The 144179-nt window shown below is 41.7% G+C and overlaps 5 protein-coding genes across 6 annotated transcripts; 1 reads left to right on the top strand and 4 right to left on the bottom strand.

Annotated features, from left to right (window-relative positions):
- Positions 1–22582: 22582 nt before the first annotated feature.
- LOC117660588 (alpha-(1,3)-fucosyltransferase 4-like) lies at positions 22583–24276 on the bottom strand. The gene has a single exon (XM_034408744.3). The coding sequence runs from the start codon at positions 23851–23853 to the stop codon at positions 22750–22752; it is 1104 nt and encodes a 367-aa protein (XP_034264635.2). The 5' UTR covers positions 23854–24276; the 3' UTR covers positions 22583–22749.
- Positions 24277–30746: 6470 nt separating this feature from the next.
- Positions 30747–41610, bottom strand: C5H11orf97 (chromosome 5 C11orf97 homolog). The gene is made up of 4 exons (XM_034408739.3): positions 41267–41610; positions 36952–37056; positions 34376–34498; positions 30747–31007 (listed from the first exon to the last, which is right to left on the bottom strand). The coding sequence occupies exons 1-4, from the start codon at positions 41433–41435 to the stop codon at positions 31003–31005; spliced, it is 402 nt and encodes a 133-aa protein (XP_034264630.1). The 5' UTR covers positions 41436–41610; the 3' UTR covers positions 30747–31002.
- Positions 41611–46342: 4732 nt separating this feature from the next.
- Positions 46343–56470, bottom strand: ANKRD49 (ankyrin repeat domain 49). The gene is made up of 3 exons (XM_034414925.3): positions 56149–56470; positions 51325–51708; positions 46343–48619 (listed from the first exon to the last, which is right to left on the bottom strand). The coding sequence occupies exons 2-3, from the start codon at positions 51577–51579 to the stop codon at positions 48158–48160; spliced, it is 717 nt and encodes a 238-aa protein (XP_034270816.1). The 5' UTR covers positions 51580–51708; positions 56149–56470; the 3' UTR covers positions 46343–48157.
- Positions 56471–56482: 12 nt separating this feature from the next.
- Positions 56483–91858, top strand: MRE11 (MRE11 double strand break repair nuclease). Of its 2 annotated transcripts, none has more exons than XM_034408729.3 (20): positions 56483–56609; positions 59603–59703; positions 60972–61110; positions 62075–62235; positions 63077–63164; positions 64541–64682; positions 67776–67890; positions 70992–71177; positions 75033–75204; positions 76433–76513; positions 77015–77141; positions 78527–78630; positions 79556–79729; positions 80673–80735; positions 81197–81407; positions 83607–83690; positions 84043–84101; positions 86166–86227; positions 87690–87768; positions 89932–91858. In XM_034408729.3, the coding sequence occupies exons 2-20, from the start codon at positions 59684–59686 to the stop codon at positions 89968–89970; spliced, it is 2106 nt and encodes a 701-aa protein (XP_034264620.2). In that variant the 5' UTR covers positions 56483–56609; positions 59603–59683; the 3' UTR covers positions 89971–91858. The 2 variants fall into 2 exon arrangements, with proteins under 2 accessions (XP_034264620.2, XP_034264626.2); XM_034408735.3 differs by lacking the exon at positions 56483–56609 and adding an exon at positions 56636–56866.
- A 2661-nt stretch (positions 91859–94519) lies between these two features.
- On the bottom strand, positions 94520–133097 carry PANX1 (pannexin 1). The gene is made up of 5 exons (XM_034408725.3): positions 132423–133097; positions 108216–108355; positions 105606–105826; positions 99681–100351; positions 94520–97714 (listed from the first exon to the last, which is right to left on the bottom strand). The coding sequence occupies exons 1-5, from the start codon at positions 132601–132603 to the stop codon at positions 97626–97628; spliced, it is 1302 nt and encodes a 433-aa protein (XP_034264616.2). The 5' UTR covers positions 132604–133097; the 3' UTR covers positions 94520–97625.
- Between the last annotated feature and the right edge of the window lie 11082 nt (positions 133098–144179).

The following is a 144179-nucleotide window of genomic DNA, read 5'->3' as shown; positions in this document are numbered from 1 at the left end:
ATTAACTTAACATCTGCAGTGATTCCGTTAACAAATGTGGCAAGAAAAGTTGTAAAATGGAACAAAATTCACTTAACAAATGTCTCACTTAGCATCATAAATTTTGAGCTCAATTGTGGTCGTAGGTTGAGGACCACCGGTACAAAAGATATCATCTGGTCCTGCTTCTTGTTTCATTCTAAAGAATTCCAGAGATATGGCTATAGAGCCAGGATTTGGAAACCTCCAGAGAAAGGAAATAATATATTTCACACAATGTCTTTATTTGTTGACAATTGGGACAGTCTGGAATTCCCTTCTAACATCTAGCCTGAATCTCCTTTCTTGTAGCTTCAACTTGACCTTTATACATTTATATAATATTATATATATATTATATAAAAAGCATAGCTTCTTCTCTGGTAATACTGTACTACTAACTAGAGCATACAAAACATTTGCTAGACCAATTCTCGAATACAGCTCATCTGTCTGGAACCCGCACTGCATATCGGACATAAATACAATTGAGAGAGTTCAAAGATATTTCACAAGAAGAGTCCTCCGCTCCTCTGCTCGCAACAGGATACTTTATGCCACCAGGCTTGAAATGTTGGGCTTAAACAACTTAGAACTACACTGCCTTCGGTCTGACCTAAGCGTAGTACATAAAATTATCTGCTACAATGTCCTACATGTCAGGGACTACTTCAGCTTCAACCACAACAATCCACGAGCACACAATAGATACAAACTTATGGTAAACCACTCCAAACTCGATTGCAGAAAATATGGCTTCAGCAACAGAATGGTCAATGCCTGGAATGCACTACCTGACTCTGTGGTTTCATCCCCAAACCCCCAAAACTTTAACCTTAGACTGTCTACTATTGACCTCACCCCATTCCTAAGAGGTCTGTAAGGGGCGTGCATAAGCGCACCAACGTGCCTACCGTCCCTGTCCTAATATTCCTTTTTTCTTACTCTTTTCATGTATTCAAATTATGTTGATACTTTTACCTGTTATATATGCTTGACAAATAAATAAAATAATAAATAAATAGACAAATGACTTTTGGTTCTGAATCCGTCCACTCCTTTCTCTCTCCTTTTTAATTAATGTTCAAACTTAAACTATTTTTTATTTAGACTTTGCCAGCATCAAAATGGTGTAGGCTCATGTCAGATCATCTTATAATTTCTACGTATCCTATGGGTTGACAGAAATCTTATTAACATTTATAAAATAAATAGTACACTTCTTCCTAAGTCCTGTAGAATGATGGTGCACCATGCTGGTTTTTCCATATAGGACTTGCCTAGGATTCAGTCTGAACGAGGAACAAAAACACTGAAGAGTATAACTATGTTTATTGTTGGGTGCCTGCTTTAGAAAAAAGAGGGACCCTGAACAATGGAAAAGCAAATATTTTTATAGAAGTTGAAAGGTACATTAAAAGCTGATGAGCCTCTGTGTCGCAGTGGTTAGAGTGCAGTACTGCAGGCTACTTCTGCTGATTGCTGGCTGCCTGCAATTTGGCAGTTCAAATCTCAACAGGCTCAAGGTTGACTCAGCCTTCCATCCTTATGAGGTTGGGTAAAACGAGGACTCAAATTGTTGGGGGCAATAGGCTGACTCTAGACCTCTTAGGAGAGAGCTGTAAAGCACTGTAAAGCGGTATATAAGTCTAAGTGCTATTGCTACAAGTCGGGGAATCCTAGGTGTCTGATTTGCTGGCCAGTTTGGAGAAATGAGACAGGTCTATGTTACTATACCCGGGTATGTGTGTGTGTAGATCTGTTGCTAAGCAAAATGGATCTTTCAGAAGGATAGCAGAGTTGAAGAACTTCTTTGTGAAGGACAAGGAGTATTGAGGTCATCAGCTAATGGAGAATGGAAGGTTGGGTTTTCTAGTTTGCAGGCTGCTCTTGGGCTATGCTGTTAACTGGTGAGGGGGTTTCTATTTTTTTTTTATGGGACTGCAAGGGGTTTCTCTAGAGAATTCATATTATGTCTCTGAGTAGAGCTACAGACAAAATGTTATATGCCATTTTAATTGATAAATGACCCAAACGTTTCCTGCTTTGGATAATTAACAGTTTAACTGTCAAAAATAAAAAAAAAGTGTTTCTTATTCAGAACATATTTACTCCTTCAAACGATCCGAATTTCTGTGAAAATTTAATTCTTTCTTTAGTTGTGACATTCAATTCATAAATTTTCCCCTTCCCCAAAGAATCTTCCAAAATGATTCTTGTGCAGAAACTGAGGGGAAAAAATCCCCAAGATTTCCACAATGTTTGCCACGTGTTAATCATCCAGATGTTTTCCCAAATCAGTCTCCCAATTTTTTTTCCCCAAACCTAGGGAGGGACTTTCTGTATCTGTTTCTAATAATCATATACATTTTACAGATCCTGTTTTTAGTTTGAGATGGGTAGTTTTGCATGAACATTTATTAATATGCAATTTTGTAAGCTATTACCCTCTCAGTACATTGAATCCATAAGAACTTTCTATATCGTAACTGGTGCTCTATGTTTTTTTGTTGTTGTTGTCATAAGGGAAGGAATCTTTGTAAAACCTCTTATTCTGTATATTCCTTTCCACATTTTCACATGGTCAGCTCTATATTGATCGGAACACAATGGATATATTATTAGGGGTGGTCTTGGGTGTGTCCAGAGGTGGGTTTCAGCAGGTTCTGACCAGTTCTAGAGAACCAGTAGCGATAGTTCAGAGAACTGGTAAATACCACCTCTGACTGGTCCCACCCCCATCTATTCTCTGCCTCCTGAGTCCCAGCTGATCGGGAGGAAATGGGGATTTTGCAGTAACCTTCCCCCAGGAGTGGGGTGAGAATGGAGATTTTGCAATATCCTTCCCCTGGAGTTCTTCTGAAGTTCAGCCAAATCTTATCTTCCTCCTCAGCCTCATATCACAGAGCAAACACACCCAGTCTCACACATCTCACGGTGCACACACTTTATGGTGTACGTGTTTGCTCACACACATTAAGACCAAGAAGGAGAAGACTTGGCTGAACTTTGGAAGAACTTTGCCCAAGACTTCTCATATATTCAGGGGCTAGCCTACATCTTTCCCAACGATGAGTTTGGCGACAATCTAAGGAAATGTCTTCCAGCTCTTCAAGATCGACTTTAAGAGTGCCGAGAAGCCGAGAGCAAAAGTAGCAGCAATGGGGGTGACGTGTGTGTGTGTGTGTGTGTGTGTGTGTGTGTGTGTGTGTCCCTCCACAAGGACTTGGAGGCAGACACTGCGTCTTTGAGGAAAAGAGGTGCTGGCAATCAACTTTAATAGAGTCAAGAAGCTGAGAGCAAAAGTAGTGGCAGCGGAGGGCAACGTGTGTGTGTGTATGTCCCTCTGCAAGGACTCAAAGAGATGGCGGCTGCCCACAGGCTGCCGAGAAATCACGGAAAAAGCTGCTGAGTGCTGCTGTCGCCACCATATTCTTCGTGCATGCACATCCCATTGGACTTGCAAGGCAATGGGATGTTCGTACACAAAGAACATGGCGGTGACCAACATGGCGGGCGGGTTGAGCGACAGGCAACTGGGGGACCAGTTCAGGGACGTGGCCAGCCAGCCATCGCTACCGGTTCGGCGACCTTGGCCAAATTTCCACCAACGGTTTGCGCGAACCGGTGTGAACCGGCTGAATACCACCTCTGATCTACAGCTCCTGGAAGCAAATTGTCCCACTGATTAACTGTTCTCACTGTCAGGAAATTTCTCCTTTAATCTAGGTTGTTTGACTCCTTGATTAGTTTCCATCCATTGCTTCTTGTCCTGCCTTCAGGTGCTTTGGAGAATAGCTTGACTCCCTCTTATTTATGGCAACCGCTGCAGTGGTGGGTTGCTACCGGTTCTCCCCGGTTCTTGCGAATCGGTAGTGGAAATTTTGAGTAGTTCAGAGAACCGGTAAATACCACCTCTGCCTGGCCGCGTCCCCAATCTATTCGCTGCCTCCCGAGTCCCAGCTGATCAGCTAGAAGGAAAAAAACTGTTTGAACTCTTGCCGTGGCACTTCAAAGGGCTGCAGCTGATCAGCGGTAAAAGGCATTGTGGTGGTAGACCAGTGTGCTCCAAAAACAAATAGGTAGACCGGTACAGCTCTGCAAGCAGTTAAAAGCCTGGTAGACCAGAACCTCTGCTAAATCCTAAAGAATTGTCACATGACCATCAAACTACGCCCACAAAATAAGCCACGCCCACAGAACCAGTAGTAAAAAATTTTAGAACCCACCCCTGAACCGCTGAGATATTGTAGCACTGCTATCATGTCTTCCCTAGTCCTTCTTTTTGTTAAAGTAGACATACCCAGTTCCTGAAACCATTCTTTTTATATGTTTTAGCCTCCAGTCCCTTAATCATCTTGGTTGCTCTTCTCTGCACTCTTTTTTTTGTTCAAATCGCCCAAGATTCTGGGCCCAATTATGAGCATTAAGTAGATGGCTGCCTGTAATTTAGAAAGCATCATTTTTAACTGCGGCATTCAGCCTGGGATCTTAGAACAGCTTTTATTCCAGGGTTTCATTTTCTCGTTAATCTTTTCCCACATTGTCCTTTCTATATTCTTTTTTTTTTCTTAAACACTTAACAAAATCTTGACATTCAGGATATAGCCTCATTTGCTATATTGAGAAATTATAAAAAAAAGAATTAAATATTTTCCTTTAAATGTGAATAAATTCCATTAAAATATAAAACTATGAAATAATTATGCATATTGTTTACCTGCTTCATAGGAACACTCAAATCATAGAGGGTAAGGTTGGAACATTTATTTATTTATTTATTTTATTAAATTTTTATACTGCCCTTCTTCTGAAGGACTCAGGGCGGTGTACAGCCAAAAATAAAACCCACAACTATATGAAAGTTAAAAGACAATTTAAAAATATTAAATAATTTGGCCGAAAGAGCTAAAATAGACCACCCATTAAAATAGCATTTAGGCCAGCCCTGCTTGGTGAAACAATAGTGTTTTGAGGGCGCGGCGAAAGGTGCGAAGGTCAGGGATCCTACGAATCTCCGGGGGCAGCTCATTCCAGAGGGTAGGTGCCCCCACAGAGAAGGGTCTCCCCCTGGGGGTCGCCAATCAACATTGTCTGACCAACGGCACCCTGAGGAGTCCCTCTCTGTGGGAGCGTACTGGTCGATGGGACGGTATCAGTGACAGAAGGCGGTCTCGTAAGTACCTGGGTCCTAAGCCATGGAGTGCTTTAAAGATGGCAACCAACACCTTGAATCGCACCCGGAAGACTACCAGGAGCCAGTGCAGCTCACGTGGGAGCGGTGTTACATGGGAACGTCAAGTCATAAGCTATTGTCACAGGTGCCTGATTTTATTTGGGTGTGGATGAAAAATGCTTTTCGATATTTGCTTTTCCATTAGATATGAAAAGTAAATATAACAATTCATAAGGGTACTGCGCAGTGATTGTGTTGCCTTTTTTATCTTTCTCTTAGGTATTTCAAATGCTATTGATAATATGTACTTTATGTGCAAAGTGAAGCGTTTTGTGGCTCCCTCTTGCAGGCTCCTGGCAGAGAGCTCCATGCCTCATTGTAAACATTTCCAATTAAAGTATATTTTTCTTCTTTCTATTTCCTAATGACTTAATTTTTAGAACATAGAATAACAGAGTTGGAAGGGATCTTGGAGGTCTTCTATTCCAACCCCTTGCTCGAGCAGGAGACACTATTTGAGGTTTTATTTTATTTTAACAGGAGACCTTTCTTTCAAGTCAGCATGTTTTTCTCACATTAACTATTTTAAGGATTTTCTTAAACAAAGAACTTATATGCTAAAGCTACTTCTAAGATATTAGATAATTTTTTTTTGTACTTTGAACAGGTAAAGAGGCACAGATCCTTTTTTTAAATTAACTGTGAAACCTCATACTTCTGTAAAATCTTGCAGCTCCTTTTTATTTTAAATAGAATGCATTGCATTTGAAAGAGTTCATATTATATCTCCTCTAAATAAATAGAATATTTCCTCCTTATTATTTACCCATGTAACTTTGTCATTCGTGCATATGGCTAACATTTCTATAACTAAATTAAATAGAAAGAGGGGTGATGGGTATCCTTGCTTAGTACCCCTCAATAGAGTTTAATGTGGCTCATAATTATTAATTCATATCTGTGCCTTGATAGGTTTATAAATGTGATCTGTCATCTTTTTTTTCCAAATTTAATTTTTTGTAAAGTTCTTTTTATAAACAGTTTTTGGCCTCCCCAGCCAACTGCAGCATTCTGCCAGCCAAAAACGGGCTTCGCAGGGCCTCCGCACAGCCCGTTTTTGGGCTGGCAGAGTGCTGCAGAAAGACTGGATTGGACTGGATTACAATTATGTGGCTTCAAGTAAGTGCCTGATCTTACTCCTATATTAATACTACAGTGTAATGCCAGATTTTACATACTGTAGGGCAGGGGTGGATTCTACTTACTACCGGTTCGCAACGGGGCCGTTCTACTTACTACCGGTTCGCAACGGGGCCGTGCGTGCAGAAGCTTCCTGATGACGTCGGGGTCGGTGGGCGGAGCCTCCCACCGGTTTTACTACTGGTTCTATAGAACCGGTCCGAACCGGGAGCAACCTACCACTGCTGTAGGGACATTTAATCGGCAATCAGCAATCTATAATTGACAGCCATTTCTGTTTACTATCCTGGAAATTTGCTGTTAGAACTTGTATTATCATGTTATTTATGCTATTGTATTTTTATTATTAGTTGAATATTGTGTTTTAATCTTTCACTGTATACCATTGGTCCCTCTGTGAGGGAGATAGGCAAATCCAAAATGTGACTGATAATAAATAAATAGATTTCATGTGCTCTGTGTGAACATGCCAGCTTCTAGTAATTGATTTGTTCATTTTTAGGTGCTCACATGTGGCTACTTGATTATCTCTTCCAGGATTTTCCCATGAATCGAGGTCAGACTGATTGGTAGTTTCCTGGACCGACTTTCCTCCCCTTTTTGTAGATCACATCAACTCTTTTCCAGTCCTCTGGTATTTCCCCTGTGATCCGGGAACTTTGAAAGATTTTGTTTACTGGTTTTGAGATCACGTCTGCTGGCTCCTTTGAAACCCTAGGACGCAATCCATCTGGTCCTGACAATTGGAACTTGTCTAATGTGGCTAGTATTCTTACCATTTTCTTGCCTATTGCAAGTTACATTCCTATTCTGTCTCCTATGGCACTGCATTTGATAGGTTGGACTGGTTTTTTTTTCCTTTTGTGTGAAGACAATTATGCAAATTATGCAAAGAATGAATTAAGCAGTTCTGCTTTCTCCCTGCTACCGGTCACTTTCTTGCCATCTTTTCCAATTAGTGGGCTGATCATTCCCTTGCCTTTTTTCCTCTTTGTTACATGTTAAAATAATTTTTAAAAATTAAGTTTTGGCATTTGTTGCAAGTTTTAGTTCATTCTGAGCAGCTTTAGTTTTTCTAACTTCACCTTTGCAGATTCCAGCTATTTGCTGATATTCTGTTTTAATTATATGTCTCTTTTTCCATTTTTCTATACTTGTCTTTTTTTTGTCTCTCTCTCTCTGTTTATCAGAGTGTTCTTTATGCAACCATGCTGGTTTTGTCTCAGGTCTCTGTTTGTCTTTCTCTGTGGTATTGTCTTAGATTGGGCTTTTACAATCTCATTTTTCAGAATTCCCCATGAATCTTGAGTTGTATTTCCCTTTTTTTTTTTTTTTGATTTATATGCTGCCCTTCTCCGGGGACTCAGGGCGGCTTACAATGCACTAAGCAATAGCCTTTAGGATTTCCACCATGGAATCCTTCCTAAACTACCTCTTAGTTTGTTGAAGTCAGGTCTCATAAAACCTAAGACAGTAGTTTGATTTTATTTGATTATTTCTGCCTGTATTATGTTGAATTTCAGTATGAGTATGTCCCCCAAAGTTCTGCAACTTCATCCTCTTCTATCATTTCAACTCTGTTAATAAGAATTAAGTCCAGTACAACAGATTATCTAGTCTCCTCTACCTTTTTGGTGACAAAGTTGTCATCTAGGCTCATCAAGAACCTTTTTGATCTCCACTTGGTGCAAAGTTTGTCTCCCAGTTGATGTCAGAATAGTCCCCCATTACTACTGTGGTGTGTTTCCTGCATACCTAAATCAACTGATTAGCAAAAAGTTCATCTATTTTGTCTGCTTGGAAGTAAACACTTAGGGAAATGTCATTCTTTTCTCCTTTTATATTAACCCATATGCATTTAAGATGGCTTTCATCTATGGTTTTATACATTATAAAGGTATAACGATTTCTTATTATAATGCAGTTCCACCTCTTTTGTTAGCCCATTTCTTTTGAACAATTTATATCCTTCCAGCTGTACATTCCAATCATGAGTTATAACCCACCAAGTTTTAATAATGGCAACAATATCCTACTTGCCCTCCTGTACTAAAAAGTTTGCCTTGTTTGTTCCTCATACTTTGAACATTAGGCATCTGAGTCCTTTATGTCTCACTCAGCTATCTACCTCTTCGTTTTGTATCTGAACTCTTCTTCCTTCTCACCACTCCCTGTCTCATTATTTGATTAAGGGATGTTTGTTTTAGGGATTGTATTCATAATTAGATGCTAAAGATTAGTCTCCCTCCCCTCCCCTTCCAGTTGTAGCTTAAAGCCCTTCAAATAAGCCAAAAGTCATTTTCCAAAACCATTTTTCTCAATTCTTGTGAGGGGAAACCTATCCCCTCTTTCATGTGGTTAATGTAGACCATGGTTGAGGAATTTGAAGTTCTCTGGATGGCACCATCCTTTAAGCCAGTGATATACTTCTAAAATCCTCTATTTCTTCATTGGATGTTGACTCTCTGTTGGAAGTGCAGATGAAACCACCACCTATGCTCCTCACTCTTTGGCTTTATGCAGTATGCTGAGCTACTCATAATCTCTTGATACCGTTTTCAGGCTTTTCGTAGCATCATTCGTTTTCACATGAAAGAGGAGAAAGGAATAATAATCTGCGGGCTTCATTATTTTAGTAAGTCTCTCGCTCACATTTTTTATTTTTGCCCCAGGGGGACCTTCCTAGATTCATTGTCCGGTTGACCAATTCCTTTGAGAAGTGACTCTCTCCTATCACTATCACACCTTTTTTTTTTCTTGGAGAAGTCTGGCTACTTTTCTTCCTGTCACTGGAACACTTGATGAGGTCTCTTCTCCAGATGTCTGCATGCTTTCTATCAGGTTCCAGGCTAATAAGAAAGACTGACACAAACAAACTAGTTTGATGTTGCTTTTCCTTTTTATTACTGGCACTCACTGACATCCAATAAGGAACTATTGTTAGGGCTAACAGCCTATGCTTCCCACCACCTTTTATATGTTAGTCCCTTTCTTACCCATGCCCACTATTAACCTTTATCACCCCCATCCAATCCCTGCGTGTTGTATCCTCTCCCTCACACCCATAAGTGCTGCTGCTCCCTGCAATGTTCTTATGTACTTCCCTGCTTACGAGCAATCCCCTCCCCTTCCCTGCTCACGAGTAATCCCCTTCTCCTTCTCTGCTCGCGAGTAATCCCCTCCTCCTAGCAGACCAGGCAAGAAAGTAGTTGCCCTTCAGTTCCCGCAAGAAAGCCTCCAGGCACATCCATCAGTACAAGGTAGAGGCCAGCAGTAGCGTCCCCCAGTCTAGTCGATCGGTCTGGTGACATCATCAGTACGTGGCCATCTCTCAGCTGTGCAGCGGCCACGCCACCTCCTACGAAGCATCAGGATGGCAGCAGGTGGGTCTGCGGCTTCCCCGGATGATTGAGCGCGCTGCGCAGGACCCTAGCCAAGTGGGTGGTTGCCTCCTTGTCTCCCCACCAAATGTCAGCCCTGGGCCAGGCGGCATGCCGGGGCTGACACTTTCTTCAAGGGGGAGGATGTGAAATTGATTGTTCAGCTCCAGCAGGGCTGTAGTGAACTGTACAGAACTGGATAGCCAGGAACATTGTTTTTGTTTGTTGTTTTCGTCTATGAGTGACATATTGCCATTCATCCAGGGGTGGGATCCTACCGGTTTAACAACTGGTTTGCTGAGTGCACACATGCGCACAGTTTGGAGAAAACTCACCTTCCGCATTGCTGCCGGCCACACACACATACACACACACACACACACGGCCCTCTTGAGGTCAAACACAACCCTGATGAGGCCCTCAATGAAATCAAGTTTGACCCCCCTGATCTAAAACAGCAGTTCCCAAATTTTGTGGCTTGGCTGCCTGGCAGGGTGGTGGGAGAGGGGAACCAGCCACATGAGCTGCAGGGCAGCACATGAGTGGCGAATTGCCGCATGTGCACATGCGCAGTTCAACTTGCGTGAATGGCAGGCTGACGCACACATGCATGCAGCTCAACTTACACAACTAGATCTGCGTGTACGTGCATGCGTGGCAGCCTGCCACTCGCATGGCCCAGTTGCAAACAGGCCATGGCCCGTTAGTGGGCCACGGCCCGGGGGTTGGGGATCCCAGTCTAAAGGTCCATTTCTTCTGGTAAATTGTTCCTTACTATGTTTAATTTGGATACAATCTTCTTTTGATTGGAATTTCTCATTTCGTTGGTTAAGAGCCTCAGAGTGGCTAGTCTTGCCTCTCTACCCTTCATTTTCTTTTCTAGTTTATACCTGTTACATGTGTAATTTAGGTCTTCTATGGGCATGAATACATACATGCCAGTGATGGGATCCTCCCGACTTAACAACCGGTTTGGTGATCACGTGCTTTGCACACGCTGCATGCACACCTGAACCTAACGCACACTGAGCGCACGTGCACAGTTTGAACAAATCTTCACTTCCGGGTTTCTTCAGAGGAGTAACACAGCTGATTCGCGCAGCAATCAGCTCTGTCACACAAATCAGCTGAGGAGATAAAGGTAGGAAAATAGCACGGGCGAAGGGTGGGCCCATCTGATCATTGAGGCGAACCGGTTCGCTTCCAGATGATTGTCGGAGCTACCGGTTCGCCTGAACTGGTCCAAACCGGTAGAATCCCACCAATACATGGCACATATTTTGCACAATCACAATAGTGTTAATCTTTTTTCCCATTACTGATTTTTTTTTCCAGGACTAGGTTTCTCTTCTTAAAATGGTTAAAAATTTTTAAAATTCTAAACATTAATTTAAAAACTCAAAATTTGTCAAAAGTTTTTAAAAAATTATTTTTTCCAAAAATAATTAAAAATTCTAAGACTTTCAAATTCTTAAAAGTTAAGTCTTTGACTTCCTCTTGTGGCTAGTGCTGAAGTAAAATTTACATGCAAATGAGGTCTAGATACAGTTTGTAATCCACAGATGAATAAAAGAACGAAAGAAATAAAAACTCAGCTAAAAAAAATGAAATCTCACCTTACAGTTGTAAAAGATTACAGAAAAATAATAATTGTTATAATACTGGAGAAGTCCCTTCTATCTTTTAATAATTTGGAGCCCTTGGACCCTTTCTTTTTAAATTTAAATTTAAAAAAAAATACATTTTAAAAATTGAATTAAAAAATTAAAAATATTTAAAAATTGATTTTATATGGGTTTTTATGTTTTTATTTTTTTAAACCATCTTTACAATGCTGTATCCTCTGGGTTCCTTCCTTTTTAAAAATTGATCTTACTCCCTCTTGTGGTTAGCATTGAAATAATACTTTAAACTCTTATGTCCTTTCTTATGACTAGTGCTGAAATAAGACTTAAGTGCAAAATAGATCAGCTTCAAGATAATGGTTTGTAATCTACACAGGGAAGATGAGAAATAGAAATCTTTTGCTCCAGAATCTTCTCTCAAATATTATTCTTTTCCTCATATTAATGGCTAATGCTGAAGTAGTGCTTCCGTATAATGGAGCTAAAGAGCCTCTTGATGCGGGTGAAGAAGGAGAGTGCAAAAGTTGGCTTGAAACTCAAGAAAACTAAGATCATGGCATCTGGCCCTCTCAATTCCTGGCAAATAGATTGAGCTAGTGGCAGATTTTATTTTCCTGGGTTCCAAGATCACCACAGATGGGGACTGCAGCCAAGAAATTAAAAGACGCTTGCTCCTGGGGAGGAAAGCTATGGCAAATCTAGACAGCATACTAAAAAGCAGAAACATCATCCTACCACCAAAAGTGTGTATAATCAAGGCTATGGTTTTCCCAGTTGCAATGTATGGCTGTGAAAGTTGGACCATAAGAGAGGTTGAGCACCAAAGAATTGAGGCCTTTGAACTATGGTTCTGGAAAAGACTCCTGCGAGTCCCTTGGACTGCAAGGCAATCAAACCGGTCAGTCCCATAGGAGAACTATAGGACAGTCAGAATAACCCTGACTGCTCTTTAGAAGGCCAGATCCTGAAGATGAAACTCAACTACTTTGGCCACCGAATGAGAAGGAAGGACTCACTGGAGAAGAGCCTAATTCTGGGAAAGATTGTGGGCAAAAGAAGAAAGGGATGGCAGAGAATGAGTTGGCTGGATGGAGTAACTGAAGCAGTAGGTGTGAGCTTAAATGGACTCCAGAAGATGTTAGAGGACAGGAAGGCCTGGAGGAACGTTGTCCATGGGATTGCGATATGTCGGACACAACTTTGCAACTAACAACAACAATAATGGAACAAGGGCAAATTACGGTAGGTTTTCTTTTTAAAGCACTCAGTCCTTCAGTTTACCGTTTACATCCTTAAAATATTTTCAGCCTTTGCTGTTTAGTTCAAAAATCTGTAGCCTTCTTTTGGGCTTAGTGTTTAAAAAGAAAGTAAAAAGTAAAATAAATCTGAAAGCCAGAGGATCATCAAAAGAGAAACATTATAAACCAAAGTTTGCAGTTGGCATAAAACAAGAGTGGAAAAGTAAATTTGAGTTGCTGTGATATAGTATGGTCAGTCCAGTATTTATAATCTTTATAAATGTATTTACAGCATTGCTTTGTGATTAGTGGAAACAAAGCCTTGATGTTCAGTGGTATTGATATTAAGAGTTTACAGGCGGACTTCCGGTTTGCTGCTTGTCACCCCCAGATGATCTCTTGGGATCGCCAGCCCCACTGCCTGTAAAGAGCCACCTTCACAACGGAATGGCGGCTCGAAAAAACTCCGTTTCCACGAGGAAATGGAGATAGAGCCGGCTAGGGTGGGTAGAGCTCTCTGCGTAGCCCCAAAAGTTTTTTTTTTACTTTTGGGACAGAGCAGATGAGACTCCCCATATCCCTAGCCGCCGCTCCGGGCTTTGGGAGACCTCTGCTTATGCAGAACTAGGCGACAAGAACAAGCCCACAAATTTAACAGATTAATCAAAGAGGACGTGAGCTGGACCTGTGATCCTGAATCGCAAGTATTTTATTTATTTTATAAAAGTTATTCAAGAAAGTAAGAAGGAAAAAAAGATTTTTTAAAATGGCGACTGCCGCGGCTTGAGAAGGGGCTGAAAGGGAAAGTCCTTCCGTTTTCTATTACTACAAAGTAGCGGAATAAATACTTTTGGCTACAATTGAAGATAAAATTTCACTTTTGTGTCTTTTTTCTCCTGGAGATTTGATATTGATCTTGATTGGAAAGAAGTTTTTTCTTTCCCTGCTTTTCTTCTCTTTTCTAAAAAAGTTTGTCTGGGCGGAAACATGGCATTGAGATTTATAAAGTCAGACAAACAAGCAGTGGGGGGGGATTCCCCCATTAACAAATTACATGAACAAGTTCTAAGTCTCCAGTCTCAGAAACCTGATTTTAACATAATAGAATTTCTCTTAGAGGAGATTGTAAGAAGGGATGAGATTGTGAATCAGCACCTTGAAAAATTTAAGCAGGAAATTAAAGAATTGGTGCAATCAAAGTTTGATTTTTTGGAACGAAAGATTATAAAAATGGCTAATGGTTTTTCAGAATTTATGATCCAGTTGGATGCAAATACAAAGTTATTAGAGTCTAAAATGGAAGAAACTGAGGATAATTTGGACAATAGAATACAAAAAATTGAAAATGACTTGTCAAATACTCAAGATAATAGCCCAGAAGAAAAACCTAAAATGGAGGCTGATCAAAAGACTTGTAATGCAGAAAACATACAACAATGGATTGAAAGAGAAGTTTTAATGATGCAATATAATTTTACTGAATATGTGATTAGACTGAGAGGACTGCAGGAAAACAACAGAGATGATTTAAGGAAAATATCTTCTGAAATTCTGGCTGGGATTTTAAAGGTTCAACCTGAGGAAGTATTTTGTAGGATTGATAGAGTTTATAGAATAAATTCCTGGACTGCAAAGCAAAGGCAACTGCCTAGAGATGTGGTGATTTATTTTACAGATAAGGAGATAAGAAATAATATTGTGCAAAATTCTTACAATTCTACTTTGCAATGGTTTGGAAGAAAGATTTGGATATACAAAGAGCTCCCGCCCAAGATGTTATCGGAAAGAAAGAAATTTGGTTTTCTGGTGACTGAACTTAAAAAAAGAAATATTCTATTCAGGTGGGACGCTCCAGTGGGTATTATATTGAGATATCAAGGAGAAAGATATCAATTAAATACTGTTGAAAAAGCGGAAGAATTTTATCAAAAATTTTTGAAAATGAATTCAACATCTTTATGCACAATACAGGATAAGCAGAAGGAATTGGAAATAAAGGGAAAACATCGAATTATAGAGGCTTCTGTAGACAAATTGCCTTCGGATTCTTTAGACACCCCAGCTGGATTATTTACAAATAAAAGAGAAGTGGCATCGGATTCTAACGTGATTATGATTCATCAAGTTACAGACAAGCATGGAAATCAATTAGCTGATATACAATTGTCAGAAAAGAAATATGAGTTACAGCAAAACCAACAAGATAAAGTCATAAACCAGAATGAAAATCGCTTAGTCGATATACAACTTGCAGAAAGGAAATTAGGATGGAGAACAAACCCACAAAAGGAAAAGAAAAAAAGAAATAGGTCTCACAAAAATAAAAATTTCTAAATTAAGCAACAGTGAAGCCATTTAAAAAAAATAAAATGAACGAATATATGAAAAGACAGTTGAGGCGAAGTATTGGTTAACAATATCCTGAGGAGAGTGACAGACCTCTGCAATGCCGTAATTTTGGGATGTGAAAAGAGCCTTAAACTGGTTGGATTGGAATTATCTATCTTGGAGTTCTTTTTATTGATAAATGTATTATATTTATGTCGAGCTATAAGGCAAGAGAATTACGCTGGGGCATGCAGAAGATCTGGTTGTTACCCATTATGATGATGGGAATGAATAATCCTGAAGAAAACCACAATTACAGATACTGTATGGAATATAATTATAATGTCACTCGGGTGGTTGTTTTTCTTTTTTATATATATAGGAGGAGATTTATTATTGATGGGGGCAGAAGACAACTGAGGATTTGGAACAATCTGTTGCAACTAGGATGCTATGTTACCCTAATATGGATGATGTACTCAACAATCTAGTGGAAAGACACTAAAGAAGATATTATATGGATTATAAACTTAAAGTTATTGATTTTTTCTATATAATGGAATACTTTTTTTTTAGTAGGGTGGGTAGTAGATTAAAGATATTAAGAATTGTTGTGTATGGCAATTTTGTAGGAACGTGGGTGGAGATAGGTTAGTTTACAGATTGTTTAGTTTAAGAAAAGGGATGCTTAAGTGATATACTTATGGGACTGGAGCAAATGGATGGAGCTGAATAAATGCTAAATTAGGATTTATGGGGAAGGCTGCTTTGAAATGTTATATTAATATATACAAAAGATTAAATGTTAAAGCAGGATTTATTATATAGTTTTAAAATGGAAGGTTGTTATGAAATGTTGTATTAATATACAGATATAAGTATGGGGAGGAGAAATAGGGCAGATTATTGTTAAATCGGGAGTTATAATAATATTATTATGTTAAACTAATTTACTATTAGTTTAAGTTATTACGCAATGCTATAGTAAAATGATATTTTGAAATGTATGGTTAAAGTGGGCAGTAATAATATTAATAATATTATTAGTAAATAAGGGTCAGTATTTAGAGGAGGGAGTAAGGGGATGGTAAAATATTATATAATCTGTTATGAATTAGGTTTTTGTTGTGAGGAAGTCATGGGGGGGATGGGTGGTGAGGGGGGGTTAGGGAGGAGGGGGGGAGAAAAATGTGGGGAAAAAAATTTTGTATTTGAAAACTTTTTCAATAAAAAAAAAAGATATTAAGAGTTTACAGCTTATGAACTCACTTTATAGTCAGTGTAAACAAAGCTTATAATCAGAGCCAAAGGATCGTTCAGTTCACAAAAAGACAAATGTTATAGATATATAGCCACAAAGAAGAGGGGGTCAAATTATTCTACAAAGCACCAGAGGGCAGGACAAGAAACAATGGATGAAAACTAATCAAAGAGAGAAGCAACCTGGAATTAAAGACAAATTTCCTGACATTGAGAACAATTAACCAGTGGAACAGCTCGCCTTCAGAAATTGTGGGTGCTCCATCACTGGAGGTTTTTACGAAGAGACTAAACCAGTGATGGCTAACCTTTTTGCCATCACATGCCAGGAGGGCGGGATTGGGGGGGTTGCGCTCATGTGCCCACACCCATAATTCTATGCGCCATGGCCCTGCGCATGTGCACATGACCCTCCCCACAGTCCCCCCCTGCTCCTGGCACGGGATGGCCTGGTAGGCCCGTTTTTCTCTCACACTTGGCTCCAGAGCCTTTCGAAGAGTCTGGGGAGGGTGAAAATGGCCTTCCCCACCACCACCACCCGGAGGCCCTGCAGAGGCTGAAAATGGCCTGTTTGCCAACTTCCAGTCCCACCGGAAGGCCGTTTTCGCCCTCCCCAGACTTCTAGAAAGGCTCTGGAGGCTGGTGACAGCAAAAAATGGGCCTTCCCCATCACTACCCTGAGGCCTCTGGAGGCAGGAAACAAGCCTGTTTCCCTACTTCTGGTGGGCCCAGAAGGCCTGAAAATCAGCTGGTTGGCGTGCACATGTGCACCGGAGCTAAGCTTGCGTGCCCACTAATATCGCTACATGTCCCACCTGTGGCACGCGTGCCAGAGGCTTGCCATCACAGGACTAGACAGTCACTTATCTGAAATAGTATAGGTTCTCCTGCTTATGCAGGGGGCTGGACTAGAAAACCTTGAAGGTCCCTTCCTGTTCTGTTCTGTTCTGTTCTGTTCTGTTCTGTTCTGTTCTGTTCTGTTCTGTTCTGTTCTGTTCTATTCTATTCTATTCTATTCTATTCTATTCTATTCTATTCTATTCTATTCTATAATATTGGGAACTTGAATTTCCCCTCCCTCTTCCTTCCTTTGGACCGAGTTTAGGCCTATGGGCCTTACTACGGTTACAGCTACCCATCTACCTTGGCCTGCTGAATTATTCCGAATTTTCCCCCTTTTACATCTAGCCTGTCTGAACTCCCTGCCATGTAAAATCTCTTTGACGTGAATTTACGAACTTAAACCTCCTTCTGAGCAGGATACTTGGACTCCCGGATGCTACTAATCCCAGGAGGGATACTGGTTCTATGGACGTAAGGCCAGTGGGAGGCGACTATGGCTATCTTTACGCCCGGATTTCCATCAGAGTTTCCATGGGTGGCCTAGGTGAGAGCATGGCTGCCCTGGAAACTTCCGGGGCCGAATGATATGCACCTCCTTGGCCATTGTCATGAGAGGACAATGGGCTTGATGGCCTAACCATGGACTAGAATTTTCCCTATGTTTGTAACATCAGCGGTACTCCCTTCCCTTGGACTTTGTCTCCCCTGATGATTATATGTATTCGGTGTCGGAACTCCTCGCCCTGCGAGATTCTCCCCTCTCGCAGGTTTGGCCCTCCACATTATTGAGGGCCTATCTCGATGACGGACTTTGGAGTCCAGAGAGATGGCATGGAGCAAGGAAGAATTTGTGGGGTTTTTTAGGGAATTTTTTTAAGATTTTAAGGGGTTCTGGGAGGGGGGTTTGTAATGATCTTTCTAGAGAAATTGGGAAGAAGACTCTGGGGGATGGGGGGGGGGAAATCCACCAGGGTCAGAGCCGAGCCCGGCACAGGGTAACGATTTGGGAGGTGTTGGTCGAGGGACTGGGAAAGGGATGGGGGATGATACCTATGAGGTCTGTACCATCAGCACAGTAGATGGGAGGGGCAGATATGGCGGGAGCAGGGGACCATATCATGTGTTGGGGGCTCGCACTCGCTGTTTGAGAGCAATTGCTTGCCCCGGTCCCCATGGCTCCTCTCGGAGACTAGGTGGCTTAGACACTCAGGATCTGGGCCTTCGGCTGATGTTATGCAATGCCAGGTCCGTGGTTAATAAGGCCCCCCTCATTCACAATCTTATACAAGAGGGAGGAGCGGACCTGGCGGGTATTACGGAGACCTGGTTGGGCCCGGAGGGTGGCGTCCCTCTGGTTGAAATGTGCCCACCAGGCTTCAGAGCATTCCATCAGCCGAGGGCCCAGGGGAGGGGAGGGGGGGTGGCGGTTATTATTAACGAGGATCTGGATCCGAGGGAGACCACTGTGCCTCAGATAGCCGGATGTGAGTCCCTCCTTGTGAGGTGGGGCCGTGGGGTTCAGATGGACTTGTTGCTTACGTACCTGGCTCCCTGCCGCGTGGCAACAGCCCTACCTGAGCTACTCGATGTGATAGCCACGGTGGCAGTAGATACACCCAGGCTTTTAGTCATGGGTGATTTCAACTTGCCATCCGTCGGTGAAACGTCTGAGGTGGCTCGGGAGTTCATGGCTTCCATGATGGCCATGGACCTGACCCAGTTAGTTCATGGCCCTACTCACAGGGGAGGTCACACTCTGGATTTGATTTTTGTCTCTGGCCAGTGGTTGAGTGGTCTTGTTATAGGGGATATAGACATGGAACCCTTGTCATGGACTGACCACTCACTCCTTCACCTAGATCTTCGAACCGCGACCCCTCGCCGCAGGGAGGCGGACCCAACTAGATGGATCCGCCCCAGGCGCCTGATGGATCCTGATAGGTTCCAGACGGAGCTTGGGCCATTTCCTGAGGATCTAGCACATGACTCGGCCGAGGACCTGGTAGCCGCCTGGGATCGGGCGGCTGGTGGGGCCTTGGACCAAGTTGTGCTTTTGCGGCCTCTGACCCGATGCCGATCCCGGGCGGCTCCTTGGTTTACTGAGGAGCTGAGGGAAATGAAGCGCCGGAAAAGACGCCTGGAGAGCGGTTGGAGGGCCAGTCTTGCTGAATCTGATCGAACACTGGTAAGGTCGCATATTAAGGCCTACCTAGTGGCGATAAAGACGGCAAAGTCTAACTACTTTTCCGCCTCTATTGCGTCATCAGGGAATCGTCCAGCCGCCCTGTTTAGGGTGACCCGCACCCTGCTCCATCTGGGAGTGCGGGAGGATCCCTTAGAAGGCAGGGCGGAGGATTTCGGACAATACCTGTATGACAAAATCGCTCAGATCCGGGGGGATTTGGACTCTGACTGGGTAGATCAGGGCAGGGTGACGAGGAACAGTCTTGAGAATGTTATCTGGGAGGAGTTTGATGCTGTGACTCCCGATGATGTGGACAGGATTTTGGGGAGACTTAGTGCGGCCACATGTTTACTGGACCCGTGTCCCTCCTGGTTGGTACTGGCTTCCCGGGAGGTTACACGAGGCTGGCTCCAGGGCGTCATTAATGCTTCGTTGAGTGAGGGTCACTTCCCCGCTGCCCTGAAAGAGGCGGTGGTGAGGCCTCTCCTCAAGAAGCCGTCCCTGGATCCAGCAATATTGGCTAACTATCGTCCTGTCTCCAACCTTCGCTTCACTGCGAAGGTTGTTGAGAGTGTGGTCGCGCAACAGTTTCCACAATTCCTGGAGGAAACATCCTATCTAGATCCGTTCCAGTCGGGTTTCAGGTCTGGGCACAGCACGGAAATGGCATTGGTCGCGTTGGTGGATGATCTCTGGAGGGCTCGGGACAGGGGTTATTCCTCTGTTCTGGTCCTATTAGATCTCTCAGCGGCTTTTGATACCATCGACCATGGTATAATGCTGCACCAGCTGGAAGAGTTGGGGGTGGGAGGCACTGTGCTGCGGTGGTTCTCCTCCTTCCTCTCCGACCGGTCGCAGTTTGTGTTGGCAGGGGGGCAGAGGTCGACCTCGAGGCCTCTCATTTGTGGAGTGCCGCAGGGATCGGTCCTCTCGCCCCTTCTGTTCAACATTTATGTGAAGCCGCTGGGCGAGATCATCCGTGGCTTTGGGGTGAGATACCACCAGTACGCTGATGACACCCAGCTGTACATCTCCACCCCAGGCCACCCCAACGATGCCCTTGAAGTGATGTCCCAGTGCCTGGAGGCTGTGCGGATCTGGATGGGGAGGAACAGGCTCAGGCTCAACCCTTCCAAGACTGAGTGGCTGTGGCTCCCGGCATCCCGATATAGTCAGTTGACTCCATCACTGACTATTGGGGGCGAGTCTTTGGCCCCCACTGAAAGGGCTCGCAATCTGGGAGTCCTCCTGGATAGGCAGCTGTCTTTGGAGGAACATCTGACGGCTGTTACCAGGGGGACCTTTTATCAGGTTCGCCTGATTCGCCAGTTGCGGCCCTTTCTTGATCGGGATTCCTTGTGCACAGTCACTCACGCCCTCGTCACCTCTCGCCTTGACTACTGCAACGCTCTCTACATGGAGCTCCCCTTGAAGAGCACCCGGAGGCTCCAGCTGGTCCAGAATGCAGCAGCACTGGTAGTGATGGGAGCAACATGGCACTCCCATGTAACACCGCTCCTGCGCGAGCTGCCCTGGCTCCCGGTGGTCTTCCGGGTGCGCTTCAAGGTGTTGGTTATCACCTTTAAAGCGCTCCATGGCATAGGGCCTAGCTATCTCCGAGACCGCCTGCTGCTACCGACGACCTCCCATCGACCTGTGCGCTCCCACAGAGAGGGCCTCCTCAGGGTGCCATCAGCCAAACAATGTAGGCTGGTGGCCCCCAGGGGGAGGGCCTTCTCTGTGGGGGCTCCCACCCTCTGGAACCAGTTGCCCCCGGAGATAAGAAGAATCCAGGACCTCAATGCCTTCCGTCGTTCCCTGAAAACCCATCTTTTTCAGCAAGCCGGGTTGGCTTAAGAAGAAATTTTTAAATTCTTTTAATTAGTCTGTGATTCTTAACTTTCAGGCCAAAATTTATATATATTTTTAAATGTTTTAATATTTGTATTCTATGTTTTTTATCTTGGCTGTACACCGCCCTGAGTCCTCAGGGAGAAGGGCGGTATATAAATTGGAAATTAAATTAAATTAAATTAAATCTAACAAAATAAAATTCAATGGTGAAAAAAGTAAGGTTCTACATTTAGGCAAGAACAACAAAATGCACAGGTACAGTATATGTGGTATCTCGCTCAATAGTTGTGAACTATACTACAGTTGCGAACTGGTAGTAAAGGTAAGTAGAACCGATCCCTGGACTGGAGGCTAAATCAGATGAAGAACAGCTACAAGAATTGGGTATGTCTAGTTTAATGAAAAGAAGGACTAGAGGTGACATGATAGCAGTGTTCCAATATCTCAGGGGTTGCCACAAAGAAGAGGGAGTCAAGCTATTCTCCAAAGCACCTGAGGGCAGGACAAGAAGCAATGGGTGGAAATTAATCAAGGAGAGAAGCAACTTAGAACGAAGGAGAAATTTCTTGACAGAACAATTAACCAGTGTAACAACTTACCTCCAGAAGTTGTGAATGGTCCAACACTGTAAGTTTTTAAGAAGATGTTGGATAACCATTTGTCTGAAGTGGTGTAGGGTTTCCTGCCTAAGCAGGGGGTTGGACTACTCCAAGGTCCCGTCCAACTATTCTATTCTATTCTATTCTATTCTATTCTATTCTATTCTATTCTATTCTATTCTATTCTTTTAAAATCTGCAGTTGATCTTATGAGTAGACAAAGTAAATTTTAACTTGTAGTATATCATAATGCCACTTCACAAATTATAGTCCTCAAGTTTCTTATGGCTTATTTCCCGAGAAAAGCCTTTATAGAATTTCTCTTTCAAACAAGGCTAACAGCCTATTTAGACAGAAAATATACGATTACCAACTACACACCTTTAACACACTTGCAATAACTTATAGGTGGAAGATTTGACTCATTACGCATTACATTGCAAACTATAGCAGGAATTTGCTGTAGATTCATGATGCCCTGGTTAATCCAATTGAGAGAATCTAGATTAGAACAAGAAAATTGTTTTTGTTGTCTGATGAAGACATGTAACAAAACATCGTATTGCTTGCAATGGCTGCAAGGAAGCTACGAAAGCACATACTGAAAAATTATGCTTTTAATATTAGAGGGGATGTATTGTATTCAATTGATATGACTGCTATAATTTCATACGTATTTTGCTAATGGTTTTGCTTATTTTGCTATATTTTGCTTGTTTGCTAAGGTTGCAAGTAAATGTTTAAATACAAATATGTGGCAGCCTGCACATTTTTGTGCTTAAGTTTGGTGAAGAACTATATCGACCATAGAGGCCATAAGAGAGAAACAAACAAACAAACAAAAAAGTCCATAAATATACACACATACACACACAATGGTGAATCTCCCCATGATTATTAAACCAAGCAATCTTAACTTATCAATTAAGTTAACTGATAACTTAAGAAAAACTGAAATATCCCTGATATATTTTCTTGTGCTTTGGTTGGGTAAATGCGTCAACCCAACCATCCTGCATGGGAACTCAGTCAATCCGTGGACGTCAATTTTCAAACCACTTGGAGAGATCCTGGATAATCTTGGGCTGTTTCCCCACCTTTCTGATTACGTTACAAACTTTGCAAAAATGTTCGGTCAAAAAAGGCGACACCTTCACATCATACTGTTTCCTCCAAGCGAAATACCTTTGGTACATGTTCTTGTTTTTATCTAGGAATTTCAGGTAAATCGCCAGCTCCATGGGGTCGGAGAAGTCATTGGCATGAATGAAGGCGTCGGAGGGGATAAACCGTTCGTAGTTGGCCCTCGGGGGACCCAAGACGATGGGCACGGCCCACGACTCAAAGGCGTTCCTCCAGAGTTTCTCCGTGATGTAGTCATGATGCTGGGAGTTTTCAAAGGCCAAATAAAACTTGTATTCCGAGACAGTCTTCACCACATTGTTGTCTTTGAGCGACAGTCTACGAGATCCATAAACATCAATGGGGAGATATTTTTTCAGCTGGTGGTAATAACGGACCCGGGCGTGACTTTCATTCCAGTTACTGACCACCCAGGCCACCAGCTTGGTCTTCTTGGGCAAAGTGAACTGGACCAGGGGCTGCGGCCGAAGCTTGAGGTACCCATAGGGTGCAAAGACATCCGAATCCATCCGGTAGGTCATAGTCCAGTTGAAAAGGCCGCTCAGGTTATACAGGCCCGTGGTGTGGGTGGGCGACTCTAAGTTCATCCAGACCCACCGCTGGTCCGCCGGCCTCTGCTGGGGCAGCCAGGCGAGGCGATGTATCTGCAGGTCCCTGTGATGGAAGACGATCGCGTGCGCTTTGCGTTGGAGGAGGCGGCTGGTGGAGAGGCGGCAGGCGCTGATGTTGAACGGCCAGCAGTCGTAGGAGAAGCCGCCGCGCCCGAAAGGATCCCACCACACCAGCACCGTCAGCGTCTCCGCCGTCGTCGTCTCGGGTTCTTCATCCTCTCGCCATTGGCCTTTGAGCGCCGCGGAGTCCTTCACGCTGCTGGCCATGTACCAGCCGAGCAGGGTGCAGCAGGTCAAGCAGGCCGCCAGAACGGGCCGCTGCCGCCCGCTCGGCGCTTTCCACAAGGCTCGGCGGCCTAGGGATTCTTCAGAAGCCGGCTCGGGGGCTTCCATGAAGAGGCCAAGGAGCTCAAGCGATTCCGGTGGGCGGCGGCGGCGGCGGCTGCAGCGGGGACTGAGGGGGATAAGCCTCGCGGCGGCCCCGGCCCAAAAGCCCCCTCCAACTCATAGAGGGTGATGTTAGAGCATAAGCGATTGTTACAGGTGCCTGACTTTATTTGGGCATGGATGAAACACGCATTAACTTTTGAATATTTGCTTTTTTTTTTTCCATTAGGGATTCAAAGGGAAATACAACAATCGATAAAGGTGCTGCTCAGTGATTGCCTCTTTTCTCTCTCTCTTAGCTATTTCAAATGCTACTGATAATATGTAAGTTGTGTGCAAAGTGAGGCGTTTTGTGGCTCCCTCTTGCAGGCTCCTGGCAGAGAGCTCCATGCCTCATTGTAAACATTTCCAATTAAAGTATATTTTTCTTCTTTCTATCTCCTAATGACTTAATTTTTAGCACGTAGAATAACAAGAGTTGGAACTTGGAAGGGATCTTGGAGGTCTTCTATTCCAACCCCGTGCTGCAGCAACCTATTTGAGGTTTTATTTTATTTTTAACAGGAGACCTTTCAAGTCAGCATGTTTTTCTCACAAAGCCCATTAAATGTTTTTAAGGATTTTCTTAAATAAAGGACTTACGTGTTAAAGGTATTTCTAAGATATTAGATTTTATTTTTTTTTTGGTATAGTTGGAACAGATAAAAATGCACAGGTCTCTTTTTTAAAATTAACGACACCTCATACTTCTGTAAAATCTTGCAGCTCCTTTTTTATTTTATTTTATTTTAAAAAGAATGTATTGCATTTGAAAGAGTTCATATTGTATCTCCTCTAAATAAATAGAATATTTCCCCCTTATTATTTGCCCATGTAGCTTTATCGTTCATTCATTCATTCATTCTTTATTTTATTTTTTTTGCTTTAATTTATATGCCGCCCTTCTCTGGAGACTCAGGGCGGCTTACAATGCGTTAAGCAAAAGCCTTCATACTTTTGTATATTTATACAAAGTCAGCTTATTGCCCCCACAATCTGGGTCCTCATTTCACCTACCTTTGAAAGGATGGAAGGCTGAGTCAACCTTGAGCCTGGTGAGATTTGAACTTGCACTAATTGCAAGCAGTAGATGTTAATAACAGTGCTTTAGTCCACTGTACTATCAGGCTCTTGTTATTCATTCATTCATTCATTCATTCATTCATTCATTCATTCATAAGAGACTAGACAGTCACTTATCAGAAATAGTATAGGTTCTCCTGCTTGAGCAGGCGGTTGGACTAGGAAGACCTCCAATGTCCCCTTCCAACTCAGTTATTCTATTCTATTCTATTCTATTCTATTCTATTCTATTCTATTCTATTCTATTCTATTCTATTCTATTCTATTCTATTCTATTCTATTCTAAGTCTGCAATTGATATAAAAAGAGTAGACAAAGTAAATTCTAACCTTTTGGGAAAAGTGTATTTTTGAGGTTTGATGGCTAATCACACCACTTTTTTGTTTTTGGAATTTCAAGATAATCATATTCCACTGCTGGAATAGCCTGGGAATAGCCCAGACCTTAACCCAATTGAAAATCTATGGAGCCAACTAAAGAAACTTGTTAGTCAGAAGCGACCCAGCAATAAAACCCAGTTAATAGAAGCAATCATTCCATCTTGGTTCCACATTATAACAGCTGCAGACCTAAAATACTTCATTCACTCCATGGGAAGATGTTGTAAGGCTATAATTCATGCTAAAGGTTACCCAACTAAGTATTAACTGACGTGATAATTTTTGTATATCTCGTTTTTTTCTATGGTGATAATTTTTGTATATCTCATTTTTTCTATGTGTTTCATTTTTCTTCTTTATACTGTAACTGCTATTCTAGCTAGTTTTAGAAAATACACTTTTCCCAAAAGGTTCCCACAATTTTGGCCACTACTATAATTCTGCTCATTGGTAGGGCAGAGAATGTCACATCTCTGGTCTGCTTTCAGTTTCCTTCTGCTTGAGCTTTCAAGGTGGGACCAGAATTGATGAAGAATGACAGGTAGATTACAGAAGAAATTACAGGTAAGTCAAGTTGTTTAGCAACTGTTCAAAGTTGTACCAGACCTCCCTGAGGGTACTTATGAACTGGATTCAAAGTTGTGAAATCCCCCCCACCCTTGCCCAGTCACATGTCCACACTTATTTATTTATTAGTTAGATTTATATGCCGCCCTTCTCCGGAGCCTCAGGGCGGCTTATAATGCATTAAGCAATAGCCTTCATACTTTTGTATACCTGCTCAGTAGGGCTTTTTGGCCCCCCTAAGCTGTTCTATTTTGTACAAAGTCAGCTTATTGCCCCCACAAACCGGGTCCTCATTTTACCTACCTCGAAAGGATGGAAGGTTAGGTCAACCTTGAAGCACTTAGCAGCCAGACTGCAGATCTGTGGCTATTTGCAACATTCTACAATCACGATTAGGTTTTATGATGGTTCTGCCAAAACCTGGTGTTTACTTCAGGCAAATCATTGCTTCACTTAAGGACTGTGGCAGTCACCTTATATCTGTGGCTGTCACTTAATGACCACCACACACACACAAAAAAGTAGAATTGTAGTTCTACATATAATGTAGAATTCACATGAATTTACAACCAAAATGATTTATGACCATGATGGGCAGGCTCCATATACAGAAATAATTTGAAGACTACCTGCATATCATAGCTAGTACAGATCACTAATGCAAAATCACAGGATATCTTGTGAACACAAAGCATTCTAAGATCTTTAGGTTATTTTTTTAGTTTTTTAAAATTTACTTTATTGTCATTGCACCTCGTACAATGAAATTAAATGCCATCTTTAGTGTACATTATACATAAAAAATAAAACACAAACACACATCCTTCACATTCTATACAATTGAATTGAAAACTCCTGATGTTGCATTAGTGTTGCACTGTACAGTAGAATTCAGTACAGTTACTGCTCTGGAATAGAAGCTGTTTTTCAGCCTATTTGACCTTGTTTTTATTATTATCCTGTACCGTCTGCCAGATGGTAATAGTTCAAAAAAAAGGGTACCCAGGATGAGATGGATCTTTAAGGATATTTTGAACTTTCTTAAGGCAGTGGGAGCTACAAAGCTCTTCCAAGGTGGGAAGAGGGCAACTAATGATCCTCTAGGCCAGTGTTTCTCAACCTTGGTAGCTTGAAGATGGGTGGACTTCAACTCCCAGAATCCCCCAGCCAGCAGCGCTGGCTGGGGGATTCTGGGAGTTGAAGTCCAACCATCTTCAAGCTTCCAAGGTTGAGAAACACTGCTCTAGGCAATGATGTTAACCCTCTAGAGCGCTGTTCTATCTGCCACTGTGCAGTTGGCAAACCATACACAGGTGCAGTAAGTTAAACTTTAGATCAGGTTGAATGTGCCGTTTTAATACTGTTTTAATCTACTGTTTTTTAGCATTAGCATTAGATTCTCCCATAATAGGCAGCATATCGGGCAGCAAAACAATTATTTATTTACAATCTATTATTTACATTCACTTATTGTACCCTGCTTCAATATTTCGAATAATAGAAAGCGGTGTAGCATACAATTATATAAAAGAAATAACAAAAGTTTGTATTTTGACATATTTCAGTATTTGCCACAGAATTTGAATTTTGTTGACTTTTTAGCATTTTTTTTTTTGCCAATTCCAACCCTTGCATTTATAAGCATGAATTGTTGGCAAGTCCTGTACCAAACTATAAGATGGAAACAAAATCTCTTTTGTTGTAATATGAGGACCAAAGAATGTGTGGTGAAGCAATCACAAAGAAATAAAGGATTATTTACTATTTGTTTTTATTTATGTGTGAGATATATATAGATATTATATATATATTATACCAAATTTATATTTCGCTGATAAAGAAATAAAGGGAGACTAGTATAGATCTATTTCAAGCTATTTAGCTCTCATCAGCTAGCCATACCCTTACTATATATATGCTTGGCTTTTAGGATAATTGTCTCTTCACCTACAAAACAGTTTCTAAGTTATTATATTTAAAGACACATCAAAATACATACAAAATTATAAACTTAATTTACAAAGGTAACAATAAATACAACATGCAGTCCTACTCTGGGTTTGTTAAAAACAACACAGTTGTGGGATAAATGTTATGAATAAATGAAATACAAGTGAATTGAAGCTATAAAAGTAGTAATTTAACAGATGTAAGATACAGTATATTCAAATAAACAAAAGTAACTCGTACTCAAACAGGGATAGACTTAAGAGAGATTTTGGTCTTTTCTACGTGGTAACAGACATGTGAAATATATTTTTAACAACCACAGTTGATTTTGCTGCTGTGTTTACCCAAAAAAGGAAAATCAGTTCCATTTCCCCAAATGAATTTATTTGAAATGGGACAGCCAACACAAATTTGTAAATACAATAATAAAAGTGATATCTTTTTCCGTCTGTCTTTTGTAAGGTGCTTTTTCAACGGAAGGATATTATCGCCCTTTAAATAAATAGGGTTGTGTATATCTCTAGTATTCACTCATTTCTTTTTCTATGTGTGGTAGGGAGTTAATATGTCCTCTTCTGCAAGGCAGTTGTTCTAAGTTTGAGATTTGATCTTTTCCCATCTTAATGTTAGCCCCAGGTCTGTCACTTCAGATACACCATCTCAGATTGATGGGGGCAACCAGAAATATTTTCATTCCTGGAAGGGATTGAAACAAGAGGAAACTTGAGGAAACTGGTTTGGAAGCTTTATCTAATTCCCCTGACACTAGATTAGCTTACAAAATTGGATTGCTTTCGGAAGAGGGGCTTGCCATGTACAACAGGGGTGCCCAGCCTCTAGGCCATGGGCCGGAACCGGGCTATGGCATGCCAGAAACTGGGCCACGCAAACAAGGGAAGCCCCATCTGCGGGATGCAGGCAGAACCCGAAAGCATGCCCCCTCTCCATAGAACCAGTCCCTGGGGCCCAAAAGTTTGGGGGGCACTGATGTACAGGATTCTAGTTCTGGGATTTTTTTGCCCCCTTTTTTAATCATTGGGATTTGAGAGAAAAGATAAGGGGTCTGTGGAAATATGTATAAAAATATATCTAGCAATGTCCAATTCAGGGCTAAACTTGAGCAATATCTCTAACTGGGAGATCGATGACCAATGTCATTAATTTTACTTCAAAACATCCAATAGAAACACTCTTTTTTTTTTTTTTTTACTGATTTTTAGTAGGATGTGCTCTCCCACCCCAGCAGAGGAAGCAAGAACTGTGAAGGTTCCATCACTCTTAACTTACCCTGGAAACATAGTGCACCAAAATAGTAATCCTCTTTTCAGGAGCCAACAATCTTTGGAAGCAATGGGCCCTACCACATTGTGAAACTCAAAATAAAAATAAACTATTTAAAAATGTGTGTTTTAAAACTAAAAGAAGTTAAAAGTACTCCAAATGGGATTTGTTCATATAAGAAAGAACACCTTGCAAAAGAGAAATGTATCTTGGGCATCATATAGATGGTGAACAAGGAAATAATATAACCCAAAATATAACGTTTCTTAACAAAACAATGAAATGGCAATTGGAAATTTATCTTCTTTAGCTTTGTACTCATCTTGGTCCTTAATGGTGTCCACATGTTCACCATTTCCCCTTGCCAACATAATAGGACAAGAAAATCTTTTCAAAATAACAGAATAACAAAATTGGAAGGGACCTTGGAGGTCTTCTAGTCCAACCCCCTGCTCAAGCAGGAAACCCTATGCCATTTTCCTCCTTAGGAGATTTTCTCTACAAGCAGATGGAAAAAGAGGATTCAAAGAACTTTCCTTTCTATATTTTAAAAAAAGGAGATGGTGAAAAAAACCACACTCACTTAACAGAATGCTTGAAACATTTTTGGAATATTATTGAAGTTTCTCACCAGCAAAGGGAAACCTGTGACTGGGAAAGTCCACTATCCATTCTCAGACTGGAGTGGAATTAAATATTCCTCTGATATGGAACCAAAAACGAGGTCTAGTAAAAGGGGCAATTTTCATTCTGCTGTAATGGTAGATATTATAAGGCAGAAGTAAACCAATTCTGGGATTTCAGCCAGATGGACTTGGAGAGGAGGGTACAAATGCAATGGGGACCATTCTTTTTGAGGAATAGATGCTGATTTCCAATCCCTTATAGGCAGGCCTTGACTTACAACTACAATTGGGGAGCAGAATCTCCGTTACTAAACCAGGCTTAGTTACTTAAGCGAGACATGCACTTTCTCTCACAGTTGTTAAGTGAATCAATACAGTTGTTAAGCAAATGACATGGTCATTAAGCTAATCTGGCTTCCCCCATTAATTTTGCTTGTTAAAAGCCAGCTGGGAAAGTTGCAAGTCAATCAAATGACTTGGAACGCTGCAATTTGATCACGTGACCGGGGGGGGCGGGATCTGCAATGGTCCTAAGGGGAAGGACCAGTCATAAGTCACTTTTTCTGTGCTGTTGTAACTTCAAACAGTTGCTAAATAAATGATTGCAGATCGAACACTTACAGTAATACTGATTACTGCTATCTCAGAAACCTTTTGCCTCCAATAACCTGGAGGATTGAGTGTAAAAAAGGATGGAAAAAACCACCGAATTTCCCTTTCTCCTATCTCTATAAGCCTTAAGCAATTCATTCTTTACTGCACAGTTTAATCAATCAATAGTGTTTGAAAAAGCAGCACAGTTGTTCTCAGATCAAAACTGGCTTTGATGTAGGTCAGTATAAAATCGTACAAAGACCATGAGTAATTAAGCTCAAAGTTAATGTTTTCCATTTGCTCAAGCTGCCAGTGTGGTTTAACAACTTTGGAGGACCTTACAAATAGAAAATACCAACTTCAAATTTACTCGGAACGATCTGGAGAAATGGGACGTTTTTATTTTTGTTTTTGTTTTTGTTATAAATAGTGAATTATTTGGTAGTGAACTAAGTCATAGACATAGATGATCATCTTAGATACACTGGTTGGCAGGTGCATAGCTTCAAATTTTATTTTATAAGCAACTTTATAAATACTAAAATATAGTTGTCTATGTTCGGATAAATGTGACAGCCATAGATTTCCTTTTCTTCCGTGACTTCCATCAGAGGAGATTCAATTTTTCAGAATGACTATCCTAGAAAGGAGAAAGTATCAAAATTGAGATTCGTAAGTATTGCATTTGTGGAGCAGTTCTGTGACTTGTTTTAAACAAATAAATTTCATCATGAGTGGAAGGAAATCAAGTAATTCTTCCTAAATGGAAAGTGGAAATCTACTTAAGTTGTCATAGACATTCCTACTCATCCAGGGTCTTTTCCATTAAGGACAGAATATTAATGAAATATAAGTTATTAGGGCCTCAACAACGTAAATTTTTAGTAAATAAAAAATGAAGTTGTTCCCTTCATAAATCAGAGAAATCTGAACATGATTGTGCAATGGGGAATACCCCCAATCGAAAACTCATTTTAAAACCTGATGCAATGAAAAACTAAGCAACTCTAACCATAAATACTTCCAAATAAATTGCAGGGAGTTTTATTCCCAGATATATCAGTTAAATTGTTTGATTAAAAGTGGGAAGAGTAGTCCCAAAGGTGTTTTCTTTCAAAGGGCAAATGGGCTTTCTTGTTTTGCTTAAAGATGTTTCATCTCTCATCCTAGAAGATTCTGCAGTTTTGACTGAAGGGTGGAGAATGGAAGGATTTACCGTATTTTTCGGACTATAAGACATACTTTTTTGTCTCCCAAATTGGGGGCGAAAATGTCTGTGCGTCTTATAGACCAAATATTGCCAAAAAATGGGCTGAAAAAAGCCTCGAAAATGGGGTGAAAAAAGCCTCAAACATGGGCCAAAAAAAGCCTCGAAAATGGATTGAAAAAAGCCTCAAAAATGGGCTGAAAAAAAGGCCGAAAAAAGACTCCAAAATAGGCCAAAAAAGCCTAAAAAAGGGCCAAAAAGCCAAAAAAAAATGGGCCAAAAAAGCCCTAAAAACGGGCCAAGAAACCCTCAAAATGGGCCAAAAAAACCCTCAAAAATGGGCAGAAAAAAGCCCCAAAAAGCCCCCAAAATAGGCCAAAAAAAGGCTGAAAAGGGGCTGAAAAAAGGCCCGAAAAAAGGGAGGACAAAAACTTTTTTTTGTTGTCTTCCTCTTCTAAATTTAGATACGTCTTATAGTCCAAAAAATATGGTATATTCCTTGCAACATGTGGTCATTTGGAGGTTTATCTATGCCCTCAGAGTCACCTGAATCCTGCAGTTTGCAATTTTGTTTCTGGAAATCCTTTCATACTCTTGCACAATTTGGTGTGCCAAAGGTGTTTTCTTTCAAAAGGTAACTGGACTGTCTTCAAGCAAAATGAGAAAACCCGGTTGCCTTTTGAAAGGAAACACCTTTGGGGCACCATGACCTGGATGACTGAGAATCTCAATAGACACCTGGAAGAGTAGTGTTCGTATCTCAGCTCAACCTTGAAGGTCATTGAATGGATAGGTCAGTTGGGTCAGCTACTGTACATCAATCCTGAATATCAATGGGGAGATAGACGTAGCAATCAGGATTGGCCTAACATCTTATACGACAATAGCAATAGCACTTAGACTAATATACTGCTTCACAGCCCTCTCTAAGCGGCTTACAGAGTCAGCTTATTGCCCCCAACAATCTGGGTCCTCATTTTACCCACCTCGGAAGGATGGAAGGCTGAGTCAACCTTGAGCCTGGTGAGATTCGATCTGCCAAACTGCTGGCAGCCGGTGATCAGCAGAAGTAGCCTGCAGTACTGCACTTTAACCACTAAGCCACCGCAGCTCTTGTATTTATATACAATATTTCTGTGGGTTATAATAATCTTCCATTTAGCAGTGTTCACACATGAACTGGCTTCTAGTAATCAGGAACTAAAACTTCTAAAGATCTCCATCAAAAGGAAATGTATCCCCAAACCACAGAAGACAATCTAAAACTAGCCATGAATCGGAGGGCTGTTTTATATCTTCTGTTTAGAAGGCATTCAAAAGAATCTGTGTGATATAACTGAGAAACATGGATTAAACAGCCTTTCTGTTCCAGCTAATCCATCATCAAAAATTATTCAGAATTATTCAAATTATTAAAACAGCTGTAGTCCATTGGGTTGGTAATATAAGGTATAAACCCAGTTGTGAATATATGCTGCAGATCTAACTAAAAAAAAATCATTGTATATATATATATACTGTAAGTTGGAAAACTATCTTTGGTTATCTGGAATTTCCGAATACTGCTTTTGTGTTTCAAAATTGCAGGTAACTATTTGAAGTAGACATTGCAGGGGGAAAGATGTATTAAGCCAAAAACCTGAAGCAATGTTATAACAATTTTTAGATTAACATTTTTTTAAAAAAATATATAATAACTTTCCTGAGTTATAGAGAAATAGAGTTTTTTCCCTATCTCTTGACTGCCATCTGGGAACTTTCTTAATTTATGTAGTTTAGAGAAAGTAGCTCTCTTCTATTTATTTATCTAGTGTATGGAATAGAATACATGAATAACAATAATAAGATATATATAAAAGGAGCACATGATACTATGATACACATATAATGCAAATACGTTGTCAATTTTGTATGGTAGGAGGAATTCAAGAAATGAACCAATGTATTTCAAAATGTAACTTGTAACTTATATATAAGTTATATAGATTACATTTTGAAATACATTGTACATTTTGAAATATGTTGGTTCATGAGAATAGAATAAATATTCTACCGTGTTTCCCTGAAAATAAGACCCGTTCTTTTCTTTTTTTTGGTCTTTAAAAGAGGCATTAGGTCTTATTTTCGGGGGATGTCTTTTTCACTGTCTCACCTCGCGGCGGCAGCGCCAACAGCCCTATCAAGCAGGAGCCTGTGTGGCTACTGCCGGCCCACTTCTCCTGCGGCCACTTGCTGTTCCTCACATGCAGTGCCCCCTGGCCTCAAAGGCCCTGACAGCAAAACAAAGGCCGCAGAAGTGGGCCGACAAGACGAGTCAAATGTCAAGGTGTGGGAGGCCTGGCTGCAACTGTCCTAAAGTAAGCGGGGGCACGTGGGGCAGCTCCACCCCCATCCCCACTCTAGCTTGAGGTGGGGCCTCAGCCCACCTTGTGCAACCAGGTGCAAAGGAGTGGGTGGGGTGTTAACTAGGGCTTATTTTGGGGGGTAGGGCTTATATTGGACACGCATGTAAAATCAAGCTAGGACTTATTTTTGGGATAGGTCTTATTTTCAGGGAAACACAGTATATTAATAACTAGGCCATTTATCCAATTAAGAACAGTATTTATTAGTTGGAGAAAAGCTACTTTTTTTTCCTGCATAAGCTCTGAAATAGCAGCTAGTCACGATATGATCCAGTGTCTGGCGAGCTCGCTTCTATGAATGTAATGAATGTTGGCAATCACTATGTCATTCTGTTGTTTGAAATGCACATTTTTGGTTTTGGGGAGCAGGAAAGAAAGGAGATACTACATTCTTACTTCTTATGACGGCATGCCTGGAGTAGTAAGGTTGAGAAAGGAAGCAGCTTTGATTCTGTGATGCTGGGTTGAAGGCTCCCACGGGAAAATTTCTTTTCAAGCTCCAAATTCTTTCCAGAGCCACTGTTCATAACATACAGAAGAGCATTATTATAATTGTATTGTATTGCAACCACAACCGAGACGTGGGATTTAATCGAGGCAATCGCTAAGTGGAACATCACAATTTTATGATCTTACTTCAGCCTTTTTGGTGGTGGGGGGCTTTACAAATGGATTGCTTTGAAGCTTTTTGGAACACTGTAAGCAAAAAGGAAATGCTGAAAGGCCCCATTTAGGATCTATAATGTTTCATTTGCTCAGGGGCAGGAAGTGGTCCATGGCAGTGTACATGTAGTCCTTGATTTATGACCACAATTGGGAACAGAAATCCAGTCGTAAGTTTTTGTAGTTGTAAGCTAAGGCTCCCACATGAGCAGAAATGATTTTATGAACTTTTTTGCAGTGGTCGTTAAGCAAATGTGATAGTGATTAAGTGAACGTGGTGGTTATATAATAAATGCAAATCCATTCATTCAAATAGTTTTTTGCTAGAAACCAGCAAAAAAGTCACAAATGGCAGTCACCTGACCACGGAACACCACGACTGGTTGCCAAGTGCCCAGTATGCAATCATGTGACCATGGGGAAGGGGTGCACGGCCATTTAAGAGATGCTTTATGGGCCTTGAATTCACCGTGACTTGCTTTGGATTCATTATTACCACACAGACCAGCTCCAACCCCAAGAGAATAGATTACACACATACAATAACAAATCTATTTTCCATGTGATTTTATATTTATTCCCTGAAGCAGATCTATATTTAAAATTCAACTTTCTGCATATTCACAACGCGTTTCTGTACTTAGAAGTGAGAACTTGCCACATCAGTAGGAGGTTTTCAGAAATGAATTAAAACTGAATTATTCCAAAGGGTTTTGAAGAGCTAGCTAAATACCTGTGATTTTGCTTGTGGCTGTTTTTTGCTGTCACTATTTAATAATAATAATAATAATAATAATAATAATAATAATAATAATAATAATAATAATAATAATAATAATAAAAAAAAGATGGTGATGATGATGATGATGATATCTAGGATGCTGGCAGCAACCCATATCAACCATTAGCACCAGTAAATGGTATTTGTGATGCATTTTTGAATGTTCAGTTGACTGAGTTTCATGTTTAATGAATAAAGTAAATATAATAATAATAATAATAACAACAACAACAACAACAACAACAATAATAATAATAATAGATGATAGTGATATCTAGGATGCTGGCAGCAACCCATATCAACCATTAGCACCAGTAAATGGTATTTGTGATGCATTTTTGAATGTTCAGTTGACTGAGTTTCATGTTTAATGAATAAAGTAAATAATAATAATAATAATAATAATAATAATAATAATAATAGTAGTAATAGTAATAATAGTAATAATAGTAATAATAGTAATAATAGTAATAATAGCCCTTGGAGCAATACCCAAAGGGCTACCCCGCTATTTAGAAATTCTAAATTTGCCGGACTTGAACATTTTGACTCTACAAAAAACCACCTTACTCGGAACAGCCGATGATACCTTAACAGTTCCTACGTCCTTGGTTAGGACTCGAGCTGCTGAGCTATTAACCAGCCTCAAAGGCTGTGAATCTCACTAAAGATTAAATAATAATAATAATAATAATAATAATAATAATAATAACAACAACAACAACAACAACAACAACAACAATACAAAATCCAGCATAGTTATCTCATTTGCTGTGTATATTGTCATTTTTGTGTAGAATAATAATAATAATAATAATAATAATAATAATAATAATAATAATAGTAACAACAACAGCAGCAACAATAACAACAGAGTTGAAACGGACCTTGGAGGTCTTCTAGTCCAAACCCCTGCTCAGGCAGGAAACCCTGTGCCATTTTACACAAAGGTTTTTCTTAAAAACTTCCAATTTTGGAGCACCCACAACTTCTAGAGGCAAGCTGTTGCACTGATCAATTGCTTTAATTTTTTTTGTATCGATGTTCAGAATACGAACATTGTGCTCCAAAGTACAAAAGTATTAAGATATGAAATCTTCCCATTGTAAAGGTAAAGGTAAAGTAAAGGTTCCCCTCGCATATATGTGCTAGTCGTTCCCGACTCCAGGGGGCGGTGCTCATCTCCGTTTCAAAGCCGAAGAGCCAGCACTGTCCGAAGATGTCTCCGTGGTCATGTGGCCGGCATGACTAAACGCCAAAGGTGCACGGAACGCTGTTACCTTCCCACCAAAGGTGGTCCCTATTTTTCTACTTGCATTTTTTATGTGCTTTCGAACTGCTAGGTTGGCAGAAGCTGGGACAAGTAACGGGAGCTCACCCTGTTATGCGGCACTAGGGATTCGAACCGCTGAACTGCCGACCTTTCGATCGACAAACTCAGCATCTTAGCCACTGAGCCACTGCGTCCCATTGTAAGCACTTCCAAATTTGAATTTCCCCCCCAATTATCTTGTTTTGCAAAGCTTACCTTCTGAAGGGTGTCTGATTCTGCATTCATCCCTCTGGAAATACATCTCTTCCTCAAGGACTTCCCTCACTCTCCTTGGTGGTTCAACATACACAAACTTCTTCCCTGTTTTAGAAAAGACAATTTCAACAGATGAGCTGAGGAATTTTCAAATGATATGCCGTGTTCTATCAAAACAAAATATTTAATCAAACCATATTCTGATATTTTCTAAATATTCTAACATCTTATGGTGACAAGACATAATATTAAGGGAAAAGTGACCTGAAGAATAAAACATGCTTTATTTCCTTTTGGAGGAATTTATAAAAACCAAGTTTGGGCATTAAGAACAAGAAATGGGGGGTGGGGAGTTAAGTAAAGCTTCTATTGGTACGGCAAAGCAATTATTATCAGACTTAATCTGCGGAAGAAAGGTCTCTGAGACTGACTTTGAGGCTGGGAAAGAAGCAGAAATGTCTCAATATATTGTTATCAGTCAACAGACTTTTCAGGTCCCTGTTAAAAAACAGAAAGATTAGCTCTTCAGTCTTGCATTCTGGAGAAAAACTGGTTCAAACAGCTCTCAGAGACCTTTGGTGAATTCACTAATAAATAATTGCTACAGTTGGGATTTATTTGGTTTCTTAGATTCTGTGTATTAATCCCTGAATAATAATCCAAACAATAAATCAGACTAGACCTGGAAGAGACTATGGAGGCCATCTAGTCCAACGCCCTGCTCAAGCAGGAGACCCTATACCCGTGATGGCGAACCTATGGCACGGGTGCCACAGGTGGCACGCGGAGCCATATCTGTGGGCACGTGAGTATTGCTCTATCTCAGCTCCAGCGCGCATGTGCGCACCAGCCAGCTGATTTTTGGGCCTTCTGGGCCCACTGGAAGTCGGCAAATGGGCCATTTCTGGCCTCTGGAGGGCCTCTGGGGGCGTGGGGAAGGCTGTTTTCACCCTCCCCAGGCTCCAAGGAAGCCTCTGGAGTCTGGGGAGGGCAAAAAACGGGCCTACCGGGCCCACCATTAACCTTTTTGCCGTCATGTGCCAAAAGCGGGGGTAGGGCGTGGGGATGTCGCATGCACATGTGCGGGGGTGCAGGGTGGCATTGAATTATGGGTGTGGGCACACACACGCACAACCCTCCCATGCTCCCCATGCTTTTGGCACGCGATGGCAAAAAGGTTAGCCATCACTGCCCTATACCATTTCAGACAAGTAGCTGTCCAGTCTCTTTTTAAAAACCTCCAGTGATAAAGCATCCACAACGTCTGAAGGCAAGCTATTCCACTGATTAATTGACAGTTAGGACTTCCTAACAGTTAGGAAGTTTCTCCTCAATTCCAGGTTGCTTCTCTCCTTGATTAGTTTCCATCCATTGTTTCTTATCCTGCCTTCAGATGCTTTGGAAAATAAATTGACCCCCTCTTCTTTGTGGCAGCCCCTCAAATATTGGAATATTGCTATCATGCCACCTCTAATTTTTCTTTTTCTCTAGACTAGCCATACCCAATTCCTGCAACTGTTTTTCATATGATTTAGTCTCCAGGCCTTCGATCGTCTTAGTTGCTCTTCTCTGCACATCCCAGCTAGGGTGACTCATCATGATTGATGCAGAGCAGAATGGAATTGGATATCAGATTGAACAAACTTCTCAAACCAGGTGCTGTACAGAGCATCAAATCCCATTATTGGAGGAGACCAAGTGTGGGATGATATTTATCTCTTTGTAAAAGAGACAGAACAAAATCAGACCTGTTCACTTCAACCGTAGTGAGGACCTGTAGGAGACTGTAAATTCTAATCCCACTTTAGGCATGAAAGCTGGCTTGGGGTTACTTTGTGGACCAGTCCCTGTCAATCAGTCCAACCCACCTCACAGGGTTGTTGTGGTGAAAATAGGAGAAAGGAATATTTTATTTTACTGCAACCAATTTTGGTCACCACACTACAAAAAAGATGTTGAGGTTTTGGAAAAAGTTCAGAGAAGAGCAACTAAGATGATCAAAGGCCTGGAGACTAAAACATATGAAGAAAGGCTGCAAGATTAGGGTTTGGCTAGTCTAAAGAAAAGAAGAATTAGGGGCAACATGATAGCAGTATTCCAGTATTTGAGGGGCTGCCACAAAGAAGAGGGGGGTCAAATTATTCTACAAAGCAACAGAGGGCAGGAGAAGAAACAATGGTTGGAAACTAACCAAAGAGAGAACCAACCGGGAACGAAGGAGAAACTTCCTAACAGTGAAGACAATTCACCAGCGGAACAGCTTGCCTGCAGAAATCATGGGCGCTCCATCACTGGATATTTTTAAGAAGAGTCTAGGCAGTCACTTATCTGAAATGGTATAGGGTGTGCTTGAGCAGGGGGCTGGATTGGAAGACCTCCAAGGTCCCTTCCAGCGCTATTCTATTGTATTCTATTTTATTTTACTATGCAGCCTATTTCCCCTACAAAGTGACCACCACCTTGAGTTATTTATAAAAATAACTCAAGGTGGTGCAGGTGATTATGGGGGCGACATGGCGCACCCATGTAACACCTCCCCTGCGCGAGCTGCAGTGGCTCCCGGTGGTCTTCCGGGTGCGTTTCAAGGTCCTGGTTACCACCTTTAGAGCACTCCATGGCTTAGGACCGGGGTATATACGAGATCGCCTTCTGCTGCCGATAGCCTCCCACCGGCCAATATGCTCTCACAGAGAGGGGCTCCTCAGGGTGCCGTCGGCCAAACAATGTCGATTGGCGACACTCAAGGGGAGAGCCTTCTCTGTGGGGGCACCAGCCCTCTGGAATGAGCTGCCCCCGGAGATTCGTATGATTCCTGACCTGCGTTCCTTTCGCCGCACCCTGAAGACTCTTTTATTCCAACAAGCCGGGCTGGCCTAATAGGAATTTTAAATTGGGTGTTTGTTAGTTTTTAATTTCGTGGGCCAAATTTTATATATTTGTTTTCAAATTGTTCTTAAATTTTGTGGTGTATATATGTTTTAATATGGCTGTACACCGCCCTGAGTCCTTTGGGAGAAGGGTGGTATAGAAGTTCAATAAAATCTAAATCTAAAATCTAAAAATAAGGTGTGATTCATGATATAACGTTAACCTAACATCATATATAGTTCTTGGCTGATGTCAAAAAGCTTGGAAGAATAGATCTTAATATTGGGAAATCCGAGGGCTATGGATTTGGTTGGGAAGTTGAAAAAAAACAACAACACATCCAGGTGTAAGTGAATGGGGCAAACTGCTTCTACGCTGTTGCCAAGACAACGACAGGGGCATGCCCATGATGTCACCACCAGTTCCCTTTTAAAGAAGCAAAGGAGGGAATTCTCCAATCACCGGCCACAGCCCTGCTGGGTGCAAGGGTGCAACTGATCTATAGCAGGATGGGATGTAGGTCCCACCCCACCCCACCCCACCACAGACTGCATCTATCCAGGGGTGAAATCCAGCAGGTTCTGACAGGTTCTGGAGAACCGGTAGCGGAAATTTTGAGCAGTTCGGACAACCGGCAAATATCACCTCTGGCTGGCCCCAGAATGGGGTGGGAATGGAAATTTTGCAATATCCTTCCCCCAGGAGTGGGGAGGGAATGGGGATTTTGCAGTATCCTTCCCCTAGAGTGGGGTGGGAATGAGATTTTGCAGTATCCTTCCCCTGCCACGCCCACCAAGCTACACCACCCCCACCAAGCCACCCCCCACACAGAACCGGTAGTAAAAAAAATTGGATTTCACCACTGCATCTATCCCTTAATTCTGCAAACCGATCTGGCTATTATCTATCCAACAGGGGTTTCCCAGAGCCCATCATCCTCAGCCCACAGAGAAGTCTTTCCCTTCATTTGGTTTCCAACCCAGCCTGGGTTACCTATTCACTTCCAATTGCTGGAGCTGAAGCCCTACCTCCCCATGCCCCCCCCCACTCACCCCCCAAAATAAAACCTGGAGAATTTCCCCATTTCCGTGGATAAAAGCAGCGTGGAAGAGAAAGTCTGGGTTGAGCATTAACTCCCAAATGCTGCCTCTGAAGCCCTCCCTCCGCAACCCCCCCCCAAAAAACCTGGAAGATCTTCTCCACTCCATCAACTTCCAATTTCTGGGGCTGAAGCCCCCCCCCGTTTCTTCCCTCCCCCCCCCAAAAAAAACAACAACCCCAAACAACCCTGGAAATCTTCTCCACTCATCCCGTGGATCAAATCAGCCTGGAAGAGAAAGTCTCGCCTCCTCCAGGCGTGGCGAGGCTCTCCGGCTGCAACCTGAGCGACCCTCCAGAGCCAAGCCGGGCAAGGGGAAGCTTCCACCCCCGCCGGCCCACCACTCACAGGGTTGCCCCCCATCGTTGCTCTCGCCGTAGATCCGGTTCCCGGAGTCCCCCGCCTTGGTCTCCGGCGGTTCCCCGGTCGACGCTCGCATGTCTCGTCCTCGGCGGCTGCTCCGGCTTGCTCCTGCCAGCCGCGCCCAGGCGAGCGGCACGCGCAGGCTGGTTGCCATAGGAGCCCCAAGGTTGCTGCTGCTGCTGCTGCTGCTGAAGGGGAAGAGGAGGAGGAGGAGGAGGAGGAGGAGGAAGCTGGTGGGTTTTGCCCGCACACCCGGCAGAGCGGTGGCCCCAGCGGGGCGGAGCTAAGAGGGAAGCGCCCTTGTCCCGGGTCACAGGATAACTGAGGGCAGCCGCCTCGAGCGGGGGCGATCGCAGGTTGTCTTGGCAACGCCCGAAGCCCACCTGTGTGGCTGACCCAAGGTCTTCCCCAAGCTGGCGCCCTCTAAGTCTCCGGGTTATCACCAGCCTCTACCGCCACCCAGTAGCTCCTGGCAGGCCAGAGCGGCCAAACTGGCTGAAAGATTATAGATAGATTAGGGTAGTGTTAGATAGATGAGATAGAAGAGAGGGGGAGAGGGAGGGAGAGGAGAGAGAGAGATGATAGGGAGATGATAGATACATATAGAGATAGATGGATGGATGGATGATAGATGGATGATAAGATGGATGGATGGATGGATGATAGGTGGATGATAGATAGATACATATAGATACATATATAGATATTTGTTTATGTAAGTTTTCACGGGTATGTATGTGTGTATAGTTAATATTTCGGGTTTCTTCCCGTGTAATTGTGGATATATCCCTAAAAGGGATATAATATAATATAATATAATATATAATATAATATATATAATATAATATATATAATATAATATATCCCTAAAAGGGATATATAAGGGATATATATCCCTTTTAGGGATATATCCACAATTACACGGGAAGAAACCCGAAATATTAACTATACACATAGATAGATAGATAGATAGATAGATAGATAGATAGATAGATAGATAGATAGATAGATAGATAGATAGATGATAGGTAGATGATAGATACATATAAATAGATGGATAGATAGATGGATAGATAGATAGATAGATAGATAGATAGATAGATAGATAGATAGATAGATAGATAGATAGATAGATAGTAGGTAGATGATAGATAGATAGATAGATAGATAGATAGATAGATAGATGATAGGTAGATGATAGGTAGATAGATAGATAGATAGATAGATAGATAGATAGATAGATAGATAGATAGATAGATGATAGATAGATAGATGATAGGTAGATGATAGGTAGATGATAGATACATATAGATATAAATAGATGGATGGATAGATAGATAGATAGATAGTAGGTAGGTAGATGATAGATAGATAGATAGATAGATAAATAGATAGATAGATAGATAGATGATAGGTAGATGATAGGTAGATGATAGATACATATAGATATAAATAGATGGATGGATAGATAGATAGATAGATAGATAGATAGTAGGTAGGTAGATGATAGATAGATAGATAGATAGATAGATAGATAGATAGATAGATAGATAGATAGATGATAGTAGATGATAGGTAGATGATAGATACATATAGATATAAATAGATGGATAGATAGATGGATAGATAGATAGATAGATAGATAGATAGATAGATAGATAGATGGATGATAGGTAGATGATAGATACATATAGATATAAATAGATGGATAGATAGATAGATAGTAGGTAGGTAGATGATAGATAGATAGATAGATAGATAGTAGGTAGGTAGATGATAGATAGATAGATAGATAGATAGATAGATAGATAGATAGGTAGGTAGATAGATAGATAGATATAGATAGTAGGTAGGTAGATGGTACATAGATAGATAGATAGATAGATAGATAGATAGATAGATAGATAGATAGATAGATAGATAGATGATAGGTAGTGATTATAGATAGTGATAAGTGTCCAGAGTTAATTTGTTGTAGAGTCAACTACCAAACTCCCTTGATAATTTTCTGGGCACATTAGAAATAATGTAAATAAATACATAATTCTGCTCATAAATTCAGAAATCCTTATCTATACAATAATGAAACAAAGTGCTGTTTGTTTTGTATTCCAATATGATTCTATACACATTTATCCAAAATTTCTCTTGCTAAGTGAGACTGTTATTAAGTGAATTTTGTCCCATTTTAGAGCCTTTCTTGCCATGAATGTTAAGTTAATCGCTGCAGTTAGTTTACACGTTCGTAAAGTCAGTCTGGCTTTCCCGTTGACTTCGCTTGTCAGAAGATCGCAAAAAGTGGTCACATGACCCTAGGACTCGGCAAATTCATAAATATGAGTGTCAGTTGCCAAGCATCTGAAGTTGGAACAGGGTCATCTTTGGCCTGCAGGTGGTTTTAAAGTTAATGGTTGGAGGAGCCTATTGCCAGGTTGTGTGTTCATCACTAAGATCTCTTCCATCAAGCAACTTGGTGGGGTACCCAGAAAGTGTGTTTGGAGGTCTTGAAGCCACATCTGCCTGAAGTTTATTTTAGGCGACATTAAAATAGTGTGCAGACATAAACATTTTGTTCTGCCAGGCAGTGACAAAGGGAGTATCACCTGCAGAATATGGATGAGAATATTAGGGAGCTAACTGTGCTTGAAGGAAAAGCATTTGGTCACAGGCCAATGAAGTAAAAAGTATTTTGGGAAGAATGAGCCAATGAGATAGAAAACAAGCTATATTTCCAATCCAGACAATGTGCTCTGGAAGTCAGCCAGGAAGTGCCATCAAAAGAAGAATCATATTTGTTTTGCTTGATTCTTCTTAGATAGGGAAATCTAAGTAAAGATCTCCCTATCTAAGATAATAAATTGATTATATTTAAAATATAAGATCTAGGTTACTGCTTTGCTGTGTTCCTTACAGCACCATCCTCTGGCTGTCCCTATTTAAATCTGAATGAAACCCTGAAATCACAAATTTGGCTCTTCCCACAGAGATTGGGTCAAAGTGTTGAGTGAATCACAGATATATTTTAAAGAGGTATTTTATGGAGCCGAGTGATTGTCCAGAGCTACTAGCAGTTTTGTTTTTGAGATCTGACGTGTTGATTTGATTTTAAACTTGATGTAAGCTCAGAATAATTATGAATTGGGTATATATATATCAACAGGAGAAATAAACCAATAAAAAAAATTTAAGAGTTACATAAATGTTGAATGATGTAATTTATGTCAATTTGCATAATGAGATCATTATAATCATCATCATGATGAGATCATTATTCAAATAACATATTTCCAATAACAGGAGTGCTCATTAAACTACTTTCACTCCTCCCAGTTCCCACCTGCTTCATCTCCATTAATTCCCCCATCATCTTTGAAAGTGAGCTGCAATTCAAAAAGTTGCCAATAAAGAAGAATATTTGGAGCTCAGGGTTGAGGTCCTTGGTTCTCTCCGAGCTTGCTTGTTTTCTTGAAGGTGTTTCATTAACCAAACCAGGTAACATCATCAATGCTCAGGGTGCCCAAGGAGCTGCTGATACACCTCTACAGAGGAATTGTACAATTCTACAGAGTCTGTCATCTGCACCTCTATAACTGTCTAGTTTGACACTGCAACCAATCAAGATACACAACGGATAATTAGAACTGCTGAAAAAAAATAATTGCTACCAACCTGCCTTCCATTGAAGACCTGTATATTATATGAGCCAGAAAGAGGGCTGTGAAAATATCTACAGACCCCTCGCATCCCGGACATAAACAGTTTCAACTTCTACTCTCAAAACGATGTTATAGGTAGGGCACTGCACGTCAGAAATAGACACAAGGAGAGTTTCTCCCCCCCCCATGCCATCACTGCTAAACAACGAATTCCCACAACACTATCAAACTATCTAGAAAGGCAGTATTACCATCATTATTCTCATCTTCCCTATTTCCTAATCTTCTTATAACTTTGTTGCTTGTATTTTATGATTTATCGTTTACTTAGTATCCTAGTATGATTTAGGTTGATTGCTTATTTAGTATCCATGACTAAGTGTTGTATCTAATGTTTTATGATGAATGTATTTTTACAATGACTATGATCATGATCTATCACTATTGTTGTATGTACACTGAGAGCTTATGCACTGGAGACAAATCCCTTGTGTGTCTAATCACATTTGGCCAGTAAAGAATTCTAATTCTAATGATGTTCATCATTTAGCACTGATGATGGTTAATGAAACATCTTCCAGAAAACAAGCAAGCTCAGAGAGAACCAAGGAGCTCTCAATTCAAAAAGGTTTATGCCTTTTAATGGAAGTTTTTAGTTGAAAAAGACACTGCTGACCAAACCATAATAAAGTTCTAGTTTTATCAATTACAGTGAGCAAAATTTAACAGCTTTTAGCAACAGCAAATCTCTGCTAGTTCATTTAAATATATTACACAGCTTTTTGAATCTATGCTATAGACTTACAATTATTTTAAACTTCCTTCATGTGTTCATCACTTGCAATCACAGAATTCTGGGAGTCATTGTATAACTAGCAGTTTTTTTATGTAGAAATAGCTTTCTGACAGAACAATTAACAATTTTCTTTGGGAAGAGTTAAGTTACCTCAATGGGTTTTGTACTGGTTTAAATTTGTAGTGTAATCGTAACTAGTGGTCTGATGACCCGCTTAATTTGATACACAGATATAAAATGTGGTAAGAATGTCCAAGTTAGAAACACATATTTACAACTTCAAATATTAAGCTGCAGTGCCTTAAGGTAAGTGATTGCTTCATAATTTAAGCCTCCACTATTAGCAGTATTTTCTAATCTTTAAAAATTGATATTTTACCAATTCTGGCATACAGTACTTGGAAATCCAAGGCATTAAATCAGGGTGATGTATTGGCATTCAGTTCTAATAAACTACAGATTATGTTACAATATCTTCTTATATCTAATCACAGTTAAAGAGTTCCTCTAATGCCAATAAAACCTGCATGATTGTAACAGAACTGGGACTTCATACTGCAATATCAGTAGGCAACGAACTGTTCACTAAGGTTTGTTGCATCCATCAAATCACTTATTCAGAAATAACTTTAATGAATCAAAACAACTAATTTTACAGCGAAAGTACATCATGCTACAGCAAGCCACACAAATCCCACATTTACAGGGATTTTATTTTTTAGGTCAGGGCTGGTTCACACAAGGCATTCAAAGTAGCAGACGGCGTGCACAGGAGAAATTTGAACTGCAGCAAAAGAAACTCATCATTTTTAGCAGAAAGCTCAATTGTAATTCCCACACTCAGCACATTTTCCACTCTTCATTTCACAAACACAAATGCTGCTTCACATTCTGTACATAACCACAAACATGCAGATAAAATCTCATGAAAGAGTGATGTAATTTTTATCAGGTACAATGCAGAGAAATTGAAAATGAGTACTTTTTTTTCAACCTCAAGTGTATCAAAGAATGATGTGAACCAGCCCTAACTGTCTTCAGAGCTGGTGAACCAAATGCATAATGGTTTTTCATGCATCTGTGAATAAATTTCAGAGATCATTTCTGAATGACAACCCAAAGTTTTCCAAAAATTCAAAACATAATTTAAGAAGGCAAGCAGATGTACAATAAGGTACTTCCAAGCAATCTTTGGACCAGTCAGCTGTAGGGTTTTCTGCTGCTGAAAATAACTTTGAAATATTACTACCAAGAGTTTGTGAATCGCAGCGATACTGAAGGAACACCATTTTAAAAGCTGAACAATTAAATGTGATTTATCAAAGACCTATAACAACTTTCACCAAACTGTTGACTTCTGAATGTGCTGCAATTGCAATGACCATTGGACATATTAATTGGCAATTCTGATAATGAAGTTCTAAAATAATTAAAAACTCAGTTAACTTGAACTCAGAAACCTGATCAATAAAAATGTAAACAAAACACTTCTACGCATAGGCAACCATACTGTCACTTTCAAAAGCAAAACCTGAGAACATAAAATGTTAATGTGTGGCAACTAAGGAATTAGATACAGGTATATCTTATACAGATGCTGAAGTAGATTTTGGAAATCTTAATCCCATCACACTATTAACCAGGTAGCTCTATTTTTTTGGCAGCTGCTATCTTTGATATGTGTGCGAATACCCCAGGTTTTGGCAATAGTTTAAATTCCATGCTCTTCTCTGTTGAAAATTATCAGTCACCAGGTAAGTCTCGTTAAAACTTCACACACCTTAAAAAGGAGGTGCCAATGATTTGGACAGTGTTGCTCCTCTCCAAGCTGAATATTTACATGTTACTTTGTGGCTCGGTGAATGATTTCCATTTACAATGGCTGGGGAAAGCAGCAAAATAACCATGTTTCTTCAAGTTAAAGTGAAAACATTCCACAAGGGTAGCATAGCTTATTCTTATCCCAAATGGTGCTTTATTCCAAAAGGCAATTAGACTTTCCTGGTTTTATTTTTCTTTTAAAAATGTTTCCCTTCTCCATTGAAGAAGTTCAGAACTGAAGAATCTTGTTGGATGAGAAGCAAAACATTTTCAGAAGAGGGGGGAAGATCAAGAAAGTCCAGTTGTCTTTGGGGGGAAAAAACACCTCTGGGACAATCATGACCTGGATGATTGAGAATAACAGAGTTGGAAGGGACCTTGGAGGTCTTCTAGTCCAACCCCCTGCTTAGGCAGGAAACCCTACACCACTTCAGACAAGTGGTTCTCCATAGACATATAACTTATCTTATAAAAATAATGTCAGTGTTACTCAACGGAGCCTCATTTTAGCCCCTGCTAAGTTATGACGCAAAGAGCTGGGAATGCAATGACAAAATAGATTTCTTTAAAGCGCACAGGCCGTGTGGGCTAGGTATACAATTCCTAAGAATCTGTGATGGAGTTTGTGCAGTGTTCGACGATTTCGAACAGATAGTGGTATTTATCAGTCCTGCGAGCGATATCGTAAGCCGTCTCTTCCAAGTTGTTTTTGAGATTTGGCTTTAAGTATCGATTCATGAGTAATAGTTCCAGGGTTTCCTTGCTCTCTCGGTTTCCAGCTGCCAAGTGCAGAGGCGTAAGCAACCCGTTGGTCTGAGCGTTGACATTTGCCCCATGCTGGAGCAAGAAGGAGGCAATTTTGGTGTTGTTCCATTTGCACGCGCTGTGCAGAGGTGTCCAGCTATCCACAGTCAGTGCATGGATATCTGCCCCATGAGCGATCAGCTCACGCACCACTTCCATGTGTCCATTGTAGGCAGCACGGTGAAGAGGAGTGTACTGATCTTCATCCTGGACATTGATAGACACAAGGTTTTGAGACAAGAGCCTCTGCACCGTGCTAAGCTGTGGGAAGGGAGACAAAGAGGTTAGTGTTATTTCACTAACTCAGGGGTCTGCAATCTTAAACACTCAAAGAGCCATTTGGACCCGTTTCCCACTGAAAAGAAAACACCGGGAGCCACAAAACCCTTCCCGTGCCTGACTATTTCTTGAGCGGCCACAAAACTAGCATATGTAGTTGAATTAAACATTCTGTTTTCTTCTGAAACTTTTCTTTCCTTGGATTTATCCATGGTCGGCCTACAGGGGATTGAAAAGCTCAATAAATCGTGTGCTGGCGGGTGTCGCACATTGGTGGTTGTGATGCATATTTTGAGTGACAGGGAGCTGCAGCAGAGGGGTGAAAGAGCCACATGCGGCTCCAGAGCTGCAGGTTGCTGACCCCTGCCCTAACTAGACAAGTTCCTATAAGATTGACTTCCACACTGTGAATGAAGGCCACACTTTCACTAAAATGCATTGACTCCAAAGAACAAGCAATGACTGGTGATATAGTATCTCCAGAGTTGAAGAGGACATCATTTCTAGCTCTTTCACCCAGGGTGGATTTGATTTAAATCATAATTTTTAAAGAGCAACTATCGTCTTTGTCCCATCACTTTAATGGGATGGCTGGTGATGTGGCAGTGACACAACAAGGTGAGGGATGTGGTGGGCAGCAGGTGAACGGATGCCTGCTAACAGGTGCTGCCATGATGGATCCGAAATGACAGGTGCTCTTTAAACGTAAGGATTCGTTCTTCCTGGTGGTTAGAAACTTTATTATTTGCAGACAAAAGGAAGGTTTCCTATTTAGCTTGCAGAGCTGGGATTCATTGAATGAATTTGACCAAAAATGTAAATATTGCAGAATATACAGCCTCATGCTACATAACTAAGCTCCATTTCATTCTGAATGCTGAAATTATTAATGTATCCTAAACAGAAAACTATTTTTAGTTAGCTTTTTACTCCAAAAGCATTTTATTAAAATAAATTTGATTAAAAAAAATTCGATTTAAATAAAAAAATCTGATTGTTTTGATTTTTTAAAAAAATCATTGATTTTTATTCATCCTGCTTTTCCCACTTATTTTAGAGAAACTCGTGCTATTAAAACCCATCCTTTCTGCAAAGATGATCTGGGGAACCCAGAATCTAGAGGACTTCATAGACTATTGAGTTTAGTTCTGAAAGAACTGGGGATCACTTGCTCAACTAAACGTTGATGAAACACTGAGCAAGGTTTTATTTTTTCCTTTTAACAATCAGTTTTATTACGTTTCCAGGAAGAAAGCAAACTCTTTCACACTGACTCCAAGGAAAATACAATCCTACCATGTTTTCCCAAAAAGAAGACCTCCCTGGATAATAAACCCAATCGGGCTTTTGAGCGAATGTGCTAAAATAAGCCCTCCCCGAAAATATTTAAATGCATGTGCATCCGGTCCCTGCCATTTCCTCTGGTTAGGGTTAGGGAGACAGAGCTGGAAATCAGGTAAGATGGCAAGAGGAGCCCTGTCTTGCTTCATGCACCCCAAAATAATAAGACCTCCCCGAAAATAAGGCCAAGCGCTCATTTCGGGGCGCAAAAAATATAAGACAGGGTCTTATTTTCAGGGAAACACAGTATCCATTTGCTCCCATTCATTTGGAGGTATCAATGCCCCAATTGTCTGTAATCCCATTCCTACAGATCAATCTACTTGACAAAACAGCACTGCCATATGTTCACAAGTCTAAAAACAATCCAGACTAGCTTTGTGCATGCAACTGTCATTGCCTCATTTTATATTCGTAATATTGAAGCCTATTGCACCAATTGCAATTGCTTTTATTACCCAAAGGCATCGTAATCATTTCTGACTTGTCTTGAATTCTATAGTGCAGCCAACTATTTTTCCACTGTTCCTTCTAAACCCTTATGACGGACTGTCATAAATATAAGTCAATTGCCAAGCATCTGAATTTTGATGTGACCATGGGGATGCTGCAACATGGTTGTGAGGGTGAAAAACGGTCATAACTCACTTTTTCAGTGCCGTTGTAACTTTGAACGGTGACTAAACAAACTGCTGTAAATTGAGGACTACCTGTAAACCATTGATAGATGGTTTGCACTCACCTCTCTCAAATGAAGGAGACCTCAGCATCTGTGACTATAGCATAAACCAACCTTACGTTATTTGAAAGCCCCATTATGTCAAACTTAAGAGTCTCTCTAGAAAATAATAGCCAAAACCAATTTATTACGTAGAGTTTTCTTTCATATGGGAGGGGTGGGCTGCTGGGGGTTCGCAGGGGTTTGGGAAAAACTCTAGCTAAGATTCTGTGCAGTTCGGAGAATCGCCAAATCCCATTCCTGGCCTGCCCTGCCCAGCCCCTCCAAGGAGTCCCCACACAGCCTGTTTTGGATGCAGGTTAAGTGCAGGGCGCGTGCGGAGGCTCGGGGAGGGCAAAAACCGGGCCTACCGGAAGTTCGGGAAAGGCTGGAAACCGGCTTGTTTCTGGCCTCCAGAGGAACCTGGGGAGGCCATTTTCGCCCTCCTGGAGGCTCAAAGAAAGCCTCCAGGCCCAGGGAGGGCAAAAATGCCCCCCCTCCCCTGTAGTGCAAGAGGCCAACTAGGCTATGCCCACCATGGCCACGCCCACTCAGCAACCGGGCAGAGAACCCCTTGCTAAAATTTTTGAAGCCCACCCCTGTATATATTGTATTACATTTGGCTTACCCTATTTTTTTCAGCTGCCCAAAGCAGAAGCTTATCTGGGGTGTTGGCCAACTTTTTCTCTTGAGCCTGGTACCATTCCTCTGTTTTTTCTTCCTGGTCTTCCTCATCAGAATCTCCAGACCAAAGACTCTGAGTTCCTCTAGGGATGAGATGCCGGTGGGTTTCCAGGAGCTCAAGCTGGTTAAAGCTGTCAGCAAAGTCTTTTCCCTCCTCATCTGTGTTATTGTTGTCGGCTGACGTTATGCTTTCGTTCATTTTGCAAGCTTCAATTTGCCCGTCCCTAAAGAGCAGAAGAGTTCCGCTTCTGTTTTCCTAACTCATATCCCCAATGCCTTGCCAACCGAGTTTGGTAACGAAAGCTACTGGCAGCAACATCATCACCATCTTTAAAAAGAGAAAAGAAAAAGGAAGAAATGGAATATTATGATTGGGGGAAAAGAAGATAAGAAGACATTTGCTGCACGTTGAACCAGCATCTCAGAAGGGTCAATTTAAAAAGCTATCTTATTGCTTCCTTGCTATCAGACAAGAAACATGAATTAAGAATTCTTTATTGGCCAAGTGTGATTGGACACACAAGGAATTTGTCTTTGGTGCATATGCTCTCAATGTACATAAGGAGAATAAAATATATTCGTCAAGAATAAAAAGATACAACACTTAATGATAGTCATAGGTACAAATAAGCAATCAAATCGTATTAGGAAACAGTCAGTATAAATCTTAAGTATTCCAGCAACAAGGTTACAGTCATACAGTCATAAGTGGAAGGAGATGGGTGGTGGGAACAATGAGAAGATTAATAGTAGTGCAGACTTAGTAAATAGTTAGACAGTGTTGAGGGAATTATTTGTTTAGTAGAGTGATGGTGTTTGGGAAAAAAACTGTTCTTGTGTCTAATTGTTCTAGTGTGCAGTGCCCTATAGCATCTTTTTGAGGGTAGGAGTTGAAACAGTTTATGTCCAGGATGCGAGGGGTCTGTAAATATTTTCACAGCCCTCTTTTTGACTTGTGCAGTATACAGGTCCTCAATGGAAGGCAGGTTGGTAGCCATTGTTTTTTCTGCAGTTCTAATTATCCTCTGAAGTCTGTGTCTGTCTTCTTGGGTTGCAGAACCAAACCAGACAGTTATAGAGGTGCAGATGACAGACTCAATAATTCCTCTGTAGAACTGGATCAGCAGCTCCTTGGGTTGTCCATGAAGGACTTCTTCTTACAGTCTCTTCTGTAACCCTCCAAAATAATTTTGGAATTTAAAAAAAAAAAACACCAATTCTTGTTTCTTTCTATTTCTAGAGCAGAGCCAGCATTCAAAAGATTGCATCACTTTAATCTTCTCAATTCCACATCACAAAATGAAGTTGTTCATAATGCTCTAGAATAATCAGGCATTTCCAACCTGTATCCTACAGCCTGGACTGGTACTTTGCAGCCCCACAAGATTGTAAATTTTTAACATTATGTGTTTTATATACATTAACTACTGTATTTTTCAGACTGGAAGACGCACCGGAGTATAAGATGCACCACGATTTCGAAGAAGAAAACAGGAAAAAAAAAATAGTTTTTGCCTTCCTTGGCCCCCAGGAGCACACTGCAGGCCTCCCAAACCTTCTGCGCGTCCCATTTTTTTGAAAACCGGGCCTGTTTTTGGCCTCCCAAAGCTCCCACGCATCCTGTTTTTGCCCTCCCCAGCCCCAAGGAGCACTCTGCAGGCCTCCCAAACCCTCTGCCCATCCCATTTTTGCGAAAAAACGGTGGGGTTTCGGGAGGCCAAAAATGGCTGTATTTGGTGTATAAGACGCACCAACATTTCCACCCTCTTTTAGGGGGGACAGTGTATCTTATACTCTGAAAAGTACGCTATATTATATATTTTATATCCGGCCCAAGACAATTCCTCCTCACTCAATGCTGTCCAGGCAAGGCAAAAGGTTGCATACCCATGATAAGAAACGGCGAAGTTTCCTTCGTATAACGTTTTATTTATTTATGTAATCTAGGCAGTCACCCGTTTTATGACTTGCAAGATTAAAACAAAACCGTGCTAAACAAACCGCCATTGACCATGCTCACCATCACCGATAGCAGCAGAATTCATCAAATAACCAGAGCGACAGAAGGATGAGCCCCGCCCGGATGCTACAAAAACCTTTCTGCAGAAACAGAGAAAGCAAAACCCGAACTTTCTTCTCTCCCCCTTCTCTCAGTTGACTATTAAGGAATGGAAGTGGTCTTTTTCTTTACGATACAATGAGATTTGGATGGAGGAGGCAAGAGCTTTCATTGTTGTTATTTTTTTACAAACCAGCAAACCAATACATTCAATTTCAGTTTGCAGGGAACGACAGACATGAGAACTGTCAAATAAGGGGATTAGGTATTAAGCCTCGTCTGATAAGAGACAGTAACAGCAACAGAGTTGGAAGGGACCTTGGAGGCCATCTAGTCCAACCCCCTGCTCACGCAGGAGACCTGTACTAGGGATTCGAACTGGCGAACTGCCAACCTTTCTGATCGACAAGCTCAGGGTCTTAGCCACTGAGCTACAGCAGAGCTCAAAGGAGGAAGGAGGGTGGAGAAAGCATCTCAGAAGCATCTTCTCTAATTCCCTGGAAAATAAAACGAGAGGAGACCCAAAGGTGCTTTTTTTTCAAAAGGCAATTGGACTTTTGCTTTTTTCTTGAAGACGTTTTGAGAGAAAAAGAAGCTTTTTCCATTCCGACTGAATGCTGGGAATGGAAGGATTGATATTCCTTGCAGGCCTTCCGTTCCCCAGCATTCAGTCAGAATGGAGGTTGCTTCTTGGATGAGAAGCAAAACGTCTTCAAGTAAAAACCAAGAAAGTCGAGTTACCTTTTGAAAAAAGCACCTTGGTCTGGATAACTGAGAATCTCCCTAAACGTAAACTTGCAACTCCCAGACTTGCAAGATGCTGTTACTGTACGCCTACAATAACGGTGGCGCTAGTGCTCATGGTTTTGGTTTTCTGCCTGGACTACCTCAAAGAGCTGGCAGTCCTACTCAAATGAGCAAGGCTAAAAACACATGCAGATGAAGGCTACAGACCTAATGGGGTGTTTTGTTTTGTTTATTATCTGGGAAGGGGTCACGAATGACACGCAAGGCAGGCTCCACTGAAGAATCACAATTAGCTCCTTCACACAAAAGGGTCAGAATAACAAAATACCAGAGTTGGATGGGACCTTGGAGGTCAATAGAATAGAAGAGAGAATACAGTAGAATAGAGAAAACAGAAGAGAGAAGATTGAGTTGGAAGGGACTTTGGAGATCAATAGAATAGAATAGATAATAGAGAAGAAGAGAAGAGAAGAGACGAGACGAGACCTTGGAGGTCTTCAAGTCCAACACCCTGCTCAAGCAGGAAACCCTACACCACTTCAGACAAATGGTTATCCAACATCATCTTAAAAACTTCCAGTGTTGGAGCATTCACAACTTCTGGAGGCAAATTGTTCCACTTATTGTTCTGTCAGGAAATTTCTCCTTAGTTCTGGATTGCTTCTCTCCTTGATTAGTTTCCACCCATTGCTTCTTGTCCTACCCTCAGGTGCTTTGGAGAATAGCTTGGTTCCCTATTCTTTGTGGCAGCCCCTGAGATATTGGAACACTGCTATCATGTCTCCCCTGGTCCTTCTTTTCATCAAAGTACACATACCCAGTTCCTGCAACTGTTTTTCATGTTTTAGCCTCCAGTCCCCTAATCATCTTTGTTGCTCTTCTCTGCACTCTTTCTAGAGTCTCCACATGTTTTACATCGTGGCAACCTCTATTCCAACCCCCTGCTCCAGCGAGCCCCCTAATGGCATTCCAGACAAACGGTTGTCCATAAATCTCTGAATAGAATAGAATAGAATATAGAATAGAATAGAATAGAATAGAATAGAATAGAATAGAATAGAATAATATAGAATGCAGAAAAATGCAAGATAGGATAGGATAGCATAGAATATGGAAAGGAATAGCATAGCATAGCATAGAAGAATAGAATAGAATGGAAAAGGAATAGGAATAGCACAGCATAGTATAGAAGAATAGAATAGAATAGAATAGAATAGAATAGAATAGAATAGAATAGAAAATAGAATAGAAAATAGAATAGAATAGAATGCAGAAAAATGCAAGATAGGCTAGGCTAGGCTAGGCTAGCATAGCATAGCACAGAAGAATAGAATGGAATGGAATAGAAATGGAATGGGAATAGGAATAAGAATAGGAATAGCATAGCATAGCATAGCATAGCATAGCGGAACGGAACGGAACGGAACGGAACGGAACGGAACGGAACGGAACGGAACGGAACAGAACAGAACAGAACAGAACAGAACAGAACAGAACAGAACAGAACAGAACAGAACAGAACAGAACAGAATAGGTTTATTGGCCAAGTGTGATTGAACACACAAGGAATTTGTCTTTGGTGTATATGCTCCCAGTGTACATAAAGAGAATAAAATACATTCATCAAGAATAAAAAGATACAACACTTAGTGATAGTCAAGGTTACTAAATAAGCTGTCAAATCTTATTAGGGAACAAACAAAAACAATATAAATTGAAAGATACAAGAAACCTGGTTATAGTAATAAGTGGGAAGAGATAAGATACAAGTAAGGAAGAGAAGAAGAATAGTAATGCAGTCTTAGTAAATTAAAAACGCAGCCTCACAAACCCTGGAGGGGCAGGATTCAAACCACCCGATAATACCCCAAGCAGCCAGCCAGCCAGCCAGCCAGCCCTACCTTCGAAGGCGGCTCAATGAAGCCTTACGGGCATCTCAAGAAGCAGAGACTAGACACCTACCGACAAATGAACGCCTAACACGGAGTGATGGGATATAATACAATATATTATAATATAATATAATCCTCGACGTAGACGCTTCGAGACCTCCCTGGCTCCAGCACAAGACGCGTGTAGACAGCGAGCAAGAGACCCAAAGCCGTCCTCCGCGTTGCAGGGAGCCGAAGCCTCAACTCCTCCACCGCCCCGACAGGCCTCGCGTCCCCCTCCCGTCTAGGACACTTCCTCCCTTCCTTGGGCGGAGGGGGCGGGAGGGAGAGGGGAGGAAGGCCGCCTCTCACCGGAAGCGGCTACGGCTGCGGCTGCGCAAAGAGAGTCTATTGCGGGAGGGAGAGGGGGTGTGTGTTAGGCTCGTGTGGGAGGGAGGTGGGAAAGAAAGGCGGGAGTTGCGTAGTTCTCGCGAGAAGTGGCTGCCGGCGCTCGTGGGAGAGGGCCGGATAGTATGGAAAAGGGAAAGTTGGGTGAGCTGAGAGGCGGGGGTGTTGTTGTTGGTGGGGGGGGAGGGGGGAGAGGTGGCAGTTGGTGGGGGGGAGGGGCGGGGATGAGGAGTGAGGGCGGCCTCCTCGCTCAGCCTTTGCCGGGTAGGCGAGATGAAACGAGCCCGGTGATCAAGAACAGCCGGCATCCCACGGAAGAGCGCAGCGACACTGAGGCTGCCTGCAGTGTCTCTGCAGGAGTTGCCGTTCTGCTTTAATTCGCACGAGGCTTGGTGCTGCGGGTGGGTGGGTGGGTGGCAATAGAGGCGTTGTTGTTCCAACTCAGGGTGCCAGGAGGAGATGCCTGTCCTCCCAAAGAGGGGATGATTTTCATCATGCCTCTGGGCTGGGGTGCTTGGGTTGGACCCCAATCCTTTGGGTGGGGTTACCCAGCATGAGAAAGCCAAGCAGGGTTTTAACTCAAGCCCAGAATCAGAATGCAGCTGGAAGGGACCTTGGAGGTCATCTAGTCCAGCCCCCTGCTCAGGCAGGAGAGCCTCTTTATTTTATTTTATTTTATTTTATTGCACTTTATATGCCGCCCTTCTCCCGAAGGACTCAGGGCGGCTTACAAGATAAAAATTCAACAATATGAATTGAATATAATTAAAATCCAATTAAAATTAATTTATACCAGTGATGGCTAACATTTTCTGGACTGAGTGTTCAAAGCGCACCCGAACCCCCAAAATGCAATGTGCACATGTGCCCCGCCCCCAGGCATGTGCCCCCTGCGCATGTGCGTGCAACCCCCCATTGCGCCCCACCACCGCGCATGCACTCGTGGCCTGCACATGCCCCGTCCCGTGCATGCACACGTCCTCGCATGTGCCCCACCCCCGTGCATGTGTGCACAGCCCCCACATGCACCCCACTCCCTGCGCATGCACATGTGGCCCCCTGCACATTCCCTGGCCCACCATGCATGTACATGTGGGCCCCGGCACGCACCCCCCCCGGGCATGTGTGCGTGGCCCCCATATGCACCCTACGCCCTGCGCATGCATGCCTGGCCCCCCACATACACCCCTTGTGCATGTATGTGCACCCCCACGTCCCTGTGCATGCACAGCAGAGACCCGAAGGCCAGCTGGCCAGCGGGAGGCTTGCGAACATGCGCAATGGAGCTGAACTGGGGCGATGGCTCGCGTGCCATCAGAGAGGGCCCTGCGTGCCACCTCTGGGACACATACTATAGGTCAGTGATGGCTAGCTAACCTTTTTGCCATCGCGTGCCAAAAGTGGGGGGACCTTGGGGTGGGGGCTTGCACGTGCCCCCACCCATAATTCAATGCGCCCCACGCATGCACGCACAACCCCCCCATGCTTTTGGCACGCGATAGCACAGTGGGCCCGGTAGGCCTGTTTTTCACCCTCCCCAGGCTCCAGAGGCTTTCTTGGAGCCTGGGGAGGGAGAAAACTGCCTCCCCCCCACCGAAGGCCCTCCGGAGGCTGGAAATAACTTGTTTCCCGACTTCCGGTAGGCCTGGAAGGCCCGAAAATCAGCTGGCCAGCGTATACATGTGCGTTGGAGCTGAGCTAGGGCAATGCTCGCATGCCCACATATATGGCTCCGCGTGCCACCTGTGGCACGCATGCCATAGGTTCGCCATCATGGCTATAGGTTCACCATCACGGTGCTATACCATTTCAGAAAAGTGACTGTTGCATGCTGTAGCATGTTGGGGGAATGCTGTGTTTCCCACCGGCCTGGTTTGAAGCCAGTGCATTATATGACACGGTGTTATAGGAATGATAGAAACAAGGTTTATTTAACAGAATAACACAGTTGGAAGGGACCTTGGAGGTCTTCTAGTCTAACCTTTTTTCAATACCAATGCATTTCAGACAAATGGTTGTCCAATCTCTTCTTAAAAACTTACAGTGTTGTCTAATTGGGAAGTTATTTATTCTCACAGGTTTTGATTTCCTTTCCATTTTAATTGTGGGTGTGGCTGTGGAAACTGTATAATTACCACTTTTACAGAAATAATACAAACCCCTCTTGGTGGTTACATAGAGACCAGTCATGAGTGCCAGTTAACTAAAATAATTCATTGCTTGGATCATTCATTTATCATGCCAAAACCTCAACATAGTGTCTGCTTCGGAAGGGGTGGACCTCCATATAATTTGCTGTTTCCTTATTCTATCCAAAGAGGTGTTCACTTTTTATTTTTATTTATTTTAGTGATGCCTTTGAGTCACTGAAGACTGCCTGCACTGGTCCTTTCAGTTTATTTGGCAAGGTTTTGAAAGAAGCTTGCCATTGCCTGCTTCCCTGGGCTGAAGAGAGTTGCTGGTCCAAAATCACCCAGATAGCTTTGCGCTTAAAATGAGACTAGAACTTGTGTTCTTCCAGCTTTTAATTTGGTATCTTAACCACACCACCAAATTGGGCCTCAGATTTTGGCTAAGTTTTATACCCAAACCACTTATTAGGATTAGGTCTCCCTTCTGCAAGTTCTACAAATGGAATGGAATGTGCTAGATTGCTCTTTTATAAAAAAATAAATAAAAGAACATTATTCTTTCCTTCAACAAAAATCCGTTGTATGTAAAAGAGAATGACTCCTATTCTTTTGTACTTAAATGAGAAAAGGGAAAGAAAAAGATTGGTTTGTCGTTGCTCACTTAATTTCTGCAAAAAAATTTTTTTGTGGTACCTCATTATTCCACCCACAAATAATAAGATTTCTTCAAATTCTCCTTTGGGTCCCCCCCTCCCAAAGGCAGGAGCCATGTGGCTTTAATGCTTTTTGCAAAAAACTAAAGATGTGATAATGATAAAAGGTAAAAACCACATTTGCCTTGGAGTTTTCCTGGTTATATAGACGCTTGGTTTTTCGTTTATTTTTCTGTGCATCAGACTTGATTTTTTTTTGTTCAGTGGAAAAGTACATTTTAAACAATAAATTATGATAGCTTAGCTTCAAGTTTATTACCTAAGTATCTTCTCTTTATATGGTTGTTCCTAGGTCTTGATTGAAAGTCTGGTTTTTTTTAGTCATTTGGCTTTGTGAGACCTTTTGTAAATTGGAGCCAGGTTGATTGTGGAGATGAGTTCTACTACTTCCAGGTAAATGTTTCACAATATTCACATCAATGGGGAAGAGATTTAGTCATCTGTCTTGCTAACTGTGGTTTTCCTATAATTTACTGTCACCTCATCGGTGCTGAAAATGAAAATTAGAAAAGGGATGCAAAGAATATTTTGTAATTTAAACTGATAATATAAAAAGAAAACCCGGTGCTCTCATGGAATTGCAGATGTGTTGTAAGAAATAATTCAAATAATTCAAGGTTCTTCTAAGTTAGCAGTGGGTTTCACATTATGTCACTACCAGTTCGCTGCGTGCATGCGCCCGGTTCACACGTGCACCTGCCTTCCGCACCTGGCACGTGGCCTTTCACACATGCGTTTTGCTCACTCGCACGCCTTCCACGCATGCGCCCGGCCTCAAAAATATGCCTAAATAGGATGGCATAGAGCCTGGGCGGACCCGTGATTTTTGCTACCGGTTCAGGTGTACCGGTCTGAACCGGCTGAATACCACCTTTGTTCTAAATATCACAGAGATTGCGTTAACCATAGAAATACAGCAGGAAGAGTCTCTAGAGGCCCAGTTGTTCCAGGGGTGAAATGCTCCAGATCACCCGATCCGGTAGTGATGGCGGTGGGTGGTTCGGAAAACCAGTAGCAAAAATCCGTGCCCTTTCCCATGCCCAGCTGACCCACGCAATCATCAGAGACTTTTTTTTTTAAAGCATTATTTCTACAACCTCTTCAGCCGAAAAAATGCTTTTAAAAGTAAAAAAAGAAAGCCTCTGATGATCGCGCAGCTCATCAAATGCTTTTAAAAGCCTCTGACGATCCCAGCTGAGTTGCCTGATCATCAGAGGCTTTTAAAAACATTTTTTACAACCTCTTAGGTGAAAGAGGTTGTAGAAAAAATGTTTTTTTTTTTTTAAAAAAAACCTCTGGCGATCAGGGAACTCAGCTGGGATCGTCAGGCTTTTAAAAGCATTTTTTTTAACAACCTCTTCGGCCGAAGAGGTTGTAGAAAAAAAGCTTTTAAAAGTTTTTTTTAAAAGAAGTTGGCCACGCCTACCCAGTCACATTACCCCCCCCCACCAAGCCACACCCACAGAACCGGTAGTAACAAATTTTACATTTCACCACTGAGTTGTTCCCTATAATTCTATAATTCCATGAAATCAATACTGAATACTGTAGCCTTTGGAGAATGTAATCTATAACTTTACAAAATATTTCCTTGCATTAGATGCCGAAACAGTAAATGATGCAGCCATGCTATTTTGCTGCTTTTTGTCTCTTAACTTTAGTGATGATGAAGAAAAAGACACATTTAAAATCTTAGTTGCTACAGACATTCACCTCGGATATTTGGAAAAGGATGCTTGTCGTGGAAATGACACTTTTGTAACCTTTGATGAAATATTGAAACTTGGTCAAGATAACGAGGTAACCCACTTTAAAATCATGTTACCAAACTACCACTGAAAGGTCACATATAGGAAGTCCTTGATTTATGACTACAGTTGAACCCAAAATTTCCATTGCTAAACAGGGCAATTTACCACTGATAAATTTGGAAGAAATACCATTAGAAAAAGTTGAAAGGATTACGTACTTCGGTTTTAATTTACATGAAAGCTGGGACATGATCAGTGAAGTAAAGACAAGGATAGAGAAAGCTCGAACAGCATTCTTCAAAATGAAAAGGGTCTTTTGCAGTCACGACATAAGCCTAAAACTGAAAATCTTTATCTTTATCTTTATTTGATTTATATACCGCCCTACTCCCGAAGGACACAGGGCAGTGAACAGCCAAACAATAAAATACATAAATACAAAATTTAAAAACAGAATAAAACCGAATTAAACAATTTGGCCCAGACAGATTTAAAACACCCCAATCATTTAAAAACAGATTAAAATTTTCATATTAAAAAGAAAAAGGGAAAAGATTAGGCCAGGCCCGCCTGGTGGAATAAAAAGGTCTTGAGAGCGCAGCGGAAGGTGCGCAGATCCGGGATCCTCCGTATTTCCGTGGGGAGCTCATTCCAGATAGTAGGTGCCCCCACAGAGAAGGCTTGTCAGATGTTACATCTTTTCTATCCTCTACAGAGTAGAGAGTTGGTCTCTGACAGAAAACCACTTGAAGAAACTAAAAGCATTAGTGGCATGGAAGACGCAGTATTTAGGATTCATAGACCAAAAGGCACTTTGGAGGGGCTGTAAACTTAGTGCCTGCCTGCAGCTTCTTAAAGTAGCCACATCTGTTCTCAAAAAAACAAACAAACAAAAAAACCAACCCAACAACAACAACCCCAAACATTGTCTAGCTGAACCATTTTCAGAAATCTATAATTTTGAGAAAAATTGCATATCTAATAATAACATATCCCTCAAAATCTCTTCATAGGTGGACTTCATTTTATTAGGTGGAGATCTCTTTCATGAAAACAAGCCTTCCCGGAAAACAATATATACATGTTTAGAATTATTAAGAAAATATTGCATGGGTGACCGTCCGGTACAGTTTGAAATTCTGAGTGACCAGTCAGTTAATTTTGGCTTTAGCAAGTAAGTATTCCTATAGTAAATTAAGTTCAGTTTTTTTTGTAAATAACTGATTGTAACTGAATCACAGCTGTAACTGAACTGTAAGTAACTAAAGAAAGTTTGAGCCAGTTTGTTATTTTTTTTGCTTAGTGGTGCTAATTCTGGACAATGCTATATGTACATTTTTATTATGGTTTGTATTATTATTACACTGGGAGCTCTTGATTCCCCACCCCCCTTGAAATTCTGTTGCATTAGCCTCGTGGCCTGCAAATAAAAATTCTATGCATTCATGAAAAGTGCTATAATGGAAGAAATGCACTTTTCTTTTTATATATATTGAAATATCTCTCCAACTTCCTGAGCAGCTTTTCAGATCAAGAAGCAATCTGAATATATAAAAACTGTCTCATCCCTTTTCTCAAAACAGACAATTAATCAAATTAATTCTATTCCACTCTTCTATTTAATTCAATAGAAGGGAATATATGTGGCTTAGGGTTGAACTGGAGTTCTTGGTAATCTTTGAGTTTGGTTATTTGATTGCAGACCTTTCATTACCCATCAGCTAACATCACCAGTGTGAATGTATATGGAATTTGCTGACTAATATAGTGGCAGGACAAACGACTACATATAAACAGAAATTCCACACTCCATCACACTGATGATGTTACCTAGTTGGGTAGTGAAAGGTCTCTAGCCAAATAGCCAAACTCAGAAAACATCAAGAACTTCACAATTCTGAATTCAGTCTATCAGGTTGAATTCTATTTTTTAAAAAAACTTTCCTGTAGAGTTTAGCTGCATGTTGGAAATGATGCAGTAATATTTTTGCTTGCTTTAAACTTGTCCTGTCTAGGTTTCCATGGGTGAACTACCAAGATGAAAATCTCAACATTTCTATTCCAGTTTTTAGTATTCATGGCAACCATGATGATCCCACAGGGGTAAGAATGTGAAAAGAATGAAAGAAGAGCAGTAGCTTTATTAATTATGCTAGTAATTTTAGCATAATTTAGAAAGACAACCAACAACATAAAGATTACAATATAGCCATGATGGCGAACCTATGGCACCAGTGCCACAGGTGGCATGTGTAGCCATATCAGTGGGCATGTGAGTTCAACTGATTTTTGGGGCTTCTGGGCCCACTGGAAGTAGGGAAACACATTGATTCCTGCCTCCGGAGGGCCTTGGGGTGGTGGGGAAGGCCCGTTTTTTTCTCTCCCCAGGCTCCAGAGCCTTTCTAGGAGCTTGGGGAGGGCGAAAACGGCTTTCCCCCCACCCAAGGCCCTCCGGAAGCCGGAAACAGCCTGTTTGCCAACTTCTGGAAGTTGGCAAATGGGCCGTTTCCGGCCTCCGGTGGGCCTCCGGGAGGGGAAGGCTGTTTTTGCACTCCCCAAGCTCCTAGAAAGGCTCTGGAGCCTGGGGAGAGAGAAAAACAGGCCCACCGGGCCATTGTGTGTCAGGAGTGGGGGGGGGAGTGAGGGGTTCACATGCACGGGGGTGGGGTGCATAGAATTATGGGTGTGGGTACACGTGCATGCGACCCCCCACCCTCCCACCCGCGCTCCTGGCACGCGATGGCAAAAAGATTAGCCATCACTGCAGTACAGCAATTCTATACTAAAATCTGCTAGTGAAATTAAGCACGGGAATCTTGTATCCTATACCAAGAGTTTGGGAGGCTGCAGTTATATTTCTTAAACTTGCTTTCAAATTTATCATTGATTATGATTAGGAAGCCATACAAAATTAAAATAGCATTTAATGTAGTACATGGTTTGTGTTTTATAAAATGTAACTTTCTTAAGAGTAAAAAGCATACAACCTTTTATTGTATAATTGATTTGGTTCATTGTCTTCAACAAAAAAAATCACCAAGTTTTAAAAATTAAACGTTTACCATACTGATTTGGTATGTTTTATTTGTGAAATGTTGTTAATTTGTGGAAAAAATTGTAATTAGTTACATTCTGTTTTTTGTCTAATTGTTCATTCTTAATCTGGAGGAAGTAAAGCAGGTTAGAAGCTACAGTATTTGCTACACTTTATGTAGCTTGCAGTCACTCTTGTATTTTCCCCACTTTTGATGTCAAAGGCTTTAGAGGCTATTTAATACAGGGGAAAAAACATTAATTTGTCATTTAACCTTTGTCTGAGAAATGTAAGCAATCATAAATGCAAAGTATACTGGTTTTTACTTATGTGCGCGCACACATAAGTAAAAACACATTCTGGTTTTAACACTTTGTATGTTGGGAATTTAACAAAATTGATGTATCACAAATTCCATTTTTGTTGTTATTTTCCATATCTATAGGCAGATGGTCTTTGTGCTTTGGATATTTTAACTTGTGCAGGACTTATTAATCATTTCGGACGTTCACAATCTGTAGAGAAAATAGAAATTACTCCCATTTTGCTTCAGAAAGGAAATTCAAAGATTGCTCTTTATGGATTAGGTAAGATTTTTGCACATCTCTAATCGGGGCATGATATTATATATATAAGTAGTTCTCCAAAAGTGGAAAAAAAGAATAAAGATATTGAATTGAATTTTTATGCTGTAATTTGTGGGTTAGAATTAGGAGGAGGAGTAGCACGATTTGATCCACAAAAGATTGATTAGGTGTTTGAAAATACTTCCAACTATTTCAAGGGCAAAATTTTGTGAGATAACACATTTCTGAGTGCAAAGCCTCTGCTTTGGGAAACGTGCTGATCTAAGCATTCAGAAGTGTTTCAAGCTCAAAATTACCATTCCAAAACACTAAGATGAAGTTTAATTCTTGAAAGGATTCAAAAGGATAAGTTTTGCATGCCTCTAAATTTTATATAGGGACACAGTGGCTCAGTGGCTAAGGCGCTGAGCTTGTCAGTCGAAAGGTCAGAAGTTCAGCGGTTCGAATCCCTAGTGCCACGTAATAGGGTGAGCTCCCGTTACTTGTCCCAGCTTCTGCCAACCTAGCAGTTCAAAAGCACATAAAAAAGGCAAGTAGAAAAATAGGGATCACCTTTGGTGGGAAGGTAATAGTGTTCCATTTAGTCATGCTGGCCACGGCTATTGGCTAATTATCGTCCAGTCTCCAACCTTCGCTTTGTGGCGAAGGTTGTTGAGAGTGTGGTGGCACGACAGTTTCCCCGATACCTGGATGAAACGACGTATCTAGATCCGTTCCAGTCAGGTTTCAGGCCTGGGTACAGCACGGAAACGGCATTGGTCGCGTTGGTGGATGATCTCTGGAGGGCTCGGGACAGAGGTTGTTCCTCTATCCTGGTCCTATTAGATCTCTCAGCGGCTTTTGATACCATCGACCATGATATCATGCTGCACCGGTTGGAAGGGTTGGGGGTGGGAGGCACCTTATTACGGTGGTTCTCCTCCTTTCTCTCCGACCGGTCGCAGTCTGTGTTGACAGGGGGGCAGAGGTCGACCCCGAGGCCCCTTATATGTGGGGTGCCACAAGGATCGGTCCTCTCGCCCCTTTTGTTCAACATTTATGTGAAGCCGTTGGGCGACATCATCCGTGGTTTCGGGGTGGAGTACCATCAGTACGCTGACGACACCCAGCTGTACATCTCCACCCCAGACCACCCCAATGATGCCCTTGAAGTAATGTCCCGGTGCCTGGAGGCCGTACGGATCTGGATGGGGAGAAACAGGCTCAGGCTCAACCCATCCAAGACCGAGTGGCTGTGGTTTCCGACGTCCCGATATAGTCAGCTGGTGCCATCGCTGACTATTGGGGGCGAAGCATTGGCCCCCACGGAAAGGGCTTGCAACTTGGGTGTCCTCCTGGATTCATGGCTGTCTTTAGAAGAGCACTTGACGGCCGTGACCGGGAGGATTTTTCATCAGGTTCGCCTGATCCGCCAGTTGCGTCCCTTTCTGGATCGGGACTCGTTACGCACGGTCACTCATGCCCTCGTCACCTCCCGTCTGGACTATTGTAACGCTCTCTACATGGGGCTCCCCTTGAGGAGCACTCGGAGGCTCCAACTGGCGCAGAGTGCGGCCGCGCGGGTGGTGATGGGAGTGACGTGGCGCTCCCATGTAACGCCTCTCCTGCGCGAGTTGCACTGGCTCCCGGTGGTCTTCCGAGTGCGCTTCAAGGTTTTGGTCATCACCTTCAGAGCGCTCCATGGCTTAGGACCTGGCTATTTACGGGACCGCCTGCTACCACCAATAGCCTCCCACCGACCAGTACTCTCCCATTGAGAGGGGCTCCTCCGGGTGCCGTCGGCCAAACAATGTCGACTGGGGGCCCCCAGGGGGAGAGCCTTCTCTGTGGGGGCACCTACTATCTGGAACGAGCTCCCCCCCGAGATACGGAGGATTCCGGATCTGCGTACCTTCCATCGCACGCTTAAGACGTTCTTATTCCAGCAAGCCGGCCTGACCTAAACTTTTCCTCTTTTAAATGGGAATTTTAAATTTGGTTTTAAATTATTGGGGTTTTAAAATGGTTCAGCCAAATTTATTTAATTTGTTTTATCTCTATTTTAAATTTTGTATTTATATGTTTTATTTTATGGCTGTTCACCGCCCTGAGTCCTTCGGGAGTAGGGCGGTATACAAATTTAATAAAATGAAATGAAAAATGAAATGACCACGGAGACATCTTCGGACAGCGCTGGCTCTTCGGCTTTGTAATGGAGATGAGCACCGCCCCCTAGAGTTGGGAATGACAAGCACATATGTGCGAGGAGAACCTTTACCTTTACCTAAATTTTAAATATATTTTCATGCAATGAGTAAAGGAGTCCTTGCAGATTTTACTCCGCTAGTTCAAGGGTTTCCAACCTTGGCAATTTTAAGACTTCTGGACTTCAACTCCCAGAATTCCTCAGCCAGCAAAGAATTCTGGGAGTTGCAGTCCACAAGTCTTAAAGTTACCAAGATTGGAGACCCCTGCGCTAGTCATTGCCGACTATAGAGGACGTTGCTCATCTCCACTTCAAAGCCATTGAGCCTGCGCTCTCCAAAGACATTTTCGTGGTCATGTGGCTATCCTGACATCACAGAGTGCTGTTAACCTTCCCACCAAAGTGGTACCTATTTACCTACTTGCACTTACATGATTTTGAACTACTAGGTCAGCAGGAGCTGAGGTGAGGATGGGAGCTCGCCCCATCACGTGGACCTCAAGTCTCAAACCTAGGCTGTTGGCTTTCCAGCCGACAAGCCCAGCATTTTAACCTCTGAGCCACCTCATCGCTCCTTGTGCAGTGAGTGCCATGTGGAAAAAGTGTAAGGCTGCAAAGTGTTCCCAACCCCAGTTTGTCTTTAAGGTGTTGCAAAGGACTGACAAGGTCAGGGCCCACTTAATCTCGGGGGAATGATTTCCCAACAGAAAAGGCTTTCTTTAGTTGGGAAGCTGGCTGTGTAGCAAGCAAAATATTAAACTTGCTTCGATCTTTTGCCTGTAGAAAACTGCAAAATAATCTCATATGTTATCTAAATACTAGCTGGAATCTCACTACTCAGCTGTGTAAATTTCTTCTTGGTGGATCACTAAAAGCCCATTGCCTGTACGGTAATTTTTCTCCTCTAGGATCTATTCCCGATGAAAGACTGTATCGCATGTTTCTGAATAAACAAGTAACCATGTTGAGGCCAAAAGAAGATGAAGATACATGGTTTAATCTGTTCGTAATTCATCAGAACAGGTACAGCTGCTGTTTAGTAACGCAACCAATCTGAGTGTTTCCCACTTGATTCGTACCGATTTAAAATTATATCATTGAAATGTTTGTGTCATACCAAACAAATTCAAGTTGCATTAATCGGCTTGGGAAAAGCCAGTATTTCAGCATCACATTATACTGTAGTGAAATGTCTAGAATTTTATGTTCTCTAAAACAAGAAGCAGTTGGTTTTCTGGGTTTCAGGAAGATATAAAAAAATTGATTGCTGGATGGAATCTAGATGAACTCAGCGTCCCAATATTATTATTATTATTATTATTATTATTATTATTATTATTATTATTATTATTATTATTATTATTATTATTATTTATTTATTTATTTATTTATTTATTATTATTTTAATATTAATATTAAAAATCTAAATTTTGTCAAATTTCTTTGGATATTGACCTAGTTTAAAAATGCTTTGCTGTATGTATTCTGTGTGCAGAGTATACAATGTCCACCTTTGATTTTTGTTTGTGCGTTCATTTTGCACTTCAAGTTTGTTGTGCAATGAGCACATTTTATGTGAGAAGTTTGACCTGGGATTCAGTAGCAAATTCTGTATCTGAATGTAAATTCAGCCCACTATGTCACACTAATGAATTCTTGTTAAAAACCTCCTTCCTCTCTGCCTTCCTGCCTTCCTCCTGCCCCTCTCCCTCCTCCCATCCCTCCCTCTCTCCGCCTCCCTCCCCCCGCCTGTCTCCTTCCTTCCTACCTCCCTCTGCCTTTCTCCTTCCTTCCTCCTTCCCTCCCTCTGCCTTCCTCCTTCCCTCCCTCCACCTTACTCCTTCCTCCCTCCCTCCTTCCACCTCTCTCTTCCTTCCTTCGTTCCTTCCTCCCTCCCTCTGCCTGGCTCCTTCCTCCCTCCCTCCCTCTCCCTTTCTCCTTCCTTCTTTCTGCCCTTCCTCCGCCTGTCTCCTTCCTCCCTCCCTCTGCCTTCCTCCTTCCTTCCTTCCTCCCTCTGCCTGTCTCCTTCCTCCCTCCCTCCCTCCCTCTGCCTTTCTCCTTCCTTCCTTCTTCTTTCCCTCCCTCTGCCTTCCTCCTTCCTTCCTCCCTCCCTCCGCCTGTCTCCTCCCTCCCTCCCTCTGCCTTTCTCCTTCCTTCCGTCTTCTTTCCCTCCCTCTGCCGTACTCCTTCCTTCCTCCCTACCTCCACCTGTCTCCTTCCTTCCTCTCTACCTCTGCCTTTCTCCTTCTTTCCTCTTTCTCTCCCTCTGCCTTACTCCTTCCTTCCTTTATCCCTCCATCCGCCTGTCTCCCTTCCTTCCTTCCCTCCCTCCCTCCCACCCACCCACTCATCCATCCAAAAATGAGTACAAACAGCTTACAAAACAGCATACAATAAATGCATTAACAAATCAACTTCATGGTCATATTGCAGTAACAACAAGAATATCACTTAACAGCCCTTACATGCATCTTCACTACACCTTTCCCCTACCTTTGAGTCTATTAATGCCTGCTTAGATAGCCCAATTTCTCTACTTGTCTAAAATTAACAACACAGCTTATTTCTAGGTAGTTGATTCCATGGGCGAGAAACTTTTTTTTCAGATTCTTATCCTGTCAGATTCCCAAGTTGTATCTTAAGGGGAGTGACGCAGGAACTCTTAGTATGGTTTCTCTTCCAGAGCACTTTAGGAAGGCATGGTCTACTTGGAGATGGCAATCCTGTGGTTATCTAGGCCCTAAGTCCAACATATGAAGGACTTTTACTGTTAGAGCTTTAAATAGTATTGGGAAACAAACTGGTGTTTCTAAGAGATCAGAATTTGTTGTTGTTAGTTGCGAAGTTGTATCCGACCCATCGCAACCCCATGGGCAATGTTCCTGCAGGCCTTCCTGTCCTCTACCATCATCTGGAGACCATTTAAGTTCACGCCTACTGCTTCAGTGACTCCATCCAACCACCTCGTTCTCTGTTGTCCCCTTCTTCTTTTGCCCTCAATCTTTCCCAGCATTAGGCTCTTCTCCAGTGAGTCCTTCCTTCTCATTAGGTGGCCAAAGGATTTGAATTTCATCTTCAGGATCTGGCCTTCTAAAGAGCATCAGGGTTGATCTCCTCTAGGACTGACCTGTTTGATCGCCTTGCAGTCCAAGGGACTCCCAGGAGTCTTCTCCAGCACCATAATTCAAAGGCCTCAATTCTTTGGCACTCAGCCTTCCTTATGGTCCAACTTTCACAGCCATACATTGCAACTGGGAAAACCATCGCCTTGACTATACGCACTTTTGTTGGCAGGTGATGTCTCTGCTTTTTAGTATGCTGTCTAGATTTGCCATAGCTTTCCTCCCCAGGAGCAAGCGTCTTTTAATTTCTTGGCTGCAGTCCCCATCTGCAGTGATCTTGCGGTGATTAGGCCAAGTGATTTAAGAATCGCCATGGAGGCTTGCCTCAGTGAAATTTAATCTAATCTAATTTAATTTAATTTAATCTAGATAATTCGGAGGAATGTGATGGTGCCCCTTCGTTTTTTTTCCCCCTTAGCCTACCTGATTCATGATACAGTCCCCAGGTTACATCTTATGCCTTTGGTCTATATTCATCTCATCTGGAGAACATAGATACTATGTTCACTTCATCTGGATCCTGAATTGATAGCCTGTTCTTAATTGTATCATCCATCCTGGGATGTTGAAATTGTTGTTTATTTGCACCCGTGGGATGATCTGTCTCCCGTATTGATCAAGTCATTGAATTTGACAGTGTCACAGTTTTCAATGTAGCAAAATAATTTTTAGAAACTAGAGCAGCAAAACGTAATTTGAGATGTATTTATTATTTATTTATTAATTCATTTTATATGCCGCCTTTCTCCGAAGACTCAGGGCGGCTATGTTTTGAAATATAGGTGGGATTCTATCTGTAGCTATCAGAATCTAATCTTTTCTTTTGCTTTCCCTTAATTACTAGCATAATTAATAAAGCTCCCCATTTTGATCTCTGATCGTCACATTTGGGACAGTAAGAATGGGTCATATTTAAAAGATGGATATTTTGGTTTATTGTTTGCAAAATGCTGTTTTAATTTTTTTTTTTTTTTGCTGTCGTTTTTGTTTCCTTTGGCACAGGAGTAAACACGGCGCCACAAACTATATTCCAGAACAGTTTCTAGATGACTTCATTGACCTTGTAATTTGGGGTCATGAGCATGAATGTAAAATATCTCCAACCAGAAACGAGCAACAACTTTTCTATATTTCTCAGCCAGGAAGTTCGGTGGTTACGTCTTTGTCACCAGGGGAAACTGCCAGAAAGTATGTCCTTATGTGTTTCACTGATTTGCATTGTATATTCGGTAAAAATGTGTGGGAGCCTTTCCTCTAAATACTATATCCTTTTCATTCTTGAGGAATCTAGGGAGTTTTGCTTTTTGGGGGGAGATGGACCACAGATTGGTTCTCTTATGCTTAACAGAAGGGATAATCCAAAGAAAATCTGAAAGGAACATGATTTGACAAATAGCATTTTCAACTGTCACAATATCAAAGCCACCTTGACTAATAAGTTATTTAAGGGTTAGTAAATTACTCACTACATTGTTTCTCTAAATGCAGTATTGTTCTTGGTATTAAAATTTGCTAACTAACAGATTTATAAGAAAGGAGAAAATTTCCCCTGGGCTTCCTAGCTGATTGACCATTCAAGAATGGATTAAGCCCGTGATGGCGAACCTATGGCACGTATGCCACAGGTGGCATGCGGAGCCTTCTCTGAAGGCACGCGAGCCGTCGCCCAGCTCAGCTCCACCGCGCATGCGTGTGCCTCCAGCCAGCCAGCTGATTTTTGGGTCTGGCGTGGGGGCGGGGCACATGTGGGAGATGCGCGCACATGTGCGGGGGTCTCACGCACATGCACCGGGGTGGGAGAGGGTCTCACACGCATGTGCGGGGGTGGGGGGAGCGCAGGGAGCATGGCTCATGCCCCACATCAAAATGGGCTGTGGGGGAGCGATGCGCCCCCTCCCATGGCCCGTTTTTAGTCCCAGGAGGCTTCAGGGGGGCTTGCCAGGTCCAAAACGGGCCGCAGGGGGTTGCGCACGCATGAGCAGTGGGGGGAGCATGGGGGGGCATGCACATGTGTATGGGGGTGGGGGAGCATTGGGGGCACGTGCAGAAGCAGGGGGTCACGCATTTATGTACGGGGCGGGGCATGCATGGAATTGCATTATGGGTGTGGGCACACAGCACGTGACCCACCCACCCCCACACTTCCCCCGCTTTTGGCATGCGACGGCAAAAAGGTTAGCCATCACTGGACTAAGCGTTTCATTTCAAAGTTACAACGGCACTGAAAAAGGCGACTTATGACCGTTTTTCACACTTACTACCGTTGCGGCATCCTCATGGTCCCTTGATTCAGAATTTGGAAGCTTGGACTCTGGCTCATATTTATGACCGTTGCTGTGTCCCAAGGTCACGTGATCCCCTTTTGTGACCTTCGGACAAAGGCAACAGGGGAAGCCAGATTCACTTAACAACCAAGTTACTCACTTAGCAACCGCAGTGATTCGCTTCACAACGGTGACCAGAAAGGTGGTAAAATGAGGGCAGGATTCACTTAACAACTGTTTTGTTTAGCCACAGCAATTGTGGGCTCAACTGTGGTTGTAATTCGAGGACTACCTGTCGTTAGAGTTTGCATCTGATATTGGAGCAGGCCACTCAGTGATTTGGAGACGTTCAGCAGATGCCCCTGTTGTCAGGGTTCCAAGGAACACCCCCAGCGAAATAAATCTCTGGGGCCTGAGGTTCCTCAGTGTTCCAATTTATTAGAGATGTCATGTTGGCACATCTGGGAAAACCCGAATCTGAAAGCTTCCAGGTTTTCCACACCCAGTTGACAGTTCACAGCCCTGCCACACCCACAAGTTCATCACATTGTCCAGTCAACTCTTCATACTCAACTGGATACAATCTTCAGGCAGTCTCCATCAGGCGCAGGCAAAAGTCCTTGAATACGGAATGTTGTTATGACTAACTGTCTACAGCTCCAACAACAACCCCCTCCCAACCTCCCCAGCTAAAATATATGGCAGTTAAGAAGCAAAAAAGAAAATTGTCTTCCAAAACTGACACCTGTCTTCTAAATTACAAAATGAGACTGAACACTTTTTCTGTCATCAAGAAAACTGTGGAAGAGGAAATGAATGATAGAAATCCCTCTCATGTTTAGTTCTGTTTTATCCAGGAAAATTACATTCTTATGTGCTGTATATAATAATTGATACAGCTCACTGGGTAGCTTAAGGGAATTCCTTTTTCACAGTTCCAGGTTCTCTCACAAGGTTGTTAATTAATGAAAAGGGGGATGACAATATTGAAGCTGCCTTTATCTTCAATATTACTCAGCCTTCCATCCTTCCGAGGTCAGTAAAATGAGGACCCAAACTGTTGGGGGCAATATGCTGACTCTGTATACCACTTAGAGAGGGCTGTAAAGCACTGTAAAGTGGTATATAAGTCTAAGTGCTATTCAGAGGTGGTATTCAGCAGGTTCTGACCGGTTCTTGCGAACCGGTAGTGGAAATTTTGAGGAGTTTGGAGAACCGGTAAATACCACCTCTGCCTGCCCCTCCCCCCCAATCTATTCACTGCCTCCCAGTCTCCTAGCTGATTGGCTAGAAGGAAAAAATCAGGGCTTGCTTTTCAGCCGGGAGATCGCTTGGCAAAGAAGAAGAAAAACAAGACACCGGTCGCTTTAAATTGACAAGCCAAGAAGCAGCTGCTGGAAGGAGGGTTTTACTTGCAGAAATGAAGTGATATTCAGCAGTTCGTTTCTGGGTCAGCTGAACAACAAACTGGATAAGAGGAGGGATTCTTATATCAGTGGTGGATTTCAAAATTTTTTTTACTACCGGTTCTGTGGGTGTGGCTTGGTGGGCGTGGCAGGGGAAGGATATTCCCACCCCACTCCGGGGGAAGGATACTGCAAAATCCCCATTTCCTCCCAATCAGCTGGGACTTGGGAGGCAGAGAATAGATGGGGGCAGGGCCAGTCAGAATTTTTACTACCGGTTCTCCGAACTACTCAAAATTTCCGCTATTGGTTCTCCAGAACTGGTCAGAACTTGCTGAAACCCACCTCTGTCTTATATGGTTCTATATTTTTGAAGTTTTGGGGTTTGTGTTTCTAAAAAGGTTTGGGCGATTCCCATAGCTGTTTTCTTGTTACAAAGTTTCCTTTATGCAGCTGGCAGGAATGTGGAATGAGCCTCAGGCAGGTTCCTTTGTTAGCATCTTGATTTTTCTTTGCTTTTCTGGGAGCTTTTTCTTATGAGTAATATTTTATTTGGGGAAATGAAGGGGGGGGTGATTTCTTCCCAGATCAGGTTAGTGGGGTGGGGAAGGAATGGGGATTTTGAAGTAACCTTCCCCTGGAGTGGGAAGGGAATGGGGATTTTGCAGTATCCTTCCCCTGCCACGCCTATCAAGCCACACCCACCAAGCCATGCCATGCCCACCAAGCCACACCCACAGAACTGGTAGTAAAAGAATTTTGAATCCCACTACTGGTGCTATTGCTATTTACTTAGAAAGTGGAATATAAATGTAAGAAACAATTTGGCCTACTTCTAGTTATTAAACACAATAAATCATCAGTTGCAGTGAGATAATGTGACTGGATTTAAATAAAAGAGTTACTCCATTATTCACTTATGTAAATCTTCGAGCTGACTTTTTGATGATACTACTATTACATCGGAAGCACCGAAGTGCTTCTTGGTTGAGAGGATTGAATGGTGATATCCAAGGGATGCCCAGTTGGAGGCTTTCATGTCCCCATTAAAGTACCCATCTACCTGTGGTCACCCGCTTTCAAACTGCTGGGTTGGCAGGAGATGGAGCGTGTGACAGGAGCTCATCCCATCCCATGGTAGCAACCGAGTCTCAAACGTGATCCTGCCAATCGTCCGCCTACCTAACCTCGTGAGCCATCACGTTCCTTACTTTTTCATGTTTCTAGATGGGTGTTCTTGGCCATGGATCTTGACCTGCTCCATCTCTGAGGGTTCCATTTTTATTGCCATTGCTTTCTGCCAAATTCTGTGGCTCTGCTGAAATTCTACCACGTTGCCAAGATGTAAACAGCTTTGTTTCCATTCCTTCCAGACATGTTGGCTTGTTGCACATCAAAGACAAAAAAATGAAGATGCAGAAGATTCCTCTTCAGACCGTACGGCCTTTCTACCTCGAAGACCTTGTTCTAGCTGACTACCCGAACTTTTTTCTCCCAGACAACCTAAAAGTCACACAAGTAATACAAGATTTCTGCATGGAGAAGGTAATGATTTTTTTAAAAAAATGCATACAGATATTATTTTTACTATAAGACTAGATGTGGTACTAGATAGAAGCCAATATCAGATAAGTGGAGTTCGTTTTAAACAAAAGAATTTTTCTGCATTGTCTCTCAAATCTCATTGTTCTACACCAGGAGTGTCAAACTGGCAACCCGTGAGCCAGATGCGACACGCGCGGGCCACGCCCACCCCAGTTCCGCGAAGGGGGGAAAACGTCACAAAACGTCACATGACGGCAACATGGCGCTGAGAGTTTGACGCCCGTGTTCTACACACAGACACACCGGCGCGCACTTCCATCACCTTTTAAAATAAGTTAAGCTTAATTTAAGGGTCGTGTTAAATTTTTTAGTGTTCTTTGCTTCCAAAATGGCAGAAATGCTGCTTCCAACTTTTGGCAATTGCTGCTGTCAAGGTCCATATGACTCCAAAAAGAGTTTTTGAGAGTCTGTTTCAGGGGTGAAATCCAGCAGGTTCTGACAGGTTCTGGAGAACCGGTAGCGGAAATTTTGAGCAGTTCGGAGAACCAGTAGCAGAAATTTTGAGTAGTTCGGAGAACTGGCAAATACCACCTCTGACTGGCCCCAGAATGGGGTGGGAATGGAAATTTTGCAGTATCCTTCCCCTGGAATGGGGTGGGAATGGAGATTTTGCAGTATCCTTCCCCTGCCACGCCCACCAAGCCACACCATGCCACGCCCACCAAGCCACGCCCACAGAACCGGTAGTAAAAAAATTTGGATTTCACCACTGGTCTGTTTAGACTGGGGGTTATAGATTGTATGGTCTTGGTAATATTTCCTATCATAGGCTTTCTCAAATGTTTTGGCATCAATTCTTTGCATTTCTCTCAAGTATAGACTAGCTAGCTTGGGGTACTATCTATTCCTACTAAGTGAGAAGAAGAGATTCCAATTAAATACAAGCAGGCTACATTGCCTAAATTAATTTTGCTGTGGCTTTTAGAGTATTATAAGCACAATAAATCCAATACTATTCTGTGTTGGGACAGATTACCTTCATTGGAAATCAGCCTTGTGGCTTCCCATTTATGTAGTTTTGACTTAAATCCAATATGTATGTAGCAGCAGAAGAAAATTTCTTAGAAAGCTTAAATTAAAGATTGCTTGCTTTAATCTATATCATGCATATATTGATACCTGGTGCAGCAAATTTTTGCATTTAGCAAATTTTGTCCCTTTCTTAAAGGTTGAATTGTTGCTGGAAAACGCAGAAAGAGAACGTCTCGGAAATCCCAAGCAACCAGAGAAGCCTCTAATAAGATTACGAGTAAGAATGTGGTCTTTAAATCAGATTTCTTCCTCGTGTTTCGTTTCACCTTGGAACCAAATTTTAATAGACAGTAACTTTTCAAGTACGGGTTGATTTTTAAACAATTTTACATGTCTGATGGATCTCTTGAGGCTTTAGTTTTGCTTAATTAAGTAGCAGTAAAATATGCCTTAGAGATGGAGGTTGAGGATCTTACAGGAGCTAATTTTATAAACTCCTGGACTGTTTGAAGATGCATGAATATTAAAATTGAATATATTTTCAGATATGCCAGCTGTTAGCACACGGTGTTCCTGTGAATTACTAATTGTAGCTAGAACATGCTATAATACTAATACTTCAGTAAATATTTGCTATACTAAAATAATAAAGTGTTTGCTAATAGTTTAGTGAAATCCTGATAAGCGCATCAAATTCAACCGATGAATTTTTAATTATTTTCAGATGCGTAATTGCAAATTCTCACATCTTTTATGCTTTATCTTATTTGATTTGAAGGTAGATTACAGCGGAGGCTTCGAACCATTCAGTATGGTCCGTTTTAGCCAGAAATACATGGATAGAGTGGCTAATCCAAAAGACATCATACATTTTTTCAGGCATCGGGAACAAAAAGAGAAAAATGGTAATGTTTTTTTTAAAAAATATATAATTTCCAAACTCATTGTAGTAAGTATTGTCACTAGGAAAAATAATACTATCCATAGAGGTGTTTCTTTTTTGTGTGGGAAATTATGTGTGTTGGGATGGGTGAGTGAGATGAAGCATAATTACAGGTAGTCCTCAATTTACAACCACAATTGAACCCCAAATTTCAAGGAGGAACAGTTATTAAGTGAGTTTTGCCCCATTTTATGACCTTTCTGGCCACAGTTGTTAAGTGAATCACTGCAGTTCATAACGTGATTGTTAAGTCTGGCTTCCCTTTGACTTTCCGTGTCAGAAGGTCGCAAAAGGTGAGCACATGATCTTGGAACACTCAAATGCCAGTGGCCAATCATCTGAATTTTTATCACATGACCATGGCAACAATCGTGTGAGAAATGGTTGTCTTTCTCTTTCTCTCCCTCTCTCCCTCCCCCCTCCCAAGTTTTCGCGAGTGTGTGTATGTAAAAAGGTAAAATCTCGGGTGTTTTCCCGCATCATTAAAAGTCTGTTAGTTAAAATGCTTAAAATCCTGGCTAAAATCCCAGCTTAAAATCCTCCAAAATCCCAACAAAACACTTTGTAAAGTCTTTTGAAACTCTGGCTAAAATCCTAACCAACACTTTAAAAGTTTTCTTTTTGGCAGCGTTTCGACAAGCTCTCTAACTTGTCATCATCGGGCCCCTACTTTCAGTATAGAAGCTTTGGGTATGCTGCGAGGTCGGAGTTGTCACTTTTCTATGTTCGCTGCTGCTGACGTATGCTGATTAGCCTGCAACTCTGTGCCCTGATTGGAGGGCAGCAGTTTTTTCTCCTGCTTCATTATCCTAGCTGCAGCCTGACTGCGTGTTAAAGGCCCAGCTTTCTCTGGTTCTCTATTACTAACTGTCAACTGCAAAGAGGGAAGGATTCTGGTAGGCATCACAACACTGCTGATTGTCTGTTGAGATCTCAGCCTGTCTTCTGGCTCGGTTCTCTCTCTCTCTCTCCCTATTGCTAGCTATCATCTGCAAAGAGGGAAGGACTCTGGCAGGCATTACAACACCACTGGTTGCCTGTTGGGATCTCTGCCTATCCTCTGATGTTAGAACTCGAGTTTCCCTCAGTGCAGGTCTCCAAATACTTGATAACCTAGAAGCGTCATCTTGTCTATTCATATTCTCTGGCCTCTTTTCAATTTCGAAAATTGAAATTATGTAGGCTATAATAGACATAAAACACAACATATTTTCTGTTTTTTTCAGATATATGTTTGTGTTTGTGTGATTTTTCTTTTTAAAAAAACTTCATAATAGCGATTATTATAGCAAGCATTTTCTTAAATGTATTAAGACATATTTTATATTTCTTTATTTATGTTTTTAGAAGATGAAGTTAACTTCAGAAAACTGGTCCGTAGGCCGGGAGCTGAGGGAACAACACTGCGGGTAGAGGATTTAGTAAAGCAATATTTCCAAACAGCAGAGAAGGTAAATATATTTTCCAGTATTTATGACTAGGTTTAAAAATAGTCATCAGACTAGGTCAGAGTTTCTCAACCTTGGTAATTTGAGTGTACTTAGCCCAGCTGGCTAAGGAATTCTGGGAGTTGAAGTCCACACATCTGCAAACTGCCACGGTTGAGAAACTCTGGACTAGATTTTAATTGTATGATTGGAGTTCCATTATTGGATTTTTACATTTAATTTTTTGGCAGTTCGTGGTTTGATATTGCATTGAGATAAATAATCTGGATATGAAACATTTTGAAAATTATTTGGGGATTCTTAGCTAACACAGTACAGTTTGCTTGTACATCTAGAACAGGGATCTCCAACCTTGGCAACTTTAAGACTTTTGGACTTCAATTCCCAGAGTTCCCCGAATTCTGGGAGTTGAAGTCCACAAGTCTTAAAGTTACCAAGGTTGGAGACTCCTGATCTACAATACAATCAGAGCTTGGAGTTAACAGGAATTTGGAACCATGCCTTGATATTAAATGCCAACTGACTTTGGTAGCAGGTACTCTTTTGTAGTTAAGTTACAACATTTGTAACTTTTTGTAGCTAAGTTGCAGCAAAAGTTAATAGCAATAGCATTTAGACTCATATACTGCTCCATAGTGCTTTACAGCCTTCTCTGAGAAGTTAACAGAGTTGTTATATTGTCCCAACAGTTTGGGTCCTCATTTTACTGACCTCGGAAGGATGGAAGGCTGAGTCAACCAGGATCGAAATGGCTATGGGCAGAGTTAGCCTGCAATGCTGCACTTTAACTACTGCACCACTAGAGTTCTTAAAACAAATAAATAATTACATCTTGGGTCAAGCTAATCCTGTGGTCATTTCAGCCCTACTTTCTTTGGCCTGATGAGTATATAAAATTAACTCAAACTGGGCTGTTTGTGTTTCCAAGAAAGTGCAGCTTTCTCTTCTGACCGAGAGGGGCATGGGGGAAGCCGTGCAAGAATTTGTGGACAAGGAAGAGAAGGACGCTATTGAAGAACTGGTGAAGTTCCAGTTAGAAAAGACCCAGCGATTTCTGAAGGAGCGGCATACAGATGCAGAAGAAACAAAAATCGATGAGGAGGTTTGTAATGGAATGGTTTACTCTTCCTGGACACATTCAAGAATTGAATATTACAAATGTCACATCCACGGCAAGGGGGACGATTGGACCAGCTGCTTCCGTTTTTTTTATCTGAGTTGCTTTTGGCCACATTCAGGTGGTCAAGTCCTTGTATAATGTACCAGAATAGCAGTAGCCCTTAGATTTATATACTGCTTCACAGTGTTTTTACAGCCCTCTCTAAGCAGTTTATAGAGTCAGCCAATTGCCCCCAACAATCTGGGTCCTCATTTTTACCGACCTTGGAAGGATGGAAGGCTGAGTCAACCTTGAGCCTGGTGAGATTCGATCTGTCAAATTGCAGTCAGCCGGCAGTCAGCAGAAGTAGCTTGCAGTACTGCGCTCTCACCACTGCGCCACCCTGGCTCCTCTATAGAATATGTAGGTAGCCCTGGACTCACGACTACAATTGAGCCCAAAATTTCCATTGCTAAGCAAGACAGTTGTCAAGTGAGCTTTGCCCCATCTTAACCACCTTTCTTGCCAGAGTTGTTATGGGGATCACTTCAGTTGTTAAGTTAATAGCATGGTTGTCAAATGAATCCGACTTCCCCATTGTCTTCGCTTGTCAGAAGGTTGCCAAAGGTGATCCCATGACCCCGGGACACTCCAACCGTCATAAATACATGCCAGTTGCCAAGTGTTCAGCTTTTGATCACATGACTATGGAAACACTTCAACGACCGTTAAGTGTGAAAAATGGCCATAAGTCATTTCTTTGAGTGTTGTTGTAACTTCGAACAGTCACTAAACAAATGGTTGTTAGCTGAGGACTCTCTATACTTGTATTTCAGCTACCCTTCCTCCCCCCTCCCCTTACTATTTCAGCAAGGAAAGAAGCTGCATTAAGCATGTGCTCTTCTTTCATCTAAATATATTCAGTGATTCTTCCATTTTAATACAGGTGCAGCGCTTCAGAGAATCAAAAAAAAAGAACACAGTGGAAGAGGACGAGGAAGTTCGTGAGGTAGGCCGAAAACCAAGAAAGAATCAGATGAGGTTCCTATTAATTGAACGGTGTGTTTCACTTCTTGGTCTAAAGCAGGGGTGTCAAACTCGATTTCATTAAGGGCCGCATCAGGCTTGTGTTTGACCTCAAGGGGCCGGATAGGCATGGCCTGGGTAGGCGTGGCCATCTCAACATCCTGCAGCCCGTTCTCTGCCAGGGAAAACGGAGCCCAGGAGGGCCGCATGCAGCCCTTTCCCCAGCTGAAGCCTCCTCCAATTCTCTTTCGGCCTTTTGTTTAGAACCATCAATCAACTCCGTTCCTGACATGCCAGGGATGAGCTCAATCCTCCCTTGAGCTGACCTCTGAGAAAGTATCTGCGGAGTCATCCCAAGGAAGACATCACAGCTTTTCGGATTTGAGTGAAAATTCTCCTTTCTTTCTTTCTCTTTCTTTGTTCCTTTACTTCTCTTTTTCTCAGGCTATCAACAGGGCCAAGGCCAGGTCTCAGGAGACAGGTTATGCTTCAGCGATGAGTGATGAGGACCTGATGGATGTGGCCACCCTTGACCAAAGAGTCAATGATGAGTCAGACGACTCTTTAACTCCCAGCTGGGGTAGACAGAGAGGTCGGGCGAGAGGCAGAGGACAGAAGGTCTCAACCAGGGGAGCATCTCGGCGAGGAAGAGGAGGCTAGTTTCTGTCCATCTTGCAATTCTATAAAGCTGTTTTGGTTGATTGTTGGCTTACAGCAGTGGTGAAATCCTCTGAAGTCTGCTACCAGTTCTGTGAGTCTGCTACCGAGCGTGCGCTTCGTGCACACATGCGTGCCTGAGGCATGCCCGCACAGCACTAAAAAAGGACATTTTGAACTCTTCTGAGTCTGCAAAGATAAATAGAACAGTGAGGGGGGAGGAATCCGCTGTTCCACGCGATTTAGATTAGCTAGAAAGCAGGAAAGCCAACAGTTGTAGCTAATATAAATCGTGTTCACAGCTGATTGCCATCCAGCTGATCATCGGAAATATCGGTTTGCCCGAACCTGTAGCATTTTTTACTACTGGTTCACCTGAACTGGTTCAAACTGGTAGCATTTCACCTCTGGTTTACAGGTAGTTCTCAACTAAACGACAGTTCATTTAGCAACCATTCAAAGTTACAATGGCACTAAAAAAAGTGACTTGTGACCGTCTTTTCACACTTAGACCATTGCAGCATCCCCAGGGTCATGTGATCAAAATTCAGACGCTTGGCAACAGATGCACATTTACGCCGGTTGCAGTGTCCCATGATCATGTGATTACCTTTTGCGACCTTCTGACAGACAAATACAACTTTTTTGTCAATTTCGTGCAATTTAGGGTGCTTTATTCTCAAAATTAAAATTATTTTCATAAAAGGAAATAAGTACCATATTTTTCGGCATATAAGACACACTTTTTTCTTCCTAAAAGAGGGTGAAAATTTGGGTGCGTCTTATACACCGAATGTAACCAAAAACACGCACGGATGGTCTGTGGCAATCCCTGCAGCCTGGAACAGCTGATTGGGGGTATTCGGGGAGGCTGATCCACCCTCCAATCAGCTGCTTGTGCTGAATCAGGCTGCAATAATGTGCTGAAGCTGACCTGGCTGTTTGCTATTTGCTGCAAGGACTCAGAGCTTGCAGCAGCAATCACATCCAGAAAGCACACACAAGTAACTGATTCAGCAGGATTCAATAACTTCTCCTTATATATAATCAGGTAAAATGCTCCCGGTTCGGACCGGCTCGGGCAAGTAGGTAGCGATGGCGGCGGGCAGTTCGGAGAACCGGTAGCAAAAATCCCTGCCCCCGCCCCCCCATGCCCAGCTGAGCCGCGTGATCATCAGAGCCTTTTTTTCCTTTTAAATGGCTCTGATGAGCCAAGCTCTGATGATCCCAGCTGAGTTGCCTGCTAATCGGTAGCAAAAATCCCTCCTCCCCCACCCCCCCAGCTTCCAGCTTGCTTACCTTAGCTGCTGGTTGCAACGCCTGCCTTGCTTCACTTGCTGTAACACCTGCAATCCATTGCATCAGCAAGCAACTGAATCTCTCTGCCTGCAATCAAGCTCATTGGTGAGCAGCTCTATCTGCAACTTTAAGACTTGTGGACTTCAACTCCCAGCAAAGCTGGCTGAGGAATTCTGGGAGTTGAAGTCCACAAGTCTTAAAGTTGCCAAGGTTGGAGGCCCTGTGTTCTATTGGGTAAGTTTTTTTCCCCTTTGGGAGCTTTAAAAAAAATAGTTAATTGGGGTTTTTTTTAGTTGTTCTTTTTTTAGACCTAACCATTTAAAGTTTAGGAAGTTTTAAATTTAGTTGCTTTTATATAAAAATAAAATAAAATAAAAATAAAATAATATTTGTGCAGCTTTCTGAGATTTAGTGTGTTTCTGTAGTGTTTCACTCTAACTACACAAACACACAAAATCTCACAAAGATGTTTGTGGAATTTTGTGTGTGTAAAGTGTGAAAGTTGGTTTTTTGGGCTTTTTGCGGCTGTGTGAGGTTCCTGCTTGTTGCAGGGGCCATTTTGAGTCTAGCACAGCTGCTTTTACATTTTACAGGACGCTAGCCTGATGAATGGATGCTAGTAGGCAGAGGCAGAATTTTTTTCTTCTTATTTTCCTCCCAAAAAATTAAGGTGCGTTTTATACTCTGAAAAATATGGTAATTTTGGAGCTCAATAATATTGTCTAACCATGAACATTAGTGCTAGGTGTCTGCAGGCCCCCCGTTGCCAGTCCTGTGTTGGTCCTTAAAAGACATTGCAGTCTGCACAAACCAGTTTGGGAACAGTGTCCTAAAGGCTTAGTAATTGGCGAAGGAGTGAGAAAATGTAAATGTTTACTCTCTGTTGTATTTTTTACAGGAAGTGCTGGCCGTGATCAAACTGGAAACAGTAAAACGTATAAGCCTGCAACTACTCCTTTAAAAAATATGTCGATTTTGGATGGTAGGTTATTTTATGGGCTTTTTTCACCTGGCAAGTGACTTCCTTGGTTCATACAACACACTACTTCACATAATACAGTAGATAGACATTAAATTTGCATAGGTTGATAGGTCAACCCAAGAGATTTTGATATATTCAGAAAATTGTTCTTAAACGAAACACGCCGAAGCAGAAGTAAGCAAACCAACCGTTGCCATTTATGAACCTCTTTAAATTGGCTATAAATGTCTGTCATAATGTAGGTCTTGCAGAAAGTTTTTAACTTTCTTGTGCTTTGTGCTAGCAGTAGTTTATTTCAAAGTCTCATCAATTTATCATAATTGCTATACATTCTTACTCTGATGTTTTCTAGCTTTTAAGTCATCCAGACAGCAACCCTCCCGAAACGCATCTGCCAAGAATTATTCAGAGGTTGGTAATTATTTCATGATAAAATCTAGCAATTCCTCTTTTTCTGTGGGTGTCATGCAGCCTTTTCCAGGCAGGCGGGGGAATACTACAAATTGCCATCTCGGTGTCTCTGAAGGGCATCCATTGAGCAAAGCTAATTTGCTACGTAGCAGACAGGGACAATCTTCTGCGAAGTCTTGAGGTGTGGCATTTTTTTAGTCCATTTTGCTGTTCTGACCTAGGCTTCCTTAGAAAGTAAACAGCACAAACTTAGTCCCGGCAAACCTCTTTAATTCATACAGCTGTAAATTACTTTCATTTACAGTCCGCAAGCCTTGATAAACAGTCTTTCAGAGGAAGGTTATCAACACCCACCTATCTCATGTGGAACGCTGCCAAAGAGCTAATTTCCAGATGCAGGGCAAGGCCAAATTTGGCACAGAGTCACAAACAGAAGTTTCAAATCTTGAATCAGCCAGATGAATTAATTGCTTCCTGCAAAAGATCACATCCTGTTCACTTCTCTTTTATGTCTTATGGGAGGGGCCAATAATCTCCAAGCCTTACTCCCAAGTTGACCCTGTTTCCTTAATTGTTCCTGTCTCCTGGCAACTGCGCATGCGCACACTGGGAACAGGGTGATGCTGTTCTTCTGTCTCGCTGATGTCAGACTCCGGAGACTCCGGAGGCAGCAAAGAACTACCAGATGGCCCTGGTAGGAAGAGGAAGAAAAACTGGGTCCAGTGCCTGACGCGCGGATGCGCAGAAGGCAGAGGAGAGGAGAGCAGTGGAAATCCGTGGGCCGATCCTTGGGACAGAAGAGCCACTGCTGCTAGCGAAGTCCCACCCTAGCTCTGGGGATAAAAGGCAGAGGGCGGAGATGAATAGATGTGGCAGACAACTATTCATCTCCCTGCTGGACAGGCTTGTTAGCCTGAGGTGAGAGAGAAACTTTTTGCCAGGGCTGCTGGTGCTCCTAATAAAGGAATCAATGAGTTAACTCCAGAGGGCTTGTCGTTTTTGGAGAGCTGGGTCAGAACAGCATCCTTTCTTTGCACAGAGGGCAAGTGTTTTATTCTGAGATTCACAATATTGATTTTTGGATTGGGTAACCAGGGATACAGTTGGGATACAACAGAGGGCCAATGTGTTTCAAATCATAGTGCCATCTTATTTATTTATTCAAATAATTTACATGGCTGCCCAACTCTCAAATAGGAGTAAAAGCACAAGAAACCTGAGGCAAACATTTTCAAAATCCACAAGCTATTACAGGAGAGGCTCACCCTACTTCCTGGCCCAGTGTTGAAGTGCAGTGGGGTGAGTGGGAGAGTCAGATTTTCAAAGGCTTATAGATGGCTAAGACACTGAGCTTGTCGATCAGAAAGGTCGGCAGTTCAGCGGTTCGAATCCCTAGTACAAGTTTCCTGCGTCAGCAGGGGGTTGGACTAGATGACCTCCAAGGTCCTTTCCAACTGTGTTACTGTTACAATCAATTGGTCAGAGTCCTGAGCCCAGAACCCCAACAGAGAGGCTTTCCCCCCAAAAAAAATCAGGTGCCACTTTCCCAACGGAAAGTAACTCAAATTATAAACTCAACATAAATCAGTAAAAAAAAAAATAGGGTCAGAATTAGCCATCAATAAAAGAGAACACAAGGGATGTTTTTTGTGCATATACAAATAGTCCTCGACTTACAACAGTTCATTTAACGACCGTTCAAAGTTACAACAGCACTTTGCAAACCGATGACCATTGCAGCAGCCCCATGGTCACATGGTCAAAATTCAGACGCTCGACAACTGGTTCATATTTATGACTGTTTTGGTCATGTGATCACCTTTTGCGACCTTCTGTCAAGCAGAGCCGATGGGGAAGCCAGATTCACTTAACAACTCTGTTCCTCATTTAATCGCTGCAGTGATTCACTTAACAACGGTGGTGAGAAAAGTTGTAAAAGAGGCAAAACTCACTTAACGAAAGTCTCGCTCAGCAACAGAAATTTTGAACTCGGCTGTGGTCGTACGTCGAGGACTAGCTGTATTAAAAGTGCTGCTTTCTGGGCCTTTGCTCTGTCTCTTCCAGGTTATTGAAGATGATGATTCTGATATGGAGGTGTCCTTCACCTCTTCCTCTACAAATCGAAGGTGAGTAGAACCCGTTTCACCTTGACCTGTAGTTTGTCATTTATAAGAGGCCTGTCTAGGCATTTAGAGAAGCATGGGGTGAAATGGCTCCTTCCCACAAGATTAGGACACCCTAATGGGAACACTTTTCTTTGAGTAGAAGCGTGTCATGTCCACGGATGTTTGTGGTATTCAGAGGTGGTATTCAGCAGGTTTTGACCAGTTCTGGAGAACCGGTAGCGGAAATTTTGAGTAGTTCAGAGAACCGGTAAATACCACCTCTGACTGGCCCCAAACCCATCTATTCTCTGCCTCCCGAGTCCCAGCTGATCAGGAGGAAATGGAGATTTTGCAGTAACCTTCCCCTAGAGTGGGGTGGGAATGGAGATTTTACAGTATCCTTCCCCTGCCACGCCCACCAAGCCACATCCACAGAACCGGTAGTAAAAAATTTTTTTGAAACCCACCATTGGTACAGATCACATTGTGACCTTATCCCAAGCTGCTTTGGGAACTTTTCTTAGGTTTCAAAAATATTTTCTCCTGCTCAGTGAAAGTTCTGATTCAAAAACACAGTCCAAAGCCCTCCAAGTCAAAATTATTTAAAGAACCATAATCATTTTACATTGTTACCGTTTGATTTTTGTTCTGCATTTTGTCCTGCACCACTGAGCCATGGTGGCGCAGTGGTTAGAGTGCAGTACTGCAGGCTACTTCTGCTGACTGCCAGCTGCCAGCAGTTTGGCAGCTCGTGTCTCACCAGGCTCAAGGTTGACTCAGCCTTCCATCCTTCCAAGATCGGTAAAATGAGGACCCAGATTGTTGGGGACAATATGCCGACTCTGTAAAACCACTTAGCAAGGGCTATAAAGCACTGTGAAGCAGTACATAAATCTAAGTGCTACTGCTATTGCTATGTGATAACAGCGGTAAGCCATATGTGAGCTCACCACTTTATTTATTTATTTATTTTTTATGCCTCTTCTCTGTTCATTTAAAGTCAGCAATCCTGTGTCCAAAATTACTTCCAAGGGTATGGTTAGTCTTAATACGATTCTCATGCAAAAATGCTAACTGAAGTAGAGTAAAAAAAAGATTTTTTTAAAAAACACCACTTTGATCTGGTTTCAGAATGCATTGAAATCAGGGGGACAGGCCTAAATCTACATAAGGCTCTGCTGTCAGGCCTTCTTGCAAGCAGTTGCTGGAAAGCTTCTGCCTTTCGTTTAATATCATCCTAATTTCTTTTCCACTGTAGAATGCAGTGAACAAGCCCATAACGCATCATAAATTGGAATTCTAACTTCTTTGAGAAACAACAGTGTTTCTGATAGTGTGGCCCTGATCTGTGGGGAGTTTAGAGATAAGAGCCAACAATTGAAAACCGGGCTAGAAACAATTCAGAAACTTGTACAGTTAATAGCTGAATTCTAGTATCATGATTTCATTAACAGTGATAACGTCTCCTTCTTATAATACTTAGATTATCAACCACATCAACGCAAAGCCAAAGGAGCTCTCAGAGCCAAGCCTCAAAAGGTGTTTCCTTTGAATCGGATGAGGTATAAAATATTTCTTCCATCATGCTTCCTTTAATCATCATCATCTTCATTTAACGACCCCATAATCCCTTGCAGGGTGGAGTCTGGGCAACCGAATGGAGCTAGCAGAGTGTTTTAATGGTCGGATGCCCTTCCTGTCACCAATGCGGAGTTTTGTTTAGCAGATATATTCTCAGTGTGCCCAGAGAGAGAAGTATCTGCTTCTACATAGAATCGAACTCACAGCCTCCTGATTGTGAGGCGAGAGCTCCACCTCTAGGCCACCACACCACTCCATCGTGCTTTCTTTCATCCATATGCAAAATGTTTGTGTGATATTTAGTGCTTCTTACATCTCTTTGCAATTCCTTACTCCCAATGAGGATCATAGCCAGTAACTCTGTAATAAAAGGTAGGACTAGCCCCACCTTCAGCCTCATTAAACCTCAGAGTTGTGTAAATTCTTTTTTTGTCTCTTAGAGTTTTCAACCTTGGTATGTTGTTTCCTCTGTCCATGAAGGCACAGATTCTTTGAAGCAGCAATAGCCATGGATAACTACCATGCTTTTCGGAATATAAGATGCAACCCCCCCCCCCCAAAAAGTGATGGAAGTGTCTGTGCATCTTATGCCCCACCCACCTGCTGGTCCCCACCCATCGGCCTCTGCCTCCTAGCAATTTGCCTCCTTACAGCAAACAGCCTGGTCAGCTTCAGCACAGCCTGATTTAGCCCGAGCAGCTGATTGGTGGTTGGATCAGCCTCCCAGAATACAGCCTATCAGCTGTTCCAGACTGTGGGGATCGCCGCCGCCCATCGGTGGCCTCACTGCCCATCAGTGCTGTCACCTATCGCCGCCTCCATGCACCCATTTTCAGCTTCCACACATCCCATTTTCGGCCTCCACATGCCCCATTTCCAGCTTCCGCGCATATGGGCTGAAAATGGGACACGCAAAAGCCAAAAATGGGGTGCACAGAGGCCAAAAACGGGATGCACGGAGGCCGAAAATGGGGCATGCAGAGGTGGCAATAGGTGACAGCAGCGATGGGCACCAGCAATCCCCGCAGCCTGGAACAGCTGATAGGAAGTATTCGGGGAGGCAGATCCAACTGCCAATCAGCTGCTTGTGCTAAATCAGGCTGTACTGAAACTGACCACGCTGTTTCCTGCAAGGAGGCAAATTGCTGGGAGACAGAGGCAGAGGCAGATTTTTTTTTCTTGTTTTCCTCCCCAAAAGCTAGGTGCGTCTTATACTCCTAAAAATACGGTATATCTACAGAGAAGCGGTCAGTTATTTTTTGGAGGGACACCTTTGCCCATATTTTAAATGATCCCACCATTCCATGTGAGATTGAGTCATATGTTGGTACATGATGTGTTTCCATGTGCTTTGCTATCAGCACTGAATTCAGTTATTTCATTGAAATTTTAAGTCCTCTGTTCTGTAAAAAACCCTGCCTACAGGAAATTCAAAGACTAGGAATTCCTAAATCGGTGTTTTTCAACTTAGGCAACTTTAAAATGTCTGGACTTCAATTCCCAGAATTCCCCAGCCAGCATGCCCTAGGAAGGAAGCAGTGGCAAAGCACTTCTGAAGAACTGCAGGGACTGTCCAGGCAATTTGTTAGAATTGGAAATAATTAACCAGGAAAAGAAGAGGAGAACCATAATAGGCGATTTATTTTGGCAGAAAATTAGAAAGTTGGCAATCTCTAAAAGCAGGAGGAAACCTTGAATGTTGGCTGTTGTTGCCAAGACTTACTTCTTGAAGTTGTGGGATAGTGGTAGCCCAGTGGTTAGAATGCAGTATTGCAGGCTGACTCTGCTCACTGCCAGGAGTTCGATCCTCACCGGCTCAAGATTGACTCAGCCTTCCATCCTTCTGAGGCTAGTAAAATGAGGACCCAGATTGCTGGGAACAATATGCTGACTTTGTAAATCGTTTAGAGAGGGCTGTAAAGCACTATGAAGTGGTATATAAGTCCAAGTCTATTGCTATGTTCCATAGGGAGAGAAGAAGATAGACTAGTCAGCGAAGAATCCAAATTCAAAACAATTTTTTAAAAAACTGTTTAGATCTCACTATGAATTGTCATAACACTGATACAGCTGATCCCTCCAAAGGGGATTAATCTCCTTAACCTTATAACATCTCAATGAAATGCCTGTCATTTAATTTACAGGATGAATTATTTCTTTCCACTTCAAGAAGAAAACGATGATAACCTCTGAATCCAAAGCATGGAAGGGAAGTGCAAAAATTACTTCTCCAAATTCTGCAAAGGAGCCCTGGGATGTTTCCACCTGGTTCTCCATAATTTTACTGTATTGTCTAGAAAGTGGTGGCTTCCTTGAAGAAAACCGCTTCCTTACTCTGTATATGCAACACCACCAGGCGTGCGCGAATGTCCTGCTAAATGGTACGATCCAGAGTTCACTTGAGTGGAAATATATAAAAAGCAATATTCCGTCTTAGGGATGCCAGTTTTCACTGAGGTCTTCTTGCTGCTTAACCTTGTGATTCTTATAATCTGTCCAGAAGTGTGAAGTTAGGAAAATACTGGAGCTGTGTGAGAGAAAAGAGAATTCAGGAAAAACGGTCCCTCATTTCTCCCAACAAGGAGTCACCAAACTTCAGTCACTTTCTTACTCAGGGCAACCTCAAGTATACCTGAATGGAGATGGCTGTTTCTGTATCCAACACTTAAAGGAAAAGGAAATGTGTCACAGCATTTCTTTTCAAGGGCTCCTGTGTCTTTTTTCATTTTACAGAAGAATAAATTAGAACTGGTTGGGCAAGAGAACAAACTCCATTCCTGCATTCCATGTTTTACAAGTCTCCAACTTTCATAAGCGATTCAGTGCCCCGAGTCAAAACTGATTATGGGAGTCAGTGATTCAGTGAAATTAAATGCTTGGATATAAAACAGGAATTCCTTTTGACAAGAAGCTACTGTGAGGAAGATTTCAAAATATATATTTTTTAACTTTTAAAGTAACTCCTCATTATGGGGTGCATATAATCCTTTCTGGGATTTTCAGAGGGACCTAATTATAGTTTAATAAATTGAAACGGAGCTGGTATTGAAACGGAGCTGGCACAGAATAGTAAACTTGGCAATAATTTCATTGATATGCTCAGAAAGTAAAAATTGTGAGAAACTTTCAAGCGGACATAAATCCCCCCCCCCCGCTTATCTCAGTAGTTTCAAAAACAAAAATCAGTTTGAAAATACGTCCTTTAAGATAAGCTCATTCTGAATTTTCGTATGGGGCTTTAGCGTGGGATGAGGCCTTAAAACCATGTTGGCCTTGGAAATATTGTGCAAAGCAACATACTTTCCCATGGAAAGTCCATTCACTGTTGATCGCTATATTTTAAATTTATTCTACAAACCCTGGAAAAATGGACAAGGGATGTGAAATGTGTGATATGGAATAAAGTTTTCTGAGATGTTTGTTGTGATTTGCTTTAAACATTTAGAAATGTTGATTTGTACTGTATTTACCAGATATACCCATAGAGGCCATTTATGTTGCATTAAGCAAAAAGAATAGTGAGAGTGATGGCATAAATAGATTGATAAGAGGAGAATATTTGTAGCTCAGGGTTGAAATGAGGGGCCTCTGCTGCTTTCTGAGTTTGATTTTTTCCTTGCAGATGTTTTATTACCAAACTAGGTAATGATGTTACCTAGTTTGGTAATGAAATTATCTGCAAAAAAACACCTAACCTCAGAGCACCAAGAGCCCCTCATAAATAGGTTGCTTTGTGGTACCTTTTCTGATTTCCCATCCCACATTTTCTTGAAGGCTAATATTCATGTCCTGATCTAAAATTTCCCCGGGTTTCCCCAAACTGTTTTTCTCTCTCGTTGCCCTTAATTCTGAGAATTTGATTCAGTAAGATTAGTTTTATGTAAAGTGCAGCCACAATGCATTTTTTAAAAAATGATGTCTTTTTTCTAAATGATTCCACTTTGGTGTCGCTCTAGATGCAGAAGCAGGAAATGTACAGTGGTACTGAAATGTTTGTGAACCCTTCTGAATTTTCAAAATTTCTGTAGAAATAAAACAAAAGAGAACCCAAATAAACAAATGAACAAACAACTTCCTACTTGTTCATTTATATTGAGGAAAATGATCCAAAGCTACATTCATATTTGTGTGGGGTAATATGTGAACCTTTGCTTCTAGTAACTATTCCCCCCCTACACACACACACACACACACGTGGGCTTTGGTAACTAAATATTTCTGCTACCTGTTGAATAGTTCTGCACATCAGCTTGGAGGGATTTCAGTCCATTTCTCAAGCATTATATGGGAGACTTACCAGAGTCATAGCTATGAGTGGGAAGTTAAGAATTATTCCTGAAGAGACCAATTGCAAACCTCTTCATTTCGTTCCAAGAAAACGAAGTCAACTTATTTTCCAAAGCACCAAAAGGCAAGGGAAGAAACAATGGAAACTAACCAAAGAGAGAAGCAACTTGGAATTAAGGAGAAACTTCCTAACAGCAAGGACAATTAACCAGTGGAACAGCTTGCCTTCAGAAATTGTGGGTGCTTCATCACTGGAGGTTTGATTCACTGTGAAGAGCCTTGGTGGTGCAGCAGACTAAAGCACTGTTAAGTAACACCAGCTGCCTGCAATTACTGCAAGTTCAAATCTCACCAGGCTCAAGGTTGACTCAGCCTTCCATCCTTTCGAGGTAGGTAAAAATGAGGACCCGGTTTGTGGGGGCAATAAGCTGACTTTGTATAAAAAAGAACACCGCTTAGGGGGTGCCGAAAGCCCTACTAAGCAGGTATATACAAAAGTATGAAGGCTATTGCTTAACACATTGTAAGCTGCCCTGAGTCTCCAGAAAAGGGTGGCATATAAATTGAACCAATAAATAAACAATAAATAAACTACTTTGAAGGAGACCTTATTCCAGGAAGATGGCTCACCATCTACCACCACCCTGTAGTTACTAGGGGCCAAACTAACTCAAAGACACCCAATTAAGTATCCAATAAATATATTCATGACGGACATGGAGGCAGTGGTGGGCTGCAGCCAGTTCGGACCGGTTCACACGAACCGGTAGATCTAAAGATCAGTTGGCCCTATCCTGTCCTATATTTCCTTCTTTCTGGCTCAGCTGATTCGCACGACACAGCTGATTTCCGCACCTCCGCTGTTCTACTTACCGCGGCTGCCTTAGAAGGTAAGCAGCTGAGCTTCAATTTGCTGTGCGAAGCGCACGCTCACAGAACCGGTTGTAGCTCACCACTGTATGGAGGAATTATATTTTTATTCCAATCTTAACTAGCACGCAAGATGTCTTGGATTGTATCTCCTAACCCTGTTGTCCAGCGTGGCAATGGTAGTTGCTATCTGATCCATTTAATGGGTCACGCGCTACCATCTCAGAAGGCTGGACGTTGCCCAGGATTTGTTCTCACTTCAGCAACAAAAGTGTGATCTGATTATATCGTGTGCACTGAGATTGTGTCCCAATTGGTTGCGAGCAGATCTGTGGCAGAAATGGGTGTTCCTCAGAAGGTCGGTTGTAGCATGGGATTAGTTCATTCATTAATTTAGCCTAGAATGATCTAGCTGTGGTTCTCCAATAATTTCAGACAAAGGCATTTCCATAAATGGGAATATCTGTAGCTCAGGGTTGAAATGAAGGGTCCTTGGTGCTCTCTGAGTTTATTTGTTTTCTTGCAGATGTTTCATTACCCAAACTAGGTAACATCATCAGTGGTAGTAGGGACCAAGCTCAGAGAGCACCAAGGACCCCTCAAAGGCATTTCACAACGTTTGTCTGAATCCTATCAAAGGGGCAAAAAGGGTACCAAGAAAATGTCCTCTTACAAAGAGCTGCCACTCCCTCTGAAAAAGTATTTTTCTCTAGTTGCATGGATTGGGGAATTGAGCCTCCAAACCTCTTAAAGCTTTTACACATTAATATATAGCCATTGTCAATCGAAAGGTCAGAAGTTCAGCGGTTCGAATCCCTAGTGCCGTGTAATGGGGTGAGCTCCCGTTACTTGTCCCAGCTTCTGCCACCCTAGCAGTTTGAAAGCACGTAAAAAATGCAAGGAGAAAAATAGGGACCACCTTTGGTGGGAAGGTAACAGCGTTCCTTGTGCCTTCGGCATTTAGTCATGCCGGCCACATGACCATGGAGACGTCTTCGGACAGGACTGGCTTTTTGGCTTTGAAACGGAGATGAGCACCGCCCCCTAGAGTCGGGAACGACTAGCACATATGTGCGAGGGGAACCTTTACCTTTAGCCATTTCTATACCAAATCTTTCTAATCAACAAAACCAAGATCAAAGTTTCATTTTGTTTTCTTCACAAGCACAGCTATCACAGAAGCGATAGCCAAACAAGAACAGAGTAAGAGCAAAATAAGAACAAAAAGTTGAGGCTGGAGTTTGTTATCTTGTACTGTTCTAGGAAGGGCTGGAAATCAATACCCCCTTTTCTTCTTTCCCCTTGTATTTCACACCTTTTCCTGCCCTTAATTTCCTTTTTTTTTTAATTTTATATTTTATATAACAAAATAAAAATGTTTACAAGCCTCTTAAAGCCAGTTGCTTTATTCTCTCCTTCCCCGTCACGCCCTAATGCTAGTCATCACAGCTCCTTAAAGATTTCTTGCCGATAAGAATTTTCTAAACTCTTGTGCATAATGATTCTAAAATGATCCCAATACAACTCAGTGTGAGCAGCTGGGTCGAGCCAATCAAAATGAAGCATTGAAACATCTTGGTATTAAATAACAATTTTATTACAGCCACACTACATATACAGTTACACTGATTACCACAGTTTTGTTCCCAAGTAATTTCTCACATCTTACACTACGTGGCCGATCATCCTGCAGGTATTCCATGCAAAAGCTACTCTGCAAAAATGAACATAACCGCATCATGCAGGAACAAATACAATGACTTAATGGAACCTTTATCTAGGTCAGAAGTCTTCAAACATGGCAGCTTTAAGACTTGCCGACTTCAACTCCCAGAATTCTCCAGCCAGCTATGCTGGCTGGAGAATTCTGGGAGTTGAAGTCGGCAAGTCTTAAAGCTGCCAAGTTTGAAGACCTCTGATCTAGATCAATCCTGCCAATTGTTGACACTGCCTGTCCAATGTAAACGAAGATTCTCTTTAGGCATCTAAAGCCTTAAGACTTTTAAACAATATATAGGAACTGGAGTCAAATCTGTTTCCCCATGCAAAACTCTTTACAGTTGCTTCCATTTTTATATTACATACGAGAGGAAATGCAAAGACATTGTGCATTTTCCTTGATTTTCTGTTTTTAATTCATATCGCCTCTGAATGCTGTACAACTAGCAGACCTGGTTTTAAACTTATCATAAGACTTCCGTCCAATTCTTATAAAATCGACCGATTTGAAAGGTCTACGAAGAGCCACCAGTAACTCTTTTTTCCAGAATACTTTCTTGAAACTTCACAATTCTTCGAAATCTCTAGTTGCTGGCAGCCTTGATAAAAGACCTCAATTCTTTTGAAGAATTTTGAAATTCTTTGCCATTAATTTCCCACTTGTTCCTGGTAATAGTTACTTGTGAATATTCCTCTTTATGCTGGACTACATCCAAGACGTAATCTACGATTTCAAGCTTAGTTCTTGTGGTTATTTCTGCACAGAAATGTGGAGGTGGCTAAAATTTCGTACCGTTCACATTTAGTTTTGCGCCAGTTATAATTTTCGACATTGTTTCTCTAAGAAGAAATGCAGAAGTAAAAGATGGCGCCTGGTTTGAGAAGATACACAGAGCCTGAGATAATGAACATCTGTAGTTTTCTGTTTGCAGTTCTTCTAAGTTTCCCACGATTTGTCCTTGAATTTGCAATAATATGATAAATTATCTATCATTTGCTGCCTCGTTAGAATGGCAGCCTCCAAGAAAATGGGATATGGATGTTTGGATGATTTTGAAGTTCTTTTGAAGTCTTGTTAAATAATCCACATCACCCATCATCTGCATGGGTGCCTCAGAATTATTCCTCTATTGGAATTCAGTCCTTGGGGTGAAAGAGAAAAAAAATTGCACCCAAACAGAGCCTGAGAAAGTTGGATAAAAACTTTTGAATGCAGAAAGGTGATATTTAAGGCGGTCTTTACAGAATGTGTTGAGATGCACATTGAAGTATCTTTTTCAGAAATGGACAATTTTCTGCATTTTTAAAAAGCTTTTTTCAACACTAAAGAACGTAGATAGTCGAAGAACTTATCCAAAATACCTCAGGTAAGGATCTTGTTCCTGTTTCTAGGCTCTGTCACAGCTCCTTTATATGAGTGGTTGTAATAAAGGAGGAATCGCTTCATTATACAGTATTTATCTGAAAAGAAGATTTGTTTTTGTCCTTAATTTATCTTTAAAATGTTAGCTCATCTTGGAATAGATGAAAATGTAGTAATAGAGCCTTCCTTTTATTATAGAAGGTAGATTGGAGTGTAAGAGACCATCTTAAATTTGGAATCTCCATTTGGCCACATGAGATAATAATACAGAACTGATTTTGAAAATGCTAAGGAGAGTTGCAGCTGATTAGTTGCTCCTGTAAGTTTGCCAAAATAAAAATAAATAAATAAAAAATCACATAGCTGAGTACTTGATCTAGAACTTGGAAAAACACCTGAGAAGATGACACAAGTAAACTATTTCCATCTTGTGAAGAAAAGTGCACTGGTGAATTTATTAAGAATTAAGGAGACTTCGACCTTTGATATATTTCATTCAGGTAAAGACAATATTTTGCTGGTGCATAAATTGGTCTCCATAAGCAATTGAAATAACTTTTTTTTCTAGGTTTACTTGTACAAATCAACCTACATTGTAGAAGAGTTCAAAGTCTTTTTAAGAGTGGAGAGGTATCCAAAGCCTGTTATTTTTCTATTTGTACAGGCTACTCCTCTACATGTCTTGGTCCAAAAGTTTCAAACATTCTCCCACCAGTTCTAGTTGCTTAATATTTTGGTTTTTGTGTATATAACAGTGAAGTACAGCCATGAAGTAGAAAAACCAGGCAGGCAATCTCAAGATAAGATCCAAGGAAGCGTTTCCATTTTTTTCTTGGTATTCTGTTCCACTATCCTGAAGCTACTAATTTTTAAGATAGTTCTATAGCTGGTGGTATTAACAGAATATACCATGTTGCATAGAAACACTGGAATTTCAAAGGTTGTTGATAGTACCATGTCCAGCTCCTGACAACAACAGGATTAATGAGAGGGATAATAGGCGTTCATCTACTTGTAGATAGTCACCAACTCTCCATCTCTGAACTGTAAAAATCTCATGGAAGACAGGCACAAGTGAGAGGTATAACTGATACTTTAGCCACAGAACTACTTGTAAAGAACCTTGTTTGCTTCCATAGTTTTATTCAAAGTGGTATAGACCAAAGAATATAATACTTCACTTACTTACATGATGAGTATTTGTGATATCACTATTACGTTGCCAACTGTTGTATTGATTATTGTTCTGGGCACTCTGTTATGGCTGAAGATACTGAATAATATGAAACTGATGTCTACACATCTATGGAACCAATCTGAAATATTCTCTTTCTTTTCTTTCAAATTCAGTACTTCAGCCTTCCCTCCCTAATGAGAATTGACATCGTTCACCTCATCAGTGTCTCTCTAGGCATACTATTCATGTAAACTGTAGACATGTAAACACAGACAGCTCAATTATTTTCAAACAAGTATTTGCCTTTCTGTCCCAGGTCCTTGTAAACAGTGGGTAGGCAATCATGTGATGTAATAGAGATGACTTTATGCCTCAGCTGTTCGAAATGGCTTTCAGCACCTATCAACCACAGGCTGAATCCATCAACAAGAAGAATCTAGAAGTCTCTGGCGAATCTTGCCGTCTTTACTTGTTCCTTCAGTATCATCAGGCAATTTTGGCTCATTCAGATCTGTGGAAAGGCCAGAAAGAAACTTGTTATATCCTTTTAATTAAAGCACTTCCATAGAGTAATCTGCTTTTATTTTATTTCATGGCTCTATAAGCACGACTAAAGAAAATTAAGTCTAGGCTGAGATGTAATAACCAATCCTGGAATATATATGACTTGAGAGAGAAAGGATGGGTGATTAAGACCAATATTAAGGCTGTTTTTTTTTAAATGCCAGACATTTAACCAGGTAAGTCTAAATTATAGTGATATAAACCAGAATGATATCTTTAAGATGTGTAGGCAGGCTGCCTGGAGACTTCTGGTAGTTGAAGTCCACATATCTAAAAGTTGCCAAGTTTGAAAGACACCAATGTCAATCAATTCAGTCAATTAAATTAAGATCCATTGATTTCAGGAAGTCTATTAGAAGTGTTGCTATGCCTGACTTAAACCCATAGGGTCACTTTTAAACTCAGCTGGGTTTGCTTTCACAGATGGTACAAAATATGTTTTGATTTGGATTTTTATACATATTTTATATCGTTTGTGCTTCTCCCAAGACCACTGTATTCAATATGAATGAATGGTTAAGGCTGTTAAAAAATAACACCCTTTTTTAAAATGCCAGCTAGTTTTTTAATGAAACATGCATCATTTGAAACCAGATTGGGAACCTGTCGTGAGAACTAATTTGATCAGGAAAAGTTTATAATATACAATCATCATATATGTGTTTTAATAAATAATCTGAAAAGTGTCAATACGATTACAGACTTAAATTAGATTTATCAATATGAAAGCAGCAGAATTGTTTTGATATTTAAAAAAGTGATCTTATGGTATAAGAAAACCAATATTTTAAAGCAAAATTTCAATAAGCCATTTTTATTTTCTACTGTCTTGGCATTACATGAAAAGATAGCCTATATTTGGTGTTATTGTTAGTAAATGAAATATTATGTATTCTGAAGTCAGTATATTAGTGGATGCTATTTATAGGTATTTGTCTCTTCTCCCTTTTATCTATTTTTCTGTCTGCCTGTGCATCTGCTACCTGCCTATAATATTCTAATGCATCATTCAAATAAAAACATGTCCTTATTAAACTTCAGACTAAAATTGGGGTTAATACAATTGAGATTATTAAAACAACGCCTAGGAAATTTTATTATTACTAATGTCTCTATGCCCCTTCAATAATGTGAGTGAACACAAACAACTACATGCTTGATCCAAAGCTTTAAATCCCAAACATTCCCATAAACAATATTAACAAATAAGTCATTCTTCTGCAAATCTGCTATGACACAATGCTGTTGTGATAGTTCTATTCCCAGTATAATATTTTAATGTTTGCGAACGTGTAGTAGAGTATTAGCAAATTACAACCTGCCTCAGCGACAGCAAACCTTTTGGTCTCAGCGTGCGAAAATTTGGAAAATGTCTAACTAGACTCTGCTGACATCTCATCCTCTTCCCACCAGACCACAAACAAAAGAGAAACAATTCTTTATCTAACTCCGTGATGGTGAACCTGTGGCACGCAGAGCCCTATCTGCAGTCACGCGAGCTGCCGCCCCAGCTCAGCTCTGCCACGCATTCCCACACCCCTCCCACCGGCCAGCTGGTTTTTGAGTCTCTGCCGCGCATGCGCGGGGGGCAGGGCGCATGCAGGAGTCAAAAGTGCATACGCACGAGTGTCGTTCACAGGGTGTTGTGCGCGTATGCGCAGGGGTGGAGTACACATGGGGACGTGCACGCATTGCATTATGGGTGTACGCACACGCTTTCGACACCAAAAAGGTTAGCCATCACTGATCTAACTCCTCTCCCCAATCTAGGATACCCTGAACAGCAGCCCTTGGTATCACGTGTTGGTAATTGCTAATGTGTCACCAAAATGTCAATGTGGGTCGTAGGTACACCACCACTGAGTTACCTAAACGAAAGGAAAAAAAATAAAAGCAGAGGAAGATAGTGTTACCTTTCAATTCTGCCGCATCATTGGACATTTCAACTTCTGCTTTTTTCCTATTCTCCTTGTGGGTGGTGTTTGGCTTGGCATCCATGGCGTCCATTTTAATCGAGCCAAGGTTCCTCAGGAGCTGCATGGCATCAAACCTCTCCCCGCTGCCTTTGAGGCTCTCCAGGACTTTGAGGCACTTGTAAGATTTCAGCTCGCTCACGTTTTCCTCCAGGAAAAGCAGGTAGAGGCTCATGTCGTTGTAGTGTTTCGCTTTGACTTTGAGAACGTCAAATGTCGGCAGAAGCTCGTAGACCTGAAGGATGTCCGAGCTCTGCCTGAGAGGGACGAAGAAGGCATAGATCACCAACGGTGTGATCAGCACGTAGACGATGAAATTGATATAACTCAGCAGCTGGAAGACACCGACGGCAATCATTTTGCACTGAAATCGTTCTGGAATGTTCGTGTCATTTTTTAGTATCCCAGTTTTGACGTTGCAAATGAATTCATCGGTCAGGGAGGAAAGACTGATATAGTATCCCAGGAAGAGGCAAGCAAAGAGGATAATGATTAAAGTTAGCAAACGGCAAAAAATGTATTTGATGATTAAGTTCTTGGAGCCCTTCTTCGTCTTCAGATATTGTTCCACAATAGGGTATTTAAAGTGGCTGTCGGAGATCTCCCATAAACTGGAAAAAAAAAAAGCCAATTTCCAGGAATGTTATATCAGGATTTCACTTGCTTTAGAAATTTCTTAGTATCCAATACCTCAACATTCCCAGGTTCCTGTTTTCATCTCCCTCCTGTTTCAATGTATTTTTCAACACTTCAAAATAAATTAAAGTTGAGAATAATTAGCAATTCTCCAAAATTTAATTATGATTAAAACAATACAAGTAGGCCCCAACATACGACCGTCATGGAACCAGCCCATTATGGTTGTGTGCTGCAATGGTTATCAAATGGATCGATCATGGGACCGACCTGATTTTATGTCCTTTTTGCAGTAGTCATAAAACGAATACGGCAGTTGTTAAATTAATGACATGGCAGTTAAGTGAACCCACTGTCCACTATGGCATGGTTTTGCACACCACAATACAAAATAGATGTTGAGGCTCTGGAAACAGTGCAGAGAAGAGCAACAAAAATGATTAGTGGGCTGAAGGCTAAAATGGATGAAGAACGGTTACAGGAACTGGGCTTGTCTAGTCTAATGAAAATAAGGAATAGGAGGGACATGATAGCAGAACTCCAATATTTGAGGGGCTCCTGCAAAGATGTGAGGTGTCTGTGTCAAACTATTTTCCAAAGCACCTGAAGGCAACACAAGAAGCAATGGTTGAAAACTAACCAAAGAGAGAAGCAACCTAGAACCCAGGAGAAATTTCCTAAGGGTGAGAGCAATTAACCAATGGAATAACTTGCCTTCAGAAATGGCAGGTGCTCCATCACTGAAGGCTTTCAAAAAGAGACTGGACAACCATTTGTCTGAAATTATATAGGGTCTCCTGACTGAGCAGTGGGTTGGACTAGAAGACCTCGGAGGTCCCTTCCAACTCTATTATTCTATGTTCGATAAATAGAGATCCTGTGACTGTGGGATGCAACAAACAGCTGTAAATGTTACCATTTTGCTGAGTCTCCCAAAAGTAATCATGTGATTAAGGGTGGGCCAATATTGGGACATAACTCCCCTGTTTCGGATAGGTCACAACTTTGAGGTCTTATCGGTAATTGAATGTAAAAGAAAATGCTCAGAAGAACGCTTCTATACTATTGTATAGGTCAGTGTTGGTGAAGCTTTTCGGCACCAAGTGCCAAAACGGGAGTGCGCGCAGGGGCACACATGCAAGAAACCGGAAGAGCAGCTGCCTGGCGCGCATGCGCATATCAGAAAGATGATCTTCCGGTTTCTGGTGCGCATGCATGCACAAAAATCAGCTGCCCGGTGAGCATGCACATCCCAGAAACTGGAAGAGCAGCTGCCAGGTGCACATGCGCACGCCGGGAAGATGATCTTCTGGTTTTCAGCGCGTGCATGTGCACCGGCCATCTGGTTTTCCGGTTTCTGGCATGCATGCATGTGCGAAGACCAGCTGGCCGGTGTGCATGTGTGCGCTGGAAACCAGAAGATCATCTTCCCGGTATGCGCATGTGCACCGGGCAGCTGCTCTTCCAATTTCCGGCACTCCTGTGTGAGTGAAGACCAGCTGGCTGGCACTCTGGAACCCGGAAAAGCAACAGGGGATGGCTCGCGTGCCCAGAGAGATGGCTCTGTGTGCCACTTCCGGCATGCGTGCCATAGGTTCATTATCATGGCAGTGGTGAAATCCAAATATTTTACTACCGGTTTTGTGGGCGTGGCTTGATGGGTGTGGCATGGCTAGGTGGGCGTGGCAGGGGAAGGATACTGCAAAATCTCCATTCCCACCCCACTCCAGGGGAAGGATATTGCAAAATCTTCATTCCCACCCCACTCTGGGGCTAGCCAGAGGTGGTATTTGCCAGTTCTCTGAACTACTCAAAATTTCCGCTGCCGGTTCTCCAAACTACTTAAAATTTCTGCTACCAGTTCTCCAGAACCTGTCAGAACCTGCTGGATTTCACCCCTGCATCATGGGTATATGTAGTCCTCGACTTACAACTATTCATTTAGTGACTGTTCAAAATTACATTGGCACTGAAAAAGTGACTTATGACCATTTTTCATATCTCCAACTCCAACTGTTGGTGCATCTTCGTGTTCACATGATCAAAATTCAGACCCTCGGCAAAACTGGCATATATTTATAATGGTTGCAGAGTCCCAGGGACATGTGGCAAAACAAAGTAAATGGGGAAGCCAGATTCACTTTGTGGTCACTCAGTTGTGGTTGTAAGTCGAAGACTACCTGTATAGTACAGGACTGGTTTCAAATCAAAAGACACAGCAACATCAGTTTAATTGAACCTCTGGATAAACAAATATGTTTCATTTGTGTGAATCTGCCATGGCACACCCATGACAGTTTCATGCCATCTGAAATTCCAACTCATTATGATGACTTACACTTTTAATAGAGAGTGCTTATAATGAGGACTACTCAGAAATAGTTAACATTCTGCTGTAAGCTGCCTTGGGTTTAATTTGATTAAGTGACAGAACATTAATCACTCCTTATCCTCACCTGTAGATATCCTCCAAATCAGTGTTTCTCAATCTTGGTAGCTTGAAGATGGGTGGACTTCAACTCCCAGAATCCCCCAGCCAGCAGTGCTGGCTGGGGGATTCTGGGACTTGAAGTCCACTCATCTTCAAGCTTCCAAGGTTGAGAAACACTGCTCCAAATGAATAGGGAGGGGTGTTTTGAAAAGGAAGATTAAACATGAATATTCATCAAATACACAATGAACAGCCATTGCCCATTAGGGAATTAACTGAAGTAAATGCACAGAAGTCACACTGAGGCAGCGTTTGTCATCCTTGGCAAGCTTAAGATGGGTGGACTTCACCTCCAACCCAGCCATGTTAAAGTCCACCTATCTTAAACTTGCCAAGGTTGAGCAACGCTGCTCTAAGTTTTCTACTTCATATCTAAAGTCAACTTTCGAAATGACTCTAGCTGAAGCCATATTTTTCTTGCTTCGTTTCTTAGTTGCCACACTTATAGCGGGGTGAGGGGGGCTTATGGAATGTAGGATGTTTTCCTCCAAGGTTCCAGACATAACAATGATAAGGCTCTTGAGAACCAAGGTCAACTGAACGTGCCCTAGCAAGGGCAGGAGGGAGTGCTGAGAAGTTCATCACCTGCTTGGTTGGCTAACGTGACTTGTGACACAAAGGGGATGAATAGTATCTATTCTTTCATTATACCAAAAACGTGGGAATTATTCACTGTTGGTGTCACCTTTGACCGTGCTGATATAACCAATAAACTGGATTTTTGAGGAGGCCAAGTCCTCAGAGTCTTGAATTGGTTGGGAGCGTTACTCGGAACCATGAAACATTAAACTGAATAATTCCATGTTTTTGGTATAATTAGCAAGACAACATGCTGACTCCAATGCCAAAATCTATGAACTGATGTCCACTTCCTTTGTAGGGCAGAGGGGTCAGTTTGATGTGGCCAAACAGTTGCACTTCCTTAAAAAGGGAATGTGGTGGACTTGTTTTGTTTTGAGGGCTACAGGTGGCAAGACTGCTGACATCACTACAGTGGGTGGGTGGGCTTAGCATTGGGGGACGGACGGACAATTATAAGGTTTAAAGTAGCAACCAAAGAGTTGGAAGTCGTAGGATAAATTTGTTTGATGTGGGAGAAGAGGCTAGTGGGAACAACCGGTATTAAAACCCATTGTAAGACTCAAGGTGTTCGTTTTCTCCTTGAAATCCCTAAAAGTCCACCAACAAACTTTTTTTAAAAACCTACCACATGACCACATGATGTCAGACCTGGAAGCCATCTTTCTACTTTTGTGCCTTCAGGCTTCAGGCCTGCCACTTTCTACTGTGGGAAAATGGGAGGGGGAATTGTATAGAGTGAAGAAGATATGTAGTCAAAATAGAATTCTTTTAGAAAGTCAAGGCCATTGTGCCCTCCAGCTGTGCTGAGAAGACTGGGGAAGTATCTTCTGTTCCGGAGAGTACACGATTGGTTCATGTGATGGACATGTGGGTGAGGGGCAAGGACTTGAACTTTCTCTTGGGCGAGGAAAACCTGGAAGCTTTCAGATTCGGGTTTTCCCAGATGTGCCAATATGACATCTCTATTAAAAGTTAGCTTTGAGGAACTTCAAGCCTCCAAGTTTGATTTCGTTGGGGATGGTACTTGGAACCCTGACACATGAGATGAATAAAAGAAGAATTAAATGTATTCAATTCTTTAATTTAATTTAATGTAGCACAGATATGTAAATAGCAAGCTAAATATAAATAAGGGAATATTAGATATATGATTAACAAATGCAAGATGCAGTATGATAAACCAAATTGAAGCTGTAGTATGATGATATGTAATGTTATTTAGAAACTGTAGACATATGGGGGTTGAATCAACCTCAGTCGTATGTATGTGATTGTGTTTCGTTATAGTCTTTATTCTGTTTTATGTTTCTAATTTATAATAAAATTTTATTTAAAAAAAAAAGAATTAAAAAAAGACACTTCAACCGAAGTCCCACAGAGGATGTTGCCTAGCCTGGTGATGAAAAGTTTGGAAGCTAAACAGCAAGCCTGGAGAACAAACCACCATCAACACTGAAAACGTTAATCTACCATCTCCTGGCTGTTCTGAGAGGGATATATAAAGGGATGTCCATGACTCCACATTTCCCATCATTATGACAGGACAACGTGGTCTTTGAGGTGATGGCACAAGAGGTGCCACCCAAGACAGCCATGATGGGGTCAGACACAAAGCTTCTAGATCAGTGTTTCCTAACCTTAGCTGTTTTGAGAAGGTGTGGGAGTCAGGGTCAGCATCAAGGCAACCTGAGAGCTCCGAGGGGGAAGAGGGAATGGAGCTGGCACAGAGAGAGACAGAGGTGAAGCCTGGGCCATCTGCCAGCCCTCAGATGGAGAGTCAACAGCCTCCAGGTCTGGAGGTGGCTGATGAGGAAGAGGAGGAACAGCTGCGTCCAGTGCCTGATGCACGAATGTGCAGAAGGCAGAGAGAGGAGAGCAGTGGAAAGCCTTGGGCCGTGTGGATTTCAACTCCCAGAATACCTCAGCAAACACTATTCTAGATGATGCAGGATGTCCAAAATTTATCCAGTTCTTCCAAAAAAAAATCTTACTTCCCTTGTCGGGCTAGTGGAAGACCTACTCAGCTCCTTCACCATCCTTGAAGCAAAAGTTCAACCAGGCTGTGTGATGATAAGCTTGTCCTCCAGCAGAGGAGAACACGGTGGGCAAAGAAAGGTAAATCTGAAGAAAACTGAAAAAGCAGATAGAGACGTTACCTCTGTGCAATATTTTCAATGGCAGGCGGGGAGCTGGCTGCGTCTCTGGCATCGCAGTTCCGGCAACTGTTGGCAGCTTTGATGGCTCGGTTGTAAGCCTTGTCAAGTTCTTCCAAGATAAATTTCAGATCCGAAGAAAGGTGGGGCGCTGCGGTGAAACGCCAAAAGAGCCACGGCAGGTAAAGCAAGATGGCAAGCAGCAGAAGGATGTACGGGAAAAACTGAAGGAGAAAAATCAGGAGAAAGAACCTTCAACCAGGACTCAAATTCAGGCTGGCACAAATCAAGGAATTTTATTGTGGTCATTCACCAGCAGATCAGACAAGAAACTCCAAATGCTCTGACATCTTACAGGTGGGGAATATATGCACTGTCTATGATTTGGGTTAGACCTCCTGGCTAAGAATTCTGGGTTCTGTAGTCCCATATGTAAACAACGGCAGTTTATGGGACTACAGAGAGTCATTGACTTACGACCAAAAGGGAGCCTGTCCATTATGGTCATAAGTCATGATGGTTGTAAAGCAGGTAACCCGCATGAGTGACCCCATTTTACCACCTTTTTTTTGCAGGGGCCATTAAAAAAATAGTTGCGGTCATTAAGCAAATACACGGTTATTAATCAAACCGTTAATACCAGTAGTCTTCAATTTACGACCCCAACGGAGACCAAAATTTGTTGTGAAGTGAGACATTTGTTAAGTGAATTGGCCTCACTTTACAACTTTTCTTGTGACACTTGTTAAGTGACTCACTGCAGTTGTTAAATTAGGAATACAGTGGTTAAGTAAATCTGGCTTTCCCATGGACTTTCCTCATCAGAGGTTCACATAATCCCTGCACACCGCAACAGTCATAAATATGAACCCAGTTGCCAAGCATCTGAATTTTAATCACACTATCAAAAAGTCGTACTGTGGAACTACAAAGGTCGTAACTGTGAAAAACAGTAATAAGCCACATTTTTCAGTGCTGTTGTAACTTTGAACAGTCACTAAATGAACTGTTGTAAGTCGAGGACTACTTGTATAAGGTGCTTTTGCCAAAATCCAGAAGTAAATGCTGGATTTGGGCCAAAATGTCATAAATTGTGATTATGTGACTGCAGGATGCGGCAAACAGCCATGAATGCAGGTCAACTGCCGAGCACCCGAAATGGGGTCGTGTGACTGTAGGGTAGGGAGGGTGAGGCCATCGGAACTTCAGGGTCCTAAGTACATTTTGGGGGAATCCATCCTAACTTTGAATGGTTTGTTATGCGATTGGTCATAAGTGAAGGACTATGTGTAAGTATCAAGTCAATATAATGTGGTTAGTTTTTAGAGGCGAAGCTTATAGTTAGTATGTATTAAAAAGTATGTTATCTCTTAGGAACTTGGAATCTTGCCACTTATGCAACTTGGCATCCTGTGTATATAATTCATTTTCATTTTCTCTAGAAAGACAATGAATTATAGGAGTTGCAGTCTAATGCATCTAGAATTGCTAGATAGACATATTTCAAGGTAAGCATTAATATTGATTTTACATTTTGTTAGATCTTTATCTTGCCCTGCATCAGGAACAAAAGCTGGTGTTAAATAACACTCCCTTCTTCTCTCCTTCTAGTCTGCATTGAATATTTGTTTCACAGTCCTCAGCAATCTTGAGTGGATGTGATTCAGGAAAGTAACTTTAAATATTTATATGTAAAGAGCTGAAACATCTTCTGGATCAGGGAGCTTTGTTTACAGTCATTTGTGCTTTACTCTAGGTTGGACTGCTAAAGTGCATTCTACATGGGGCTACCTTTGAAGGCATTCAGAAATGATAACTGTCTAGACCAGGGGTCTCCAACCTTGGCAACTTTAAGACTTGTGGACTTTAAACTCCTAAAGTTTGAAAGTTGAAGTCCACAAATCTTAAAGTTGCCAAGGTTGGAGACCCCTGGTCTAGAATGCAGATGGCTGAGTAATCATGGGTTCTCCTTGTTGCAACCACATAACACTGCTACTTTGGGAGCTACACTGGTCAATAGCCAGCTTCTGGGTATAATTCAAATATGAGAGCTAGCATTTTTAAAGTGCACGAGTGAGGCCACCCTTGGAATGCTGCATGCAGTTCTGATCATCAAGATACAAAACAGACAATGATCCCCTGGAAAGTGTGCAGGGAAGAGACACCAAGATGATTAGGGGACTGGAGGCTAAAACATATGAAGAAAGGTTATAGGAACTGGGCATGGCTAGTCTAATGAAGAGAAGGACCAGGAGAGACACGATAGCAGTTTTTTTTTAATTCTGTTTTGTTTTCATCCAAGGAGGTAGTACTGTGCACTGCACATAGTTAGTTATGACTCAGCAGCCTATATGTGCCTCAGAATAAATAAAAATGTTTCAAATAAAATTTAACACCACCATTTGTAAATTAAAAGGGCTCATTTCATCAGAACATATGGGCCAAGGGTTTACATAACTTCAAGATGTGTGGACTTCAACTCTCCGAATTCCGTAACCAGCACAAAATAGAGAGTGTTTGTATCCTTAGCCTTCTCAGAATTGGGTTTAAAATAAGGAGGAGAGAGAAAAAGAGAGAGAGAAATGAAGCAGAGAATTATGTGGTTATTCAAACCTTATGAAGCCACAGGGGGAGATGCCCTGATTCACTCTGAGACAGCTGCTTCTGTTGAACTGCAGCCCAGCAATAGGAATCCACGTATGCAGCCTGACGCCAAGAAAAAGCACTTGGAGAAAAACAGCTCATCTGGGTACCTAAGAATCAAAGCAGGAGGCATTGCCAAAAAAGGGTTACCAAAGACAGAAGAAATATTGAGAATAATGCATACCGTGTTTCCCCGAAAATAAGACCCTGCCTTATATTTTTTTGAACCCCGAAATAAGTGCTTGGCCTTGTTTTTGGGGAGATCTTATTATGGAGCAAGATGGGGCTTCTCTTGCCGTCTTACCTGATTTCCAGCTCTGTCTCCCTAATCCTAACCAGAGGAAATGGTAGGGACCAGCTGTGCATGCGTTTAAATATTTTTGGGCGGGGCTTATTTTTGGGGGGGGCTTATTTTAGCGCATGCGCTCAAAAGCCTGATTGGGCTTATTATCAGGGATGTCTTATTTTCAGGGAAACAGGGTAGATGCAATAGAATCAAATAGAGCCATTTTCTGCAGATATTATGGGCACATCAGAATGCAGGATGTGTTCTTTTGCACCTACAAGCTATTTTTTATTCTGGGTAGAGAATTCAATGCCACGGAAGACCCAAAGGTGCTTTTTCTGGAGGCAACTGGACTTTCTTGTTTTTTTCTTTGAAGACGTTTTGCTTCTCATCCCAGAAGCTTCTTCAGCTCTGGGATGGGTGGTGGGGAATGGAAGGATTTATATTTCTTGCAGACAGCTGGTCATTTGCATTCTTTTAGAAAGCCGTTGAGGCCACTTGGAGGTTGATCTGTGTCCTCAGGGTCACCTGAGTGGTGCTCCTGGTTTCTGGCCCTGAAAAAGCTTCTTGGATGAGAAGCGAAATGTCTTCAAAGAAAAAAAAAGAAAGTCCAGTTGCCGCCAGAAAAAGCACCTTTGGGACAACCATGACCTGGATGACTGAGAATCTCTACAGGCTTTTATCAAGGGAGGAAAGCAGCATATCCAAAAATATAGAGATGGTCCTCATCTTACAACCGGTTGCTTAGTGAAATTATTCCCCTCCCCCTAAGGCACTTATGACTGGGTTCTGAAGTTCCAAGACCCCATTCATCCACCCCCACGGTCACTGGACTGCTGCGATTTGGGCACCTGGCAACCAACCCAGACTTAAGACTACGTGCAGTGTCCTGTAGTCACATAATAATAATTTATTATTTTGCTGGAAACCAGTATTTACTTTCAGTGTTTAGCCAAAAATAAAAAAGGTATCTAGAAACCAATGGTTTGCTTAACGACTGTGGTGTTTGATTAACGACTCCCACAAAAAAAGGCCGTAAAATTGAGTTGGTCACATGATGACCATCACGACTTATAGCCATGGTGAATAAGCTCCATTAGGGTCATAAATCATGGGATTACTTAGTAAAGGTAGAGGTTCCCCTCGCACATATATGCTAGTCGTTCCCAATTCTAGGGGGCGGTGCTCATCTCCATTACAAAGCTGAAGAGCCAGCACTGTCCGAAGACGTCTCCGTGGTCATGTGGCCGGCATGACTAAACGCCAAAGGCGCACGGAACGCTGTTACCTTCCCACCAAAGTGGTCCCTATTTTTCTACTTGCATTTTTTTATATGCTTTCAAACTGCTAGGTTGGCAGAAGCTGGGACAAGTAACGGGAGCTCACCCCGTTACGTGGTACAAGGGATCAGAACCGCTGAACTGCTGAGCTTTCGATTGACAAGCTCAGCGTCTTAGCCACTGAGCCACTGCGTCCCTTAGGGATTACTTTTATATGAGTAAATAAATAAACTAAGGAGAACTAATAAGGAAGCAATGTAGATTCTATTGGCCCAACAAGGTGAACCAGAGAAACTAATGTCGCATAGATCAGGACTATTTTGATTACAAAAGCTATGCAACTATCTTGCACCCCTGAATGTGCTTCTCCCTCCTTCACTTTACCTCTAATGTGAACTAGGGAGTGGCTTGTCTGAGAGGTTTCCTCACATTATTTTTTTTTGCCTGGGTTCAAGCCTCTCTTATCTGACCATTGCTTTGGTAGTCACTCTTCTTCCTGTCCCTCAAGGCCATTCTCTATGTCCTCTCCAGATTTTTGGACTTCCCTCCTAAGACGTTAATAAGAAACCACAAGGAATCAGCATCACAGCTGCATTACTTAAATCATGTTATATTGTTCTCTATTTTCCCACCATTCAAAGGGAATTCCCAAATCACTAGGAATTATGGAAATTGTAATCTAACAAATCTGGAGATAAGTAAACTCTTACACATTTTTTTGAGTTGGGGTTCCAACTCGAGCCGGGGTCATACAAGAATAAATAAAAATAAGAGCCAGACAGCTGTGAGGAAAGAAGAAATATTTATTCCTAAAAGCAAAACATTTTGTTTTGGGGGGCAGGCTGCAGAGAAATGGGGTACAGTGGCAAACTTTTATAGGGGGAGCTTGTCTGCGGTGTGGAAGTGTCTACATGTTGAGGGGCGTGCATCAGAAGTGGTATTCAGCCGGTTCGTACCGGTTCGTGCGAACTGGTAGCAGAGATCCGCCCCTCCGCCTCCCCGCCCCTCCCGCCCCAGCTCTATGATGTCCTATTTAGGCATGTTTTCGGGGTTGGGCGTATGCGTGAAAGGTGTGCGTGCATGCGAAGCGAGTGTGTGCGCAGTGAACCAGTGGTAAGAATATTGGAAACCCATCGCCGGCGTGCATGTGTGTGTGTATGTGTATGTATTCTTATGAACATACAGTTCTGCTGGGAAAATGTAGTGATAATTTAACTCTATTTATATTTGCAGATTTTGTCTTTTGATATGTGGATTAGGTCTGGGTAACTTATTTGGGGGTTTGAGGAAATTTGTTAATTTGAGTAACTTGGAGACACTAATTCTCAGACCATTGTTAATATTTTAAGGGAAGATGGGAACAGTATAAAGAATAAAATATATTTGGATTTCAAACTTTTCACAGTTTTTCTACCCTTGCTCTCTAACCTGGGCACAAATATTCCTCAGCAATATTGTTTTCCTGACATGTCTTCATAACTTTGCTTTTCTCTCACTGACAGCCTGAAGTCACCATTAGCCATTGCAATTTTATCATTAAGTTTTTATGCTTCTCATTTTTGTTGCGTTCCATCACTGGAGGTTTTTAAGAAGAGATTAGACATCCACTTGTCTGAAATGGTATAATGTTTCCTGCTTAACCAGGGGGTTGGACTAGATGACCTACTACAAGGTCCCTTCCAACTCTGTTAATCTGTATCCGAGTTTACTAGTGTTGGCTGCATCTATATATGCAGATTTGTTTATGTACCAGAGAACTTCCATTTAATGTAAAGATCAAAACCACAGAATCGAAGCCTGTAATTTAAATTGCAGTAAACAGCCAAGGGAGGGAGGAATATCATATATTATTACCGTGAGAAACAAAGAAAGTTTAGAAGATCGTTTGCAAATGTAATTCCAAAGACTGATTCATGAATCACATGAGCTGCCTTGTATTGCAAAGACAACCGTCGTACTATAATCAAACTGGCCATGGATTTGATCATAGACAACAGTAACTTTTTGTCTGAGACCACAGAGGGTTAAAAGAGACCTCGTCAACATGGCATGGACCCAGGGTTCTTTTCTTCCAAAAACTCAGTAGGGTGGAGAAGGGGAAGAGAAGCGGGGAGTGATAGAAATGAGCTACAAAAGCTGTGCTGTCGTTCTAGGCAGCAGTCCAAGAATTAAATATACGAGACGCCAAATGCGCAGAGACTGTCCTGCTCTATTAGGGAGAAGTATGGAGTAGGAAAAACACCACTGCAATCTTGTACATGTAAGGGTGCAGCCTTCAAGATTGCATCTGAGTTGCTACCTAATACGCAGATATAATTTTAGAGCAGTGGTGTGAACTAGCTTAGTAGCTACATTCAGTTCAACTGATGTTTCAAAAGAAGGTGTCCCCTTCTTTTTATTTTTCTGCAACGTGGTTATGTACAACCGTTTTTTTAAATTTAGAACTGCGCTGCAATTCATAACCAGCGATACCATAGACGAAGTGCAGAATAAGTCAACAGAAATAGTTCCTTAATAAAAGGGATTCTAATTGTCCATGAACTTACATATAAGAGCGTTCTATAGCTAAACCCCCGATGTTGTTAAACTAAATACCTCTGTTAAAGAGGCACCCTGGAGAAGAGCTGCAACAGAAAATCTTATTGCATGGGTAGACTGACATGAAAATAATAATAATCCACCGTCAGGTATTTGTAACCCAAACTGTTTATTAATTATTTGAAAATTAAGAACCAGTTCCTTGCATTGAGCCTGCAATGCACAATTTAATTCAGTGTCAATGGTTTAAAATTGATATAATATTCACAACTGTGGCCATATCTGTAAATATTTTGCTCACTCTATTTTGAATCCTTTGAAGGACTTATTTATTAGTTTGATTTTTCTAGCCAACCAACTAGATGACTGGGTAGTTTGCAACAATTTTTTTAAAACTACCAAACCCCCCCCTCCAAATACAATCATAAATACATAAAAATGTATACAAGCACTATAAACCAATTACCAAAATCCACAGCCAAGCTCTAATAAACAATCTACTCTAATTAACAATCTACAGTCAGGATACCGACTGTATGGGCTGTACTGCCCAATCCAGATACTCATATTGGGTGGCAAACTGATGTATTTCTGACATCTTTAAGGCTTTATGAAAGATCTTTGGATGGTCTTCAAGGGCAGATCCAAATATAGGACATTGCAGCAATCCAAACAAAATATAAAGCATCATATCTGGAGCCTCTGTCTCATCTGAAGTGGACATAGCTGTATGAAAAATCCCTGGCTATCACAAGGCTTCTTATGACAATGGTGGATATATTAGTACTTTAGAAGATTTACCAGCATTACTCTGTCTTTTACAATAGGGAACAATAGATATTTCATCCAGGGGTGGGCTGCTGGAGTTTCGCAGGGGTTTAAGAGAACCTGTAGCTAAGATTCTGTGCAGTTCAGAGAACCCCCAAATCCCACTCCTGGCTGGCTCTGCCCACCCCTCTCCTCCCCTCCCCTCCCCGGAATCCCCACGCAGCCCATTTTGGATGCAGGTAAGTGCAGGGCGCACATGGAAGCTCAGGGAGGGCAAAAAACAGGCCTGCCGGAAGTTCGGGAAGGCTGGAAATGGGCTCGTTTCTGGCCTCCAGAGGGCCTCTGAAGCCTGGGGAGGCCATTTTTGCCCTCCTGGAGGCTCAAGGAAAGCCTCCAGAGCCCAGGGAGGGAAAAATGCCCCCTTGCTGTGGTGCAGGAGGCCAACTAGGCCACGCCCACCATGGCCACACCCACACAGCAACCGGGAAGAGAACCCCTTGCTAAAATTTTTGAAGCCCATCCCTGATTTCATCCAATCCTTTGTTTTGCAACCTTATCAACTTTTCAAAGTATGGAATTAAAACTCCTTGAATTCCCCAATCAGCATGCTGACTGGGGAATTTTAAGTCTTGAAATCCATGCATCTTAAAAGTTAATAAGGCTGAGAAACCCTGATCCTTTTACTGAGCAGACTTTTGATCTGAGCCTTCAATTAAATGAAAACAGGAACCAGTGAAGAAAACAAATTGGCCCATTATTTTTAAAGCAATAACTTTGTTAGTCCCGACCAAGATTTTGACTTCCTCTTACCAGCTCTTATTTTAAATAAGCTGGTTTACTGAAGAATTAATTCTCCTGAATTTATTATGGCTGGCTTCTGAGCAAATATGTCCAAGATGGCTCACAGCATTCATTAATTAATACAGTAATAAGATTATCATCAATTTATTAATTATGAAAGATGGGGAAACATCAGTTAACCAATATTTTTCCTTCTCCAGAACTATTATTTTTTAATTTTCTTTCTTTTTTTTTAATATAAGTTTTTTATTTTTAAATATATATAGGTATTAAATTTTATAAATAAATAAATAAATACATGAACAGTGTGGCATCTGGGTATCATTAATTTTGATACCAAATAATAGTGATGAGATTAACAATTTTGAAAGCCTTAATCATACTCACATCATTATAATAACATTGTACATAATACAATCATCTTTTAACTTCTAGTCCTGTCATCTACATACTGATTTTAACGTTTTATAGAAATATGTATAATAATATTTTAAATTCTACCTCTATTCTATATCTTAATATCACAAATCTTATATTGGTAGGTACTCTATTTCTATCCTTCATCTCTTGTCCATTTTAGTATTTCAGTTCTTGTTAATTTTTCTTTTTTTCCTTTGGCATGTTTTCCACATCATTATAATAACATTATAAATATTACAATCAACATTGTTAGCATTATAATATTTACTCCAACATTTATCTAATCCCTCATCATTTAATTTTTCCAATATTTTATTAACAATACTAATAGCCATAGTAATCTTAATACTGTTGTTTAAGGAGGAAAATTCTTTGAGAGTTTTTGAAGATTGCTAAATAGAGCGGTTCACAAATATTTGGAATTAAAGAGCTGACTATGTGGCTGATGAAGACAAGGGAAAACCTGTTGGCTTGTTTTTTAATTGTTTTCTACCTCACGCACTGGTCCCATAGGAGTTTCACAAAGGGAGGAATGACTTGGTCCCTAAAGCAGGAAGATGCTGTCATGGTTAATTCTAGGCAATTACCTTTGTCATTAAGGGTGTTTATGCGGTATTTCATACTAAAAAGAGGCATGGCTACGCTCTTAGGTTTGGCTCATAGCTACACGGGTGGAGTCATACAATCTTACTGAACTGGTTACTGACTCCTTCTTCTGCATGTCCAGTGGGATCATGTCCTCACCGCACCGGAAGGCAGGAGTTTATCTTAAACAGTGCGCATAAGCATTATGGCACACTGTTTTCACTTCTGATCTCTTGATGCCGCCTCCAGGCATCTGTTCCTTTTGCTAAATGACAGCGCTGGCCCTGCCACCTTATCACTTGTTATAATCAACACAGAATAAGGAAAAGTTAAAAGGAGCCTGCCACCGAAACAGTGATGTCCTCGCATAGTATATACAGTAGTGGCCAAAATTGTGGAAACCTTTTGGGAAAAGTGTATTTTCTAAAACTAGCTAATAACACCACTTTTTTGGGGGGAGTAGTATCATAAAAGTATATATCAATGGAAAGACAATTTAATCAAGAATGTAATGCAATAACTTTTGTGAAGGATTTGCTATTAGAATAGCAGTTACAGTATAAAGAAGAAAAGTGAAACACATAGAAAAAATGAGATATATAAAAATTATCACCATAGAAAAAACGAGATATACAAAAATTATCACCATGTCAGTTTATACTTAGTTGGGTAACCTTTAGCATGAATTACGGCCTTACAACGTCTTCCCATGGAGTGAACCAAGTCTTTTAGTTCTGCAGCTGTTATCATGTGAAACCAAGATTGAAGGATTGCTTCTATTAACTGGGTTTTATTGCTGGGTCGCTTCTGACTAACAAGTTTCTTTAGTCAGCTCCATAGATTTTCAATTGGGCTATAGTCTGGGCCCCAAGCCATTCCAGCAGTGGAATATTATCTTGAAACTCCCCCCAAAAGTGGTGTTATTAGCCATCAAATCTCAAAAATACACTTTTCCCAAAAGGATTCCACAATTTTGGCCACTACTGTACAGTTGGTCGCCTTGTTCACACATAATGCAGGTAGCCCTCAACATACGACCACAACTGAGCACAAAAATTTATATTGCTGAGTGACCATGGGATGCTGCAAACCACTGTAAATATGAAACAGTTGCCGAGTGTCTAAATTTTTTTTAAAAGTTTTTAATTTTGCTTTAATTTATATGCCCCCCTTCTCCGGAGATTCAGGGCAGCTTACAATGAGTTAAGCAATAGCCTTCATACTTTTGTATATTTATACAAAGTCAGCTTATTGCCCCCACAATCTGGGTCCTCAATTTACCTACCTTTGAAAGGATGGAAGGCTGAGTCAACCTTGAGCCTGGTGAGATTTGAACTTGCAGTAATTGCAAGCAGATGTTAATAACAGTGCTTTAGTCCACTGTACTATAGGCTCTTGTTGTACAAAATGTGGTAATGCGACCCCAGGGCAGGGGGCCAGTTGTCAGAACTTTGAAGTCAGGTCACAGTTGCTTTTTTCAGGGTCCGTCAGAACTTCAAGTGATCTCTTAGAAAGTTTAGGACTTCCTGTATAGTTTAATACAATAGGTGGACCCAGTTTCTGCTCATCTACCAAAACCTGCTATTGACTGACAATCCATTAGAGCCAGTTTTGGCTCTTCTCATGTATAGACATTTGCATTTTCAGAGAGTTCACAGATGTTAACTAGGCAGCAGAACCCACTGGAGCAAAATTATGATCCGATAATGATCAACCAAACACCAATCAGAAGCCTCTTAGAAATGTATATGTGGCGGCTACATTTTCCATAATGGGATATATCACAATTAGTAACTCACACTAACATCCTCCATGATACAATATGATATGTAGAACCTACCACAATTAGTAACTCACACTAACATCCTCCGTGATATAATATGACATATGGAACCTACAGATATGACCAACTTCTAGTCACCCATCACGCAAAGGAAGAATAAATACTAAAGATCTTGCTCAGAGATTGAATCAGAAATGAGGAAATTTGATGACAGACTAATTTCAAAGATGTCATGAAAATAAGCACTAAAATGAAAATATTAAATAGGCAGGACACACTTCATCTTTATGCCAGTCTCCAAGAGTCAAGAAAAACACGTGGAATTACTTCTGAGCAACTTCCTTTATTGTTTCTCACCTGTAGACAGAATCTTGCCAAATTAAACCAACTATTTGCATCACTATAGATATACTCTGGGAATCATGAGGGAGCAGCTGTTTTAACTCTCTTCCTCCCTACCAAATTTTCCAAGCTTTGCTGCCTCTTTGCCTTCTGGAATGTAGCCCCTTCCTCCTGGGAATCCAAATTACATTCCACCACTATTTACTTGACAATAAAGGTAAAGGTTCCCCTCACACATACTTGCTAGTCATTCCCAACTCTAGGGGGTGGTGCTCATCTCCATTTCTAAGCCGAAGAGCCAGCGCTGTCTGATGACAATTCCATGGTCATGTGGCCAGCATGATTAAATGCTGAAAGTGCATGAAATGCTGTTGCCTTCCCACCGAGGTGGTTCCTCTTTTTCTACTTGCATTTTTACATGATTTCGAACTGCTAGGTTGTCAGAATTTGGGGAAGTAACGGGAGCTCACTCCATTACGCGGCGCTAGGGATTCGAACCACCGAACTGCCGACCTTTCTGATCAACAAGCTCAGAGTCTTAGCCACTGAGTCACCATGTCCCCACTTTACTTGAAAATAGGTGGACATAATAAATGACCTAGTGGCTCTTCAATTACGCATGTTCATTTGGATGACCACCTACAAGATGACAAGACAGACACTGAAAAGATCTCGACCTTACCTGGAACGCCATAACGAAAGACCAAACAAAATATAAGTATCTGTTAAAGTCAACAGTTCAGATATCACAGTTTGTGATTTGAATATGAGGGGGTCCTTGGTGCTCTCTGTATTAGGTAACATCATCATCTTCAGCGCTAGCATCTCATCACCCTTGTTTGAGCAATGAAATGAAATGTGCAAGAAAACAACCCAGCTCAGAGAGCACCAAGGATTCCTCATTTCAACACTGAGCTACAAATATTCCCCTTTATCAATTTGAGTATGTTGTCAGAACTCAGCCATTGTCTCTGTATTTATTTATGAATCAAATTTATATACTCTCCTATCTCACCAAAGGGAACCTGGTTAGGGCACAATAGTGCAGAAACTACAAATATAAAAAAACATATTAATAAATGCCACAAAAACTAAAGATATAAACTCTAGGCACAGAGAGGGATAAAAATGGCCACCTCGTCAACAGAACCTTCTTAGCAAGTTTTTAGTATCCTGAGAGACCCAGGCCTGATAATATAACCAGGTCTAGAGAGCACTTTGGAATTGTTGTGGCCTGCCAGCGGCCAGCAGAGCTGGTGGCAGACTCAGACAGTGAGGAGGTTGGGGAGGAACATGGGCCAGTCCTGGAGTCTGGGGAAGGCTCTGACGAGTGCTCTGCGTCAGAGGCAGAGATGGGGCCAGGGCCGTCTAACAGTTGTCAGCTGCCTTCGGAGTTGGACATCAGTGGGGCAGAAGAAACAGCTGGACCCTGTTCCCAGTGTGTGCATGCGCAGAACTGCCAGGAGAAGGCAACAGCTAAGGAACAAGGGTCGACTCGGGAGTAAAGCCACAGGTGGACGGTGAATGGCCCCTCCCACAGGGAATAAAGAGGAGCGAAAGGGGAGGGGGGTTTGCAGGAGATAGTTAGTTCGCTTAATTGGTTCGTGACTCTCAGAGACTTCTTGCCAAGTTTTGAAGATATCGGCCGGGCAGCTCTCCAAGCCAGATAAGGTCTGTGACTGTAAATTCTCCCTTGAAAGACTTTGCTGGATGTGAATGAGGAATTCACAGTAACTTAATAAAAAGGGTTTTTTGTCGGGACAAGGAGTCTGCTTCAGGCTCTTGGGAAGTCTAGGTCAGAATAGGAATATGAAAAGGGGTGGAGCTAAAAGTTGGGGAGGAAGGATGTTCCATAACATGGCAGAGAAGGCATATCTCCTCAGATCCAGCAAATGTAGGTGTCTAATTAATGGAAACATATTCTCAATATGCCTTCTTTGTCAGATCTAATGGGGCAGGCCGATATAAGTGGTCCCTCAGATAGCCCGGTTCCATAGGTCAAAATCGGCACCCTGAATTCGACCCAGAAGCAAACTTGCAACCAATGCAGCTCACAGAGCAGAGGTTACAACGCACAATATCCTCTATGACAGAATATGACACGTGAAACCTACAGATACGACCAGCTTCTAGTCACCCTTCATGCAAAGGAAGAATGAATGCTAAAGATCTTGCTCAGGGATTGAATCAGAAATGAGGAAATTTGACGACAGACTAATTTCAAAGATATCATGAAAATAATGACTAAAATGAAAATATAGATGTTTGGGGCACATTGCACATTTACGTCAGGCCCCAAGAACCAAGGAAGACATGGAGGAGTCTTTGACAACTCCTAGTACACATAACTGCTCGCGCTGCTGCATTCTGTACCATCAGACACATCTGGATACTCTTCAAGGATACTCTGGATACTCTTCAATATAGAGTGCCTTGCAACAGCCCAATCAGAAGGTGACTAGGGCATGAATGACTGTAAGCAGAGCCAGCTGATCCAGGTATGGGTGCAACTGGTGCACAAGACAAAACTGTGCAAAGACACTCTTAGCCACGAGAATCACTTGCTCGCCGGGCAGGAGTCATGAGTCTAGGAGGACCACCCAGCATGTTGTGTGAACCACTCCACTAGAGTCATAACCTTATTGACGTCTTTGGGCAGAATGTGTTATGTGACACACAGCAAAATTGTGCTTTGTTAATCCTGTTTTAAGATGTTGCATGAGCTCAGTCAAACTGTGTACAGCATACAAGCTTCCTGTTGTCACTGAATTGCAATTCTTAATGGCTCCTAACACTTCATAGCAGAAGTGTTGAGATGCACCTGGAGAACCATATCATACCATCCATAAAGTTAAACTACTGTATATTCCCTTCCATGACATTAAATACCTCTATCATGTCTGATCAGCTCTACTGACATCTAAGCCAATGCAAATTTGCAAGGTATGTATACATATATCATATAAATATGGTAAACAAACAAAAAATCTTCTATGGCAGTGTCGGCGAACCTTTTTGGCACTAAGTGCCGAAACGAGAGCACGCGCATGTGCGCATGCTGGAAACCGGAATAGCAGCCGCCCAGTGCACATGCGTGCACCGGGAAGATGATCTTCCGGTTTCTGGTGGGTATGCACACGTGAAGACCAGCTGGCTGGTGTACATGTGCACACCGGAAACTGGAAGATCATCTTCCTGGCACGAGTATGCATACCGGGCAGCTGCTCTTCTGGCTTCCGGCACTCCCACACGCATGAAGACCAGCTGGCTGGCGTGTCGGAACCCAGAAGAGCAACAAACGACAGCTTGCGTGCCCAGAGAAATGGCTCTGCATGCCATTTCCAGCACGCATGCCATAGGTTCACCATCGCAGCTCTATGGGCTATAAAACTGATAAACTAATTCCCAAAATGGATGAGAAGCAAAATGCCTTCAAAGAAAAACCAAAAAGTCCAGTTCCCTCTTGAAAAAGCACCTTTGGGACAACCATGACCTGGATGACTAAGAATCTCCATAGACATAATTCCCAAAAGAGATTGACTAATACAGTCAACTACATCCTCTGAGGAATAAGATGCTAAATAAAAATCAGAATGTCTAACTCCCAAACAAACAAAAATTTCAAAACCATGAGAAATTAAGATAAGAAAAAAATAGGGCCATTTAATTGGAACAGGGCCATTAGAAGGTTCAAGGCAGCTTTACGGAGGTCGACCATTGTAAAAGAAAGAAAGAAAGAAAGAAAGAAAAAGAAAGAAAGGAAGGAAGGAAGGAAGGAAGAAAGAAAGAAAGAAAGAAAGAAAGAAAGGAAGGAAGGAAGGAAGGAAGGAAGGAAAGAAGGAAGGAAGGAAGGAAGGAAGGAAGGAAGGAAGGAAGGAAGGAAGGAAGGAAGGAAGGAAGGAAGGAAGGAAAGATGGCTATCGGATATTGCATTTCTAGAGAGCAACTTGAACTAACTTTTGGTTTCCCAACATCTGGAATTTCTATCCTCCCAGTGACATATGAACTTTATCAGCTGTGTCAATTCATCATTCTCGATACATGGAAAGTCCCAATGCCTATTCTTAGTTGAGTTTTAAAAAGATTAGTTGCTGCTCCAACAGAAATGCTGGAAGGCTGTAGGGACTTTCCACATTTCTATGCTTTGGGTGTGTGTGTGTGTGTGTGTGGGTGTGTGTGTGTCCTTGTGTTAAAATGTTTTCTGAGAATTTTCAGCTGTGGAGACATAGGCGACATCCATCGCCTAATCCATAAAATGGTTTGTTTTCAGCTTGGAACCCAAAGAGTAGATAAGTAATCTAGTCAAATATATATACTCATGGAAATTACATGCAAAGGTCTATACATTAAGGTCAATTGTTTGCAAATGATATACAGGTAGTCCTTGACTTACAATCACAATTGAGACCAACATTTGCATTGTTAAGTGAGGTGGTTGTTAAATGAATTGTGCCCAATTTTGCAGCCTTTTTTTTTTTTTTGCAATTGTTAATTAAGCCAATCACTGCAGTTCTTAAGTATATCATGTGGTTGTTATTTGAACCTGACTTTTCCCCATTGACTCTGCTTGTTGGAAGCTGGCTGGGAGTCACAAATGGCAATCAAATGGCCCCAATGAGCTACAACTGTCAAGAGATACATGCTGGTTGCCAAGTGCCTAAATTTTGATCATGTGACCATGGGGGAGGCTGCAACAGTTGCAAGTCCTGAGGGCAAGGGCCATTTGTAAATCACTTTTTTTTTTAATTGAAAAGTTTTACAAAAAACAAAAATTTTCTTCCCCCCCATATTCCCCCCACCCTTTCCCTCCCCTCATCCCACCCTCCTCCCCAGACTTCCCAGAGCAAAATACAAGGTGTTTCATTTAACAATCATAAACTAGATTGACCTACTTATCCTCAGACTACTAACTCCCCCCCTGAAACCTTAACTCCACTATGGATAACATAATACTTCTAATACTTAACGTTCATTCATAAGCTATTTGATATTTTCTTGTCTGATACTTATTTTGAATATAGTCAATCCATCTTCTCCATTCCGCTACATATCTTTCTTGCGTGTGGTCCTTCAAGTATGCTGAGATTTTCGCCATTTCTGCTAGGTTCGTTACTTTCAATATGCACACTTCAATAATAGACAAAGAGTCCTTCTTCCAATATTGCGCTACCAACAGCCTAGCTGCTGATATTAGATTCAAAATCAATTTAGTCTCTGATACTGTACAGTCCATAGTTATACCCAATAGGAACAATTGAGGAGTAAATTTCAACCTTCTTTTCAGAATATTCTGCATCACCCACCAAATTTTTATTCAAAATGCCTTGATTTTCTTACAGGTCCACCATATATGATAATAGATTGCATCATTACATTCACATCTCCAACATTTAGCTTGCAAATTAGAGTACATACATGATAATTTTTTAGGATCTAAGTGCCATCTATAAAACATTTTATAAAAATTCTCTCTCAAATTTTGTGCTTGCATAAATTTAACATTTCTGACCCAAATCTTTTCCCACGTTTCCATCATCACTGGTTCCTGAAAGTTTTGTGCTCATTTTATCATACAATCCTTAAAGTAAATCACTTTTTTCAATGCCATGCTTGTAAGTCAAGGATTCCCTTTATTAGGCAACCTTACAAGCTGAAATGCATATATTAACAATTGCACTTGAGATGCATACTTGCTTTAGTGCAAAATTAAAATAAAACAACAGTCACAAAATCACACACACACGTATGTATACTCTGTGTGTGTGTGTGTGGTGTATCCCTTTCCCTTTTGGTTTTCTAATTATTTCAACAACTTGCAGTATTGTGTAGTCTCGGGTATCAATGAAATATTGGGCCATTTTTCTTCCATTATAAGTCTCTCTTGTTCACATTGCTGTTTTATAAAACATGGAACTGCTGAAACTTTCTTCTATAAGATGAATATGAAATCTTTTAAAGAGTGAAATGATTGTTTTCTACCAGTAATCTAATGGGCAAATGAATTACACCAGAAGGCAAACCTTGACTGATCTTGACAAACTAAATAGAATCAGAACTATTTAGTAGAAAGATTAGAGACTATGAAGGAATCCCAGCCATAAATATAGGTAGGATACAGGTTATTCCAGAGAGAAGTCAACCTCATAGAAATCAAAGAAATTCTGTATTATTGCCAAGAAAACTACATGGATGTTGCCATGAAGTCTCTAGGAGTGACTTACTTTAAACCAAAATACTTAGAATGATCCTAAATATCATAATACCATACATCAAGTTCTTAGTTTAAATCATTAGTTAGGGATTTGCAAACAACTGAATAAAAGAAGTACCCAAACAACTTTTCAGTTTAAAATAGAAGAGAATCATGGTCTCATTTTTTCTCTAAACTCTTAAAATTTCAGATAGTCCCCAAAACAAGACACAAGCTTGCTCTTTTTGAAGGCACCTGCTGCCTCCATGTCCTGGCCTAAAAATGACAGTTCTGAGGGCACTGCAAGAAATACTTAAATATAGTGAATTTCACCTGGAGTGCATTTATGCTTGCTTAATCATAATCATAAGCGATCTTAATCATAAGCAAGCTGCTGGAATTCCTGGATGCTGAGATATCTATGACTTTAGGGCAGGAGGGAGGATACTGCTCTGCGTCTCCGCCAAATATTTTTGAATTTGGACAGCCAAAGTTATTATTTTTCTTCCTGGTTTCCCAGATCAACTGACTAGAATCTTGGCAAAAGAGAAGCATTGGGAATGAAACAGTTCTAAATCCTGAAAATTGTCTTGAGGATCGGGTATGATATATATAGAATAACGGCAGTGAAACTATTGTATACACAAAGACGGAAAGATTTGGCAGTGCCTACAACAGAGGATGGAGGTAGTGATAGATTGTATTTTCCTGAGCTCCAAGATCACCACAGATGAGGACTGCAGCCCGGAAATTAAAAGATGCTTGCTCCTGGGGAGGAAAGCTATGGCAAATCTAGACAGCATACTAAAAAGTAGAGACATCACCCTGCCAACAAAAGTGCGTATAGTCAAGGCTGTGGTTTTCCCAGTTGCAATGTATGGCTGTGAAAGTTGGACCATAAGGAAGGCTGAGTGCCAAAGAATTGAGGCCTTTGAACTCTGGTGCTGGAGAAGACTCCTGCGAGTCCCTTGGACTGCAAGGCGATCAAACTGGTCCGTCCTAGAGGAGATCAACCCTGACTGCTTTTTAGAAGGCCAGATCCTGAACATGAAACTCAAATACTTTGGCCACCTAATGAGAAGGAAGGACTCACTGGAGAAGAACCTCATGCTGGGAAAGATTGAGGGCAAAAGAAGAAGGGGACAGCAGAGAGCGAGGTGGCTGGATGGAGTCACTGAAACAGTCGGCGTGAGCTTAAACGGACTCCAGAGGATGGTGGAGGACAGGAAGGCCTGGAGGAATGTTGTCCATGGGGTCGCGATGGGTCAGACACGACTTTGCAACTAACAACAACACAACAGAGGAATGGTTGGTGAAGATATCAGAGCTTGGTGAAATTTCCAAGTTGACCTTCTTGATTGGAGAAAAGATGGAAATATATATAGGACTGGAAGACTTCTGAGGTCCCTATGATTCTATGAAGTGTCATTTGTTTGAGAAGTAATCATACTGTTGGACTGTAACTATGATGAATGCCATAAAATCACCTCCCCCAAGGATTGAAGTAGCATCAGTGGGAATTAGATTTATTCCCTAATTAACCACAGACCTCACTATATGAGCAGGGGGCTGGACTAGAAGACCTCTAAAGTCCCTTCCAGCTCTATCCTATTCAAGCTATTTGTTGGAAAGCAATCTGTTTAAGCATTTTAGTCCAGACACCAGCATTCGGCTTAATCTTTCTCACTGAGTTATTAATATAAAAGGAGTTCAATACAGGTAGTCCTCAGGTTACGGCCACAATTGAGCCTAAAATTTATGTTGCTAAGGGAAACATTTGTTAAGTGAATATGCCCCATTTTACGACTTTTCTTGCCACAGCTGTTAAGTGAATCACTGCAATTATTAAGTTAGTAACATGGTTGTTAAGTGAATCTGGCTTCCCCCATTGACTTTGCTCATCAGAAGGCCGAAAAAGCTGATCGTGGGACACTGCAACCGTCATAAGTTTGAACCACTTGCCAAGCATCTGGATTTTGATCATGTGACCGTGGGGATGCTGCAAAGGTCATAAGTGTGAAAAACAGTCATAAGTCACTTTTTCCAATGCTGTGGTAACACTAAATGAACTGTTGTAAGTCAAGGACTACCTGTACCATATCCATTCTAAAAAGCTCTTGGAATAAAAATGAGACATAAATACATTTCCGTCTGGGGACAATTTCAGTTTTTGCTTTGCTTTTGCTTTTATTTGCTTTATAAAAGTTAGTTTATAAAAAGTCCCAAACTGAATTTCCCCACTTGTCTAAGCAAGTCTGGAAAAATACTTGCTTGAAATTCTGGATCATTTCACATCTCAGTCAATTCTAATAATGTTGAGTCAGATGAGCTCAACATACAGGACTTATGCATACTTTCAACCATAATTAGCATAAATACCCAATTATAACACACTGCACACCCTTAAAATTGAGCATAAACTGGTACTTAGGCAGCCATTAAGAACAAGTAAATAGAAATAAATATGTTTTTCTTAAAGATGTCCAATTGTGATTGTAAATCAAGGATCAACTGTAGTGATATAGTTTCCAAACAATTACAAAAAAGCATAGCAAAACCTCTGTGAAATTCTTAAATTAGACTTAGAATTGGTTTGTGTACTGTGTTGTGCCACAATGGAGTCTGGTGCTTGCAGTTTAGTATTTAATGCACTATGGTTTATAAAAAAAAAAACATGGTTTATGAGTTAGCACAAAGGTCAAGAACCTGCAACTTCAGGGCTACATGCAGTTTTTTTCCTGAAGAGCTTAAATTTCTTCTACAAACAGTAACTTGTGAAAGCTGGTTTCCTTCATTTTGAAGTATGAAACACGTGTAAATTTTACTGCATACCTCAATGCAGAATGATCTAATGATAAAAATAGCCAGCCCAGCACTGTTTTACGACATGATCCCAATTACTTTGTGGCTCTTAATACTCACAAATGTTAAACACAACTCTTACTTATCAAAATATTTCCCACCGTGTTGGTTTAAACAGAATTCAAAATGTACCTATATGAATCCCTTGCAAAAGAGAACAAGGTTAAAACTAAAAATCACATTTGCAACATATAAACCGCACCTACAAAGATATCTATCAGCACCATAACCCCAATGCCTGAAGCATATAAACTTCCCACTTTTTTTGTTAATTCTGTTCCTTGGCCTCTCCTAAAAGGGCGGCCTCCAGGCATCCTAATACTCATCTGATTTAAAGTATGATCAAGTTAATCCAGCCCAATGTAGGCTAAACCTGGATATAATCATACATTGTGTAATGGGTGATGTTCATTTGCTGAAGACAGGGCTACTGAAAGGCAAGTAACAGGCCCTTGACAGATTATTTCTTTAAAATGGGAAGAGTTTTGGGGAAAAAGAACCTCCTAACAAATAATAAACTACAACATCAGTTGGAATCAGCAGTAATAGTAAAAACAAAAACATCCTGCTTCTCAAAGGCCAACAGTTACAGGTAACTTTGTTGTTATTAGTTGCGAAGTCGTGTCCGACCCATCACGACCCCATGGACAACGTTCCTCCAGGCCTTCCTGTCCTCTACCATCCTCTGGAGTCCATTTAAGCTCACACCGACTGCTTTAGTGACTCCATCCAACCACCTCGTTCTCTGCCGTCCCCTTCTTCTTTTGCCCTCAATCATTCCCAGCAATAGGCTCTTCTCCAGTGAGTCCTTCCTTCTCATTAGGTGGCCAAAGTATTTGAGTTTCTATCACTCATCTCCTCCCACTTATGACTGTATGACTCTAACCTTGTTCTGGTATCCTTAAGATTTTTATTGACTGTTTCCCTATGACTATCATTAAGTGTTGTACCTTATGATTCTTGACAAATGTATCTTTTCTTTTATGTACTCGGAGAGCATATGCACCAAGACATATTCCTTATGTATCCAATCACACTTGGCCAATAAAAAATTCTATTCTATTCTATTCTATTCTATTCTATTCTATTCTATTCTATTCTATTCTATTCTATTCTATTCTATTCTATTCTATTCTATTCTATTCTATTCTATTCTATTCTATTCATCTTCAGGATCTGGCTTTCTAAAGAGAGTCAGGGTTGATCTCCTCTAGGACTGACCGGTTTGATCGCCTTGCAGTCCAAGGGACTTGCAGGAGTCTTCTCCAGCACCATAATTCAAAGACCTCAATTCTTTGGCGCTCAGCCTTTCTTATGGTCCAACTTTCACAGCCATACATTGCAACTGGGAAAACCATAGCCTTGACTGTACGCATTTTTGTTGGCAGGGTGATGTTTCTGCTTTTTAGTATGCTGTCTAGATTTGCCATAGCTTTCCTCCCCAGGAGCAAGCGTCTTTTAATTTCTTGGCTGCAGTCCCCATCTGCGGTGATCTTGGAACCCAGGAAAATAAAATCTGTCACTACCTCCATTTCTTCCCCATCTATTTGCTACTTACAGGTAACTTATTAGCAGTTAATAAAATGTCTCTTATGGAAAAACTGCAACTTCAAAGGATACCTAAAAGCACAGGTATCAAACTCGCCATGTTGCCATCACATAATTTTTTTCCTCTTTGCGGGGCTGGAATGGGCGGGGCCTGCATGTGACGTATCCAGCCTGCGGGCCGCTAGTTTGACACCCCTGCAGAGTCTCTGTAAACTTGTCAATGTGATGTGTGGAGTACTTCTGAATCAATAAAAGAAGTGAGGTCACTACCAAGAAGGCCTCTCCAGCTGCAAGGAAGATATAGGAAGGCAGCTTCCCACTGAGTTGTTGAAGTTCACAATCAACACTGCATAGATCAGTGTTTTCTCAACCTTGGCAGCCTGAAGATGGGTGGACTTCAACTCCCAGAATTCTCCATAAGTGGGTTGGGAATTCTGGGAGTTGAAGTCCACACATGTTCAAGTTGCTGAGGTGGAGAGATACTGGCATAGATAGTGAAGCTGATATTATGAATGTATGCATTTAAGACATTGAATGCAAATGAAATAGCTTGCATTTATTTAGACATACAGCTGCCAAATGAAAAGACTGTAGGTGGCTTGCAGTGTCTAAATAGCATAGTAAATACAATATAATCTTATTTTTTTTCAAGTATTAGTTCTTTTCTTTCTTTTCTTTTCTTTCCATGTTCACCAAAGTGGGGGGAAATGTTTATTCTCAAAGCCACTCCTGCTAGAACTTACATTTGGAGGGACAGAGAGAAAGAGAGAGTGAGTGTTAAGCTTCTCTCTTTGATTGGCTTACATTAATAAACCCAATTTAATCAGCAATCATTATCTGCAAGCAAGTCTCCCTATTTATAATGGGACTTCTGCCTTAATAAACTTGTTTAAGAGTGCAAGGTTTGGTTACCATCCTCTGCTCTAGAGATTTATCTATTTAGTTAATTCCAATAAATCCTAACAGAGTTTCAGCAAGACTTACTATAAGTTAGCATAATTTTACATTACCCTGTTTCCCACAAAATAAGATATCCCCTGATAATAAACCCAATCGGGCTTTTGAGCGCATGGCAATAAGGCCAATCGCTTATTTCAGGGTTCAAAGAAAATATAAGACAAGGTCTTACTTTCAGGGAAACATGGTATATAGTATTGTATAAATTTTTATACTTATCCTTTTACACTCATCTATCCTAAGTTTTATAGCATTTAGATTATATACTAATTGTAATTTTATAGGATTCTCCCACATTTTAATTCCTGAATGCTGTAATTTTATGTTTATAATTTTAACCTTATCTTCTTTTATTCGATCAATGTGATTTTATATAAAACTAACACTGGTGGACATATGTGGGGCTCCCCTAACCAATTTGCACAGATTGAAAAGGCTACTTGGATAATAAGCAGAAAAATGTTTCAAACCAGCAAGAAAATAAATCCAGTTGCCGCTGTGACTCAACTTTACAACTCTACCTGGATGACTTAGAATCTTTATCAGCATGATTGTTATATATGTTTATATTTCTACTTCCTAAAGAAATATTTGTGTTATTCTATGCTGGTCTATGACCAAAATGCAATTAAGTGATTGATGTTTACTTAATTTATATAGCTGCCCATCTCACACCCATGACATCCAGGCATTTTACCATAAAAAAAGGAATAAAATACATGCAATAGAATAGAGTACAGAGTACAGAGTACAGGTAGTCCTCAATTTACCATAAATGACCCCAGGACATTACAACCATCATAAAATAAGAGTCAGTTACCAACTGTCTGCATTTTGATCATTTGACCTTGAGAAAATGCTACAATGGTTTAAGTGTGAATAGTGATTATAAATCACTCTTTTCAGATGTAACTTTGTTGTAACTTTGAATGGTAACTAAATGAACTGTTGTAAATTGAGGATTGCCTGTACTTTATTTAGCCAAGTGTGATTAGACACATTAGGAATTTGTCTCTGATGCAGAAGCTCTCAGTGTACATGCAAAACAACAGAGTAATAATAAATAATAATAAATTATTAACTTTAATAAACTGAATTAACTTTATGAAATTCAGTCAATTGAACATTTAAAAATGTATCACAAATATCATTGACTGACTGATGGTTCATACAGGCTGATGCAGCATCCTAGGTATCAACCAAGTATCTTTTTTTTTTTGCTTTCATTTATATGCTGCCCTTCTCCGGAGACTCAGGGCGGCTTACAATGCGTTAAGCAATAGCCTTCATACTTTTGTATATTTATACAAAGTCAGCTTATTGCCCCCACAATCTGGGTCCTCATTTCACCTACCTTTGAAAGGATGGAAGGCTGAGTCAACCTTGAGCCTAGTGAGATTTGAACTTGCGGTAATTGCAAGCAGATGTTAATCTGTTAATAACAGTGCTTTAGTCCACTGTACTACAGGCTCTTGTTAAATTATTAAATTTGTTCTTAAAATTCTTATTAAATTATTAAATAAATTAAAATTTAAATTAAATAAATCACATTATTATTAATAATACCAATAAGAGGGGGTAGCAAAGGAGAAGAGTACAGATAGTCCTCGATTTATGACCACAATGGAGCCCAACATTTATGAAGCTAAGTGAAACATTTATTAAGTGAGTTTTGCTCCATTTTATGACCTTTCTTGCCCCAGTTCTTAAGTGAATCATCACAGTTAAGTTAGTGACACGGTTGTTAAGTGAATCTGGCTTCCCCATTGACTTTCCTTGTCAGAAGGTCACAAAAGCTTATCACATGACCCAGGTGCAGTGCAACCCTCATAAGTACGATTCAGTTGCCAAGTGTCCAAATTTTGATCACATGACCATGGGGATGCTGCAAAGGCCATAAGTGCGAAAAATGGTCAAAAGCCACTTTTTTCAGCACCGTTGTAACTTTGAATGGTCACTAAATGAACCGTAGTAAGTTGAGGACTACCTGCAACACAATAACATCATCATAATAATACAACGCAAAAAGCAAATAAGCACAGCAGCAGAGTATCAGGAAAAACCCCCCACGGAAAAAAGGTTTCCACCAAAGGGACAAAAATGAATCCTGCGGATCAGACTGGTTGTCACAGCCCCCAGAAGTGGGGACAAGGATGACAAAAGGCTCAGAAGAGTGTTAGCAGTGCCTCACAATGGGTAGAGTGAACTTTGGGGGCCCTCACCCCAAATTCACCCACAGGCTCAGAAGCAGGCCGGTGGAACTGAACCAGCCTCCTTTCCAAGCCAAGGACCCGAACGTGCCCACTTTGAATGGGTGACAGCCTTCTTTCCCATGGGGAGACAGACAATTCTGGCTTGTCCATCTTTAACAGTTGCAAGGGACTTTGGAGGTCTTCTAGTCCAACCCCCTGCTCAAGCAAGAAACCCTATAGCATTTCAAACCAATAGTTGTCCAATCTCTTCTTAACAACCTCCAGTGTTGGAGCACCCACCACTTCTGTTGTTCCCCTGATTATTTCTTCTTGTCAGGGAATTCCTTCTTATTTCCAGGTTGCTTCTCTCCTTGATGCGTTTCCACTCATTGCTTCTTGTTCTGCCCTTAGGTGCTTTGGAGCAGTGGTCACCAACTGGTGGTCGGCGGACCAACTGGTGAGCCGCGAGAAAATTTGGACGCTCCGCCGAAAAATGATTTGCATTTTTTAAAATATTGCACTAAATACCATTTATCTTTTTTTAAAAAAAAATTCCTATTAGTTCCTATTAATTAATTCCTAGGAATTAGTTCCCAATTCCTATTTCTATTAGCGGGATTTAAAATTATGAATTTAGTGGTCCCTGAGGTCCACCAAAGGTCGGCGACCCCTGCTTTGCAGAGAGTAGCTTGACCCCCCACTCTTCTTTGGGGCAGCCCCTCAGATATTGGAAGATAAGAGCCTTGATGGCGCAGCAGACTAAAGTGCTCTTAAATAGCACCAGCTGCCTGCCATTACTGCAAGTTCAAATCTCACCAGGCTCAAGGTTGACTCAGCCTTCCATCCTTCCGAGGTAGGTAAAATGAGGACCCGGATTGTGGGGGCAATAAGCTGACTTTGTATAAAAAAAAGAACACCGCTTAGGGGCCCCCCGAAAGCCCTACTAAGCAGGTATATACAAAAGTATGAAGGCTATTGCTTAACGCATTGTAAACCGCCCTGAGTCTCCGGAGAAGGGCGGCATATAAATCGAACCAATAAATAAATAAATAAATATTTTTTAAAAAATATTGCACTAAATACCATTTATCTTTTTTTTTTTTTTTTAAATTCCTATTAGTTCCTATTAATTAATTCCTAGGAATTAGTTCCCAATTCCTATTTCTATTAGCGGGATTAAAAATTATGAATTTAGTGGTCCCTGAGGTCCACCAAAGGTCAGCGACCCCTGCTTTGCAGAGAATAGCTTGACCCCCCCCTCTTCTTTGGGGCAGCCCCTCAGATATTGGGAAGATATCAGATATCTTCCAATATCTGTCACCCCCTAGTCCTCCTTTTTAAAGCCTTGATTGGTTTGCCTTCAGGGAGCCTTTTGAAAGCTTGGGGACCCCCTGAGCGTCTCATCCTTGAAAGGCTCTTCACCATACTGAGCTGAAAAACAGCTTCCCTGGCTCCCCACTTACTTTGTTCCTCAAAGGCACCAAAAACGGGGTGAGGGGCTTTTTCCAACGAAGTGGGGTTCTTCTTTTCTCCCCCCCAGGCCCCTCAGCCCCCCCCCAGCCCGCGCCCGGGATGAGGGCAGGCGCCCCCCCCCCGTCCCCTCCCAGGGAAAGCGCTTGCCTTACCTATGGAGATCTCCTGGGCGAAGGCGAGCGAGATGAGGAGCAGCGGCAGCCCGACGGCGATGCAGGTGACCAGCTTGTCGAGGGCCAGCTCCAGCCGCAGCCCCTTGTAGCGGCTCTCCGACGGCTCCTTCAGCAAGAAGTCCGAGAAGACGTACTCGGTGGCGATGTGCGCGATGGCCATGGTCGCGGCGGAGGCGGCAGGGAGAGGGAGGGAGGACGGCTACCAAACACAGGCACCTCTCCAAGCGCGCGCAACAGCCCCGGCCCGCTCGTCCGCGCGCAGCTTCAGCCGGGGAGCATCTCTAATTCCAGCCTCCTCCTCCTCCTCCTCGTCGTCGTCGTCCCCGGCACTTGGCCAGGGGCGCAACAGAGTGTCCGCCCCCCGCCCGCCAGAGAGAGCCCGGCCGGGAGTGAGGCGAGGCGAGCGACCCAACCAGCCTTTGTTTGGCGCCCTCTCCGAAGGCAGCCGAACATTGGCGGGGAGGGAGAGAGACACCCCGCGCGCCGCCGCCGCCGCCGCCGCCTCCTCCTCCTCCTCCTCCCCGCCGGCCTTTTGTCAAGGGGAGGCGGGGCCGACGGGGGGAGGTTCCGAGAAGGCGAGGGCGGGGAAGGGGAACCCGGGGCCTGAGTACTTGCGTGGTGGGTGAGGGGGAAAGCCGCGGCCTTGACGCGAACAGGTGGCTGGTCGGACTTTTCCCGAGGGAGGTTGGAGATGTGCGAGCAGCTGCGGATTGGCGTTTTGTCGAGCGGGCTGCCCGAAACTCCACGAGACGGGTGTGTGTGTGTATGGGCTTGTTCCGACGGTGTATTCCCTCTCGTGAAATTTCATGTGTTCATAAAAATGTGTTTATACTTTTATCTGTTGTCTTATAGATATGCTTGACAAATAAATAAATAAATACACAAAAATAAATACACAAGTAAATACACAAGCAAATATACAAACAAATAAATAAATAAATACACACACAAGTAAATACACAAATAGATAAATAAATACACACAAATACAGAAGTAAATACACAAATACACAAGTAAATACATAAATAAATAATTACACACAAATAAATACACAAGTAAATACACATAAATAAATACACAAGTAAATACACAAATAAATACACAAGTAAATGCACAAATAAATACACAAATAAATAGACAAACAAACAAACAAATGAAATATCCCCCCCTCCTCAGTTCTATTTACAGCCGGCTCAAGGCCATCCTTCTTGTCCAGATGTGTCAGAAATACAGATTTACAGCCACACATCTGTACTCCTGTTGAACTGAGGGGAAATGACCACATTTAGCGTGATTTTTCCCAGAGGGCCCACCTCAGAAAAGAAAGGAAAAGGAAAAAGGCATTATTTAAAGTGGTCCCTTGTTCCTTGACAATCTCTTACCTGTGTCTGGAAAAAAACTGGAACACTTCAGAAATAAATAATAAATAAAATAAAGTTGTGGGAGCTACATCACTGGAGGCTCTGTGTGTGTGTATGTGTGGTGGTGTTTATTATTTATTTATTTCATCAAGCATGTATTTTATGACAGATACAAGTGTAAACATAATTATAAATACATGAAAAGGATATGAATAAATGAAAACATTAGGACAGGGACGGTAGGCACGCTGGTGCGCTTATGCACCAGCTTAAGACTTACAGACTTCTTAGGAATGGGGTGAGGTCTACAGTAGACAGTCTAAGGTTAAAATTTTGGGGATTTGGGGAAGAAACCACAGAGTCAGGTCTGTGTATCTGTATCTCTTTCTCAAGTAAAGGTAGTAAAACAGTTCCAAAGCACCAGAAGGCAGGACAGGAAACAATGGATGAGAAATAACCTGGAATTGAGGAGAATTTTCCTAACAGTGAGGACAATTAACCAGCAGAATGGGTTTGCCTTCAGAAGCTGTGGGTGCTTCATCACTGGATGTTTTTAAGAAAAAAAACTGGACAGTCGCCTGTCTGAAATGCTATAGGGTTGGACTAGAAGACCTCCAAGGTCTCTTCCAGCTGGATTCTGATTCTGATCAAAAAACACGTGGGCGTGGGAATAAAATCACTGAGAATCAAACTTCTTTGAAGGACACCTTATTGTGGGTATTCCACCACTGGAGGCTTTTAAGAAGGGACGGGAGTCACGGGACCTATCTGAAATGGTATAGGGTCACCTGCTTGAGCAGGGGGTTGGACTAGAAGACCTCCAAGGTCCCTTCCAGCTCTATTATTGAATTGTTAAGTGAGTTGTGCGTCCCACTTTCTGACATGTTGTGTCACAGCTGTTAAGCAAATCACTGCATTTGTTAAGTGACTTGTGTGGATGTTAAAAGAATCTGACTTCCCCCATTGCCTTTGCTTTTTTGGAAGCCAGCTGGGGAAGTTGCAAATGGTGATCCCGCGATCCCAGGACACTGCAAATGTCTTAAATGCATGCCAGTTGCCAAATGCCTGAATTTTGATGCTGCATCAGTTGTAAGTGTGAAAAATGAAAATAAATCTCTTTTTTGTAAGTAAAGAACTACTTGTAAGTAAGAGAAAGGGGGAAGATATTTGTCTGACATGCTCTGTTGGGTTACTGTAACATCTGGGTGACCTAGGCAGAGTAGAATTGGTTCTGGTTGGATGGGAGACCACCAGGAAATCTCAGGGCAGTAAGATAGATGGAGAATTTTTTTAAAAAAATCCTAGAGGAAAAAGCAAGCTAGTTAGATATTGGTCTGGCTATGAAAATTGCCAAAACCTGTCCATTTGGTCATGAGTAGCTTAGTTTAGGAGCCGTTACCTTTTTTGTGTGGTTCAGTGCACACCCATTGATTGGCTTCGTTTGTGGTTCAGCTCAGCTTGGGCAAAGCCAGGAAATGGGTTAATTCAATGTCCCAATGTCAGAAGACATTTGTGTTTCTAATGCATGGCTACAAAACACGTTTGCCCAAAGACTATTAAATCCAGAGTGTATTACGGTGTTTCTCTGAAAATAAGACCCTGTCTTATATTTTTTTGAACCCTGAAATAAGCACTTGGCCTTATTGCCATACACTCAAAATCCCAATTGGGCTTATTATCAGGGGATGTCTTACTTTGGGGGAAACAGGGTAGTAAATATGGTATGTTTATAAATGCTGATATGTCCAATTGTTTTGCCTTAATTTCATTTTTAAAAAGACTTCCTAGTCATCTTTTCCTAGATCTTCAAATTAATAGCAATAGCACTTTGCAATAGCACTTTGCAATAGCACTTCAACTTATATACTGTTTTACAGTGCTTCATAGCCCTCTTTAAGCGGTTTATAGAGTCAGCCTATTGCCCCCAACAATCTGGGTCCTCATTTTACCCACCTCGGAAGGATGGAAGGCTGAGTCAATCTTTTTTTTTTTTTTTAATTTGATTTATATGCCGCCCTTCTCCGGAGACTCAGGGCAGCTTACAATGCGTTAAGCAATAGCCTTCATACTTTTGTATATTTATACAAAGTCAGCTTATTGCCCCCACAAACTGGGTCCTCAATTTACCTACCTTAGAAAGATGGAAGGCTGAGTCAACCTTGAGCCTGGTGAGAATCGAACTCAAGGCTGTGAGCAGATTTTCCCCACAATATTGCATTCTAACCACTGTGCCATCACAGTGCATTAAGCAAGACATTCATTTTCCAGGCAATGTAAAATTTGTTTAAAATATTTTTTCCCCTTTAGTCACTTTGTTATCCCTTCTCTTTTAAATGGTTTACATTTTGTATGCTGGTCTTGAGTGCCATCTATAATGCAAACACACTTCCAGGGTAAAGCATAAATGTTTATATTAACAAACCAATAATGCTATATGATGCAGCCAGGTAACATAGCAAAAAGTATTAAGCAATATGTAGTAGTTTAATAACTGCAGTAATTACAGGAAATGCAGTCTGAAACGTAATTCAAAGTATAATGCTTTTAGTTTAAAATACTTTAAATTGCTTGAAGAGACTACTTGAAGATGCAGTGCAAAGAATTATCTGATGCCTTATGAATATTACTCTCTTTTCTCTCTCTTCCTGAAGGTAAAATGAAGGCCAAATGAGTTCAACTTTTCAAACCCTGGCTGCTCGATTTTAGTATAAACCCTTTTATTTCAACTTTAGATGAAATTAGTCAGAGGTGGGCTCCTACTGGTTCGCGCAAACCGGTAGTTAAGATTCTGTGCAATTCAGTGAACCGGCAAATCCCACCACTGACTAGCCCTGCCTTTGCTCATTTTTCAGCCTGAAACAGCCCAAAAACGGCCTAAAAACTGCCCTGAAAATGGTCTGGAAAATGGCCTGAAAATGGCTCAAAAAATGGCCAAAAAACAGGCTGAAAAAGGGGTGGGGGTGGGGCCAGCCGGTGGTGGGATTAGCCCCAACCGGCTGAATCCTACCTCTGCCTTTGAGGCGAGTGGCCAGGAGGCCGGGCTGGGTGTGATGAGTGACGTCACCTACCCAGTCACATGACCAACCGGCCACGCCTACCCAGCCAGAGAACAGGTTGTTGTTATTCAAGTCCCACCACTAAAATTAGTTTAACTAGCCCGTTTGTACCTATTTGCTCTTAGCCATGATCTCAAGGCTTAAGTGTTGCCATACTAAGCCATAATTTGTTTTGAACCATGGTCCGTTGAATAAGAAATAATTGGTTCACAGATAAAGCTGATTGCTGAGTCATATAAACTATGAATTACCAACTAACCATCATGTGATGCATAAATTTAACCAAAGTCTGAACTGGAACAACTGGATGTAATTAAGAGATCACAACAACCTCAGCAGTTTGAAAACCTTATTCATATTTCTAATCACAGCAGCTAAAGCTGCATAGAGAATTACTCCTGTGTTTGCATAACATATAAAGGCAACATCAAACAAAGTAAATTATGGCTTATGGTGAAGCATGAACCAAAATTTATATTGCCAAAAGCTTTTAGTAGATGCAAATATTGGATTAAATCCAACCTTGGATGGACTAGACTTTTGGATTTGGCCTACAAACCCATCCACATTTCCTAATAAATGCAAGGGAAATAATTAGGATTCTGCAAAGCTTCAATTTGGATATTAAAGTTGAAGCTGATTCAGTCAAATCTTTGAATCTACATCTACTTCTGAAGTGGAGCAGGAAATCGCATTGAACTGGTAAATGAAAGCAGATACATTGTTTCTGAAATACTAGAAAAATCAAGGTGGCCTAATTTTCCAAATTATTGAGTTAACAATCAGTTCAAGTCAGGTTCTTAGTCCGCAGTTGATTCAAGCACTTTTTAATTAATCACTTTTAAATTTTAACATTAAAATTCTATAGACAGCAGCTTTTATCACATTTGGTAATTTTGGGTCCTATATCTGATTATTATAACATTTTAGGACTGTAGGAGACTTTTATGACTGAAAATAATACAAGGTTTCGAAACAATTTACTCTGTAATGATAGTAGTTTTCAATGCTACAATAATATGTTGCACTTTCTAATAGTTATAAATTGATCCAAAATCTTGTAACAATGAACATATTTTTTTTGCCTTGTTATATTTTAACAGCTCTTATGATGAGGGGGCAAGGAAACCTATAGTGTTTAATTCAATTTTTATAGCTTCCCATGTCAACCCAATTGACTGGTTGCTAAACTTGAGCAGGGGGTTGGACTAGAAGACCTCCAAGGTCCCTTCCAACTCTGTTATTACAGAATAATAAAGATTTTGGGGGGTCCAAAGCTGGTTTTCCTGGTAGTCATTTTATCAAGAACTTTCTATGGCAATCAAGAAATAATTCTGACTCTTGAAGGCTGTCATTTGTAGGGCACATACAGCAACTGGCTGAGGTGTCAAAAAGCTAGTTTACACATAACATTCTGTACATATTGACTGTGTTCATAACTCCCGCCATGCCATCATTCAGTAAATAGTTTGTGGAACAATCTATGTTTAGTTTCACATACCAAAGTTTATGAGAAGCCATAGTTTAGAGCAGTGGTGAAATCCAATTTTTTTTACTACCAGTTCTGTGGGCGAGGCTTGGGGGCATGGTGTCATGTGGCTTGGTGGGCGTGGCAGGGAAAGATACTGCAAAATCTCCATTCCCACCCCATTCCAGGGGAAGGATACTGCAAAATCTCCATTCCCACCCCACTCTGGGGCCAGCCAGAGGAGGTATTTGCTGTTCTTTGAACTACTCAAAATTTCCACTACCGGTTCTCCGAACTGCTCAAAGTTTCCGCTACCAGTTCTCCAGAACCTGCTGGATTTCACCCCAGTTTAGAGATCATAATAGTTCATATAAGGAAGCCAAGAATTAAATCTACTACTATTGGGTTTTGAAGATAATATTATTATACACAAATATATAATGTTATTATTCTCCAAAGCTCCTGAAGTTTAGATAAGAATCAATGGATGGATGCTCATCAGAAGGAGATCCAACTTGGAACCAAGGAGAAATTTCCTGACAGTAAGAATAATTAGTGAGTGGAAAAGCTTGTCTCCGGAAGTTGTGGGTGCTCCATCACTGGAAGTTTTCAAGAAAAATATTGAACAACCATTTGTCCATGATGGAATAAGGACTTCTGGCCTGGGCAAGGGGTTGGACTAGAAGACCTCCAAAGTCCATCTGTTGGAGCTCTATAATAATAGAGCTTCAGAAGATCATGTAATTTTGTTTCCTGAACTTGAATTACTTTCAAGGGCTAAAATCAGTCTTGGAATACTTAGCACACCAGATGTCCATGCCTCACAACTTCACACAACAAGGATTGTCTGAAATTCCTGCACAAGTGCCATCCTCACAATCTGCCACCACTATGAATAGACAGAAGGAAAAGTACATGTAGTCCTCAACTTACAACGGTTCACTTAATGACTATTCAAAGTTACAACAGCCCTAAACAAAGTATCTTATGACCATTTTTCACACTTATGACCATTACAGCATCCCCATGGTCATGTGATCAAAATTCAGATGCTTGGCAACTGGTTCATATTTATGATGGTTACTGTGTCTTGGGGTCATATGATCACCTTTTATGACCTCCTGAAAAGCAAAGTCAATGGAGAAGCCAGATTCACTTAACAACCATGTTACTAACTTAACAACTGCAGTGATTCACTTAACAACTGTGGCAAGAAAAGTCAAAAAATGGGGGAAAACTCACTTAACAAATGCCTCCGTAACATAAAATTTTGGCTCAATTGTAGTCATAAATTGGGGACTACCGGTATAGTGATGGTGAGCACAGAGTTGTCTTTCTTTTGGGGTTCAATGACTCTCTGGAACCGGCCTCATGCAACTGGAAGGGACGGAAATCTGTGTGGTAAGAACAGGGGAGCTACCCACAAAAATCCACACCTAACTCTGGAGTCAATTCTCATAAAATCTCTTCAGTATTTCTTGGCATGTAGAAGAGGAAAATGTGTCTGATGGGAAGATGGCATAAGAGGACTATTGATATGGCCTTGAAGAAAATCAATAACCATTATATACACATTAGCTTAGCCCAGGGGTCTGCAACCTTAAACATTCAAAGAGCCACTTGGACCCGTTTCCCACAGAAAAGAAAACACCAGGAGCCACGAAACTTGAATGGGTGTGGCCAATTCAATGTCACTCACTTCCACCAGTCACATGATCACCCCTAGCCACACCTACCCTGCCGGTCACTAGGACGGGCCTGGTGGCTCATCAGACTAAAAAGCATTGTGATTAACACCAGCTGTCTGCAATTACTGTAAGTTCGAATCTCGCCAGGCTCAAGGTTGACTCAGCCTTCCATCCTTTCTAAGGTAGGTAAATTGAGGACCCAGTTTGTGGGGGCAATAAGCTGACTTTGTATAAATATAGAAAAGTATGAAGGCTATTGCTTAACGCATTGTAAGCCGCCCTGAGTCTCCGGAGAAGGGCGGCATATAAACCAAATTAAAAAAAAACAAAACAAACAAAAAACAAAAAACAAAAAACAGAGAACCGGTTGTTTAACACCGGGAACCACAAAACCCTTTTGACATCTCTCTCTCTTTCTCTCCCTCCCTCCCTCCCCCCTCTCTCCCTCTCTCTTCCCCTCACTCTCTGTATCTCTCTATGTCTCCCTCTCTCTCACTCTCTCTGTCTCTCTGTCTCTGCCCAGGCCGCTTCTTCATCCCCTGCCATTGCCCTTACCTTCTCAGGCCAGGCGAGGAGGGGAGGGTGAGGCCAGCCTGTGGTGGGATCACCCGACAGGGAGCCACAGCAGAGGGCCCAAAGAGCCACATGCGGCTTCGGAGCCACAGGTTGCTGACATCCGGCTTAGCCCATAAAGATATGAAAAGGTTAGGGCACGGGGAATCAAGATTGCCCTACTTTTATTTTCTTTAATAAAGAAAGGAATGGAAAGAATCTCTGTCAGGCATTCAAAGTTCTGCTATTAAACCCCATAACAATAGTATTATATTTCCAATATTTCAGGCAGTTTCTTGACATGGTTTACCTCAAAAGGTTGACAGCTACTTTGTAAGTTGGCACCAAGTAACTTGGTGGGTTTTAAAATTTTTTAGTACCGGTTCTGTGGGCGTGCCTTATTTTGTGGGCATGGTTTGATGGTCATGTGACAATTCTTTAGGATTTAGCAGAAGTACTGGTCTATCAGGCTTTTAATCTTTGCCCCCCACAGAGAGGGCTCGCAATCTGGGTGTCCTCCTGGACGCACGGCTGTCTTTAGAAGAGCATATGACGGCCGTGGCCAGGGGGGCCTTTTATCAGGTTCGCCTGATCCGCCAGTTGCAGCCCTTTCTGGACCGGGACGCCTTGCGCACGGTCACTCACGCGCTTGTCACCTCCCGGCTGGACTATTGTAATGCTCTTTACATGGGGCTCCCCTTGAAGAGCACTTGGAGGCTCCAGCTGGTCCAGAATGCGGCTGTGCGGGTGGTTATGGGCGCACCTCGTTGTGCCCACGTGACACCCCTCCTGCACGAGCTGCACTGGCTCCCAGTGGTCTTCCGGGTGCGATTCAAGGTGTTGGTTACCACCTTTAAAGCGCTACATGGCACAGGACCCGGGTACCTCCGAGACCGTCTTCTGCCACCAATAGCCTCCCACCGACCAGTCCGTTCCCACAGAGAGGGTCTCCTCAGGGTGCCATCAGCCAAGTTATGTCGGCTGGCGACACCCAGGGGGAGGGCCTTCTCTGTGGGAGCCCCAGCCCTGTGCAATGAACTGCCCCTGGAAATACGTAAGATCTCCGACCTCCGGGTGTTCCGCTGCGCACTGAAGACCCTGTTGTTTCGCCAGGCAGGGCTGTCAATATAATAATTTTAAATTGGGGTATTTTAATTTTTGGGGTTTTAAATCGGCCAAATCTATTTAATTATTTTAATTTTTAATTATTGTTGTGTCTTGTGTTTTTATATTGGCTGTACACCGCCCTGAGTCCTTCGGGAGAAGGGCGGTATAGAAATAAAATTATTATTATTATTATTATTATTATTATTATTAACTGCTTGCAGAGCTGTACTGGTCTACCCATTTCTTCTTGGAGCGTTTCCGGTCTACCGATTTGTTTTTGGAGCGCACCAGTCTACCCATTTGTTTTTCGAGCACACTGGTCTACCACCACACTGCCTTTTAACACTGATCAGCTATAGGGCGGCCCTTTGAAACCCCGTGGCAAGAGTTTAAACAGTTTTTTTCCTTCTAGCCATCAGCTGGGACTCGGGAGGCAGCGAATAGATTGGGGGCGGGGCCAAATAAAAGGTAAGAATAACACAGGGGCAGGCAGCTCCCGAACAAAGAGAACTGGTTCAATGACGTCATATTGTCACTGCTACCGGCTCGGTCAAACTGAACCGAACTGGGAGGAACCCACCACTGCATGGCATGGTCTATGAATTTATCTACTTTTGTATTCCTCGGGATTATCCTTAGGCAAATAAGATTTTGGAACATTGTCAAAATGCTCAAAAATTGTTTGCTACTAGAAAAGTATATACATCCAAGATACTTTGTTATGTCGGTTACTGGATCTCTTCCAGCCATAACACAATGTTCATAATCATGGTTACCTTCTTTTAAAGAAATCAAGATGACAGTGGCTCACATCAAACTTCAGATATTGGTTTATGAGAGTCACCCTGTATAAATCTCAGTTTCATTCCATACCCTACATTCCTGTTTATAATAAAATGAAGTAAGCCCAGTTTTCCTTTTCCATCAACTCTTCGGGAAATTGTATTTTTTAGATGCTAATTAATTAATGAGCAAACCATAATTCATCTCTAATTTCTGATCCCATTAATTAAGTGGTATTTATTATGAATAATAAATCATTATTTTCTGAAATGAAATAGAGCAGAAACTGGTTGGTTGAAAAAATAGAAGTGGAAGCTTTTCGTTCCTCTATTGAGCACAGAAAGAACATGTGAATCCAATTATTTTTGCAGACTCATAGCTATTCTGGCAAAATATAATTTAGTATGACGTCTGAGTTGACTCCTGAATGAACTGCAGATGGTCCTTGACTTACATCTGGTTGCTTAGCGACTGTTCCAAGTTATGACAAACCCCCAAAAGGTACATACCCTCCCAGTTCTGAAGTTCCAATGATGAGGCACCTCTTCCCTGCAGTCACATGACTGCATTTCAGGTACTCAATATCTGTGTCCTTGGGTCACATGACTGCAATTTATAATGTTTTTGCTGGAAACCACTGTTCATTTCCAGTTTTCAGCAAAAACACCGCATGATGAAAAATGGGTTCACTTAACAGCTGTGGTATTAATGTAACAACTGCAGTGGTTCACTTAACCACTTCATAAAAAAAAAAAAAGGCCAATCAGATTGATAACATCCGTTTAATGTGATCTGTTTTATGACCGTGATGACTTACAACCATAATGGGCAGGCTCCATTATGGTCATAAATCAAGGGCTACCTGTAACCAAGATTTTTTTTGGGGGGGAATAGAAAGTTAATTTACATTGAGAAACTTACTGCTTCTCTTTGGTAATCAATAAAATTCAATTAGAATAGAATAGAATAACAGAGTTGGAAGGGACCTTGGAGACCTTCTAGTCCAACCCCCTGCCTAGGCAGGAAACCCTACACCACTTCAGACAAATGGTTCTCCAACATCTTCTTAAAAACTTCCAGTGTTGGAGCATTCACAACTTCTGGAGGCAAGTTGTTCCACTGATTGTTCTAACTGTCAGGAAATTTTTCCTTAGTTCTAGGTTGCTTCTCTCCTTGATTAGTTTCCACCCATTGTTTCTTGTCCTGCCCTCAGGTGCTTTGGAGAATAGCTTGACTCCCTCTTCTTTGTGGCAGCCCCTGAGATATCGAAACACTGCTATCTTGTGTCCCCTAGTCCTTCTTTTCATTAAACTAGACATACCCAGTTCCTGTAACCGTTTTTCGTATGTTTAGCCTCCAGTCCCCTAATCATCGTTGTTGCTCTTCTCTGCACTCTTTCTAGAGTCTCTACATCTTTTTTACATCGTGGCGGCCAAAACTGAATGCAGTGTTCTAAGTGTGGTCTTACCAATCTTAGATTGATCCAAATTCAAAAGAGCCAGAAAAGCACAGGTAGTTTTCTGTCTCTCCCTATAATGGTTGAAAAGTTGTAACCAAGCTATAAAAGAGAAATGTGAAGCACACACATTTCTAAATGTACTTTCTCTCTATCCTATATTCTATTCTATTGCTATTATTTCTATGCTAGTTATTATTACTACAATTACTTTATTATACTACTATTCAATTATTGTGACAATATGTCCTCTTTATCACTATAT

The sequence above is a fragment of the Pantherophis guttatus genome, chromosome 5 (genome assembly GCF_059756535.1).
Source record: "Pantherophis guttatus breed Tessera chromosome 5, ASM5975653v1, whole genome shotgun sequence".
Classification (NCBI taxonomy): Eukaryota; Metazoa; Chordata; class Lepidosauria; order Squamata; family Colubridae; genus Pantherophis; species Pantherophis guttatus.
This window is presented reverse-complemented; position numbering and strand designations above follow the sequence as displayed.

What these genes read in the sequence shown, in the direction of transcription:
- LOC117660588 (XM_034408744.3), bottom strand. Translation starts at nt 23,853, where the DNA reads ATGGAAGCCCCCGAGCCGGCTTCTGAAGAATCCCTAGGCCGCCGAGCC.
- C5H11orf97 (XM_034408739.3), bottom strand. Translation starts at nt 41,435, where the DNA reads ATGGCAACCAGCCTGCGCGTGCCGCTCGCCTGGGCGCGGCTGGCAGGA. An exon ending in CAACGATGGGGGGCAACCCT is followed by an intron (nt 37,057 to 41,266) that starts GTGAGTGGTGGG and finishes TTTCTAAAACAG; the next exon opens with GGAAGAAGTTTGTGTATGTT. An exon ending in AATCAGACACCCTTCAGAAG is followed by an intron (nt 34,499 to 36,951) that starts GTAAGCTTTGCA and finishes TGTTATGAACAG; the next exon opens with TGGCTCTGGAAAGAATTTGG.
- ANKRD49 (XM_034414925.3), bottom strand. Translation starts at nt 51,579, where the DNA reads ATGAACGAAAGCATAACGTCAGCCGACAACAATAACACAGATGAGGAG. An exon ending in GGGCAGCTGAAAAAAATAGG is followed by an intron (nt 48,620 to 51,324) that starts GTAAGCCAAATG and finishes CCCTTCCCACAG; the next exon opens with CTTAGCACGGTGCAGAGGCT.
- MRE11 (XM_034408729.3), top strand. Translation starts at nt 59,684, where the DNA reads ATGAGTTCTACTACTTCCAG. An exon ending in CCAGGGGAAACTGCCAGAAA is followed by an intron (nt 71,178 to 75,032) that starts GTATGTCCTTAT and finishes CATTCCTTCCAG; the next exon opens with ACATGTTGGCTTGTTGCACA. An exon ending in AGGACGAGGAAGTTCGTGAG is followed by an intron (nt 80,736 to 81,196) that starts GTAGGCCGAAAA and finishes TCTTTTTCTCAG; the next exon opens with GCTATCAACAGGGCCAAGGC.
- PANX1 (XM_034408725.3), bottom strand. Translation starts at nt 132,603, where the DNA reads ATGGCCATCGCGCACATCGCCACCGAGTACGTCTTCTCGGACTTCTTG. An exon ending in CGCCCAGGAGATCTCCATAG is followed by an intron (nt 108,356 to 132,422) that starts GTAAGGCAAGCG and finishes TTTGATTCTTAG; the next exon opens with GTACCCAGATGAGCTGTTTT. An exon ending in ATTGAAAATATTGCACAGAG is followed by an intron (nt 100,352 to 105,605) that starts GTAACGTCTCTA and finishes TTTTTTTTCCAG; the next exon opens with TTTATGGGAGATCTCCGACA.